Here is a 142,100-nt window from a genome sequence, read left to right as displayed (position 1 = left end):
TGTCTTTGCCATAATCATTAGAGTTTCTTCACGTAATCTCAGTGAAAATATTGCTTTCTAAAAAAAGGGAAGAAAAAAGGCATGGAGGGCAGAGTGAACAGGGTTATTGGTGGTGAACCTACAACAGGGGTTCAAAATTTTGCTTCTTCCTCGTGGTTAGTTTTCTGATCCAGAGTCGTCTTCGTCTGCAGAGCCCTTGAAGCAAGCTGACTCATAGTGCTTGTTCAAGTAGGACTTGAGAGCGAAGGTCTTATTGCAGCGCTTGCATCTGTAGTGCTTGAAGGCAGAGTGTGTTTGCATGTGGGCGCGGAGGTTTGAACGGTCAGCAAAGGCTTTGCCACAGTGGGCGCAGGCAAAGGGCTTCTCCCCCGTGTGTGAGCGCATGTGACCTTGAAGGAGCCACGGCCGGCTGAAAGCCTTGCTGCACACTTCGCACTTGTGCTTGAGGTCGTGGGTGAGGATGTGCATGGCCAACGCCGGCATGGACACATACACTTTACCACAGGTGGGACACTTGCGGGCCATCTTGCTGTCCAGGCTGCGGTGCGTCTGCTTGTGTCTGCTGAGGTTGGAGGACGTGGCGTACGTCTTGCCGCACTCGTTGCAGGTGTGGCGAGGTGTGCCGGCCCCCCTCTCCTGAGCCCCAGCGTTGGCGCTGCTACTTCTTGAGCTCCCTCCACGACTCTCGCCGTCCCCCTTTCGCCTCGAGCGCCCGTCAGAGATGAAGAAGGCATCCATGGTGTAACCCTCGGCCAGGGCCTCCGATTCACCACTGTAGAAGCCGCTGGCTGTCATGCCAGACTGGGGGCTGTCGGGGTGCTTCAGGTCGGGGTCACAGTACTCCTCGCCGCTGCTCACTTGGGTGTACAGGGGGTCTGACACCGGCGAAGCCAGCTTGTGCTCCATCTTCTTCTCCCCCTGGTATACAGATGGCGTGATGTAATCCTGGATGTAGCCTGGGTAAGAGACACACGCAAACACAGTTGGCCAGGGGTTGTGATGGATAAGGACACAGTGACACGCTGGTGATTGCATGATTATCATGTTGGATGATTGCCCTTCGTAAAATGGTGGAAGAGTGAGTGGCAGCGCGGAGCTAACTGCATTTTTTCCAGAGTTCACAGGTTGCACACGCAGTGGTGCGGTGATGCAGGGAAACATGATGCGCTGAGTTGCATTTAAGAAGCTTGCAATTTTAGAGCCAGGATCCGCGCTAGATAATAGCTCATCAAGGAAGTCTCCTGCGCGAGAAGATGCATATTAAATCCCCTCTTAAATAAAGCAGTCTCATTGATCAGACATCAGGCATCATCTATGGGATGTCAGCCCTCTGTGGCTGGGGCCCGTCTCCACGTTTGCTAAATGAAGGTTCTGTGCTCGCAGGCATTACGATTTAATCATGTCTCAACTCTGAACCTTAACAAGTACATTGTTTCTCAAGAATTTTTATTTTGGCCAGGGTTTTCTATTTTTTCATGTGCGCGTTCTTAAAAAACAAACACCTCAAAACAGGTTGCACAGACGATTTGAGAGAGCTTTCTGTATTAATTACTGTGTGTTTTGTTTTTTTTGTTTGATTGTTTCTTTGCTGCGAACAAATACATTTTTTGGTTTTGGACCAGATCAACTTGTTACATTGCTACTTACACCCTCTAGGATTTCATGCTACTTCTTCAAGCATGCAGCATAGTGCAGACCAACCGCGAGTGATTTAAATGCCCCCGACTGTGCAGAGCATGATTTCAGAGAGATGTATTTTTGTTGGCAGTTCATGTCTTTCCCTTTCCCTCCGAAGCAGCTCCGTGCCAGATGAGCTGAAAGGCTCGCTGGCAGCTAAACGCATCCAAACACAACTCGATATGTATTCTTATGCTGTGAAGCTCAGGAGCTGAATAAATACTAAATGCATTTCACCAACAGGGTTGATATTGTATAGGTTGAACATACTGGAGCAAATATAAAATGTGTTGAAATTCTTCTCCTGAGAGAAATAGTGCACAACTGCAGAAAAAAAGCCATTCCTAAGCACTGTGTGCAGCAAGCGGTGGAAATTAGGTATTGACTGCTTTTTAATGAAATTCAAAGTTTTGAAGTGATCAATGGGCTATCATCTGTAAAACTGTACAGCTGTTAGAAGAGTTGAGCGCTGGAGAAGATCAAGTATCTGCGGCACACAATAATAGTTTATGGAGCACAGTGTCTTTGAGGGCTGATAATGTGAGACATGGCATCATACACATTGTTTGTGAAGAGGGTCACCTGCCTGCAGCAGCCAACGCGCTGAAGTGCCTTCAAGAAACAGGCCATTAAGAAATCATCTGAAGTGCTCTCCTACTACAGCATCTCCATTCCCAAGGGTTTCTGTTCACACACCCACTCTGTCAGAGACATGACCGTGACACCCGGGGACAGGGAATCACCAGGCCTGTGCACACATTATCGTGCTGCACTGCATGGGTCCACTGTTTTAAACCACGCAGATGGTGTTTGTCTGACGGAGAGCAGCGCTTGCTTTCTAAAAAAAAAAATTCAATCAAATTAAAAAGTGAAGAAATGTTTCCTGGTTGTCATTTTCAAATCTAAATTCTTACAATGACGATTGAATTTACAATCAAATACTGCAGCTTCAACTGTATTTATGCAGCCACATCCACCTGCTCTACAGCCACACTACAGACCAGGCTGTTAAAAATAGCTGTAGAGCATTTGCACTACATACGACAACATGGCCTTTATTTTGCTGCGATTTTTTTTTGTTTTTGTTTTTTTTGTTCAAGAAGCCATAGTGCATCCGTGTAAGCAGAGTTGTTTACCATGTTTCAATTACCCAAGGTCAGACATGGAGCTCATCATTTAGGAGTCACGCTGTATCAGCCTTTACAGCTCATAGACTCATTTCTCTAATGCAAAGCAAGGATGTAATTAATGGACCCTCTCAGCCACCCCTCTTTGTTGTTCAACAGACACTCAAGTCAAATGTCTCCACAATGGGGGGAAAGAAAATCTCCTGGCACGGCAGAAGTGCTGATGTTAGGTATTTCAGCCTCGCTGAGAATTCTTCTATTTTGCCTTTTTGCCTTTTTTTTTTTTTGACTCAGCATGAAAAGGATTCTTTTGTTCAAATCAAACGCCTTTTGTCAACATCAATGTAGCGCCTTATCGTTCTTTTCTTCCTTTTAATATAATGCTTATTTTTCATGGTGTTGAACAATAGATGCAGGAACAATAGAGAGCGAAAATAACTATACAAATGGATTCTTCAATAGTAATAATAATAATTATATAAAAATCATGAAGCAGGAAAGCTAAAGAACATTCATTACAAGCTACAAAATATGCCTGGTAAATATATATAATCTTTATATTTCTAGTTATCATTTTTTAGTCTTTACCCCACAGGTTGTTTCAAATTTAACAAACCATTACAGTTTAAAAACCAGTCCAGTCTCTTTTACCACAAATAAAAGGTTTGTTAATTCCATCTAAATTTCGATGAGCCTTGTTATTGACATGGCTGAATAACAGGTGGGCATCATCACAGCATTTGGCTATGGACTACGAAGCCTCTCGCACTGTGAAAATATCCTGACAAATCACAACAAAGACACACATATGGCCCTCTAAACGTGGCCACAAAATGGAAGCGGCGAGCTTAAAGCGGACCGCGAAAGTGAAGGTCGCCGCTCAGCGCTGACTGGAGCTTAGCGTGGCCGGTACGCGTGTCGACCGCGGTGAAGCTATGTGCCTTTCTCCGTGTTTACTGTACAACCTCTGTCACGTGATCAGCCTCATTGCTGCCCAAAGCATTTTTGTCTCCTTTTTCTCCTTCCCTTCGCTATCCCCTTGGCCCAGCTCCCCGCCTCCCTCCCGGCTGTACTGTACAGTGTGTAGATGTCTCTAGTGGCGACGATAGGCCTGCACGGCTGAAACTCTAACCCCTGCTAGTTTTCAAATGCCCGGAAGGAAGAGAAAGATGTAGTGGAGCGATGGGGGTGGGGAGACTGTGCATGCTCCATTTGGATGGGAAGAGGGGGGCAAGGGAGGATCGGACCGTGATGGGAACTCAAGGACAATAACAGCTAAGGACAAATGTATCATCCGATACTCATCTCTCATATTCGCGAATTTTTTATTGCAGATGAGGACCAGATATAGTCAGTCTGTGCGGGTTCAGCTACCACAGGGTTGGTGCAATCATACACATACGTAACTGGAGCGTCTCCTGATTAGACACATGTTTTGTTCCCTATTTACATAAGCTAATCCGTGGCTGTGACCTGAATTGTGTCTGTCCTTCACTGGAGTCAAAAAACAAAAGTCTGGGAGCACAGAGATGGGGGTGGGGTGCCTCTGGAGAGGATTATTCAGGATAGTGATGCAAAATTCAGCCGGCTGCATGTAACGTGTCATATTAATTTACACTCTACAAGCATGTTATTGGCTGAGGCAAAAGAAAATCTCACCCAGCACAAAAACAAAAGAGGATGCCATCTGTGCTACGTGTGGAAATATTCAGGCGTGCTGAAATCAGCACCGGAGCTGGTCTACAGGCGGGAGCGCTTGCACATCTTTAACCGGAGCTAGTGGAGGCATGTTAACTCACCATTCTCACTGAGACGAACCCCAAGGCTGGTCACCGAGTCTGTGATGGAGCGTGCAAAAGTGAACGAGTCGTCCAGGTGGTGATGATGATTGGAGGTGGCCACATTGGACGAAGAGAAATCATCAAGCTTGATCTTCTTCACCAAAAATGAGCGGGGCATGTTTCAATGGATAAAAACACAGAGCTGAGAAAAACGCATGAGAGAAAATAAAAGACCCACTGAGGAAGCAAACGAGCAGAAGCTTGCTTGACGGTAATCCTTGCGGTTAATGTGAAGACAACTGCCAAAAACATAAGATAAGAAAGAAAATGGAAACCAGTGGAGAACAAGGCTGACGGCAATGCTGTGTGATACTCTCTGGCTCCCCCAGCTTCCCCGAGAAAAATAAAAAAATAAAAAATAAAAGCGATCCTGTTCAGCACTGGATAGCTCCTGTGATGCAGCAGGCTTAAGGGACCAGTGAGGAAGAGAAGAGATGGAGACAGACAGAGAGAGGAGGGAGAGAGAGAGACTGTCAGACTAGCTGAGATCAGCAATCACGCCAGCCTTTATATGGGGCACAGGCAGTGGAAGATCAGGTGGTGCTGCGAAATGGAGCTGCTTAGCTTTAATCCATCAAATGTCCCCGGGGACACACATCAAATTACTACTGAACCGTCTGTGCATTCGCACACAGACAGAGGAGAAAGAACACAGCCAGACCCCCACTGCCCCCACTGCTGCTCACCCCCTCTGCTCCCCTCCCCTCCCTCTTTCACCCCGCTTATGCTCCATGCTCGGAGGAGGAGTAAAAGAGGAGGGCAGACAATGGAGATGTGGTTGAGAGCACACTCAGTGTCCTGTCCCCCATTGTTTTCAGATGAAGTGGCACAGTTTATGTTTGCCTTGTACAGGCGCTGCCTCCCTCATGTCGTCTCTGTTACCTCAAACAGCTCCAGATCTTTCCGTCCCTTCGACACACTGCACCTCACTCACATGCGGGGGGCACGCGTACAGTACAGGAGAGGTTGGCTGAGCGTCCGGGGTTGCTGGACCTTTATTTTTAAAGCTGCACAGGATACCAGCACTGTAGACGAGAGGGCTGCCGGGGAAGTAGCGGTACTGCACTGCTCAGCGCGTCTCACTCTCCCCATTACCAGTGCACAGATGTGTGTCCTGCCATGCGTGGCAGTGAATTATCTGATTAATTAATTACATCTTTTTTGATTAGGGTGAAATCTAGAATTAGATCCGTGCTTGCTAAATTGGCCAGATATCTCTGAGTTGGTTTGTATTTGTGTGGATTCATTAGCTCACTCTGTGAATTTTATGCTACATTATACATTGTATTTGTCATTACAGCTCAACAGTTGTTGTTCCCCTATTAGAATAAATGAAAGTTAAATATTTATGCAGAAAAAATGATCTCGTGGTAGCTTGCTAAAAGCAACAAGTTTTCAGGTGAAACAGAAATGATGCACCTGTTCGATTTATCATCAACTGCGTCATATTAGTGGTTTGATTAATTAATATCTTACAGCATTAAAACAATAAAATTAACAGCTACCGCTTTTATTTCTGCTATATCACACATAATACAGTAGAACAGATCAACGTGTCTATTCGCTTCTATTTTGTGGCTTTTCTGTCCCTATGGCTGTTGTGTCTTTGAGCAGTAGCAGTGGTGATGGCAAAGTCAACATGACTGGAAAAGCATAGTATTGCAGGAGGAAAATGAAGTGGTAGATTACTTTTCAGATTATCCTCTTTTTAGTACGTGGTAATTCTTACTGTTAGTCAGTTATTGTTTATTGTATTGATTTTTTAGTCTATAAAATGTTAGAAAATAGTGAAAAATGGCCATTACAATTTCCCAGAAACCCAAGGTGACATATTTAAATTGCTCTTTTGATGCATCCAACAGTTCAAAATGCGAGGATATTTCATTTTCAGGCAAATAAAACCGACAAAAATGACAAATCCTCACTTTGCCTGGTAATTGTCTTAAACGAGTGGTTGATTATCAGAATTTTTGGGGATTCATTTCCTGCTAGTTTCTGTGAGCCTGTACAATAAGTAGGAGTTCTGTTAAGATATTTGAAGTGATTACATCTTGGACATTTACGATAATTCAATTTTTTTAGTCCGTTACATTAGAAGAAGTCATGTCCAACTTTAAAGCAGACTCTTTACAATGAGAAATGTTGAAAATTTGTAAGAGCACTTGTAGATTCCCCTGGAAATCTTGTGAAGGTCATTCAACCTTGAGATAAAATGCTCAACTATTGACTGATTTCGTATATTTTGCACTTTCCATGTTGATCGGGCTCCTAAAATTGTAAATGTGGTTAGAGGTGCTATAGATTTATCCAAACGTTTAGGGGTGCCCCCTCACCCGGCTCGCTCTAAATCATCCCAGCCACTGACAGCGACCCTGCAGCTCGGACGCGACAGGTTTCTAGGGGGGACGGTGTTAAATCAGCGCGGTCAGGATTTATCACACGTATGTAAGTGTACATTACAGGACAAGTTCAGGCCGCTGTCACTAAGCCAAGCTTATAGTGTAGAGGCAAGGACGAGGAAGGTCAGTGGAAGAATCACTGCCTAAAATAATCAGCTGTGGTGAAGGTTTTTGTTCTTGATTTTGTGGCATAACATCTTTTTTAATAGGCGTTCCTCTGCAATGTTTCACAGAAAATCATAAAATCCACCTCTTTAATTGTCTGATTGCACCTGTTTTCTTTAAGTTACCATCAACTGCAGCTTCTTGTGTCGATATGTTTGGGTTTTTGCAAAGATCGTAACTGCTTAATTATTCTTCAGACTTTTATCCCATGGAGCAGGGAAGTTAAATGAGCAATGAACCTTCCTGGACTGATAATGAACACCTTCAGAATCTTTTCAAACCTGCTGTCTGTATCCTCCTGAACTACAGTTCACCTCCGACAGGAGCTTTCATTCCTCTGCTCTTTGGACTTTGCAATGGAGCTCAGCCTGTTTACTTCTTTAAAGTATAAACACGGCAGGCTCGCATCAATATGGCAAGTCCAAGGAGTTTTGAGTAGACACCTAGTTGGTGATAGCAGGGCTGGGAAGAAATTCAGTTAAGGCTGCAACTAATAATTATTTCCATTACCGAATGAGCTGCTGATTATTTTATAAAATAACTCACAGATTGTTTAGCCTATGAAATTTGTAAAAAAAAAAAAAAAAAAAAAAATCGTGAAAAAATACCCATCACAACTTCTCAGAGCCATAGATGAAGTATTCAGATGTCTTGTTTTATTCAACCAAAAAGTCCAAAGCCCGAAGATATTCATCTTCAAATAATATACGACACAAAAGAAGCAGCAAGTTCTCACATTTGAGACACTGGAACCAGGAAATATTTGGCATTTTTCTCACTGTTTTTGCATGAGAAATGACTGAAACAATTACGCAGTTATCAGACTAGTTGCAGCTCTAAATTCAATCATCAATCGTCTTTCAAGTGTATCGTGTTGTGACAATATGATCATGTTGTGTTACTGTTTTTTTTCCCCCCCAAAACTCTGCTGTCCACATAACTGATTGAACCAAATTGTAATTAAACACTAACAAAAGGTTTCTGTTTTTCTGACTCGCAATGAGTTTTATGTTAATTATTTATTTATCTGCTCATATTTGGGGAAAAAAACAAAACACTGTTACATTGATGTCAGCTCCCCCAGCTGAGCCCTCGCTGATAGAAACTTGACATGATGGAGGAAGCCACCTGTAACTGGGAAAAGACGTCAACCAGCGTGTTCACGGTAACTTCACATAAAAATATTCTGGGCCCAGGCTGTTTTTGTGCCTAGTCTTCACGTAATTTGCAAATGAATCATTGCACCGTCCCATCACATATGAGCTCTAAAGCTAACTCAAGGCCCGGGTGCAACAGGTTAGCCACAGGTTAGAGGTGAATTGTGACAAACAAAAGGCAACATGCTGTGATTGAGACACGTTTCAGGTTACCAGTATCCAGCAGCAGGAAACCCACTGCCAATGGTTTCCACATCCTCCTCCTCCGCCTCCTCATGCCGGAGCTCCGGTCCACTTATGGCCCCCCCCCCAGACTCCCTCATGACATGTGGTCACTGCCTCAGGACGTTACCATAGCGACTGACCCCCCTCAGGCTGGAGGAATGGGTTTTTGCTCTGCTTTGCCGGAGTGGGGGGCTTCGCTCTGGTCAGATGGGAGGTGGGTGAGGGTGTGATACACTCAGCCTCATTAACATCCTCCTGTACGGCCCTCCAGGGTTAATGGAGACGACCTGGCCGGCCGCATGAGCGAAGTCAATCTGGTTGATTTGTTCCTTCGCACTGTTCCACAAGAGACAGTTTCCCCAGCTACAGAAGTTATTATCTCTATTTACAGACACGTGAAGTCTGTTTAATCGTTTAGCTTCCAGCTTATTCAGACACCTGGCAAATTCTGACAAAAAAAAAAAAAAAAAAAAGATTAACTAAACAGAAAATATGATTTAACGTCTCATAATAGGCACTGCTTATATAAAGACACTCTGAGCTTGTTGGGCGAGGTGAAGAGAAGCTAAGAGTCCATTAGGCATAGCCATCTATAATTCACCTCACTCTTGCTTACTGGGTCACTTCATGGGGCTTTTTTGAGCTGCTACAGTACGAGGCTGTTGTGCTCTTCAGAGAGACAAGAGCTGGCGATGATTAAAAAGCTTAAAATACGTATATGATTTCGTCTAAGATGCAACAAGTATTTGTTTCACTACAAATGCCTTATTTATTTTGTCACCGTGAAGATGCTGTCTGGTGGCCTTCATGCCCGCATTTGATACAAAATCCTTTTTTAAACATCTTTTTACACAGACACTGATAAGATGTGGCTCAATGAATAGGGTCAGGAAGGCAATATTTAACATTTTACTGTGGATTCCCAGTCTAACACAAAGTCTGAATGGACCTTAACAGCCTCCCCAGACGTACTGTATCTAATGCTGTTTGGCAGATAGTTCAGTGTATCACTCATGCCCTATTTGGCTTGTGTCTGCCTGTTGTCCTGTATGCATCTCGGAGCGTGTGTGCATTTGTTGTCCATGGGCAACTGTTCAGTAAATAGGGCAATTAAGTGTGAAAAGCAGAAAGGAGCTAGCATGTTCCTATCTCTTTGGTGAGGGAGATAATTTATGCTAATAACATCTCTACCGCTCAAGCTGCCCAAAAATGATAGCAGACCCTTTTGGCTTCTGAAGAATCTTTTCATCCTCTTGGAGGGGAAAAAAATGGTTTCTCAACACCTTGCAAATAAGACAGCTGTGTGGCAGAGAATGAATCTCTCTCCCCCTCTCTCTCTACCTTTCATCTCCAGATGATAATCTTTTCTCCTTCACTGTCTTGTATGGTGCATGTTTGTTCTTCATTTAGCCTGTGGAATACTTGAAACCTACTTTCCCCTCCTGCTCGCTCTTACAGCCTCACACCCTGCACACAATCTATCATCATTTTTCCTTCAAGAGCCATCATAGGAAGTCACAGCATGTGCGAATGTATTACTGTAAATAGTATCCTATGCGTGAGTGATGCTTCTTAATAACACTTAAACTCCAGCTCAGTATGCTGTTCATGTGGCATAAATTCCTCCAACACACTGAGGGGCACAGAGGCGTTGGGTGGCTGTGCGGAGCAGGGGCCATGATGGCAGTTCAATAAATAACCTCAGTGAAAGTGGGAGCAATAAACCATATGAAATCTCCACAAGCTATCCACTATGATGCTCAGAGAGGAGCTCGCATGTCAGCCACTAAGAACAAATGTGTCAGCTTTCAAGACTAAGATAATGCCTGATCGGGATGTGGGTTAGAGTTTTAAACACTTGGTCTTAAAGGAATTGTTTGACATTTTGGGAAAAATGCTTTTTTTTTTTTTTTTTTTGCTTTTCTTGCCAAGAGTTAGATGAGAAGGTCGATACCGCTCACTGGTCTGTGCAGTAAATATGAGGCCGCGACCAGCAGCTCGCTAATAGAGTTGGTCAGCAACACATTACAGTGATGGGATTACTGTTTTCAGTAGTGTAAAGGATTACAATCTGAAATTCAGTAATTCCATTACATTTACTAATCCCAGTAGCGCACAGCTGCGGGGTTAGCTTTTCGCTGTCTTACTGGGAGTAAGGTGCAGGGTTGATGTTTGGAGGTGGTGGGAGGCAGTTTGCCTCTGCCAAAAGAGGAGGAATGCATTGTCCGCAACTCCAGAGCTGTCTTACATGTTAACATTAGCAACTGGAAAGCCTACATTCATGAATGACCTGGTTTTGTTCAGAGTTGGAGCGTGTGTGTGTGTGTGTGTGTGTGTGTGTGTGTGTGTGTGTGTGTGTGTGTGTGAACCCCACAGCGTCACTGAGACCCTGACTTCTGGGGTGCTGTGTGCAGTCCTTGAGGCTAACGTTAAGTTAGCTGTCAGTGGTCAGTAAAAACCTCCAAAGTGTAGCCTGACTGTGAAAAATAGTAAAAAGTAAGTAATTACAATGAAAGTAATGTAATGAGTAATATTACTATTTCATTTTGCTGTTGAGTAATTATAAACGTAATTATTTTTCAATGAATCAATATGTAATGAGTGATTAATTACATTTTTCAGGTAACTTGCCCAGCGCTGCTGGCTAACTTAGCTTAGCATGAAGACTGGAAACAGGGGGAAACAGCTAGCCTGGTCCTGTCCAACAGTAACAAAAAAAAAAAAAAAGTATTCCTCCTACCACTGCCTCTAAAGCTCACAAATTGACATGTTGTGTTGTTTTTTCAAGTGTAAAAATGACAATTCCCTGTTTAACACTGTGTTCAGTGCCAGTCTACTTTTTTGGCCTGAACCAGTTGGAAACTCCAGGAAGTTACCGGTCCCAACAAAGAAATGTGTGGTACATGACCCTTTCCGAGAGGGATTTTGTTACCCCTGGACATAGCCAGGCTAGCTGTTTCCACGTTTCCAGTGCTCGTGCTGGGCTAAATTAGCCAGCCGCTGGCGGTAGCTTAGCTCACAGGCATGAGAGTGGCATCGCTCTTCTCACGTAACTCTCGGCAAAAAAGCATAGAAGCATATTTTCCCAAAATGCCAACCTTTTCCTGTAACTTAGAATGAGTTTGCCGTGGAAGGGGGTTTTCTTCCTCGTGGTTCTATTGTTTCCCAAATGTTATTTTCTATTTTAAACGGAAGTTATAATAATTTCATTCACGGCCAAAGATATTCTACAGAAGCGTTCCAGTGCGTTCCCAGCAAAGTGCTTAGAATTCCTAATGCTGTAATTAAACCTTAACTACAATAGTCATCATCACACCTTGTTCTGATTTATCGAGAAATAATTGTTCAGATAATCTTAGTCTAAATTAATTGGGTTAATTAATCACCACTCTGTCCTCGCCCTCCCCCCCTCCTTCAAATAAAGGCATTGTAGGTCTTTTCACATTATGTTCCATCACGAAGGTCAGAGCAGTGGGTAATAGACTGTCGTTTCCAATTTGTACTTCCACGCAAAGGAAGAGCAAACGCATTAGTGAGATGTTATCAGCCTGTTTAAAATTACACAACAAATGGACAGATCTGCATGCACGTAGCATGGAGGGAGCAGCCCTGCAGGACGATCACTCAGTGTTGTGTGCAGCCGAGGCAACAGCAGCAAGACAAGAAAACAATTACACACCAGTTACTAATTTCCTTTTTGAGGATTCACCACACCTGTTTGCAGCCAAGGGGACAAACAGAGAAGACCGGCGCCTGACAACACAGGACGGTGTGGTTACATGAAAAAAAACAAAACAGAAGAAATCCAAGACTAAACAAATTTTCCACCAAGTAACACTGACACAGGCATTTTCCTGTTATGTGTTTTTCCTACCAGTGCATGTCAGGGAGAGAGGTGAGATCAATTTCCACAGGATTAGGCTGCCTGGGGAAAATGATTGCTTTTTCTAATACTTAGTAACAATTTTTCAATTTCCTGTGGTCTTTGTTACTCTCAACATTTTTGCAAATGAGCAAAACAGAGGCAAGCAGCGTTGCTGCTCTGCGAACTTCACCTTGGGACCAAGCATCATTTGCATATATATTGAGAGCATACGTTTTTGGTTTATAATAGTCACCATTCTGGGGTAGGGGCGGGGAACTGGGGGTGGCTGGCAGGCATTCTGTCACCTGTTATGAGGCCCTTGTCCATGAACAATCCTGGGAGACGAAAGCAGGCGATAATTACGGTGCTGGAACTAAACTGGTGTTGCTCTCTCCCTTCACACATTGTTTTAAATCTGAAGAGAAAAAGTAAAACAAAGACGGCTCCAGGGCACGTCTTTGTTTCCGAGCTCCCAGAGATTTTCAGGAGGCTACGAAATTCACAGAAAATGAAATTAATCTATCGGCACAGCACTGATCCTGTGGTGATTACAGTTTTAGACTGGCACTAATAAATCCACAGGGGCAGGGGGCTAACTACATTCAGGCAGAATCAGAGGAGATGCACTGCAGATGGTCACATGACAAATGGCTTTATTGCCCCGTTATGGAGATTTGAATCATAATTGAGTGTCTCTATAGTGATGTGTGCACTTGGTATGACTCATAGCGAGTCTTTTGCTAGAGGACAGAGGAGCTCTGTTGCTTCTACTTCAATCTGCCACCACGTATTTAGATTTCACCTCAAATCTTTTTATGCCGGCCTCGGTATGTTGGTTCCTTTGAATATTTGTGCAAGATTTACATCTAAATATAGTGAAGATTTACCAAGAGAAAAAAAAAAAAAAATTAAACACGGAATAGTAAATCCCACTCCAGAGAATTTAATTTCCAAATTTTGAACTTGATCCATTTCATCATTGCAACAAGCAGTTTTATTGGGTATCAGAAGTTGAATAAAGAGTAATGTGAGCATGCACGTTTGCACACTGATGCATGTGCACCACGCATCACTGCTTTTGTGTGTGTTGAGCGCCTTTCAAAGGGCATGCTTTTGTGCAGGCACAGATGATGCAGCTGGCAGAACCATGACTATTGCTGGAAGCACGTCCACGTTGGCACACTTACAGAAAGCCCTGGCTCCTGGGTCACACTTTATATAGGCTACATAAAGGCTGCCTGCCCGTCTGCTGTCTGGCCCATCGATAACAGCTATGATGCACAGACTGAAAAGTGCAGGGACAATCTGAATCTTAAGTCTAGAGCTGGAATGATTAGTTGATAAACCGATTAGTCAACCGACAGAAAATTCATCTGCAACCATTTTAATAATCAATTCATTATCATGTCATTTTTTGTCATTTTTCATACAAAAATGCCAAAAAATTCCCTTGTTCCAGCATCTCAGTTGCGAAAATTTGTTGCTTTTCTTTATCTTACGTGATAAAAAAACTGATTATCTTTAGATTTTGGACTGTTGGTCACAAAAATAAAGACATTTGAAGGCATCAACTTGGGCCTAAGGAAATTGTGACTATGAAAAAATATCTTTTTTGGCTGATTAATTGAGAAAACATTTGCAGATTGATCAATAATGAAAATAATCACTAGTTGCAGCCCTACATGAGTCATTATCGATTCTTTCTCATATACTGCAGTAGGTTTATCATTTCCTCTGTGCTGCTAATCTCCTGCGTGATGTAAAGAGCAAAAGGGTTTTCTCTGATACTGCAGATGATATTACACTAAATGTAACAAGAAGCAGAAATGAACAAAACCTACCCCTCAAGATGTAATCATCGGGCACTTATCGTTTACAACCTTCAAAACTACACATCCTCTCAATACCCAACCCAATACTCAAAATCAAACTCTAGGGAGAAATTGTGTAGTTGTGTAATTTTTTAACAGGATCAATCATATTTCCCATGTAAAGATAGCTCAATTTATTCTGCGATGGCTTGATAAATTTACCGGCACAGACACCTGTCAAAACAGCAGACATTCTCTCTGAATCCACCTCCCAACAGGCTCATCTTGATCGGCTAAGTTGGTAATGACAACTCCCCAAGTCTGTCCCCTCAGGCTGAAGGATGAGTGCACCATAGAGTTCTCTTTTCCCATCCGTCCCTATTAGGATAATGCATCAAATAGACATTTTAATTTGAAGTTCATTTTCTCCTCAAGGCTCTGTAAATGTCTGCAAGCACGCATGCTGGAAGAGATAACCTTTCTTTGCAGTATGTGATCTTTTTATTTTTGTGTCCCAATGAAATGTTCACTTGTCATTTGCTACATTTTGGCTTTGTGGAACAGTGTAAATTCCGGATATTCCAGTGGCTCCTTTGAAATTAAGTGACTTTCGAAACACAAAAAATAAATCCTGATGTGTCATTATAGAGATCCCCCTCCAGCTTGACTAAAAACAAAACAGCTGATGACTCATTGATTTCCACAAACAAACCAAATTGCCAGGAGTGGTGCACACCAGTGTGACTCTGAGGAAACCTCATCACTCAGCAGTTATATTGTTGTGCACCCAGCGACCTCCTTTTTCAACCTAGCTAGTGTGACGATAACATGCGTGAAATGAGCGCCGAGGCCTGCCAGCGGTGCCTGAGCCCTCGCAGGGCCCGACACCTGCCTGCGCTCAGCTGTTCCTGCCACGCTTGACCGCGTATGGCTAATAAACAGACCTGTCCTTATCACTGGAACTCCATTAACGGGGGTCGCAGTCACCTGAATCCCTCGCTGCGGCGACAGCAAATTACAAGGCAAATGTAATGGGTTTTGCTATATTGCCACACACTGAGATAGTGAATTACACCAAAGGCCTGATGTTATTACATGTCCCCAGGACGCTGGCTCTGTGTTTTATGATGACTACAGTGAAAACCAGGTCACTGCTCAAATTGTCATGGTCTTCGCCTCCCTTGCTCCAGTTCTATCTTTCATGTCCATTCAAAGAGGGGACAAAGGCATGCAGCAGGTCGTGCACTTCACATGTCGGCCAGTGTTGAGCAATTCAGACAAGTGTCTCAGTCTGCAGCCTCACACAGTCATCAAACTACTCCCTTCATTATTATCTATATAAGCTGACAACAATTTCTTGAAAAAGAGACACAAAAGCAAAGTGATTAACCAGGTGGCTGTGCGGTTAAGATCCAGGGGACCTTAAAGCAGCTATAACCAATATTCTACACCAACAATATGTCAAATGACAATGTGAAAACAATGTGACAGTGTGAAAGCTACCGCTTGTAGTGATGAAACTACAGAGAATTATTAGCTGAATCTGCAGCTCTGCTCTACAGAGCTTTATAGCAAGTTTCAGCTCATTATTTTAGCTGTCGGGTCCGTAAATTTACTGTTCTGTTTCACTCTCACTGCTCTCATAGCGTCATTGCCGTAGATGAATTGAAGTAGATGTTTTCAGTAAAAAAAATAAAAAAAACTCACTGTAGACTTATCTTTCCAGCACCAAACACAAGCACAGTTAGCAACTACCCAGTGAACATAGTGAAGCATTTACCAACTAAATCCCCAGACATTTCCCTGAGGAGTTGGTAGAGACCAAAAACAGAGCTAAAAGTAGAGTGAATGCGACGTACATTCATCAGGTGGCCAGAAACATGATTTCAAATGAAAGATAATGTTGCTCTGTAACTACCAGGTGTGTAAATAAGCAAATATTTGCTAACAGGTCCACCATATCAACTTAAAAGATGATGATCAAAGTGGTATTCACAACTCATTTCCTCTGCCCCCAAGTGGCAACAAAATGGTTATTGCAGGTTAAAGGTACCACTGAATATGAGAAACATCTGATGACAGGAAGGAAAATAAACAGTATTTTAGGTAGTCAGGCAAAAAAAACAAAACAAAACCACAGACCAGTTTTTATCTTAAGGCTCGGTCACACCAGCATTCAAAAAAGTGAAACTTAATGCCGAAATAAATTCATTTCGATACTTGCAGTGGGCTTTGGTGAACTTTGATAGTTAAATTTTGTCTGCTGGCCCGTAGCAAGCAAGCAAGCCATCTTGACAGTGCTTATCTCTGAGGGGACAGAGAGAGTCCAAAATAGAAGCTGTGTTGCACCATTCAATTTCATTTAACTGCCTTTGTCGGAGTAAAAACTGTTCCGTGGAAGAGAAATTTGTTTGAAGACAGTTATGACAGGAGTGGATGGCACAACGGTGTTTTTTTATTGTTGTTCTTTTTTTTTTAACTAAAAGACGTATGGTGCAAATACGTCTTTTAGTTAAATCTTTTTACTGAATTGTGTCTGAAATTACTCCCTCGTTCACTCTTTCACTTCTCCTTATATAATCGACAGTCACCAGCTTTCTCAATTGTGGGCAGTAAATTGAGATTTCGGACACAGGCTAATAATCTTAATTTTTACGTCATCAATCTGTTCACGCTGTTGAGTCACACAACGTTAATTTTGACATCTATAAAATGCAGAGCACTGCATTGTGGCATTGTTCCAGAAAGTAGTTTAGGTGCAATGGACACTACTTTAGCCAGCTGGCTAACAGTTAGCCAGCTGGCTCAGAGAGCTTTTTTTCCCCCTTCTTCTGTAAAAGTCATTATTAAATGAAGTGATGTACAATCCTGTGAACAAAAAGCCGGGGGGGGATTAAATGGCACAGTACAGAGAAAAAAGAAAGACACTCTTAGACCCACTGTGACTGACTAGCGCTAGCATGTTCTCAGCTTGCTAGCGTGTTAGCCATTAGCTCTCCGGCTACAGTAGTTCATACATCTGATGTGTCGAACAGTGAAAGTAAATTTAAAAAATCATCTGTCTTCCGATCAATAACATCTTTCTTTTGAATTAGGACAGTGTTTGTATTTCAATGTGCCTACGGATTTTTAACAATTTGTTTACCCTTTAAGGTGGAAATATCTGTGGACTAACTTTACCTGAAACGCTTTTGAGGTTATTGATTGATGTTTTTGTAAAGGTTTTTATTTTTTTCTCTGAGTTTCATGAAGGAGCTGCCCACCTTTGGTGGTCTTAGCTGTTATAAAGCTAGAGAGCCAATACCTTGCTTATAAGATATCTAAAAAAAACACTAGGTTAAGAATATATTTCAGCTGTCAATCAAAACATGTTTCCAAATCACAAACACATTAGACCTGGCCACATGGTACACTGTTTTTAATTAAAGATCAAATTTGAAATAAAACCTTTAAAAAAAAAAGAAAAACATAAAAAGAAACTGAATTAAATTGTTTATTTGATGCAGTATTTTTTTTTCCCCTTCAGCCAGTAGTTATTAAATGCAGCCTCTCTGTGGTCTACAGGATAAAATGGGACCATGTAACCGAAACAGTCAAAGACAAGGGGTTTGTTTTTGATTATTGAACCCTGTATCTTTTCTCTGGCCATACATCTTCCTCTGCCAGGCCTCCCAGGGGCTTCAGGCCATCCAACACAACAGGCCAGCTCTTAAGAAGGAGGCAAGGACAATGATACCTGCAGGTCCCTATCCAGGCTCAGGAGATACCACTGGGGCCTCGCTGACAAATTGTCCTTGTCTGGCCACATGAGAGAGTGGGGATTGCGGTAATTGCATATTTCCTTCTAATTGCATTTGTCACATGTGGGGTCTGCTGCTGTGGAGCCAGGTCTGAGGCCCTTCTCAGTGATGTGTTAAACCAAACAGCTGAACTCTCACCTGCACCATGAGAAGGGGATGTGCAGGAAGAGGCCTGCAAAGAGGGCAATAAATTATGCAGTGGCACAAAACATCAGCAGAGCAGCAGTGGAGTCGGGGCACAGAAGCTACTGCCAGACAGAGACATGCTGCGTGTCCATTAAAGCCTCAGACTTGGTCATGAAGGACTCAGTGATGCTGTTTAAGGACAATCAAGGGCTTCTACCTGCATGAATGAAAAGAAGAAGAAAAGTCTTCAGAGAACTTTGCATGATAACATTTTCTTACTTTTATTGTAACACAACCACGACTATTGTCAGCTTCTTCTAAGATAGTTTGATGTCTACCTCTTGTAATAAATACAACGGTCTTATTATGTGCAAAAAATTGTATGTCTTATATCCAACTGTTGGAAAAGAAAAGGTTTTCTCATCAGAGAAAAATTATCTCGATCTGTTTGATGTATTTGCAGCTAGGGCTTCAACAAACAATTATTTTTTTTAATTAATTAATCTGATGATTCTTTTTCTCAATTAATCTTTTTTTCCTGTAAAATGTGAGAAAATAGTGAATGTGCCCATAAAGATAAATATAATTTCTCAGAATTCAAAGCGACGTCCTCAGATTGTCCTGTTTAGTCCCATCAACTGTCTGAAATTTAAAAAAAAAAAAAAAAAAAAAAAAGATATTCAGTTTATTAAATGTAAAAAAGAGCAAATCCTCACATATGAGAGATGGGACCTGAATGTGAATGTTTGGCATCTTGGCTTGAAAAATGACAGAAACGATTGATTGATTGTCAGAATACGTTCAAGTTAATTTTTCTGTGAGTCAACTCATCATTTCACCACTTTTTTCAGCCCCGTTTCACGTGCTTCAGCCCTGTTTTCCTGCTTCAGCAAAGTTTCACATGGTGGGCTGGGGTGGGGGCAATAATAACGAGCAGCTCTCATCTTGGTTTCTGCTGCCTCGTGATATGCGGCCAGGCTGCTGCATTATACAGAGGGGTTGTACAACTACATTTTAATCCACTCGTGTTTCTGGCCTGATAAAAGGATTCTCTCCATCTCTTTCTGTTTAATTCACACCATCATCAATCAAATGTGTCCCTGTTCTCCCCCATCCCCTCCTCCTGGGTTTTGGGGGTCTGCAGCAGATAGGTTGGGGGTCCCCCGAGGGGGTTAGGGACATGACGGACTGGTCACAGATGCCACCGAAATTAAAATGCGAGAGTCTGTGCAAGGTGTTACATTTCTCAGATATGCTCATTTGCAGTAATATCTGAGCAACATAAGGAGGCTTATCTATGATTCCACATACGACTCTCACAAGATTATGTGAATATGATTAAAAAAAAACACGCTTTTTGGGGGTGCTGTCTCCATATTGTGGCTACAAGTGTGGAAGATTCCCTGTGTGGTAGATACACTGTCTTTCTCTTCCACCATTGTCCACACATGACAGTCGCCACAGGCTACTTAGTAATGAATATGTGCCTGTAGCATGTGTGCTGCGTGGAGCCTATGAATAGAGTAAATATGCACATCTCTGCACAACAGGTCAGCTTCTGAACACAGATAGAAGAGAATATGATCAACCACAGAATGAGCTCCTGAAACTACAAAGGAATTATGTATAAACAACTGCTCAGTCTGTGACTAAAGTGTCACGCGATGATGTCTGATATCCCAGCAAACCCTTTTTGTCTAAATAAGGCTACAGTTCTGTGTTCTTCATTGTCTTTAATAGATACCCATAAACCTCTGATGCTAGTTATCTTTCTGTGACACGTGAATATACACTCGTCTGACAGGTGATACAGGCTGTAGCAAAAATAGCACAATTTGTACGAATCCTTTGTCAAACTATTTCATGACATACTCATAAAAGAAAAGCAGATTATTTCATGTAACATAGAGTAGTTACCACTGGGGTGCAATATTACTGGATCTCATCTCGCAGTACATCTTAGAGTAACTGCTTTTTTTTTTGTAAACAAAATACTCAGCAACTAATAATAATAATAGATAATAAAGTATTACCGATCAGTAACCTAAAAATGAGGAAATGATAGGATGCATGAGTGTTTCTGAAGATCAGAAATGAACAGACTTCGGCAAAAACTGCTTGGGTGATAGAAACAAGATTGGACGACCTTGCTAATATGCAATTTAAAATTAAGGTTGGAATCAGAACAAATAAAATCACAACTTTATTTATGTTTTTGACAGAGGACTCAGTGTTACTGGAGACAATATCAAGTGAAGACTGTAAATGTTTACAGCCGATTATAAGAATTTCAGTTTTATCAGAAACTGAACTGAAGAGCAATCAAACATTTTTTTTTTTTTTTGTCCATTAAAAAGTCCTCTGTGATGGACAAACTAGTGGGGTTTTCAGGCTTTTCCGGGACAAATAGCTGTGTATCATCAACATAAATGTGTAAATGCCATGCCCACGAATGATATGACCCAGCGGATTCATACGTAATGAAAACAAAAGGGGACTCTAGGATAATTAGTCTCGCTCAAAAATAGGGTCGACTTGAACATACCCTAACAGAGAGAGAACACCGGCAGCAGCATGATGCACCATCAGTTAATAAGCGGCCGCGCTCAAAATAAGCAGTGAGAGTGAATAAGAGAGTAAAGTTATAGAAGCTAATTCCAAAAATAACTTGTTTACGTGACTTTTTTTAAGTCCTATTTTCACCTACTGCACCTAAATACTCCGTAGACAGCCGGGCAACAGATGGAAGATAATTTTATGAGCATTTTAATGTTTGTGAATCAAATTCCAAAACAATTTTGTCCTTAAAAAGCGCAAAATGTTCACTTATGGTACTGATTTCAGAGCTGATACTAAGTACACTCGGACCCACTTGGGTATTAGACATTTTGACACACAGATCTGAGACCTGTGGCAATTAAGCAAGACCCTATCCAACCTGCTTAGGTTGAGCATAATTTGGACCCGGTCTGATTCGGGTCCAGGGTCGGGTTCCGGTTCCCCTCAGAACCGAGAGGACGCTTGAGGGACCTTTGCTTCGAGAATTTGAATTGACTCACTTTCTCGTTCCATCCATAAATTTCCTGACAATTGATCTTGTTTTTCTTCCTATGTAGTTCAACACTGAAGGCTTTGCACAGAGGCTACAGGAGCTTACTTTGCCTTTCATATCACGCAAAGGTCCCTGACAGGTTTGTACGCTGTCAACATTTTATCTGTATGAAAAAGATACACCCGTTGCCGTGTGTGGCATTTCTGAAGGGAGAAAGGATACAAACACGCATGATGTGGTTATTTAGTTTTACAGGCTGTTTTTCAGCGCAGCGGACCTGTGATACGACAGCAGGTGGCAGGTGTCGGGAGAGGACAAAGTAAATGTCTTGTTCAATCTTTTTGAACAGTCCAATTTGAACAAAGGATTAAGTGTCCATCATTAATCATAGAGTAATCTTGTAGATTTAGGCAAGTGGTTCCCAAAAGTCGATACAGCTATAATTTAATCACAGAATGTCATCACATTTAACGCAGCAAAATGGAGACGATTTGCTTTCGGTTGATCACCTCTGTCTACAACAGGCCGTGTGTAAAGACACACTGTGGTTCCACAGGTTTTATGTTTTACGTTTATAGGGAAGTAAATCAGTTTAGAATAAAAGAGACGGTGGAAATGTTGCAGTCTAAGAACTGAGGCTCAAATACAGACTTCAGAGATTTTGCAGGATAACAGAAAATTAAAGTGAGAAACCGCCTGAACTGTGTGATGTTATATATACAAAATGAGGACAATGGATTTAGAATAACAAGTAGCAGCAGCTTATTTTCAATTCTTTTACATGTGGCTGAGGTGGGTCCAGGAGGCTTTTATTATGAAATCTTAATTGAAGTCATGTTACATAAATGTTGTATTATTAATAAATGGCAGTCGAGCATACAGTGCAATCACTTCAGTGAAACAAAAACTAAAGACCTGGGCCATTTGTGGCAAATTCAGGTTTAATGATCTCAAGCATGTGATATAAAACATGTAAAATGTAACATAAAGTTAGCGTGATTCACCAACACGGGCTTCTGCTCTCGGTATAACTACAGCCCTACTTCATAGTTGTAGTTAGTAGTTTGTGGGACAAAAGTATAAATATTTCATGGAGGGTAAATAATTCAACACCTGTGTATTCCTCTGTGGTTCACTACCAGCTCTGATCCAGTCACTTCAAGACATCTTTTGTGGATGGAGAGCCCTTCAGCCTAAATGACACTTGGCCAAATAGCACTTAAGTACTTGCTCAATATTTTAACAGGGCCATGCAAGGAAGCTGTGGAGTGGTCGAGCTGTTCCTGTAAAGTAGAACAGGTGGATTGTTTTTGCTGTAGAGCCACAGGCAGAAAGCTCTTATTAGTGACTGCAGAGCTTCTCTGCTCAGGCCTAATAATTGACTCAGAAATTCTCCACTTCGAGTGCTATGATTTAGTATCACAAGGGGCCGATTATGATCATGACAGAATTAGAATCTGTGAGTCTAAGTCTGTGAGACGTGTCAGTATTTTATATTTTTCTTATTGTCAACAAATTCGATGACAACAACTGTACACCATCATTAGTTTTCTTGTCTTTGTTTAATTATCTATATATTTAGCAGATTTTGTTGCGTTTGCTTCTCTTTAATGCAGTTTAATGTAATTTTACTTATGTATATACACTCATTTACAGTCTAACGCAACAGTCCAGCAATAAATCCAGTCCCCATGAAGGTTCTAATGCTCAGTTTTTGTTTTAGAGAGGTGTTGATTCAACCTTATAATCATATTAATATGTGCTTTCATAATGAAGGAACATGTCAACCAGTGCAACAGTGTGGCTCATTTTTAATGGTTTTTTGACAACTATAGTGCTCTATGGCACTGAGGAATAAGATATGTCAGGTTTTGGCTACACAGACACTTGTTAGTACATTAATTCATTGCTGGTTTTGGTTTTTTCATGGGAGAAAAAAATGTGCAGACATATCATTTAGAGTTAAAGATGAAAAACCATAAACTGGTAAACAGGTTAAAGATTTTTATTAGAAGTACAGTTTACATAAGCAGTTGTTTTTCTGCTCCACAGGAAAGTTATAGTAATCAGATTGACTGTTTTCTGAAGTATCCCTGCGTAAGTGTTGAAATGCCCATTGAAGAAGCTCTGATTAACGCTCTGTTGATGAGAAAATTAACTTATATACACTTCATTATAAAACCGGCAGACCTCAAGGACCCAGACTTTTATGAGGCTAGGACCAGATGTCATCCAGCCACAGCCCCAATTAATCTCCAGGCCTTGTAACACGCCCCTAGAAACAAAAAAAAACCTGATTGGGTGTGGAGGGCAGAGACAGTGAGTAGAAAGCGAGGGTGAGAGATGCTATCCGGGGAGCAGCCGGCCCTGGCGAGTCTGCAGAGGGCGAGATAAGAGGGGGGTGGCTGCGGTGGAGCCTGGGTCTCAGAGAGGAGGCTGAGGTTATTCATTGCTCTGCCGTGAAAGCTTGAGAAGATTACCCAGAGCCTGGTTGGCAGTGATACAAGGGGGACAGGCAGAGGGGGCCCCCCTCTCACCCCTTTGTTCCCCATCCATCTGCTTGAATCTCACAATGGCTCATCGGGACCAAGTAGGGTGGAGGGGTGGAGCAGCGGAGGCTTGCAGAATGGGAGGAAGTAAGCGGGCGGGGTTGACGAGGGTGGGGGGTGGGTGGGGGGGACCCGCAAGACATCGGGAGGTAATGCGAGGGGAGAGTGAAAAAGGGAGAGATAGCGCAGGACGAGAAATGATTCCTGGGGCATGGTGCTTGTTGAGATTGAATGAATGGTGCTGCAGCTGACAAGCTCTGACAGACTACATTGGGAGAGTCCAGGGAGGCGGGTGTTCACATTGTTATTTTCTGGGTGGTAATGGGCAGGCAGCTCTTCTTCAGTCTGAATAATCAGTACTTTGGTTAGACTCAGACACCACTTCAAACCATGATAAATACACCACTCCAAACCCCTCGCCACCAAGAGGATAGCATTTGTCTCTAAATGCCCTGACCACCATATTTATCTTGTTGAGGAATGATCAGATGATGAAGGATGCTTCCTTCCATTACGCAGGTAATTATAGGTGTTTTTACACAGGAAAACATCAGAAACAGCTTACCTTTACAGCAGGGGGGCTTTACAGAAGTCCCATTGCACTGATGGTGCTGAGAGAAGGTGAAATAGATCCGGTTTATTGTTGTTGTTTTCTATGCCCACCGAGGAAATGTCTATGCACAAATACAGTGTTATTGTGCATGTTATTATCACTGCACTCGTAACCCTGTGGTACTTGAACATGATTATTTATTCAACATAATAATTCACCATAATGTGCCACTGTAATTGATGATTCACTGCATATATTTCAGAGTGCTGGACTGCTGTTGGCCTTTCGCAGGGAAAGGAGGGCAGGTTTTTTGTTTTTTTCAAAGTGCAGCAGGTTCCATTAATGGCTGTTGATCATAATGCGAGATTGAAAGACTCACTGAGATTTGCTTCCCTCTTCTTCACCTTCACAGTCATAGAACCAGCACAACGGTGCTTCTGCATCGCCTGCTAAATGCCTGAGAATGGAAGCCAGTGGATAATTTTTGACGGATTCAGTCAGAACAGGCTTTATTTTCTTATGCATCCCATCACACCAGGTCAGATTTTCTCACCATGTTGTCTCAGTAACCCCTACTGCAAAACTGACACTTGGGACAACCCATCTTTTGATTGTTCTCAGTGTAACTAGTTCATGTGTGACTGTATGAATAGCTAGAGGCTATTACACTGCTGAATATGAATAGCAGACCAATTACTTTGGCCCAGATGGAGCTGGGTGCTCCTCGGAGAACGGTCTATCCTTGCCTAACACCCATGCGCTCACACACACACACACTTACACAGACACGCACGGGAGTGTCGAGACCCTGCGCCCTCCTGGTAGCGAACGTAGAGGGGACGTGAAGAGGGTTAATGAGGTGCACAGATATGAATTTCAAACTGATATCATCTTGGATCAATCCATGCTTTCTCTGTGACAAAATTGTGTCCTAGCGACAATGATTCACCAGTTCGTACAATGTTTTGATTGTCGGCTAATTGCTGAGTGGTGACAGATAACACTCAGCAGAAAAGTCATTTTTGATGCATCCAAACCTCAGGGAAGACAAGTGCACCGTCTAAGCATTTCAGCTGTTCAGAACTGAGTGAATGGATGTTGTGGTTGAATCCTTCTCCGTCCCAGAGGAGCTTTTACTGGGACGTTCCCAAAAGAATCCAGTCTCAAACCAAGCCAGTGTAGCTGGCGCTCACACACACAGTGGACATATGGCCAATCTCCCATCGTCTGCTGTGCTATTTACGGCTCAGTAGCCTGTCATTTGTTTTGCCTCTCAGAAACCAGTATGACACCTGTTTGAATTCTCAATAAAAGCCTCTTTTTTATGTCTGGGAGAAAGCTGTTGTCACTCTATCTTTCACTCTACATCGCTAATGACTGCTACTGTGCTTTTCTCATGAGACTGATAGTGATGCTCCCGTTTTTATTGAAGGGTTCACAATGATTGTCAAGTCAGCTATCAAAACTCAAGGAATCCATTTCCCATTTACACACTGACACCACAGCTAAAATCTAATTCTTACAGTTCTCTACAGAGAACCGCTGACTAGGTGGCGGTATCACTAATGTGTGGTCCCTTATCTCATCTTCTTGATGCACTAGCCACTTAATGCTTGAAGCCTCTGGCAGCATACACTGGGCAAAAGTCAAGGAAACTCCCTGAACAGGTACAAAAAAAACTATGGTCACTTCTGCTTTACCTCCTGGTACCATTTGATATACACACTGTATAATTATGGAAATGTATAACCTTTTAATGACAAAACTTATCATAACATTATAACTACTGTTCATTTAATGTGTCGTATTAATCCTGGCTGTGGTAGACTGGGCTTTGTTCAGGGTTTACTCCGCCTCTGGCCCAGTGTGAGCTGGGATACGCTCCAGCCCCCTGCGACTCTGCATATGATAAGCAGGTAGCCTATACATAATGGATGGATGGATGGATGGATAGATGGAAATTTATTGTGGTCTGATTAACACAGGCCATGATGGTTTTTCTCATGGAATATGATTATATTGCTATCAATGTTATTCCTGACAGGGAAAATAGAAATGATGTCAATATAAAGGTTGCTGCTCAAGTAAGAGGTAAACTACTAACAAATAAAGTCACAGCAAAACAGCAGTTAGAGCATCTTTATCCTCTGTAGTGTGATGTATTTCCAAGTGAAACGGGGGGACGTATAGTTATATGAGAGGGATCTGATCACCTCCCTCCCATGTGCTATAGAGGTAGAGGGCAAGGGACATATGAATGAATTAGAGCATAGCCACACTCTTTTGGAAATGTCAAACAAACTGAGATCCAAACTCGCACCTCTGACCTATGATGTTGCTCAGGTAGCTACCCACTAACTAACGGTGAGGTGTAGTTTTATACGATGGGTGAGTTTAGCTAAAGTCACCCCAAATCACGTTTGATTGGATAAGGGTCTCTCCTGCAGATTTGAGCTTTATACAACAAAGGCTGTAGTGGCTGAAAAGATGACTGTATTAGAATTACATCAGATTTTAATTAGAGCATAATCAACATCAGTATGCAAATTGTCTGATTTTCAGTGTAAGGTGATTACAGCACATATTTACTGTACAACCAGAGGACTCTGAGGTCATGTCCTCTGTATTTTTTCTGGAAATTTGAGTGTTTTAGCAACCTGGGGGGGAGCTTAAAATCTAATGTCAAAAAACCTGCAGCTTTTAATTCTGATTACAGTATCTTTTTACTTAGATTATTTAAATTCCTGGCACCCTGGCACTTTTAAACCTACAAAATAAGACTTTAACACTTTATTTTACAGGCCAGTAATTTTCCCGATAATTTTCCTGGAAGTTTCTTGGAAATAATAATTTAAATTTGGCACTACTTGGGAAAATTGAGAATTTTCTGAGACTTGAATTATCCTTATAAGAACTGGTTTATCTAAACAAAACTGGCAGAAAATAACAGTAACTTAACAGTTAACTGGATAAATTAAAAAAAAACAATAAAAAAAAAATTGAGACTTTCTTTTTGATGTCATGACCTCAGTAAAATACTGTGGCCCTGCATACAGTCTGTATACATATGAACAGCTCTTCACTGTGACAGTATGCACAGGTTTAACGGGCTCATAGTGGGTCGTACTTTGTAATATAATCTGTGACGCTTGCTGAGTGTGGGTCTCCACTAACCTGAGATGCATCGATCCAGTGTGATAAGCTCACGAGCAGAGGTTGAAGAAATGAATCATCCTTAAGCTCACACTTGCAGGCCTGATCAATAACAGGAAAACAGACCTCACATTTTCACTTTCTGTGTTTGTAATGATCCCTTTCTTCATTAATATGACAGCAAGTCTTCATCCTGAGATCAAAGGTTGTTTCCAGAGCAAAACAGATGTTTGCTCAGAGCTCTGTGGAACATAGGAGGCAAATGCACAGGGCCCAGGGGGCTTGTGTGCCCTGGATGTGGAATCGTCTTTTGTAACTGTGTTGAAATGCCTTCCTCCTCCACTGGCTATGAATGCAGGAGGCAGCCACAGGCAAGATGCACCGAACAGAGAGAAAGAAAGAAAGGAAAAAATATACTGTGGAATAAAGATTAGTGTTAGAAATTAGGGTAAATAGATGGAAGGAAAAATTTGTTTCACATGCACAAGGAGAGGTGAGTGGAAAACAGTATATCCTCACCAATATTTGCTATTTCCCATGTGGATCATCGTCATTACAAAACAAGACATAAGGTGTGTTCAGACAGAATATGAGACAAATTTTAGCAGAGGCACAATTACATACAAGGTCAATGGAAAGACGGGAGTAGTCACAATTACAATCTAATTTTCCCAAGTTTCAAATCTTAAAAGCCCGTGAATCTGCTTCATAACAGTGACAAGAGGAAAAAGAAAGAGTTTGGACGCGAATGACAGGAACAACTGGATTTTCTGGTGTATTTTAAGATCAGTCAGAGTCTGAGCTGCCACACAAACACACACTTCTGTGGACATGGTTGTTGGGTCTGTTTCAAGCTAGTTTACAGCTAGGATTGGACATCCAGCTTGGCTGTTGGGGACAAATAAACATGGACTGGTCCAGCGGACAAATCTGAATACAAGTCTACCATACCATGCCCAAGCCATGATCGCAACTCTGCGAGGCTGCAGTTAGGCACAGCAGTGGTTTGAGCTAAATGCCAACACCAGCATGCTAGCATGCTAACACTGACAATGCTAACATGTTGATGTTTAGCAGGTATAATATTTACCATGTTTACTGTGTTAGTTTAGCGTATGAGCGTGCTAACATTTGCTAGCTGGCACTAAACACTGATGGGATGGCGGCTGGGACTCATAGAAGCATTTTCTGCTCTGACGCCGTTATCGACAGGACGACATCGTTTGTCTGTGCCTTCCAAAACTGTCCAAAATCAATCTGTTTTATGATCTGGCAATGCTGTGGTTAAGGTTTGGTCAGGTTGAGGCACCACAATGTCTTGGATAGGTTCAGGAAAACATGGTGGTTTGGGTTAAAAAAAAAAAAAAAAAAAAGGACTTTGTTAAGGTTAGGAAACCGTCGTCATCATGGTTACAATAATAACCGCTTGGTCCAGGTCACTAGTAAACGGGAAACGTTTCATTGACCCATCCTTCCACCCCTCTACCTCTGTGGAGTTAGTTGCTCCATAACGTGAGGACCTAAGGCTGCTAGAGGTAAACATACTGTATGTTCTTTGTGGGGATTTGCTAAAACTCTTCTTGGGAGGACAGTCTTGTTTTGCAAATCATGAACCAAGGTACTGGACAAGTTAAACACTTGACATGATGATGGCACTGGCAGAAAAGTGAAGGGGTCAGCAAGGTTTTTTTCTAGAGCCACACACTTCTGTGGACATGGTTGTTGGGTCTGTTTCAAGCTAGTTTACAGCTAGGATTGGACATCCAGCTTGGCTGTTGGGGACAAATAAACATGGACTGGTCCAGCGGACAAATCTGAATACAAGTCTACCATACCATGCCCAAGCCATGATCGCAACTCTGCGAGGCTGCAGTTAGGCACAGCAGTGGTTTGAGCTAAATGCCAACACCAGCATGCTAGCATGCTAACACTGACAATGCTAACATGTTGATGTTTAGCAGGTATAATATTTACCATGTTTACTGTGTTAGTTTAGCGTATGAGCGTGCTAACATTTGCTAGCTGGCACTAAACACTGATGGGATGGCGGCTGGGACTCATAGAAGCATTTTCTGCTCTGACGCCGTTATCGACAGGACGACATCGTTTGTCTGTGCCTTCCAAAACTGTCCAAAATCAATCTGTTTTATGATCTGGCAATGCTGTGGTTAAGGTTTGGTCAGGTTGAGGCACCACAATGTCTTGGATAGGTTCAGGAAAACATGGTGGTTTGGGTTAAAAAAAAAAAAAAAAAAAAAGGACTTTGTTAAGGTTAGGAAACCGTCGTCATCATGGTTACAATAATAACCGCTTGGTCCAGGTCACTAGTAAACGGGAAACGTTTCATTGACCCATCCTTCCACCCCTCTACCTCTGTGGAGTTAGTTGCTCCATAACGTGAGGACCTAAGGCTGCTAGAGGTAAACATACTGTATGTTCTTTGTGGCGATTTGCTAAAACTCTTCTTGGGAGGACAGTCTTGTTTTGCAAATCATGAACCAAGGTACTGGACAAGTTAAACACTTGACATGATGATGGCACTGGCAGAAAAGTGAAGGGGTCAGCAAGGTTTTTTTTCTAGAGCCACACACTTCTGTCGTGGCTAAAAGAATGCTTTGACAACCAACAAACTATCTTGATCTGCAGAACCTTTATGGAAGCCTGTCAATCAGTAGATCCATATTGAACAAAGCCTCCGTTCCTCCTCACTATTTCCTCTGCACTTGGACGATCATGTGGCCACAAACGCAGGAGACATGCTGCAGCACCACAGCCTGTTATGGAAGGAACAGGATGCAATGCTCAGGTTTAGAGTGTCACCCTCAGGCCACAGAGTGCTGAGTCAGTCACCACTGACAAGGTCTCCTCGCCCTGCTTTCGCCTTGACAGCTGAATTATTCATTAAAGGAGAGGAAAGCACAGGGGACCCTGCTAATTTCTCAATGGGATTGTTGGCTGTCCTCACAGTAGGTTGTCCAATGAAAAGACAAGCTCAGATGATTGGTTTGAAATGATCTGTGAGTATTTTTACTCAATATATTTATGACATGGACATCAACCGCTGTCCACACAATTAAAAATGCTCGCGTCGACTCATTGACTTGTGGCATAGCGGAGAGATCTTGTGTTTCCTGAACTGATACGGCATTAGCTGCTTTCAAGGACACTGGATGGTGATGTGTGGGAGTCTGAATCAGACCTTCGCAGATTTATTGAATGCACTCACACCTTCGGCTACATTCAGCTTCGGCCTAAGTTGTTTTAAAGGTTGGGGACTTTGCCAGTCGTCATCATCAAAGAGAGTGTGTCTATGTTCATGTCCTTTCATAAGTGGCACCGAGCCAGTGAGGCATGCAGAGGTTAACTTAGCATATGACATTCTCTCCAGCACCAAATCCCCATAATGAACTAAAATAATGTTAAAGTGAGAACGTACAGGGAGAGAGGGCGCCACTATGAACATGGCACATTACTGTTTTTCATCTCCAAGTATTTTACTTACAGAGCACTGGTGCAGGCATGAGGGAAAGCAATAATCTGTATGAGATAATTAAATAAATCATGAAAGCCTAAAAACCCTCACTGGTCACTGCCAAACAACCAGCAAGCCCTGTGATACCAATTAAAAGGAACTGAAAAAACCAAAAGTCACACGGATTTATTAAAAGTACACCACAAATTGAATATTATTTTAATCACGAAGGGGAAAATAAAGGAAACAATACAGAACAAGGCAACAAAGCAAAAGTGCAACACATGCCGACTTTCCATTATCCATTAATTTTTTATCAGTTTCTTATATATTATGTACATCAAATATGATCAGACTCAACACAGAACAAACCCGAATCAGGTTATGTATCGTACATCTCTTAGAAAGGTTCGATATTTACAAGGTCAGTGCTTCCCATGAGCTCTTGATACAGATATTCTTCACTTTAATGCATAGCCCAGGCTTGAGGCTTAAAATGCATAGAATAAAAAGTATATAAAAGTGTGTACCCTGTGCTGTAACTTTTTTACATTTGCAAAGCTGTTGTCCATTGCTTTCCTGCCTTTATGTCTCTTGCTTGTTTGTCATTGGTTCTTAAGTGTAATTAAATACATTTTACGCCTATGCAAGACCCTCTCGAGCATTATTAATATTTTCTGTGGACCCTCCCTGTGACTTAGAGCTTAACAGCCTCCCCTAAATATTTCAAAATAACATAACAGTACTTAAACTTGTACAATTTGTGATAACACTAATAAAGCTCATGTTTTACAGGTCATTTCATTGTCTGAATCAGGCATCAATAAAATACTTACCGGTTCCTACTGGTGTTTGAATGTAGGTGCAGTGGAAGAAAACCAAAGGATGTTAAACAAGGGAGTAAAAATCGGGCATTTTAGAGGAAAGGAGAAATAAATTACACTCTGCGTATTTTTGTAAGTACAGGTTACCTATGGAATAAAATACTAAGAAACAAAAGTTTACAGTATTTGCAGTATAATTTTTTCCTCCTCTCCTGTAAAAGGCCCAATTCCTTGTTCCCCATAGTTTTGTTTTCTTCCACTGTACTTACATTTAAGTATCAGTAGGAACCAGTAGGTATTTTCTTGGTATTTCATACAAATACCTTGGTAATTCATACCACAAAATTATACTATACCTCATGGACTGCATTATTAAGTGTTACCGAATTTGCTTCACCGCAAAGAGGAAGATGGTGCACGCCTATTTAAATGTAAAAATAAGAAAATGGTGCATCCTCCTGATTGAGACGTTTCAAGCTCTCTATTTTTGAAACCGGAGCTGCTTAATATATAGTTATTACTACTGTCACTGACTGAGCGAAATAGGCAAAGGCCTCTTCTCTAGGGCTGCTGAGGCTCTTAAGGGCTGGGCTACGCTAGATAAAAAACTCGTTCGTGCAACATGTTATCCGACCATGTTGAAAATCAACATGCACTTGTTGGTAAACACTAAAAATGGAGGAAATAGCTGTGTCAAGAGAGAAAAAAAGCTGCCCAAACGCTGTGTGAAGTGGGTGTGAATGTCGGATAGTCTGTTTAAAAACGGTACAGAAATGGTCGAACACAGCCCCATCACAATTCCAGTTTCGTTGGAGGCGTTGGGGGAGGGCATTTTTGACAAGCAGCTCTGAAGAAGCATACCCGCAATTTTTTTTTCCAAATAATGAAAATAAATGTTTTTGTTTTTTTAACAATTAAGGAGAAGAATGAAAGATAAGTGATTGAAATTAAATTTAAATCCGGGATGATGAAAAGGTTAACAGCCTCCCCTTGACTACCCCTTTGTCAGCAAAAAAAAAACCCATAACAAAACCCTCCCCCTTTTGTGCCCCCCCCCCCCAATAATAATTTTCAAAAAACCCCTTATTACATACTGCATGTCTTGTACTTTAATAACTGCTGCAAAATAAGTTTCTCTGGAAGAGGCATTACAGTAAAGTGAAGTGAAATAATAGTATAATTGTCCTGTGAGGTGTGTTAAATATAAGCTTCAGATGCTTTTTAAAACTCCTCGCCTCCTCTCATTGCAACCAAGTTTCACGCTGATGCGATAGACAGGCCAAGTGTTGTGGACAAGACAGAATAGCATTTAAAATCCTGTATAGTCAAGGATATTCCATCTTTCAGTTACAATCATTTATGTTGTTCCTCTGCACTGGTTTTTCTCTGTGAATTTCACTGAAATTAGACACAATGGGTAAAATGTCTAGGCATTTTCACAGTAAACAGGAGTATTTAATGCTGAAGGCATTCAACACCACCATCAAAAGGCTTTTCTAATGTTGTCAGAGAAGATAAGGTGCTCATGAAACAGCAGTATGATGCAGACTCAGCAGGAAATAAAAATCTGCTGCTGCAGAATGTTAGAAACAATGCATCTTTTGTCCTTTTTACCTCATAATTTTTCACTTCAGGTATACATTTACATCTGGTTATAGGATAAGATAAAGGATGTAATATGCTTGTTTCATCAGAATGTATAGATCCAAGTGTTTCCTTCCAGCTCTCTAATGCTACCTCTGTTTCTACAAATTACAGACCAAGCAGCTTGCCATATTTTTTTTGCCACCTCTTTCTGCTTTAAATATCAGTTTCATGACTAGAGACAGTGAGAGAGCAACACCTCTGCAAGCGGAAATGTCAACAGGCGCAAGTCATACAAGTCATATATTTTGTGCAGCCTACCACTCCCAACACACACAGACTTGTGCACTGGCACATTTGCCAACTGCCGCACATACTCGCAGCAACAGATGGATGGCCTTGAGGCAGAGCCTGAGAGACTTGTCTGAGGGTAGAGCTGCCAATTGATTGCAAAAGATCAGGTGTGCATCTACACAAAGGCACCTCCTGCTCTTTTCAAGTATCAGGGTTATACTAGCCTCAGGACAAATGGATACACAAAACAACAGTGGCATCTGTGGCAGGTAATGATCCCTTCAACAAAAATCTGGATAATGACATACCTCGACCATTTGTTGCAGTTAAAATCACTGTTGCTTATTCGGAGCTCCACGTGCGTCCTCCAGCAACATGTGCCGGAGCTGGGAGAGTGGCTTGGTCGCTTTTCAGCCATGGATCAGCACTCAGCCAGCGTTGGAGTCAAGCCAGTCAGAGCGGGGCCGGATGAAACAGTGTCAGATTTTATCTGCTGCTGGTTCAACAATTGGGGTGCACAGATTTCACAAGGGCAAAGGTGGATTAGAGCACACTGGCTCAGCTAATGAGCATGTTACTGTTTTTCTCCATTGCTTAGGTACATTTTCTTAAACACTGTTGCTGTTCTCTAAATACTGAGAGCAAACACCACATCATTTTATATCATTCTTCAATTGTCGTGCAAAAGGCCATCAGTCACTCAAAAAATTAACTCATGTAGTAAATAAATTCATCAACAAATTCATCACTGCCACCAAAATGACACGTCCTTTTATCATTATTTAATGCACTTATTATCAATGCGTACTAACAACCTATCTAATGGCCATGTAATGTTGCTCATAGTGATGAAGCTACAGAGAATTATCAGTTGAATCTGCAGTTCCGCTCAGCTTTGCAGGGCCTTAAAATGACTTTCAACTCATTGTTTAGCTGTCCGGCCTCATAACATTGTTTTCAGCCACAGCAGGCAGCTGTTTTCATAGAAAAGTCTCTAAAAACTCACTGTACACCACTGTAAACACCAAACAGACACAGTTAGCGAATTGTTGGTGAACAAAGTGGAGTATTTAGCAACTCAAGAGCCAGAGATTTTATGGTAGAGACCAAAAACAGAGCTAAAAGACAGTGAATATCGAACATAGATTCATCAGGTGGCCACTAACCTCACTCCAAATGAATGATAATGTTGCTCCATAACTGGTGGATGTGTAAATAAGCAACTTTATGCTAACAAGTTTGCAATATCAACTTAAAAGGTGATGATATGACAACGTTGTGTTCACAACTTGTTTCCGCTGTCCCCAAGTGGCCCTGTATCAGTGAGAGACAGTGAAATTGTGTCTCTTTGTGTCATTTCACATTGAGACTTGCAGTAACCCATCAATAAATACCCAGTACAGCTGACAGAGTAACCTCATGTCATACAGACACCAGTTTCAAGTCTTTTATGTAGCACTAATGTAAAGCATGAAATAGAAAAAAATAAAAGCCTGAATACAAAAAAATGGTGTAAATAAGGAGCCAATTAGAAATGAATGGCTATCCAAAATCCAAAACACTCCTATCTTTCCCAGCACACCATCTCATCAGATATTTGCCTTTACAATGCACACCACAAGACCTTTTTGCATCAAAAATCTTTTGGCTCGTTTGAGGACATTTGCACATTTGACTGCTGTATTAAAGCAACAAGAAAAGCATAAATGGCTGTGAGGAGAAGAATCGCACACAGCATTTTGAGAATCGTGGTTTTCGTTCCACGTTTGTGTCAAAGCAGCTGAGAAAAACTGTAAGAGCAGGAGTTATGTCAGCTGCAATATCTGACCGAGACAGGTGAATGTCTGCTTAGTTATCTCAATGTACCCAGATAAGAAAGCATGAGGCAAACAACAACACATCACCACGCCACACACTGAATGACTTGTTCACTAAAATCTCAACTGACGTGTTGAAATACAATCTCCACCTGGCTGTGAGTGATCCCATGTCATGTTTCCCCACAATGCCACTGCGGCGTGGCTCAGACGACCACCCCAATACCCCTGGATTCAAACATCAACCAAAAGAGTCTCCCATTGATCCCCTCTCCTCTCCTCTTGCTTTAGTAAACACAACAATAGCAGTGCTGTGTTTGTGTGGGCTCCATGTTAACACTGTGGCTGTCAAAGGCCATCATGCCCCTTCAAAGGATGATGGCTCTCTAAAGTGGGCTCTCTCGGTAGCAGCCATTTTCCACTTGACTGGCCCCACACACGAGGGGGACTAGTAGCCCCTAGCAGCTGGGCTGGTCACTGGGGGTGGGGAGAAGGAGATGAATGGGCTGGATGTAAGGGAAGGGGCCTAATAGCAAGAAGGGAAGGGCGTCTATATGCATCAAGAGGTGTGTTTGGTATTTTGTCCTAAAAATAAACCCTTTACCCCTGCAAAACATTTCTAACAATGCAGCTACCGCTCCGGTGTGATTACCCTCGAAGGTTTACTTGCACATTGTTACTTTGCACCAAATACCTGACTTATGTCTCCACTCGCTGGCACTGACATAAAGTAGCGTTTTGCACGTCCGCTGAAACGTCTTGTTGCTCTGTGAAAACCAAGCAAATCTCTTGCACCCATTGAGATGTTATGATAGGACTGATAATTCAGGGAGCGTCCCCTTCATCGGCCATATGGGCTTTGTGTCAACACTCCGGGTCCGGCCAGGTCTGACTCGGGACAGGGAGAGCAGGACGCATTTTCATAAATCATCTCTTGACATCACATCAAGGTTACGTGCTTGGCAGTCTGTAGCCTGTAAACTGCATTGTCAATGCAAAGGAGCTCCGCTGGGATTTTAAGTAGTTTTAGTAGCTATTTAAGGCTGGAAAATTAGGATGACCTTTTCCCAAACTGTCATAATGGTGCCTTCAAGATAAACTAATTCATATAAGAAAAAAAGTCTTATGATATACTGTACATCAGACATGTTAGTCATTGATTTAGAAGCTATAAGCATACAGACAAGCTAGCTTTTGTTTCCCATCCATGGGAAACATGCACTGGCTCTATTTTATCCTGTGTGGAGATAATAATTAGCTCACTACAGCGGGGTAACAAGTTTGCACCCCCGTCCTGCTGCGCAGCTCTGTAATTGGTCCCCTCATGTGGCACAGTCAGGTCCCAGAACAAAGGGTTCCCAGAGGGGGAATCTATGCTGACCCATGCTGAACCCTCCACAACAATGACAGGCAGGAAGCATTTACATATGCTGACAGACTTGTCTCTTCCTACGCTGGAGTGCTAGGCACTTCATTAAAGCAACATCAATACCTGCTGATAGAAAACGAGGAATGGGCCCGTGCGCATCACTGTCTGCTCCAAGACACTCTGGTGAAATGACATAGGGCTGTCACATTCAATTTCAAATAAATAGACAGCATTTATTAAATGAGGTGTGTGTGGAAATTGATGGGAGAGAGGGTGCGAGATGCTGTCTGAGCTGTGAATTGTCTGCATGCATCAGCAATTGGTTTACCCACAAGCTGTTCACCTGAACATCAGCTGCCAAAATCTGTCAGCCTGCGGGTTCACCCAAGCGAATTTCCACACTTCCCGAGCGTTGTTTTGTTATTTTTGACCTAAAAAAAAATAAAGCTTTCCTCCTTTTAGCGTGGCCGTGCCTTTACTGTGTTCTGTCAAATGTTAACACGCTACTCAGTGAACCCTGCATTCATGCCTAAGAACGAGAAGATCGTGCAAAGTCAGACACAGGTGACATAACTGTCGATTCAGCAGCCGAGCTGCAGGAGTGCAGTTGGGTTCATTCATTCATTGCATCATGGTGCTGTGAATTCATTCTCTTATCCAGTTAAAGGAAGGGTAAATCCTCCTTCCATTTGACACGCTGCTCATTTAGTTGAGAGGCACGGTGAACGGGTGGAGGGAGGGGGAACTGGGGGGAAGCTGTGGTGGTGGTGTGTTTTTTTTTTTTTTTTTTTGTGGGGGGGGGGGGTTGCTCTTTGGGAGGTTGTCGTCCTGAGCAGATGGACCTCTCAGTGGCGTAGTAAGTGGAGTCTTCACATGGCAGAGACTGCAGGATCTCACAGGACCGGGACACAGCATCCAGGTGGCCACAGCCCCTCCTGTCCAGCTGGAGGAGCATGGGACCATCTGACACTTGCAGGAAAACGATACACTTTTCTTTGCTGCTTTGTTTTGTCTCGACACAAAAGACCCGAGCCAATCAAGGAATTTAGCTAATGAAGATTAGAGAAAATCCTTTTGACTACATACAAATACTCAAGGTCATGTTAACAACAGGAGAACACCATTCACATGCAATCTTCAGGTGAACACTCTCATGCTCGGATTTTTGATTTGGAGACAGATTTAGTAAATGTGACACGTTGTTTGAGATGATTAAGATTTCATACAAACCCATCTTTCAAATCTCCATCAGACTGCAGTGATTTTTGTGCAGCTTACAGATACTGCAATGTGGATTCAACAAAATCCAAGTGAGAAAGTCCCATCTGTGCTTCCCCTCCACTGATCCTAGGCCCTGGAGGCTACATAGGGCTAATTGTGGCCCCATTTTCCTTTCCTTATCTTTTTGTTTTTACTCAGTGTCGGGGTCAGGGAAGCTCCCAAGTGACCAGCGGCAGGAGCAACAGCCAACGGCCCCCGCTGAGCATCAGTAATTAGAGCCCTCCTCCACCTCCTCCTCCTTCTCCTCCCTCCTCCCTGTGCTCCCCTACAGACCCAGGCCAGGGAACCTCTCGCTCTCCTTCTGAAGGGCACGGGGGCAGAGGGGAGGAACAGCTGCCGATGGGAAACCACTCTCCAGTTCCCATGGATGACCAGCGTCCCTCCGTCCTCCTCAGAGTATGTGCGGCAGCATCTTTGATAGCGATGATGGAGACTTGGACCAGGCAAACTACAGCACCATTGTCTCATACAGGCTGGTTTCTCATGGCTCTTCGCTTTTTGTTTGTCATCATCATTTTCCACGACCAGTTGGTGATTTATCAATCTGTTGGTGGTTTATTACCACAAACTTTGCGGTCTGTATTTCAAAGGTGTTATTGCAAGACTCACACATTGAACAATAAATTACAATGAGTGGACAATAACATTAGTGCGACCTGTAATAAATACTACCTCTGTAAAGCTTATAATTGACACTTTAATTAAATTTGAAACTATCTGCTGGACTACATAATAGTCAGTTTACAGGGGTGGTGACAAAATATTACAGTCGGAAGCTTAATATATAGTAATACATCATAATTTATTAGTTGATTATATTTTTGTATTATCTGAATCTGTAAATTACTAGTAAGTATAGCTGTCAAAATTCATGTGTAGTAAAAAGTGCAATATTTCCCTTCGTAAAGTGTAAAGCAACAAAAGATTAAAATACTCAAGTACAAGTACCTCAAAAATGTACTTAAGAATGACCCTTGAGTAAATCAATTTAGTTATTTTCCACCAGTTGGTACAAAACAACAACTATTCAAGTTCATATTTAGTGCAGGACTTGCGTTGTGCTGTGTGATGTCGTTCACATTCTGTGTAGCGCATGCACCTGCATTTCACAAGGGCGAGACGACTACATTACACCCCACCTATTCTTCCTGAGCTGGAGTAGGTAGTATAATACCATATGTAGCCATATCCTGACTGCCTCTCTGTTATATTCACAGCGGTAAAATGCATCAACAATCTGTTTTTACAATCATTTTACATTTTATACTTGCAGGAATTTGATTTTATTTGAAGGTTAATATGCCATATAATAGGTGTAAAAACATCAGCATTAAATTCTTCGCTTTATTTTCTCAGGTACACAGAATACATGTGTTTCGTGTGCAGGGATTGAGGTCAGTGGGTGCCTGCAGAATGTGGAGTAACAGATTGTGGAAGTGTGCTTGCGCCATCTGCTGGGCAAACAAGCTAACAGTTTCATCACTGGTGCAATGCACTGTTTGGCAAGAGAATGATTAAAGAGCTACATTTCAGTGTTGAACTTCTTATATTTAAATTTTTTAGAAAAACAAAAAAGAAAAGGCTGAAGGATGCGGAAGAACATCCAAGGAATAGTTCTACATTTTGAGAAAATACGCTCATGCGCTTTCTTGCGGACAGTTCAGTGAGAAGATCAGTAGAACATCTCAAGACTGTACCTTAAATATGAAGCTACAGCCAGCTACCGGTTAGCTTAGCTTAGCACCAAGACTGGATCCAGGGGGGAAGCGGATATCCTGGCTCTGTCTAAAGGTAATAAAATCAGTTTACCAGCACCTTTAAGACTCATTAGTTCACGTCATATCTCGTTTTGTTTAATCTGTACAAAAAACAAAATGTAAAAACGACAAGTTGTGGTTTCATGGGAAGTTGCTGGCTGGAGATATATCTCGGTCCGGACACGGCGTGTGGTTGTCAAGAAATTCCCCATAAAACCACAACATGTCGTTTTTATATATTTCGGTTTGTGCTCGATTTTAACCGACAAGACACAACATGTTAAGTAGCGAGCTTTAGAGGTGCTGGCAGGTGGATTTTAGTACGTTGGAGAGAGCCAGGCTAGCGGCTGCTCCCAGTCTTTATGCTAAGCTAAGCTAACTGACCCCCACCTCTAGCGCCATACGTAACACACAGATATGAGAGTTGTATCGATCTTTTCATCTAACTCTCTCCAAGACACCGAATAAGCTTAATTCCCAAAATGTCGAACTAGGAGGCTTCAAAGTTTCTCCAGCCTCCTTTCAGTACTGTGGTTCTCAGACTAACTGTCATAAAGGACATTCAGTGCTGCAGAAGTCTCCCGACTTAAACAGCCGGTAGACGTTTACCAGCGGGAACATGGTGACCGAGCCGACTAGTGAGCCCATCTGCGCCGCAGCTCCACACCAAACCAGGGCGCTGTGGCTCCGATCTCGGAGGATGACGCCCACCATTACTTTGACATACGACAGCGTGCCAGTGAAGAGGAGCCATGAGAGCACCTGGAAAGGGCACGAGAACAAAGTGGATTCGGCAGTTTCGCCTGAATGATGATCTGGGTAATGTTAAACGTCATTTGCGTCTGAAAAACAAATCAGGGTTTCATGCCTCATCATTTTCAAATGTTGATACCGCAGCTACACACTAAAAGTCCAAATACAGTATGTTACCTCATCAACAGTTATGAAAGAGAGCAGAGTTGCTCAATAATCAGGTCTTTTCTAAAGGAGGAGTTGAACTTTGCCATAGAAATTTCCCTGATAAAGCCACTCAGAAATGCTTTCTTTGTCTATTCCTTCTAAGTCACATGTCTCTTTTACAACTTGTGTTTCACTCACAATGACGATCTCTCCCGCCACAGATCCTTGGAGCAAGGGACACGGACTCATAGCTGCCATAGCCATGTTGTAGCTGCCAAATCCCGTCCCCAACGCCGTCAGCACACCAAGAAACACCAGTGACCTGAAAACAAAAGAGGTCTGTTATCAGCAGCAGTTTCATTATTTTCTATGAATCCAGTTAGAGATAAGAAAGAAAACTTCAGAAGGATAGTTTGATTAACCTCTATTATCCCACATAAACTCTGTGCCCGAGCCTGAGAAAAGAAGCAAGCGGGTCAAGGATAGGTTCAAAATTTTTCAAGTCTTTCGAAAAACAGAAGTCAGGTGCCCATATGTACACTGAAACAAGCTTTGCTTGCTGTAATGATTCCCGCTTTTCAAACTGGCCATTGAGAGATAATTTCTAAATACCTTCCTATGTAGAGTAAGTGATGCGGGAACAAAATCCACCGTCCTTTTTCTGTGCAAAAAATTTTTCCAAAGTCTATCCGAAGTTGATATGAGACTTCAGCAGTCTGAATTAGTCAAATAAGGTGGATGTGTTGTGTGAAATTCCCTCTTTTTGTATCCCCGGACTGTGCTTCCTTCCTCAGCTGCAGTGGCGGAACAGCAACACAAAGAGGGAATTTAGCAATAAATAACTCTGACTTCGGAAGATAAAATAGAAAAAGAATCTTGGCACCTGATTGTGATTTAGTTTTCATCTTAGCCTTTGGACAAAAATTTATATTAGTCTGGGTCATTTGCGGTAGTTGTAGCCATCAAAAGTCAGTGAAATTTTGGTCTTGTGTTTGTCATGCATTTTTAATTTTCTTCTTAGCATTGTGAAGCTACAGCTGTTGCCCTATTTGTTCACACACAGTGGCCATGTCACTCTGCTCTGCAGTAATGCATCATACTGACTCTTCCTTAGTGAATTAATTTAAGTCTGCTTTATACTCCTCCTGAACCGTTTCTCAGATGATCAGAGAGTCCCCTCCCTCCACACCTTTCTAACGCTGGATAAAGGGGCCTCGCGTCCGACCCTTACTGTAACTTTCCGACGTTAACACCCGCTTCGTGCCGTGACTGGTCAGCTGAGCGGATATGAGAGGAGAGCCAAGAGTTGAACTTCACGCCCTAGCTCCCTAATTTGTTACACAACTATCTGTGGCACTTTTCTTTTGTACGACCGCGTGCATCACTATGAACGCCTCCGTGGAGAGACTGTCCTGAAAATATGTCCCGAAATGTATCCCCGTTTGACGTCCGACAACAGCACGCCTTACAAACTAGCAGTGACAGTAACATAAACTGGCCATTAGCATTCCCAAACTCCGGCTGTTTGTACACAACCTCTCTCTCTAATCTAATCTCGTACAGTCATTCTTGCTCACCTAGCATTACTGCGGCTACCTGTGCTGTTCACGGCAGAGTGGCGAGTGGTTCAGAAGTTGATTCCCTCAAATGTTCACTGAATACTGTTCTCATTTCAGAAGCTAAAATGTCAAATAAAGTTGTGATATCTCTGTACTGAAAATTAAGAGGAAGACATTAATCCTGTTTTGTTGTTGCTTCCTTTCCAATTCTCAGTGGACTGAAGATGAATTTAGTGCATAAAACAGTTTCTTCTGAGAACCAGTATCGTCCGATAACATTACTGCCAGAATCAACAGACATGTAACAGGTCAAGTGGCTAAATCGACTCCCGAACAAGATGATCACGTTTTATACGTTCACGTAATACATTTTGGTTTTTCAAAGGTTACTTTCAATTTACTTTCAGTCTCGTTTTCGTCCTAACAAAAAGGTTGTCAACGGATATATTTTCCCATACTCTGCGTTATCAAAATTTACCCTGTTTTGCTCAAACTGCTGAAGCCTCATATCAACTTCGGATAAACTCTGAAATATATTTTTACATACAACAAGGACTGTGGATTTTTTTGTTGCCCCCCATCACTTCTATTGGAAAGAAAATGAGGAAGGGATCTCTTAACAGGAGGAATAATTACAGCAAGTAAAACCTGTTTCATTGCAGATCTGGACACCTGACTACTGTTGAAAAATTGTGAAGCTTTCCCTTAATGAAAAGTCTAGATCATAAAGGAAAACATTCCTTTTTACCTGTTCTGGAAGAACATCGCGATGGTGCAGGCCATTGGGTTGGCCACTGATGCCAGAGCAGCAGAGAGGTGATAGGCCAGGTTACCATAGGGCATGCAGGAGTACGTCTGCACAGAGGGCAGCAGGCCGTTGGTGGCGGCATTAACCCACACCACCAGAAAGTAGATGAAGGTCAGCTGGTAAACGGAGTGTTCCGGCCCGGCCAGCAGAGGCCTGCACTGGGCTGCACCTTCACCCTGGCACTTCACACGCTCTCCGTCACTCTCTGCTCCGGGGTTGTCCAGGCCAGAGCCGACAGATGCCACAGCGTCTGGGACGAGGTTTTCAGAGGACAGCTCGTATGTCCGAGGAAGCCTGTTCAGCGCAGTAAAAGCAGCCAGACTTATGCACATCATGGCTGCCAGGAAGAAGAAAAACACCTCGGTGGAAAAGTTTGGGGGAAGATACTGTGTGTGTACGGACCACATGTTTCCATCTGTCTGGTTCGCTACAGACTGAGAGGAGTTGACACACTTGGCGATGCCCACGCCTTGTGCCAAAGCGACTACGCCGGGAATGAAACCACTTAGCCCTTCTCCGATAAAATATGTGGTGATGTACTTTGCTGGAAGCTGCATCATGAAAGGCAGGAAGGTAACCGAGGAGGTACAGTCCACCAGGGAGAGGAAGAACGTGATGATGAAGAAGGCGGTGCTATGTGATTCCCCGGCCACAATCATAGTCTTGTCCCAGAAGAAGGCAAGCAGGATGCAGGAAAGGACACCGATGGAGAGGATGAGGTAAATGACAACATGCTCTTTAAGACGACCCGGGCACAGTTTGTGCATGAGAGTAACCAGCAGAGGTCCCAGGTTGGCCAGCTGGATGATGACCGTCAGGTACGAGGGGAGCTCCCATCCCTCAGGGAGCGTGTTGACGATGAGCGGCAGTTCCACCCACAGGCCGTTCACTGCCACCCAAGAGCCCAGGCCAAAGGCACAGGCCAGCATGTGGACGAGCAGAGCCATGCTGCGGCCGGATCAGTCTGGTGAAACGCTGAAGAGGAAGAAGGAACGCTCTGCCCAAAGGGAGTTGGGAATTTTGAAGATATCTGCAGTGGAGGAAGAAGTAGTCAGATATTCTACTTAAGTAAAAGAAGCAATACTACAGAATAAAACACTCCGTCACAAGTAAATTTCCCGTTTTAAAAATCTTACTTAAGTAAAAGTACATAAGTGCTATCAGAAAAATGTACTTAAAGCATAAAAATTAAATGCAGTTATTGTGCAGGAAATGTTTGCCCTGATGCCTGAGCAACATTTTAGTGCTGTAGCCAATGGAGGTGAAGCTAATTTTAGAGTTATTCAATCTTCAGCATTACATCATGTTACATATACACTTTTCATATATTTTGAGATAATGGAAAGAAAGTGTGGTCCGAGCACAGACTCTCGTGTTCACGGAGTTTACCATACACTCGCTGCTGATCCCCCGTTTTTCAGACATGGAAATGTACTTACGCGTCTCCCGAGCCGCCGGAGGTGCTGTATACGACCCGCTGTTATCTCGCCCCACAGGTCGGTGGCAGATCACCTTCCCAACACGCACACGCCGATGGAAATCACATGGCGCCTGGTTGGGTCAGAGTCCGCCGCAGCCACCGTTCGGCTCCACTGGATGACGGAGGGGGGGGGGGCAGTGTCTGAATCCCGTCTGGAGCCGTCCCTCGCTGCACCCGCCTCTTAACGAGGTCAAGTCAATAAAGCACCCTCGAGGTGCCCGTGACATTTTGGCTCGCACACATTTTGCCCGCCCCAGCAGGAGAGAGAAAAAACAACAACAGTGGGCTACGGTAGTTGTTTTTGACCGTCTACACGCCCATTCTGACGGGATTAACATTACCGGAGGGGGGGTTGAGTTACTGGGCTCAAAGGAATTTTAACCAAAATTACGGTGTATGGTTTGTGATAGACTTGGACAATGTCCAGGACAAACCTGTGACCTACACTTTCCGGGGACATCGTCGTGTCCGATGCCTATTGCGAATAAACGGGCGTAAATCCGCTTAGAAAATCATGGGGGAAGGACGCCTCGGGACTTGCCCGAGATTCATCACATTTTTAGATTTTACTTCGGCGTCAACGTAAATCCACCGGTGCTTGTCCGCACATCCGTGGGTACATTGCAAACAACACTTGCTAACAGCTAATCAGGCGTACTTTTAATGGTGCCAACGAATACAGGCTGAAAAAAATGTTGCCGATATCACAACAGCAAACTTGATGAGCTTTTTTTTTTTTTTTTTCGGGGTCTTCCCTTCCTGGCGGCTTTAATTTTTTTTTTTTTCCCGTCGTCATGCTGGTTCCCGGGTAGGCCTGCATCTCTACAGGCAGCTCTCTGCGCGGAGTCCGAGTGGGTCCTAGACCGGTACCGCCCACTACCGGCCTCAGGCGCGGGACACGGCGTGTGAGCGTGTCACCGGGTTACGGACCTCAAGGGGGGGGGGTCGCTTGTGCGAAGGGGTTGGAGTCTTGTGCAACAAACTGTGGGCAAAAACGATTTTAGTGGAAATGAGACGCTTCTTCATTCCTAATTCAGCAGTAGGACACCGCTGTCCTCATGCAAAGTGAAGCCCGCAACACCTGCCCCTTGTTAAGCGTTTAAAACTGTCTCACATATTGCATGGTCATGATAATTATTATTGTATTATTATTTTTTCCTTTTTTTTTTAAAAAAATAAATGCTTTAACAGGCATTTTTCACAGAAAACATTTTTGACCTGTATCAAAAGCGCAGGTGTAAATTAACACGGTGAATGATGGCTGAATTGCATCCGCTTGCTCCGGCCTCAGGGCCCTGGTGTTGTGCATGTTGGCCCACAGTCACATGAATCCCATTTCCATGACACATACCGCGCTGCTCAGGAGCAGCTGTGCCTCACACTAGATGATAGTCTCAGCAAGCTCACAGTGACAAAGCCAGCATGTCGTTTTTTGATGGTAATGTTTACCATGTTCACCATATTAGTTTAGCCTCTTAGCATGCTAACATTTGATAATCAGCACCAAAGGCAGACGCACAGCTGAGGCTGATGGGAATGCCGTCGGTTTTGCAAGGATTTGGTCATAGACCCAAGTGCTGGATAAGTTAAAGTTTTGACCTGATGACGGTGCCAGACTGAAACATAACCAAGCCAAAGGTCTTAGAGTTCAACTTGTGGGGGTACAGTAATGTCTGAACCAAATTTCATGGCAATCCATCCAATGACTGTCAAGACACCACTCTCGAAACCGCAAACGTGAAAACTCACGGTGGCGTTAGAGCAAAAGTCAGGGGGTTAATCAAAGTCGGTAGGATTCCTCCCCTGCTTAACATGGATGTCTGTTCAAAAAAAAACAAAAAACAAAAACAAAAAACAAACAATACAGCTAATAGACATTTTGATGTCTATTTGTGAAGTTTAACTTACAGTGACACTTAAACTGAGACAGTTTGTAACAGTAATTTTCTGTATACAGTTACTATGTGGTACAACGGTATATATTGCAGTTGGGACACACTGACATGGTTCACTGGGACACTTGAATAGAATGGAGCCAGTTAATGTCATAAGTAAACTCCTGTGCTTTTCCTGCTCTGACAAGCCTAAATGTCTGCTGAGAGAGAGGCCGATTTAGACACCGGTGAGCTGGTGTGGCCTTCAGCCAATAAGAGTCCATGTGGACATTTTTACCACGTAACAGCAGGAGAAGCGCAGGTTATGAAAATATCACGAAATCCAACATTGTTTCATCCTTTTAGTACACATGATGTAGTGATCTTTGTGCTCATTATCTGGTCAAACAAACAGGTGTTCATGTTCCCCTGTTCTCAATTTTGTCTCTCAGCTACTGCGTGTTCTCAGTTCTGCTTTTTACTTTAACTTAACTCGAGGCTTAGGGCATCTCTAGATAAACATTTGCTATTTTTACCCCGTCCGTATTTTCCTTACACTGCCTGACTAGTTTTCCTGCCTGTGGTCTTTCACAACTGACGGTAGACCTAATAATAAGGCCAAAGTTAGGTTTATCTATAGCAAAGTGCTCTTGCTGTAATGTCGGCACGTCAGCGACATTTACCACTGCAATGATATAAATCAGCCATTATAAAGTGGTTTACAAAGGGCAGACATAAGGCAATTAAATAATTGAAAAGGACAAAGTAAAATACCAAATGAATATGTAAAAACAGTGGTCAGTGTCAGCTAATGATATGAGAGCGAGCAACAGTAAACAATGCAATCGAAGCGCAAGTTTTGCTTCAGCCTCAGTGACATTTTATGAGTGAACCATGAAAGAGCTGCTGCTGGTTAAAAAAAATTCAGTATTTGCTGAGGTTGACAAGTCTTAATCCTGTCACGACCTTCCTGCCACAACAGAGTCATCCTGACATCCCCTCTGTATGGATAGTATAAAAAGATATAAGTCACTATATAGAAAATACTATCAGAAACATGTTATATTTTTTTAAGGCGGAGCTATTCTGCTTACAACTAAACTGCTTTAATTATTTCGATGCAGGCCTAAAGTGTGCACTGTGAGATGTATAATGAAGGGGAAAATTTGAATTTTAATAAATATTGTCTTATAAAACATGGAAAACACTGAGTAAATGTCTCAGATTGACAATACTGCACCTCAGTGCCAAAATACTTTTGCACAGATGATCAGTAACCTGATAATGTTAGAATCATACAGAGATATTAATAACTAGGTTATGTTCCATAGCATATTCTGAACACGATTAAAACCGGGATAAGACATAACAAGGACCAGTGATCATGAAAAAGGTACTAAGTGACAGATGATGTTGATGATGATGATGAAGAGGAAAATTGTGTAAAATTGTGTGTTATTTTGTGCAGTGGTGGAGTAAGTAATCAGATCCTTTACTTTGGTAAAAGAAGCAATACCACAATGTAAAAATATGTCATTATAAGAAGTCTTGTATTGAAAGCATTATCAGCAAAATATACCCACAGTATCAAAAGTTAAAGTACTCAGTGCACAAATATGCACCCTTTGAGAGTTACACAATCATATTTTATTAGATTATTCCTACTGATGCATTCATTTGTAAGTAGGATTTTACTGAGTTAATTGGTCGATGTGGAGCTAATTTTAACTATTTTACATATGATAGGGTAAGTTCATTTATGACAATGAATCGTGTTTTATAAGTTCATGATATGTCTTTACTTGTAAAATCTCTAACTGTCACAATAATTTAGCGGTAAAAAGTACAAAGTTTCCCCTCTGAAATGTAGTGGAGTAGAAGTATAAAGTAGCAGAAAGCAGAAATACTCAAGTAAAGTACGAGGACTTCAAACTTGTACTTGAGAACAATTACAGAGTAAAAGTTTCAGCAGTGGTTAAGATATCGTTTCATTAGTAGTTTGAACAATATTGGGTTGAAAAATATATCTACATTGTATTATTAAATTATTGTGATAAGGAATCATTATGTCTAGATTCATATCATATGTTTATTCTTTTATCAGCCTGATGTCAGATAAAACCAATTCCAACTATACCTTATTAAAAGAATGGACTGGAATGAATGGACTTGGCCTTTGCTCATCTGTCGTAACACACAAGCCACTGAGTTGATATTCCCGGTATTAACAGTATTAAATCTAAATATTACGCATTGTTAGTTTCGTTCTGCCACGATTTGTGTAACAGAAATATGACCCCTCAGATTTGTCTTGGGACCCCTTGGAGGATCCTGACCCCCAGGTTGGAAACCACTGACAATCTGAAACAACTTAGTTGCATATGGGTGATCGCCAACATTTTGTGTGACTTCTAAAAACCCGGCGCCAGTGATGACGACCTGCAGTACCTGCATCATACTCACTTGCAATGTGGGTATACAGTATGTAGTAGACATAATATCAATATAATAATCAATTATATTTTTAGATTATGACAGGATCACATTATCAATTGATCATGAAAAGACTTGCAGAGAATTATCGCTTTTGTTTTTCCAGCCCGCAACTTTACCCCATGTTTTGGTTCACTCTCACCGCTCTCATAGCAGGGTTTTTGGTCACAGCAGGCAGCTGTTTTCACTGACAAAAGGTCTGATAAACCCACTGTAAACACCACCTTCCTCAACCAGACGGTCACACGGTTCAGCTGGTGAACATAGTGGAGCACTTCGCTGCTAAAGAACCAGATGTTTCTCTCAGGAGTCGGTGGAGACCAAATACAGAGCTAAAAGTAGAGTGAAAATTGGACTCACATTCAGCAGGTGTCCAGAAACACGACTCCAAATGGATGCTAATCTTGCTCCATATCTGCTTGATGTGTAAATAGTCAACTGCTTGCTAACACAATTTTGTTTAAAATTTCAGCTTCATTGTGTTCACTGCCCCTAAGTGGCCAAAAGATAAATTGATGTTAATCTATTTCAAAAAAGTGTAGATAGTTGTAGTTGTAAAATGAAACAGGAAAGGGCACTGTATAACAGTAGCACGTATTGAACATTTACGTTAACTATGTTATATTTAGGTAGTAAGATTGATCTTATAAGCAGTGGTGGAAAATAAGTACATTTACTCAAGTACTGTAGTTAAGTATAATTTTGAGTATTTCCATATCATGCTACCTTGTACTTCTCTACATCTCAGAGGGAAATATTGTATTTTTTCCTTCACTACATTTATTACATTACTTTACAGATTCAGTTTAATAATACAACAATATGATTAACTAGTAAATTATGATGTATTATTAAAGGTTAATATAAGACTATTGATTGCCAGGGGGAAAATTCACAGGCTATCCAGCAGTTTATAAATTAAATTTCCCCCCACCTTTTCCAGCAGCAACATTAAAGTAATGTATACTAAATCCATCAATAATTATAATCCAATAATATAATATACATTATTCTGAAATGGACCACTCAGCATGAGTACTTCTACGTTTGGTACTTTTGGCATATTTTGATACTAATACTTTTTTACTTTTAATTATGTAAAATTTTTGAATGCATGTTACCTTTAACTCTCAGCAAGAAAGTAAACAAACGCATTTCCCAAAATGTTAAACTCTGTCAATAGTTGATCTGCACTTGGGGTCACGCTTCCGCTGAATCTGTTGGGGGTCATTCAAGCGCAGAAGTTATGTAAATAAACACTGTATGTATGACCAGTCATTGTGTAGAAATGCGCCGCATGAACTCTCATGCAACCCTAAAGCACTAACACTCGTAGTGATCTACGACGACACAAATGCATGAAAAGCATGAAGTTAGATTTATGAAAGAAGTGGAGAAAATAAAACAAATTGTCACATGAAGTAGCAAAGACAGTTTCACAGGTCAGATAACTCCGCTGACGTTACACAGGACCAAAAGAGGTAGCTGATTTCACTTCTATTTTCAAGCATGGTTTAACCGGGACTTCTGCAGATCTACAGCAGATATGCATACTATGCAAATATGCATATAAAGATCAGATATAGTGGTATAGTTACAACCTTCACTTTGGACAGTTCTTACATAGAAAAAGAAGAAAAAAAAAAAGCCATGTGTGACTGAGGTGACGACTTCAAGGCACCTGGCTGAGCTGCAGTCATGCATTTACTATGGGACTTCTTAAAAAAAATAAAATAAAAGCCCATGTCAATACACACTGAAGAAAATATTTCATTAGACATTTGGCCACATGACAATACATTCTTAACATGATTTGCCAAGTTAAATGTGTTTGGGTGTGGGGTTTTATATGTAAACCTTGAGAGAAGATTATCTCACAACTCACAGCATCCAACCGTCCACTGGACTACGTGCAATTATGTTAAGCGGCCGTTTTCAAAGTTACAAAAAGGCAACAGACAAAGAGGTACACTCAATAAGATTATTTATGTTATTGTACAATCTGCATTTTTTAACAAATAATAATAAAAAAAGATTAGTAAGATGTACAGTATTCGAATGATCATATCTGGTGTGGACTGAGGACTCCGCCTGCCTCGTCAATTCAAGTCCACCCAGAACTCCAGTGATGGGAGAGGGAGGGGGCTGGGGCCTGGAATGACTTTCATGAATGCTCAATAAGTGTGTATACAGTTGTGTGTGTGTGTGTGTGTGTGTGTGTGTGTGTGTCTACGTATCTCTGCATGTACCTGTTATTGTATACCTGTGTGCGTGCGTTTGTGTGCGTGCGTGTGTGTGTGTGCGTGCGTGCTCAGCCAAGGTGTTGGCAGGAGGTGGAATGTCACATGGCGGATGATGGGGATAAAGGGATGAAAGCAAGACAGAAGAGTTGGGGGAGGGTGGGGGAAAGATGGAGGCAAAAGTAGCAGGGGCTCAGTTGGTGTAGATCTGGCCCTCAGGTGGCTGAGGAAGCTTCATGTTTTCCTTGCATGTCATGAGCCGTCGCAGCTCCAGCAGCACCATCCGGATGCTGTAGGAGTTCTGCCACTTGGCCAGTGCAGTCACCGCATGCATGTCAACCTGGAGGACAGAACAAATACGGAGGCATGTGATGCTTCACCCTGTCATCTTAGTCTTTTCCTTTCTAAATGAGCAAAATGTTAGAAAATGGATTTTAAGATAGTTTATGTAGATCCTCTGACTTCCTTTATGTTCAGATCAGTTTACGCACTAGTTTTGTTTGTTTGAGTCCAAACCTGAGGTCGTCATCACCGCCCACTAACCGCTTTAAACGTCCTAACTATTCATCAGTCTGGGGTATGTTTAAGTGAATATTTCCTCATTAAATTTCAAGTGTTTTCCACAGTTGACAGGACATGATGTTGGTGCTTAATTTGAACTACACCAGGAAAACTGGAAAAAATAAATATGTGGGCGTTGCTGTAGAAGAAGTGAAAAAACAAGTGCCCGTTCTCCACTGCCCTACTAGGGAACACAGTGTGTATCATGTTGGCTTTAGCCATGATGTTTTCTGTGCTCCTAAATGGAGAATAACAGACAACCTACAGTTTGAGTGGAACCAATCTAAAACCGCCTTCCTTCTAGTGGATCTGCTACGGTTTCTGGTCTGCATTCAAGTAAGGACAAAATGGTCATACTACAAATTTTTTCAGGAAACAACAATCAGATTTAGACCAAACAGTTAGTGTGATCGTGCCCTGAAGTATCAAATTAAAAGATGAAGATGTACATCTCACACCACATACTGTACAGTGCTGTAAATCTTGTGCCAAAATGAATGCAATGGTTGCATTAGCTGTCAGAGGATTCAGGCATGCACTTAAAACAAGACTTTGCTTATCTAGAATGACCACAGAGCACACATGACAAGGTAATGCAAAAAAGTCTTCCTTTCTGTGTACACCTTTAATTTTTTCTAATAAATGCTACACTAATGTGAACATGCTTTGTGTTGCCTTCACACGCTCCCAAATAACTTAATGCTCTTCAACATAAGTGGCTCATTTTCAGTTTGGACTAGCCTTGATATTACAAAGTAAACATAAGTCAAATGCTGTCCAAATGTATGTATCAGCGTAGCACGAACAGGATCAGAAAAGATCATTATCATCTATTTCAAAATAGACTGCTGACAGTTGAGGCATGCAAATGTGGGTTAAAAAAAGCTAGAATAAAACACGGATTTAGAAGATTCACATACCACACCGTTGGAGGTGTGCACACCATTCAAGTTTATCTTTGTCACAAATCTGACAAACGGTGGCGACTCTGGGTATCCTGGCCCACATTCAACCTTCAGATTGTACATCCTGTTTTCATAGCTTGTCTGTGGACAGAGACAAGTGGGGGAGAGGTAAGTGGACAGCACACTAGACATCAACACGCAGCCCATAATTTTCAATGAATTTAACAACACCATCTGTGTGAAATCTATGGAAGAAAATGCCCCAAATCCACGTTGTGACCACTAAAAATGTAACTATATTTTTACCCAGTTCCTTAGGAACAGTAAATATGTTGGAGAACGCGAATCAGCTGAGCCAGCTGTAGTCTGACACACTTTGCACCTGCCTTCCAATTAGATAACTTAGCGGATGTACCCATTCACAGCAGTGTGCAGCTAGTACACTACTACAACTTGGTACACTGATAGAAGACAATGAACAAATCAAAGCCGAGACCTGCTGGTTACACAACAGTCGGTTACCCTCTTGGCCACTGTAATGAGGACTGTGCAGTAAGCATTTAAGTGTTTTTTAAAAAAAATGGCACCACTCACTCTAGGAGGGCCGAGGATCACCCCTCTCCATCGTGTTAAGGTCATGTCCTCGTCATCCTCCAGACCCCAGCTCACCGTCCCATCTCCCACACCTTTCTGGCCTTCCTCCAGCTCTTCCAGGAGCCGGAAATTGCGAGGAACTTTAACGCCTGTTAGTGGACAAAGACACCAAAGCAAGGTTGTTACGCTCAAACGTGCGCCTTTCCGACAGAACAAGAGGATTTAGGTACCACCAAGCTTGCCAGAGCAATGGCTTGCCGTTACAGAGGTGAGCTGGTTGTGGCATGACTCACTCAGATACAGAAAAATAAGCAACACCTTAGTCGACAGTGGTACGTGTTATTAATTTCCTCTAATTTAGCATCTGTCTTCGACGGTGCTGCATCATTTGGCCTCTGCGGTGAGATATGATGGTGCTGCACTGTTAACTGAGCCATGCAAACGGACACGGTCACGCTGCCAGCTGATGCAGCAATCAGAGCGCCCTGGCTGAATCTCAGCGAAGCGTTAGATCCTGTTTTCTTGATTATCTGGAAGGCGGTATCTCGGGAAAATGTACCGTCATTGTTGACGTTGAACGGTCTGAGGTCACCCATGCACGAAGGCTGATCGCGGATTCACCAGCATTTATTGATGACATTGTGGCGCTAATGACCCGGTTTATGACACATCCGCTGTCTGAGTCGGTGAACAATTTTATGCAGCAAATGAGCTAACATCACCCAGACGTTAGGGTGGCGGTGCTGTGGCTCACTAGCGTCAGTGCTGTACAGTTACCATGCTGAATCACGTTACTAAATGAAAACCAACAAGTTATACAAGGCTACATATGCATATGACTGGTGCTAAATTATCGCACGGCTATCAGACGATATGAAATTCCTTTGACGGCAGTCATTCTGCATTTCAATTTATCCAACTTAACTTACGTTAGCTTAGCTAATAGCATCGCTTCCTATTCATTCTCTTCGGCGGCTCCAGCTTTGCGTTAGCGTATATCTTTTCACAAAATAGGTGCGTCAGGAGATCATCAACCTCATTGTGAAACTTGATAGCTACATCGTGAAAATCGATTCAGCCTTTTATTCAACGGCAGCTTTTCATAATGATATATTTCCCCCGAACACTTACCTGATCCGGCGGCGACCGCCATCTTGTCGCTACACAGCGGGAGCGCGCACGTAGCTTTGCCATTGTGGCCAACGCTGCGTCACGTGGAAGAAAGGGAACGCATCGCTTCCTTTATGGTTCTCCGGAAAATAGTCTGAGACGCAGAGTGTGTGGCAAATTAAAGGAAAACCTTTGTTGATAATTTATATATATTTTTTATTATAAACAAATCCCATTAAAAGACCAAATCCAATAATGAGATGATGCAACCAACAAGTCTTGTCTGTGTTGCCAAAACCTGATATATATGTTTTTCTTCTGAGCCATAAAGCTCCCTTAAAAAACCCTTAAAAGACTTCCCTGTTGCATATTAGGTGACATGTTGTTTCAGTTCTATAAACGCTGGCACTGTTGTTTATTTTGACTTAATCCCACACACACCAGGCTGCTTGAAATACTCACTAGAAGGTCAAATGTGAATCAATCCGTGGGTGAAAATAGTTCCCATTATAGCAGTATTTACTCAAGTTTAAGTGAAGTTTACTAAAAACCACAGTGGCCCGCTGTTTTAGGGAATTACTAAACTTTTTTTTTTTTTTTTAATGAAATGACCTATAATAGGAACCAATGAGCTTGGGCCAGAGATACCACAAACAGGGTAGGGAAGTAGAAACATATTAAGAGACGGACAAACACATTGTAGGTTTTGGTCTTTTCATAGCATTTGTTAACTATTATAAAAATATTGATTATCACCAGCTTTATCCTTTCAATCGGCCTGATAAAGCCTAGCTCCCCAACAGAGGGCAGCACATTTATTAATTAGTAATAGGCCTTTTACACAGCAGACATTTTGACTTGTCACTGTAGGAAAATAGAGAGTTACTAATAACACTGACAGTGGTTCTGTTATTCCATCCTATCATTTACATCCATGATTTTCTTACTGTGACATGTCAAAATATCTTCTTGAAAAACAACTGTATTTGCTCTGCCTTTAGACCCCGAACAGAGTGAGATTATGCCGGCAGGGAAGAAGGAAAGTATGAATATTAAGATTGTGAAGTTTTAATTATATAGCTACAACATCCTTAAACTAAAGCTAAGAAAGAAAGAAATGCATCAGAGAAAACAGGATGCAGTGATTATCAATAATCCGTTTATTTTGTTTATTTATAAATACAGTTTAATATGTACATTGTAAGTCTCCTACACGGAAGACAACAAAAAGGCATCAAGGCATTATTCTGATATCTTAAAACTCCATCACCACCATATAACCAACTACAACATCCATTTGGGTCTTGCTTCAGAAGACATGAGAGGCAAATGAAGGGCAATTTAATGTCAGTCAATAAACTGTTTTCCCGTATCACTGGCAAGATTTACAGTAAATCAATCAGGGAGAGGATAAGGCAGTTCAATAAAAAGGATCATTACAAAAGCGATTTCAAAACAGCACGTCAAACATACCAATGACAACTTCCCACCCCATTTACTAACAAGTTTAATTTGCTTCCACAAAATGGTTTCCAGTGGGAAAATATTTAGTTAACCACACATTGTCACAAAATACCCTTTAAATCCACTAAAGAAAGCCCCTTGGTCTCCAAGCTGAAAAAACACACACAGCTTATACACCGGTTTCACCTCAATAACGAGAGGCCAAGTTAACTGCACTGATTTATGGCTACGACAGAACCTATATTGCATTTCAAATTATTCAGTTACTTTGGCCAACATACTATGATAAAAGTTGCTTGAATCACTTATTTCTATCTATTAAATGACGTTCAACTTCAGTAACGGAGTGTTTTGTTTTGGTTTGCTTTTTTTTTTTTTTTTTTTAATTTTCTTTTTTTAACAAATTCATATCAAATTACTTCAATCACCTTAACCACAATCCTGAGATCATCTGGAGAATAAGAATAAGTCAATGTATGTTAAATCCATACTCACAACCAGACTCCAAAGTACAACAGCCATTAATGGCAAGTATGGCAAGTCTGTCTCCAAGCAAAGTGCTCCTTCTGAGTTCATCCATGTGCTTTTTATTTAGTTGTCAGTTTTGCCAATCTCCACACTAATTATGGCATGTCATGTCTAGCTTTTCTAACCACTATCCTTAGCTTGCCCTATTTTGCGGTATTACAAAAACACAAAACGTCCTTAAAAATCATCATTACTTTTATATTACCACAAAAAGCAATTTACTGAAGCGTCGTGACATCCAGCAGGGCCAACGCCAAAATTCCTGTTTAGAAAATAAGCCTGGTGTCAAGGTTTAAATGTGTCTACTGACTGCAGTTAGCGGTGCCCCAACAATATTTTGCCTAAACGAACTACAGGAGTAAAACTTGCACGCAGGCCTTAAACTTTGATGCAGTGACACATACTACCACCCATTTACCAGCATACATTACATTACCTAGCGCACACAGAAACGCTTCTCACTATACTCAACAAGCACTATGCAACCTCTAGTGTACTTCTGCTGTTTTCCTAGGGTGAATTATTCTTTATAATCAAGTATGAAGGATTCAAAAAGTGGAATATTACATAATATAAAACAAAATTTTGGTTTCAAAGTTAACTACAACAATTATATGATCTACTTTGGGTATAACACCAGAAGCTTAACAATTAAGCCTTTAACCTGGTCCACCCAACTGAACAGCAAGGTTAGCTTCTCCCATTTCAACCTGAAAACCTTTGCCAGGATTTCCTTGGAATGAAGATAACATTTTGATAGTTCAAACCTGGGAGCATTTGGTCAAAATTTGGTGTCATGTTTCGAAAGAGGGGCAATTAATTCCATCTGGAGCGAGCACAGTCCTCGCTGGTCAGTGTCTGCCTTACACAAACTCGAAGGAAAGCTGGTGACCCAGTATATTGCTTGCACAAGCCGACATGCTGTATGCATGCACGCATTCTTACGTCTGTGTAAGTGACATCTTAATTAGTGAAAGTCATTTTGTCATGCAGTTTATTAAGTAGCTAAATTTTTGAGCTCCAGTTTTCCAACTAAGTAAATGTTGTAAACTATTAAAAAAGAAAGGCATTTTGACCTAATCATATGAGTTAAGACATATAGTTAAGGGCCTCTTATTTCACTGCATAGTTATTCGCTGTACAATACATTTACAAATTACTGACTGAAGCATTAAAAAAAACAAAAAAAACAAACAACTTTCAACCAGTTAATTAATTAAATAATCTCATATATAGGACTGAAGAAACTCCTGGATCGTCAGCTTTCACTGAAGCCCTTGTAGCGTCACCAATTTGTCGCAGGCACCAAGACGGTACGCTGTGGCAACATTGCTCACGGGGAATGTTACGCTCTGAAATTGACCGTCCCTTCCCACAATACAAAGAGAATAGCAAGATGCGAGGAGTGAAAACCATGTTACATACAGTTGGCACATAACTTTGGAGTATCCGTGCCTGATTAAATGAGACACAGATCCCAGAAATACAGAATTTCCACTGCAACAACACGAAGAAATGCTGCAAGTAAAACAGAACAAAAGACAGACACAAGAACTGCATTTACGGTGTGTAAGGCAGCCTCACAAAACTGCATGTGCCTCTTTCCCGCAGAACAGTCTGTTCACAAGGAGTCAAAACCTAAAAAAATGCTTTTCACAGCGGCACATTGATCATCTGAAGAGGCTACTTAGTAGGGCCAGAATGACTCAGCAGAACGCCAGCATGATATATGTCTATCACCAGTCTGGCTTCAACACTGACTACAGTCGCAGGCATTTCCATGTGACTTTTCAGATCAAATTACCGTGTGTCCCCACTTAGCCTGAAAATTTCTCACCTTCTATGTTTGCAGTTTCAATGGCCAGATAACATCCAGAAAATAACAAATTCAAGTAGAAAATGCCAGCTTAGGATCTGACATTGATATGAGCAATCTAGTTCTTTGTCCTTTTTGGTTTGTTTATTTCAAAATGTGTTTTCTGAGCTGTTGGACATGTCATGTAGCATCCTGGTGGGATGAGTTGGGCTGTAAAGTAACACTCACTCCTCCGCTGTAACTGTAGTCATTGTCTCAAATTGACTAGTTCATCACAATTAAATATGGCTGCATTTTGATTCCTTACAAGTTACTAGACTCAACAACGGGCACAGGTTATTACTGAAAAAAACAACAAACAAAACAAAACGCACTTTGTCGTCACCTCTCTTTAAAAAACAGCCAACAAATGTAACAGTAATTTGTTCTTTAGCTATCAACATTGCAAAAACATCCTAAAGGCCTTCTATATATCGCCCGAGCCCTACTACTTACCATGGCCTAAATCCAATTTTATTACTTTCATCAAGTAGACCCTTAATAAGGTGGAGATGAAAAGACTGATCCAGAGTAATAATAAAGCAGTGCTATATATAATGTGATTTATCAACCCTCCAAATGAGCAGTTGTGGCTCTGGAGGAGAAAAAAAGTGAGCGTTCACACTTTCAAGTATTCTTTTTTGGGATCGTTTTGAATTTTCTGACGTGAAGGAAATCTTTTGATCTCCTTGAACAGAGAGATCAGACGGTTTGGTCAGATACTTATGTATCTGACCAAACCGTCTTCGCAACAGGCTTTCTAAGTCACCTCCAAAAAGTGATGAGTTGTGTTAGACATACGGAGAGTTAAGGATATATTGCGATTTGAAATCGTGATCTCCATGAGTAAGTAATGAAAAACTTCCACCAACAAAGCCCTCCTCTTGAAAAACAGACAAAATGTGCAAGACTTAAAGCTATGGCATCAGAAACTGTTAGTTTTCCTTCCTATGGATTACAGTTTAAGTGAGGCAAAAAAGGGGATGAGAAGCCTGGACGGAGCCAGCATCTTCTGAGGTAGGGTGCAGTTAGCCTGCAGCGTTACTTGACTTTTTGAGCCCATTTCAGGTCGTCTGCCCTGGGCTTCTCTCCTGTCACACCCTGGATAAGATCCTCCAGGTTCCTCCAGAAACCCAGCTTCTCCAGTGGGTAGTTCAGCCAACCTGGAGACACAAAGCTCGGTGACAAATCTGCCCGACTCTCACCCCTTTCATCTTCAAAACAACTACGCTGATTCTTTATTTCCCTATAAGGAAGTAAGAGACGAACCTGTAGTGATGCAGAAGTACGTCTCGTGGGGGGAGACGTGATGGATGCGGTGGTGCTTGCGGGGAAGGATGACGTGGCAGTGCTGTAGGAACACGACCCAACGAGGAAGGCCGAAGTACGTGTGTGACCACTTGTGAATCTGGTTGGTAAGGGTCACAAAGATGGCAAGTGCAAACAAGTAGCAGTACCATGAGTAGTTATGGTAAATCTCCGCTGCAATCAAGAGAAGACAGAAGCAAGGTGAGAAAGAAACTCGTCTGCCCTCTGCTGGGTTATTTTTAAAGTAACAGTTTAGATCAGATTTTCACGTAGAAGAAAAGGTTAGGGCTCGGTTTGTTGATATAAAACTCACCAGGGGAAAGGGTCAGGAAGTTGAAGGCCATGTTTGCCAGAGGGACTATGGTCAGCATGCAGTTGTCACCATTGGTCTCAATGAAGTCATGGCGGGTGATGGCTGTGGGGTCGATGTGGTGCTCTCTAAATGGTCGTATAAAGGCCTGCAGGACAGATCGGACAGCAGAGTTGGGTGAAAAACAAGAAATACACACTGTAAACGGTGGAAAAAAGCAGGTTCCCTTTCAAAAACAGATTGTTTAGAGTACAAACAATGGATTCTAGATTTTCTTTTCTGTGTGTGTGTGTGTGTGGGGGGGGGGGGGATCATGGATACCGTACCTTTCCAAAGATGGGTAGATCCACCGATCCCCACGTATCAGCCCCCCAGTGAACAAGTCCAGACGCAAAGTCTGCGGTGAGTATTCCTGCCACTGAAAATGATTTTGAGGAGGAGAGGAGCACAGAAAAATGGGGGAGCAAATCATTTAAATAAAAAGAGAACAGCCAACATGTGTTTGGAAAAAAAACAGAACTAATAAACTCGGACGATACAAGATCAGGACATTATATAATTTTTCAGTCAGCACTTACCAATGCCCAACAGAATGTACCACAAATGCCCCAGATGGAAATTGGCAAGGAGGTGAATGAAATTGAAGGCCATGAGAGAGAAGCAGAGGACAACGCTTATCCATTCTTGACATCTTTTGCCTTAAAGAAAAACATGAGCATACATATTAGTACAACTTGAGCACAGGAGCCTACTGCTGATTCTTATAAGGATGGATTTGGAAACAGCAGTTTCACGATAAGATTATCAGTCATAATATGTCTCCAGTCCACAACACCCGGGCCACCTTAAGCCCACAGTGCGTAATCTAATTCAAACTAAAATTTCCAAAAGGTTAGCAAACCAGTCAGCATGATTAATCCTCAGGTGTTTCTTTACGGCGGTGACACTCGGCGAGGAGACATTCCTCTGCCCTTTGCTAGATACGTGACACTGTTGAGCAACTTGCCCTGAAATACCGGTCCACATTTTACAGCTCAAAGAAGGCTGCGATCTCTACAACCCTCTAATAGGAGAGAGTCTGATCACCGTACAGTCAAAGCTGTCAGATTCAGATCCTTGTAAGCACAGATGCATTATTGTATGGGCAAGCCGGGCACAGGCCCAGGGGCCCCCTGACCCGGCCGGGCCCCTGAGCCTGTGCCCGGCATGCCCATCCGCTTCTGTATGAAGTGGCTGTTAGTATTTCTTATCTTAAAGTCTCAGAATTCAGTTGAAAGACACAAAATGACCACAAAGAAATGCAAAATGCTTCCAAAAGAGGAGGCAAAAACAACTGCAAAGAAACTCAAAATGCAAAACGGCTACAACAAAAAACACACAACAGGACCAAAAAAAGAGACATGAAACAAGGACCCCAACGGAGAAACAACATGGTCATAACAAGACATAAAACGACAGCAGACTCCCCTTGACCGTAAAGGTACATAAACAACAACAAAGAGATACAAGACGACCACAGAGAGACACAAAACGGCCACACAGAGACTTAAAACTAGCACAAGTCAGGCGGTCCTGCACAGGAAAGGGAGGGGCCTTTTACCTGTCTTTGCCCAGGGGCCATGTTCTTAATAATCTGCCCGTGCTAGTAGGGTCCTTAACTGAATACGGCTCAAAAGGCACCAAGTATTTGTACAGACGGCGGGAAGGCCATTCACTTTTGTGCGGTCGAGCTCGAACGACACGAGTGTCGATGAGAGGACAGGCTCGGCTGAACCGCCGAGATCTCCAAACTGTGTGGTGTTTTTTTTTTTTTTTTTCCCCCGGCTCCGCGCTGCTCCCGGAGTTGCAGTCTACGGGCTGACTTAGCAAACAACGCCGTTATGAAAGGTCACGGGCGGCCCCGTGGACGAATGAGGCTTCGGAGCCTAAAGCAGAAGCGGCGGGTTCCTCCAGCCTCCGCCCGATGCTCGAAATGTCAGAGGACAGCTGCGACTCACACACGAATCCGGCCAATTTCACACCATTCCCATTGTGTAACAACAACAACACCAACAACAACAACAACAACAGCAGCAGCAGCAGCAGCAGCACCGTGACTGTAACAAGCCCCGGAGCTGTCGCCGATTGCTCGGTGTCATTTAAACGGCAGCAGTTAAAGATAAATCCGTGATCTCGTTTTGTGATTTCAGTGGGGTTTTGTTTGTTTTGTTTTTTTCCGGTCTTTTAGTTTGATCCTCCGTGGCTATATAAAGCCAGTCGTTATGTCACAGCACTCGTGGACACTTGAACCGGGGGAACAAGCTCGTAAGACAGAGCCGCCGAGGAGATCGACTCACCTGGCGAGTACAAAGTGGCCAGTTCTCGGGCACCGGCGTGTTGTGGACCCCATCTGGCCGTTCCCCGGCCCGGTCCCTGCGGCTCCGGGTTCAGCGTTTCCACTCCACGCCCGCTCTCGTTAGCCGTTCTCGCCATTTCTCCGCCGTGGGCCCAGCCACAGCCCCTTCAGACTCTCTGCTCTCTCAGCCGGGAGCCAACGGAATCATCGACCTTCTCAGCCCACAGACCAACGCAGGCATTTCGACCAATCCAGAGCGAGTCGGTGAGCGCTGCAGCCAATCGCCGGGCGGAGATATGTTCCACAGACAGCCGAGTGACCAATAGGGGTCTCGAGGGTAAAGCCCGCATTTCCCGACCCCACCCATCCTGGCAGCTCTCAGCGCTCTGCCGGGCGTACGGTAGATGGAGCTCTCGGTGCGTAAATGGCATCCAACACAAACACGAACCACCGGATCGGGTGTTACAGCGACGTCCGTCAAAACCGACAGATGGTGAAGCTGCAGCCTCGACTGTGGAAAATACCCAGAGGATGACAACAGCTAATCAGGTGAGCGGCTAAGTAGTTGAAGTGCTGAATTTCTGAAGATTTAAGTGTTGAGGTTCTTTAACTATTAAAAGAAGTAATAACGCAAATAATTCAAAGCTCAGTTCATAAGCAATAAAACGCACCGATGCTCATGGACGAATTATGACAAAATGGGCCCACGAATGGAGAAAGGTCAAAAGACCCCCCACCCCTCCTACATAGGACCCCCAGACTGAGAGAGACACCAAACAACGTCCATTGTCACCGTTTTGTGGTCTCTGTTTGTGGTCATTTCGTGTCTTTTAACCGAGCTCTGGTCCTACTAGGGCCTACCAGGGCACATGGGCCCAAGAGGTCACGGGGCCCTTGTGCCTGTGCCTGGTAGGCCCCACTGGGTAATCCATCCGTGCCCTGGCTTGGTTCATTAAGTTCGGGGGTTTCGCTGCTGCAGCGTCAGTAGGTCTGCTGTGACCAGTTGCTTGTTTTGGTTACCAAACTTTCATTACTTCGGTTACGGTCACATGACATTTCAACTTTCACCTTCATCTGCCACGTTTTGCCACAGTTGCTGCTCTTCAGCAAAAGCTAAACAGCTAATCATTTTAGGTCAAATAAGCAAAACCTCGACACAAAACTACTCCATTACAAGTGTTATCAGCAAAATGTATGGGAAAGTAACTAAGTAACATTTACTCAAGTACTGTACTTAAGTACAATTTTGAGTTACTTGCACTTTACTATGCTGCTGTGCCCAAGGCTGGATTACCAACCGGGCAAAGCAGGCAAATGACCCCCGCTGGCCATTAAAGTCCCAGGATCATTATGAGCTAACTGATTGTCTTTTGGCTCAGTTTTGTAGAGGGACTGTTTGCAGGAATCTATTCTAAATTAAGACCTTTATTCTTTAGAAAACCTTGTTCAGTCATTGCCCAAGGGCCTCCTAACATTTTAATCATGTTGATGGAATCATGGTAACAGCAGTTAGCAATTAATCCAAACAAAAAAGGAAAAAAAAATAATTCAGCTTAAATTTCCCATAAAGCCACAAATTCTAATGAGTCACAAAATGAAGTTTAAAAAACAGTGCGTGCACATGCTGTGGATCAACTTGGGAAGAAGCAATTATTTATGTTTCCGGAAAAGGCAAGAGATGTATTTCGAAGACATGCCCAAACAGAAAAAGTGTTTTTCGGCCGCACACCGGTGAAAGTTTCTGGGGGGATACGCACATCCTAAACATTTACATCGACTCTGTCGCTGCTGCGTCTCGCTGTGTGTGGATTCTTGCAGCTCACCATGAGATGGCAGTAAGACCTCACATTAAATCTGAATCACTCAGCTCTGATCACAACTACTACACTATATGCAGTATAGCAAGAGCTGAGAGTCAAGTTATGAACTGACAGTGTGCATTTAGACTCATTAGACCACCTGGGCACCTGCACATGATACCAAGACCTGTTCATGGCACCTGAGCGAAGTCACTGTGTCTGGTTGTTTTTCTTGTTTGTGGGCTGTTTACTTTTTCTTTTACTTTTAAATTTGCTGTTCAGAGAGCAAAAATCATGCCATAGGCCACAAAGAGGATCTTCTTGGATGTTGCTGAGCGCACACAGATTCGTTTTCTGTTGGTTAAACCAGGCTAACTAAATCTGACCAAACACTCGACCTGACCCCTGTGCAGTATTGGAGGGGATGCATCATCTCGTACAGCTCAACCACACAGGAACCGGGAGACTGGTTTAAACTAGTCTGCGAATACAGTGGGGAAACATCTGTCTGGAGATGCGTCCAGAGGTGCTTTATGAGCGTCGCCGTTATGGGGTTATTACGCATGAATTTAGATAATGGTAAACAGGTTGCCACCGAGCTTGGATTTTTCCATTATTGTCGAGTGGATGGGATGTGACTGTAGAGGGCGTGGATGGACGTGTTGTGAACAAATGCTGGTTCAAAGTACTCGGACGTCGTTTGGTGATCTGGTTCGAGGGGCCGCTGTTGCTTCCAACTCCCATTTGTCCCAGTTTCCGCCCCCCCCCGCTCCTCATGCTGCTGCTGAAACCCAAAGTCCTCGCCACCACCGAGTGTCCCAATGCCAGACACGAAGTAGGGGTTTTTATTATATCCAAATACAAACAGTTGAACGTAGGAAAGGTCCCCGAGACGCAGCGCAGGTTGTCCGGTTGGCTCCTCGCTGCGCGTCACACACCTGCCCAGCTAAGCCCCGCCCTTCGCATGTAATAAAACCCCCCCGAGACAGGAAGACCTGTCAATTCCTCCCAATCCATGAGCACAGGCTTCTCAAAGTAGTTCCGCTGCGTGCTGTCAGGGGCAGCGACACTGGGGGATTTAAAGTCACCACGTTACGACACTCGAGCCATTTCGCAACTGAGGCAACTGAACCAAAACCACTCTTGGGCGTCCGACCTCAGCCCTCCATGCTCCTGCAATCCGGCGGGTGTTAAGATCCATGGAAGTGGCCGGCTTCTACGACGAGGGCAGCTTTGCTATCCACAGTAGAGACAGCATTATCAGTCCCATCAGCAGCGGCTCTTACTGGAGGCTCGGCGACTCGATGTCGGAGCTGGGCATTGAAGAGCGGGAGAGAGCGATAGACTTCAGCGTTTACCTGGATTCGGCTTTGCACTGTCCGCAGCTGGCGGCGCAGACTCAGCAGCAGCAGCAGCAGCAGCAGCAGCAGCAGGGGGACGTTTTCTCAGATTTCCTGGCGGAGAACAAGATCAAGAGAGTCGCGGCTTTACAGAACTACAAGAGCTACTCGCTGTTGAACGAGCTGGAGACGAGTCAGTGCGAAAACTTGCGGGACCCCAGGGAGCCCTACTCTCTGGGTTACACTGAGCTGCAGGAGACCCGTGTGGATAGTGTCCTCAGCCCCGAACTCGTCGGGAGCCGCTACAGAGCTGCTGCTGCTGCTGCTGCCGCTGCTGCTGCTGACAGAGAAGACAGTCAGGAAGACGCAAAGATGGAGAACGGGTCGTCTGGTTTTGACATGAGGTCCTACCTTCATTACCAGTCCACCAGCGGCAGTCTCGGGAACATCTCCACTGCGTCCTCGACCTGCTCCAGCCCGCCCGGCACACCTGCCCCGTCAGGTAAAAGCAGGTCGCCGTCGCACGGCGGCAAAATCTCCAGCGGGAAAGCGAAGAAGCGCCTGGACAAGGACAGTGAAGAGTACAGGCTGAGGCGGGAGAGGAACAACCTCGCCGTGAGGAAGAGCAGGGACAAAGCCAAAATGCGCAACTTGGAGACTCAACATAAAGTGCTGGAACTGGCCGCAGAGAACGATCGTTTACAAAAGCGCGTGGAGCAGCTGTCCAGAGAGCTGGCCACCCTGCGCAACCTGCTCTCTGCCACCGGACAATGTTAGAAAGACCTTCGCCGGGGACTCCACGCGGATCTCCGGGCTGCTTTTCTAATCACTGATGGACTTTAGAGCCCGAGGTGCTCCACGGAGCGAGTGTTGGAAACGGTACGCCTCACAGGTGAAGACGGCGACCATCAGTTTACAAGGACACTTTGAATGGGACTAAAGAAGTGGGTGCATGGATTGCGCAATCATTCACGATTCTTCACATGTCACCTTAGCTTTATTCTCAGATGTAATTTTTGGTGTATGCAGTATTTCTGTGCAGGTTTTACATACATGCGAGTGACTTTCTACGTTTTGTGTATTCAGAGCAATGGTTGTCAAGGGAAGAGTTGTGCTGCAGTGAAATGATGCAACTCTTTGTAATAGTATTGGCAATGAATGAAATAAGTCTAATTATTTAATATTAAAAGGTGAAACGCTTTAATTGTACTTGATATTTTATTGAATTAAACAGATTTATACTTTGTCTTAACCATTTCTTTTGTAGTTTCTTCTTTTCTGTCCCTTTTGAAGCAGGTGTAGGCTGAGATAGACAGGGGTGTAATGCTTGCCTTAAATATTCACACACATGACAGTCAGACTTTGCCTTACCACGCGTGTCAGTTACCACACATTGCAGACAGAAATTTTGCTCGACTATAAGGCAAATTTGGGACCTTTTAAATTCAGGCCAGTATTCCAACATTGACAGGGACGCCAACACACTGTGGGAATTTGATGTTTCTCTGTGGGGATAGAGTGAATTTTACAAAGCCGGTCAACGCCAATAAGGCTACAAACATTTTTAATAATGCTTACGGATCACCATCGGCGCAGCTGATGATCATTTATTCTATCCACAAAGCAGAAAATGGCATCCAGTGGGTTTGATCAAAGCAGTGTTACTGTGATAGAAAGAGAATATTAAATGAGGGTTGATAGGTGAATTTGTGTTTTTCCATTGCCATTAAATACAATGGAAATGTGAGGCGATTTTTCATTTTGAAGAAACGTTCTCTGCACACTATTGCATGGTAACCCTTAAACCCACCGCCATTTTCTTTCCTCTGTTTACTTAGTGATTTGACGCAAAACTCCTCAGATCCTGAAATACATCCAACCAATTTGTGCTGAAATGATACTGCTGACAGCAGCAAAAAAAAAAAAAAAAAAAAAGACTTGGTCACACTGCATGCAGCACAGAAATGTTAGTTTTATCTTTAGCACATGGCTCTGTCAATAGTCTGCTGGGTCCACTGGCCCAGAGAGGGGTTCAAGGTTGCATGGAAATTAATCAACAACTAACCTCCTCACACCACTTCAGGTCATGCTTAAAGAGCCAAGAGCTGGCTGGGAGTCAGTGCAGGCAAGATATGAATAATCCCAAGCAAACCTCCCTTAACCCTAAGGTGGAGAAAAAAAAAAAAAAGAAAAAAAAAACACTCAGCAGAAAATGTAGAAGTTAAAAATGGGAGTGACAAAGTAGGTTACACCAGACATGATAGATAAGTTGACAATTGGTTTTCTCTGGAATTTACCAAGCCCTGCGTTTCACTGTGCGCGCTACATGAAACGTATCTGTCACGAGCAAGCAAACTCCAGACAGAGAAGATAAAGAAACAGAGCACGGTGGGATTTGTATGTGATTCGTGACAAGTCAGGGTGTGGAGTGTTTTCCAAATCTCCCCTCAAACAGCAGAGCTGAGGAAAAAAAAACCACTCTGCTGGAGGACACATTTACTACTTTGGCACTGAAAAGTCACGTTATATTCTCTACATTCAATATAAAGGCTGCGTGATGTTGTTTTGTGCAGTGAGAGATGATATTTTGAATACAGTGGATATTTCAACACATGCAATGATGAACAGTTTAGTTTTAAGCTGTTGTGCAATATCCTCCCTTTTCCAACACATCACCACTTGAAGAATGTTACACCCACTTTTAAATAAGACATTGTTATCCTCCAAGTACATGACAATAGCTGTAAGTAGTTGTGGCCTGGCTTTAGGCCTTACTGGCTACAAAACAGTCCAAGGAAAAAAATGTATAATTTTATAAACAGATTTCAAGGAAAGATGTACCATTTTTATGACACAATTGCAGAAACAAAGCAACGTTTTAAATCCCGTACAAATAATCTAACATCCAACACTCCATTGTTGTGACTTTTACAGCACAGCTCCTGCTTTTGCTGCTCTCGTCGTAGCTCTTAGCGTTGGCACGGATTCATTCAAACATTCTAGGCATTCTTTCTTCGATGACCCCATGTTTCCAATTCGAGCCCCACACAGCCTTTCCCTGCTCCTGGCTCAGATGCTGACAGGGGAGAGGGAAATTCCCACACAGGATGACCTCTTTTCTTGAAAGTTTAGTCCGGCCCCCTTTCAGCATTTTACCGTCAATGGGCAGTGTCTGTCCGTAAACTCCTCATTGCATCATAGCCTCTCCGGAGGCCAAATGGCCTCCTAAAAACTCCTCTGATAAAGCAATACAAACACACACTCACCTGTCATTCTGATGTGCACTATGTACCAGTTGTTGTGAAATGGAAAATTTTTTTTTTTTTTTTTTACCTCTGAGTCATGTTAATATGTTTCTTTGACTCTGTTAGCAGTTGCTTGTTCCCCAGAAAAGTTTTCAATAATGTCGTATCAGATTGTGTTTCGCAGATTGATCAAAAAGGTCGGAGGCTGAGGAGCCTGGTCTTATTTAACGCTTTTAATAATTTGATTTTGGCTTTGGTCAAGTTTTTCTGACTAGTTAAAAGGTGCATCAGCTGACGCAGCACATTAGTTTCTGTTTTATCTCATAAATACCAAAACCTAGGGGGGTTGAATAGGATTTGTGGCATCTCGACAGATAAGGTATTTAAGAAACATGTATGACACATGTTCAAATTAATGTATGGTATAGAGCTGCAACGACTAGTCGATTAATCAGTTAGTTGATTGACAGAAAATTAATCCACAGCTATTTCAAATAATCATTTTTTGTAAGCAAAAATGTCAAACATTTGCTGCTCCCAACTTTTCGGATATTAGGATTTGATGGTTTTATTTGTCACAAATGATAGTAAAACGAATATCTTTGGATTCTGGACTCTGGTCAGATAAAACAAGACATTTAAAGATGTCACCCAAGTCATTTTTTGCTATTTTCTGGCATTTTATAGACAAAAAAATGAAGGTGTTTTTTTTATAACACAACGTGACTATGATAATTGCTTCATGTCATTATAATGATCAACTTTGTCGTCAAACCAGTTACAAAGCAGATAACAGCACATAATAACTACAATAAAGTAAGTATTTTCTGTTAATACGGTTAAAGATTGTGGTAAAAAAGTAGACATAGTTTATCAATGCATCTAAACTGTTGATATTCAATATTTTTATTACAGCCAACAAGTGCCAGGAGGAAGACCAAAACCAACAATGTGCCAGTCCATCTCTCAACATTTCTACTTTTGTTCCCTGTCTGTGGATCTCAGCCTCAAGATCTTTGGTTCCTATTGAAGACATACATCTTTAAAAAGAGGTCACAAATACATTCTTTCATTATTTTTAAATTGCTCAGTAACTTCACTCAAAAAGAAGTAAATAGTCCATTTCTGGGGGATTAATACACATTTGATGTTCTAGTGAATGTTTCCAGCAGCAGGATCGTGCATGTGGGACTGAGCCAAAATAAACCGCAGGGCCCGTGTTTATGGTAATGAAATAAACATGTCACCCAGTGCAGCAGTTTGGATAAAAGGTGACTATTGAATACTTTTGGAACAACACTGGAGTTCTGCGGCTCAGAGGAACAAGATACAGTGTAGCAGGTTTTGGCTACACAGACAATACTGGTTGGCTCATTAAACTTGTTGGTTTTGGTCTTTTTATGGGATTTTTTGACATCATAATTTAGTTGATTAATCTGTTACTGACAGACACCACTCTCATTAAGTCTCTTGCTCTTTGTGATTCTGTATCCACCAGACCCCAATTAAGCAGCGGAGTACCTCAAAGTTATATTCTGGGTCCTGTTCTGTTCTCTACTTATGTCTTTTTATGCACATTATGTCTTGAAATCATTTTGCTGATTTGAAAGAAAGTCACACATGACCTTAAACTGAATGCAGATCAAAGTGAAGTGGTATTTTTAACACAGTGATACTCTAACTACTTTGTTATTGTGTTGCAACTGATGGCTCACTGGGACTCAGCTTTGATTCTGATCAGAATTTTGAAAAACAGGTTTAACGAGGTGCTCAGTTGTGTTGTGTCTTCCATTTTAAGATCCATCCTTGTTGAATTTGTAAAAGTTGTTAATAATCTTTTTAACTTTGTTTCATCCCGCAGACTGACTTACAACCAGAGCTAAAATGAATGATCGTGTAAACCTGAATTTATAAAACTTGCATTCACTTGCTGTTGATTTTAGAGTCATTTTAGAGTAATTTAGGAACACCCAGGTACTGTAACTTTTTGTTAGAAATATTTGCTCAGAATCTTGAAGAAAAAGATGACTGACCATCTTAAACCTTCTTATGATTCTGAAGTGTAGACAAAAGGTGGCCAAGATGTCTGGGCCCCTAAATCTGAACTATCTGATATCGCAATTACCCAAACATATATAATCTTTTGAGTTTTTACAATTAAAAAAACATATTCATAAAGGGATTTCTAAGTAACACTGTGATTTTGCTAGTTTAATTACAGTTCCTCCTATAAGTGAAAGGGAACATCGGATATCCGGACCATAGGCTGTAACGGGAAGCCAGGCCGCCTGAGGTACGGTAAACGGACCAGAACATGATCTGTCTTGAAGTGAACCAAGATTTCAACATCTTGGTTCACTTCTGCTATTTTGATGTAGATGACTGTGAAAATTCAAAACTGATGAGCAGAAGTGACTTGCGGTCACTACACAGCAAGCATCACCGCCCAGATCTTGTGTAACATCAGGCCATCCTTGCAAAATGAGTATTGACTTAATTATTAGAGCAACATTTGTGTGTGAGAAGAGTTTATTTCAATACTCTCACAGAATGTGAAGGTGCAATTGATGCTTCATGCAGAGTGATCAACAGGTGTTTTCCTTAATGTACAGTTAACACTGTAATGACGTCTCAATAAAAAACGTTATACGTGTACGTAAAAGTTATACATGAATATATAAATTAATCATGATCAAACTTTAATTTCCACTGGGTTTTTCCAAAATTTTGGAATCTGAGAGGAAAATAGATAATTCTAAAAATATCTTTCGTGGCAACTGGGACTAAATTGGGATTATGGTTGTTTAGTTGCCTATCAGGTTAAAATAAACAAAAATAAGGATTTCATCACTATTACAGAAGGAATTGCTATACAAGTGCGAAAAAGGCCTCCATTGACGAGCCAGATAGACAGCACCTAAACGTTTCTTGTAACCATCTAGAAGCTTCTTGCGCCTGTCTCCTGGTAGTTTCTGTCGCTCTTCCATTGCTGTGTTCAAGCTCTTTTAAATTTGCAGGAGTCCTTTTTGCAAAGGCAGATATCAGCTCTTTCCAAAGGTTTTCAATGGGATTCAGGTCAGGACTCATTGCTGGGCAGTTTAAAACAGTCCATCTTTTCCTTTTCAACCATCTGTTGTGCTGCTGGATGTGTGCTTTGGGTCGTTGACCTGCTGAAAGACGCAGGACCTTCGCCTCAAACCTAGTTTTCTGACACTGGGTAACACATTTTGCTCTAAAATGCCTTTGTAATCTTCTGATTTCATCATTCCTTTGATATGTTTAATGCATCCAGTACCAGAGGCAGCAAAGCAGCCCCACAGCATTATGGTAGAACCCCCACCATGTTTTACTGTAGGTAGTGTCTTCTTTTCCTTATGGGCTTCATTTCGCCGCCTGTAAACAAACTGGTGCTCTGCATTCCCGAAGAGTTCTACTTTGGTTTCATCTGACCACAGAACGTTATCCCAGAAAGACTGTGGCTTATTTAGGAAAGTTTTTGCCAACATTAGTCTCTCCTTTTTGTGCCTTTCTTTCAATAGTGGTGTCCTCCTTGGCCTTTGCCCATGGGGCTCTACTTGGTTTGGTGTGCGGCGTATGGTACGGGCTGAAACCACCACTCCAGATTGCTCCAGGTCTGCCTGAAGCTCTCTAGATGTCTTGCATGGTGTTTTTTCCACAATCCACATCAACCTACACAGACTTCTCTCGCTGAGTTTCTTCTTAGCACCACATCCTGGAAGTGTCTTAACAGTTTGACTGTAAAACCTCTTGATAACATTAGGAACTGTTGAAACAGGGATTTCAAGATTTTCGCTGATTGCTTTGTAGCCTTTGGAATTGTTATGTTTTTAGATAATAGCTTTTCTGATGCTCTCAGGCAGCTCTCTTGTCTTCGCCATTGTTAAAAAGAAACTGAAAACAATCAATCCCTTTTTATGTAGTAAAACCATCATTCATTGGTTAATTCAGGTAATGTGAGCACTGAAAATTAGGCAGAGGTGAGTCTTGTTTACAGTCTACATTTTATGTCTATATTTTTTTTATTTCAATATATGAAAGCATTTTTTTTTTCTGTTGTTCAGTAACTTTGGACATTTTATTAAATAGTTTTGATTATACAAAATTGGTTAATTTGCATTTATTTCTCAAGATATTCTAAAATCTGTTTTTAAAATTCAGAGATGCCAATAATTTCAATGAGGACTCTACATCAGAATCCTGTCTGTGGATTTCAGCTCAGCATTAAATAGAATCTCGCCCGTGAAACCGGTTGGCAAACTTGCCACTCTGCGCCGGTGTACCGCACTCTGCTCAAACACTTCCTAACAAACACCCATGACTGCATTCCAAGACACGGAGAGAACGCTATTGTGAAGCTTGCGGATGACACCATCCTCATCAGCTGGATTGCAAACAATGATGATAATTCATCATCTACGGCTCAGTGTCAACAAAACCAAGGAGCAGATTGTTGATTTTAGAAAAAAGCAGGCAAAGACCAACCCCTGTGTACATCAGTGGAGCTGAGGTGGAGTCTTTTGTTCAGCTTTCACAGGTTAGTCACGGAGAACCTGAAGCTCAGAATCGACTCTACTTCTTAAGGAAACTTAAGTTGGCTTAATTGCCAAGTTCTTGTTAACGTTTACAGAGCGGCAGTAGAAAGCATCCTAACTGGAGAGAGAAGGGCTCTGCAGCGGGTTATTAAAACCGCCCAGAACATCATGCATCTACAAGTGTGAGGCTGCGATATCTGTGAGGTGAGGTGCCAGCGCAGAGCCTAAAGGTTACTGAAACACAATAGCTCTGCCATCCACGGCCACAGCCCATTCAGCCTACTGCCGTCTGGCAAGTGATCCAGCAGTATCAGCTGCCGTACCACCAGATGTCAGAGCAGTTTCTTTCCTTAGGCTGTGAGACTACTGAATTCATCCTCCGCATTCCAGCATGAAAATAGTTTTTATGACTAATTATTTATTCATTCATTTATATAACTTTTGTTTTTCTGTCAGTAGCATAAAATGGACTATATTTGTGAACTTGTTATACAATCTTATGTTGCATAATGATTATTAAATTGAAACTTGAATTCCTGAATTTTATTTGTTTTATGTGATAGTAAAGTAAACATCTCTCTTGTTCGAACATAACAAGGCATTTCATGACAATTTCCATGAGTATTTTTCACTATTTTCTGATATTTGATTCATTTTCGTTCTATTCTTTTTTAATATTCAAATTTATTGATGAAAGAAAGCAGTGGTAGAGGACATTATTCACATTGTTTAATTAAAAGTAGCAATACCACAAAGAAAATACAACTGCTATCCCTATAACAAATCCTGCATTTTAACCTTTTACTTAAGAAAAGTACATAAATATTATCAGCAAAATGTACTAACGAAGAGTGTTATATTGTATTCATTGTATAATCGTATTAGGATTACAGCTACATTAATGGGTACATATCATTTTACTACTAACTTTGGTTGAGGTTGACCAAAAACAACCTTTTTTTACTTTTATATAGTTTAATCTATAACAGTGCATCAGATTTTACAAGCTGTTGATGTGACTTGACTGTAAGGTATTCATTTGTAAAAGTAACTGGAGTTGTCACAAAAATTTAGTTTAATGCAGAGTAAAAAAGTATCAAATTTCCCTCTGAACTGTAGTGGAGTAGGGGTATAATAGTAGCGGATAATGGTAAATTGGTTGAGAGAAGTGGCGGTAGCAACCTCATAACTGTACTAAAGTACAGCAGTGCTTAAATTTTACTTAAGGAAACATAACATTTACTCATTATATTTAAGACATTCATTCATCAGTCATTCAGTGTCCCCTCACACAAGGAAAGTCATTCACAGTCAATGAATCACTTTTCATCAGAGAGATACTGATACACTTGTATCCTTCTGGCCCCTCCATTCAAACAAACAGACCTCAGTATTTTCTTATGTGGTTCGCTATGACAGGACTTCATAAAAGGGAAGGCGCCTATCGGCTCTTTCAAGGTGCCAAAGTTTCTATCAATATGAAAGTTAGGCCTATGGTACTGTTCCTCAAATCTCACTTCAAAACTTTCCTAGATTACCAGACAATCTGACACACTGGTAAATTAAACACACATCCTGTTTTATTTTGACAACCAGGCTGTGAAAATTATGAATATTAAGGAACTAAAAATTTGTACTACTCTGTACTGAAGATGTTTAAGAGATGTTACCTCTAACTGTGCAAATGATTACCGTCAACTGTGTTTTTATTAAATCAAGGAAGGAAAGATGAATGATTTGTAAGACAATTGTGCAGGTGAAAAAAGGCTATATTCAGGTGCGTAATTCCAATTTAAAACGAAACAACAGAGCCCACCTGAGAGGGCAAACATATGGTAAGAGAGGATGGATGTGAGTTTAGATCATTGATAGGAAGAAAAATCTGTAGGAGCGAATGTTTTCCTCTGATCTGGTGACTGAATGTATGACAGCCTGGAGGAGAATATTTCACAATGAAAAAAGAGTATTTTGTTAATGAGCTGCTGTAATAGCAAAATCCAAGGTAGATTCTCAGCTGTAAAATTGAGAAATCACAGATACCAGCTAGATTTAATAGTATTCATGATGTGTGTGCTTTGACATGTACAGATTTCGCAACAGGAAGTAAGGTGTGTTGTCTTGGGTGACAGGCATGACAATACTCACCACCCACAGAAGCTTAAGTATGTGACTATCCTCACATTCACCTCAATCTACAAACACAGAATCAAAGCCACAATCACAAATCAGATGCAACAATTTGTCGTGTTTTTCTGCAGCTGTCGTGATGTGAACAATAACCCAAAAGAACACCGTGGAGACATCTGCGGTGAGGCAGGCAGGTCAGCCAGCTTTGTTTACATGTCGACCATATGTCGACGTCCACGTCATCACTTGTTGCTGCGTTCAGCGAGAGGAAGGATGCGGGGGCCTTGAAGCGCACCGAAGGGGAAGCACCAGTTCCAGCGTCTCACTATTTACGCTATGACCTACATACATGCAGGCTGTGACAGTGGTATATGTCACATCGATGTGTGTGTGTGTGTGTGTGTGTTTGTGAGACGGTTGGTCCTCAACAGCAGCAGCCAGGGGGACAGGAACAGGAACAGGAACTGCTCACGGGTTAATGTCTCAACAGACGTAACCAGAGGCATCAGCTTCTGACTGAGAGACAGCAGTTTAATGAGAGCAACAACACAGTGCTTTTCCATTTGAGTTGAAAAAAAAAAACGAAAAACAAAACACTGCTTATTTGGGAAAAGCAGTTATACTCTTAAGAAAGAAAGAAAACACTGCCATGTTTAAGTAAGGGGTAAGGGTGAGTCTATATAGTAATGAAGAAGTACTCAGATCGTTTACAGTGAAGTACATATATATTATTTGCTGATAATACTGTATTATCAGCAAAATTTACATATCGAAAGTTAAAAAAAAAGCCTTTGTGACTAATATTTTGTCACATTATTTGATTATTACTCATGCATTTTTAATCTATTTAGCATTTTACTGTCGTAGCTGGTTGAATTGGAGCTAGTTTCCACTAATTTACAGAGTTAGCTAGTTTAGTGGGAACCCTCCAAAGGCTCACAAAAAAAATTTGAGGGGCCACGAGACAATTCATCTCTACTTTTGTTGTGAAATATTGTATAAATGTACCTCTTTTGAAATTAGATTTTTTTTTTCTTTTCTTCTTCTTTGGGCCTTGAACCGTTATTTAAGTGAAACCATTCGAGAAGTTTAGAAGGGAGGTGTGTCTTCGGTGGAACTGTTAACAACAGCTGACCGGGGGCCCCAACCAGATGCTGCTTGTTAGCGATGGGGTAACGAGCCAAAAAAGTTTGGGAATCAGCTTCAATGAATAGTTCAACATTTTGTGAAATACACTTTGTTGCAGAGGGTTAGATGTGAAGATCAAAACCACTCTCATATCTGTAGCTGAATATCAAGCCACCACTGGCAACTGGTTAGCTTAGCTTAGCGCGAAGACTGGAAACGGGGGGGAAACAGCTAGCCTGGCTCTGTCAAAAGACAAAGAGAGCCACCTGCCAGCAACTTCCAATCTCACTATCTACACTTCAGTTTTTGTACATGTTAAACTGAAGATATATATATATATCAATCACTGGACTGCTAAGCTAAGCTAACCAGCTGCTGGTTGCAGCTTCATATTTACCGTAAAAGACTTTAGAGTGGTATCGATCCACTCATCTACAGTAACTCTCAGCAAGAAAGCAAATGAGTGTTTCGCCCATAATGTCCAATTGTTCCTTCAGAAGTGTATTTCTATAAACGTATGTTTTTCAAGAAGAGTTTGAATCTGTAAAAAGTAACTGGTAACTATAGCAGTCAGATAAATGCAATGGAGTAATGAAATGTGGTGGATTAAAAGTATAAAGAAGGACTTCAAAATTGTACTTAAGTACAGTACTTGAGAAATGTAGTGAGTTACATCCTAGAACCGGTCAATACTCAAAGCCGTCTTAGGTCTCACTGACTCCCCAAGCTTTTCTGAAGTTTGGAAACAGTAAGGGCATGAAGAGACATGGTACACCTGATAGTGTACTCACACGTCTTTGGTATCACCCTTCCATTGTACAGCGCTGGCGTGCAGGGTGACTCAGACTTTGCAGAGTCATGCTTGGAAAGACCTGACTCCCCTCGCATTCAGGAATTTCCTGATCCCTGCTCAGTTCCCTGTGAATATGATCTGCCGGCTACAGAAGACACTTACAGTCAAAGATCGTCCCACCCACCCTCACAGCTGGCCAGCCATTGGGAAGTTCCAGGTTAATAACTAAACTGAGGACACATGTTGGAAGAGTCAGCAGGGCAGGGCACATTTATCCTTTTTGGTCCTTTGTGAATGTAGAGTCAGCATTGTGCACAATTAGGCTGAGTAAGGAGGTGTCGGAGGAGAAAACATGCTAAACTTCTGACAGTTGCTCAAGCCATTTTCTTTTTTTTTCTTTCTTTTTTTTTCCAAAACTGAACTTGAATTTCTCACCGAAAACACAAACACTAACAGGCGTAGGCCTGGCAGATGGCATATATATAGACCTGAAATACATTTTAACTACCATTCAACTTATTTATAATAACAAATCCACAGCATGAGTCATGACAGTACTGTCAGATCAGTTGAACTGTAGTTTCAATAGAAACACTTGTGGCTTTAAGATTACTTCCGGTCGCTGGTCACACCTTGATTGTAGTTTTCCTACTGCAACTTGTTATAGCTTGCTGGCTCGCTTGACGTCAGCAGAGCAGTGGTTGGGAGTGCTATTACTCACTCTGTTTAAGTTGCATTCCTGTACTGCACGTACCAGTGCCTGCCTCTTATTTCCCAAACAGGAAGCCCTGGCCAAGGCTCTTGCCAAATCATCTGTGCTACACCCGTGTGGTGGAGTTTGCTCAAGCAACGCATGTGTCCCTGGACATGCTCTTCCTTCCTTTAGTGTCCACTCACTATCACCGTGACGGTCTTTACACTCAAATAAACCTAAACTCATTCTTCCTCGTGTAGTGGAACAGTTAGTACATCGAGTTTAAAAGTTTGTGCGTTTGTTTATTAAAAAGGAACTGGGTGTGTTTTCACAACAAACTGTTGAGAAATAATTTAATATCAGCAAGGACTGTGGTGAGAGCGGCCAGAGTAGATATTAGAATTTAAGGAAGGTAGGGAACATTTTTTATGAAAAATACCCTTTGAATAAATGGAAGCTAAAGTTCGTGCCACGCAGCGTCACCATTCCCATAAAGAGTGCAGGAATTGTACGGTCCGCCAGTAGAGGAAAGTTCCCGACTCCAGTTCGCTGTCAATAAAACTTGACCGATGAGCAAACCCAGGTACAACAGAGAAAACAGGAAAGAGTGGGCTGCAACACCAAGCCCAGGCTCCATATTCACTGAGAGAGGCAGCCAAGGGCCTGTGGGTTTTACAGTGCCACAGAGCCACCTTGTGGCGTTTTTAAACGTCAAGTCACTTTTATTTATATAAAGGCCCGATCCCAACAGAAGTTGTCTCGGGGCACTTTCCACGTGGAGCAGGTCTAAAACCCTTCGCTAAGGCCGAGAATTATCAGTACTCATTATGATAAGAAGTAATAAAGCTATTAGTTACAACTTATAAACCCTTCATAAAGGATGCTGAAATATCTCCAGTGATCTCAGGAAATCTCCCCGTGGGAGCATGTCTTTTATGCTCTTATTGTGCTCTTTACATTTCCTGTATTGTCTAATTAACACTATATTTTCTAATGTTTTACTGAACAGTTCTAAACCATCAATAACAACTTCTTTTGGGCCGTGAATACTTCCATTGACTGGTTAAAGCGTTTGACCACTTATTTCTACAACTAGGCTACAGACAATGGACCAAAATCAATTCATCAATAACTTATTAACACAGACTTAATTTAATAAAAAACCTTTAGTAATGACTTATTCACATTTATATCTCCAGATGTGAGGGCTTATTAAAAAAATGTGAACCCCTCTGAGAATTTATCTATGAACTACCAACGTTTATCACTACATTATTACCAAATTGACAAGATAAACACTTGCCAAAATGATTTTTCATAAAACGCATTCTAATTAATGGCCATAAAATAAAATCTATAAAGCATTAGTGAATGATTTAATAAATAATAATTAATAATGCTAACTTACTGCTAACTGCTAACTTTCAAAGGTGCCTTATTAGGAAGTGATAGCAATATTTCTGAGCCTCTAAATGTGGTTATTTTGTTTAGCGTGTAGCAACATTACATTGGTCGATTATCGATAAGATAACTGGTATCAAGAACAAAGGGAACTGAGCACATTTAGCCCCTGTTGTTAAATCTTTACTCTTGCTGAAGTTAAGTATACAAAAGATTGTAATCTAATTTTTAAATTCTGCCATTTTCTTCTTTTAATTAAATGTATTTTGTTTCACCATATCTCATTTTATTCTATTTTATTTAAGGTTATTTTCCTTTTACAGTGTCTTAAACGTTGGTATAATCCATTTCTCCACCTTATTAAAAGCACTTTGAAAGGTCTTTTACAAATACACCTGCCCGTTTCATTAACTTAGACAAATCAGATGAGACACACATTTTTTGTAATATCTCTGATAACACGTAAATAACAAGTCACTTGTGATGACAAACTTTTTTTTTTTTTTGGAAAATACCTTCACAGTGCAAAATGCTCAAATGTCCACATCTGCACATTCATTGCTGTCTGGTTAAAAACAAAAAAACAAAAAAAAACAAACTGCTTTTCCAGTAAGATACATCAGCCTTTTCTGTTCATGCTACTGACCTTCCAATAAGATAAAAAACACAGTGTTGTGTGAGCTTTTATTACCATAGTCATCGTTCAGAGGTAAGACTGAGAATGAGGTTAGATACGTAAATCTGTTCTATAAACCAGAACAAATACAACAGTAGACTTTGTTTTATTTAAAAAGGAAAACATCAAATGTAAATAAAAAAATACATGTTTTTGAGCTCAGGATAAGTATAGAAAAACAGGAAAACCTGGTGCAATGGCTGCACAGGTGCTGAGATTTAATCCCTTGCTAAAGCAGAAAAAAAAAAAAAACTCAGCACACTGAAACCTGATTTGAAAAAAATATATATATCCACTAAGGGTGTGTCCTTGGACAGGACATTTATACATTCTAAAGGAAGGTACAACTGTCTGACTCAAGTACTGAACTTCGTCAAGTCACGAAAGGTAAACTGAATGCTAGCAGCTTAACTAATCTCTTCTTAGGACAAACCTGTTGAATCACAAATGCATCATGCTAAACACGAAACAAACAAACAAAAACGTAAATCATAAAAAAAACAAAACAACATTGCCAGCTCAGGGGGCATGCCACCACACAACGGATCATTACTACAGTGTATTGTTTTCATCCCTGTGCTGGTGTTTGATTTTTGGTTTGTTCAAAAGACTTGGTTACCTGTAAAACTCTGAGTCTGTTAAAGTAAAGGGTGACACATTATTAAGTATTTGTATTGCTGGCGAAAAAGATTCGCAGGGTGTTGAGCTACTTTGTGTCTCCACTCATGAAGTTGGCATAAACTCCACTGACTGGACACACGTTCGATTTCTTAACAGCATGTAGCAGCTGCTTTCAGTTTATGCTACGCTGCATTCTCTCGGCGCTTTGAAAAGTTGTTCTCCCAAACAAGCAAATGCCAGTTGTTTCAACCTTTAAAAAACATCTAGGAAGATGTCAATATTATTCCAAAGTCAACGTGAGAATGCCAAGCAAATGGAGAAAGTCACATATCACCCTGGTTCGTGCACCATTTTTTATTTTTTTTATTTTTATTTTTTAAAAAGACTCTTCTGTGTCACTGTTGAGCTACCACGGAGAGAAAATGCAGGGGCCATCAGTTACCGGGAGGCAGCTCAGTCTACATATCTCACATTTAACGTACTGTAAATGTTATATTAATATTTCTCACTGAGTAGATTTAACTCGAGCATCAGTATCAAGCTCCGATAACTACCACTCACGCAAATGCACGTACACAAACACACACACAAAAAAAAACACACATACTGTATGTACGCAACCAGCATGCCTTCTGCAGCCCTGCACAGGCCACGAGCTAGGACAGATAACACTTCCATGCCCACCCCAACATGCATCTCTTATCTAGTGGGCACAGGATTGCTTCCCTCTTTTACTTTCGCATACTTCACCTTACTGTTGGATGTAATATTGACCCGAAAACAAAAGAAGAAATATTTTGTTTAAAAAAAAAAAAAAACTGTCTCCCTTACGGGCATATTTTCAGACAGGCTGGTCAAAGATCTGGATCTATGATTCCTGATCCATTTGTGTAAGCAAAAGAGAGAAAATGTGAAATCATAACGGACACATTAGTAAAGGGTGAAATGGAAGAACTCATACAAGTGTCATTTGGTAAATAAGAGAGGAGACACATGTAAAATGGGCTGACAGGCCATTCATCCTGGTTCACGGAACAAGGGAGCCAAAACAAACCCTTTTCCTCTACTGACCGCGATATGTGTTGTTATACCGTTGAGTCTGTGTTTAAGTCGGCACAAGCATTTGGGATGTGACACCTGAAAAACTGAGGCCCTGAGCATTCAAAGATGACGTACTGACACAACGTTTGGGTGGGTGATAACGAGCGGCAGGCGTGACTCCCAACCAGCCGACCACTCGCACTGCGTTCGTAACATCAAAAACGAGTGAACCTGAATCTGCTAGAGTCCAAATAACCCACTCACTCGCAGAGTAAACCCAGAGTCAGAGCAGGCTGATTGGCCAGCGTAGTCCACTTTGCAACATCGGCGGAGAGACATGAAGAAACAAAATGGAGGAGGAAGGACAGACATCAGTGGAAATAGGCTCGATAACAGACATAAGCACTGAGAGCCAGCGCCGTGCACAGGCACACATTGGCTAGTAGAGGGGACCAATTCCCCGGCACAGGAGAGTGTTCCTTCGGCCGCTCCGCTGCCTCGGCCGACCCCTCCACCTCGGCCTCGTGCTGCTGCTGGGATTTGGTTGGAGCTTTTGAGGTAAGATCTTGGATTCCCACGTGGCCATCGAGCTGATCCCCACAATCGGGTGGGGGCTGGGGGGCAGCAATGTTCCTCTTTCGCAGCTCCGACTCTTGTGAGGACCTGAATGAGCACAGACGGTTAGAGAGTAAGGCAGAGTACAGTTGAGTAGAGTAGAGCAGAGTAGAGGACAACAGAGCTTTCATGTCTCAAAGGAGCAATTTGGTTTGGTTTCATTAGATGAGGTGCAGCAGCTCTTTACATTCAGGCTTAGCCTACTTATAACCTGTTCACTGAAATAAAAATAAATTAAATGGGTTGCTCCACACAAACCACTTCTTACATAGAAATAAGCTGTTACTAAATATTTACACCAGCTAACTGCCAAGTGTAAGCATTAGCTTGCTAATGTTTGGAAAGGAAATATGCAATATGGTCAACACATCTTACATTTCACTAAAATAACCCAACACACGACCAAAGAACGTCATGTTCGGATAATCAGATATTTCCCACTCATTCTAAACTGCACAAATACTACTTACTCTTTAGCACATGTAAATAAAGCAGTCATAACTACATTTACAAAGTTGTGCCAGGTATTCATCATATCATAATCCAGTAAATTACGCTACAGCCTACGATGCTGCAGGGACTTTCTGTTTACATGACTTTTGATTGGACGGTGCCACAGATGTTTCCTTGCAACCAATAAACACATAACCAAATTCTTTACTAAGATGTTTACGTTCAGAAGGTACAACCTGACTAAGTTCTGCTTTTACTGCCTGGGTGTGGTTTCCACTCCAGCTAAATTTGGCACAAAACGGCCCGTGTCGCCTGTGCCGACTTGAATCGTTGTCTCTGTGCAGCGCCTCATTTAAAATACCGCGGACAACCAACACCGTCGTGTTGACTAATTAACACGCGTCTCACAGTGGCTGAATCCAAACAGAAGACATTCTGTTGTGTCTCTGCCAACACTTAAAAGCTGTGAAAAGATGAAATAAAGTTCGCCGCAGCATTTTCTACCCCCTGCTGCTATTTGATTACCATCTGACAGAAACCCAGCATCACACCTGCCACCTCACATGCCGCCTTGCACTCCGTTTGGCCCGCGTTCGCCCGCCCTTCACGAGCGGAACGTTGCACGAACACGCAAGAGACAGGTCGTCGAAACAGCCGGTGCAATTACTAGAAATTTCAGTTTCAACTAATGATGAAAGAGGAAACAAAATCTTTCAAAAGCACGGTTTGTATAAGTACCCCAGGCTCCTGATCTCCACGTGTGGGATGATCTCATCGTTTTCAGAGAAAAAGGAGGGCTCAACTTTGCCATTCTGAGGGTCTCGGGGAGGAGGAAGAGGAGGAGGCGGGGTGAACTCCGGAGGATCATCTTCCTCGTTCGAGAGCTCCTTCCATGACTCCTTGGGAAAAAAAAACAAAATCCCTTTGAGTATTTGCAGAAATACTTGATATTTAACTAAAGATAAATTGGTAGTTTTGCAACGTGTGTGTTTTTATTTCTCATGGCAAATATAGCCAATTTTGCATATGCAGTTTCTTAATCTGAGAAGAAGACACACCAAGTGAAATTTGTAACTTAAGCACAAAGAGCAAGAATAGAGAGGAAGGACTTGCCTGCAGAGACGTATCTCCCTTGATGTACTTGGCACCTTCATTGACAGCAAGGTAGGAGAAGCGCAGTTGATCCGCCGTCTGAATCAAGCCCATTCGATAGCGTCGCATCTCCAGCAGCACATCACGAATGCGCACTGAAGACGGGTCCTTACGGATGGACATCTACATTTTACGCCAAAAACATTCCATACGTAAGAATCTCAAGTTTTAGGAACTTGATTTAGTACTTTAAGCTTAAAAATATAATTTTAAGAGGGAGCTGACAAGTTATAGGGTCAGAGTGCTGAAAATCTTCACTACCGGTTGCATTTAACGATGATCAAGGAATTTAGTGTCATTCTATCGTTGCACTTCTAGATAAGCGTGAGCTAATTTCCTGTACACTGTCAATGAAAAAGATAACGTCTGTTAACGTCATGATTTCTTAATAGCAGAGTTCTGTACAAACCAATAAGAGGCAGGTGTCCACAAGACAAAAGGTCCCCGAGCGGCCGATGCCAGCACTGCAGTGCACCACCACCGGTCCCTGGTCCGAATTCAGGCACCCCGACTCTCGCACCTTGATGAGGAAGTTAAGGAAGGAGGCAGGAGACTCTGGTACTCCAAAGTCAGGCCAGGTGGTGTAGTGAAAATGTAAAATCTCTCGAGTCTCTTGAGTCTGCAGAGGAAGATTGGAGGGAAAACATCTCAGTTTGTGCTGAAAGGGCTCTAACTTTGGAACACTCCTGCTTGATTTGACTAATTCCCACTCCTGAAGCCTCATATTAGCTTCAGATAAACTCTTGAAAACGTATTTGCACCAAATTAGGAGAATTTGCCTCCCCCTCATCACTTACTTTGAAATGATTACATCAAGCGGAACCTGTTTCAAGGTTTATATGAGCACCCAACTATCACTTTAAGATAGACTTGTAAAAAATGGGAACCTATGCTTTAAAAGACTGCAGTCCTAATCTGAAACCATGTCTAGTTGTACACACACACAGGAGAGAAAAAGAAAAAAAAAAAAAACACCACAGAGAGAAAACTTACAGACAGATTTTCCAACTCCAGCTGACGGACTGTGTAGTAAGATTTTATGTCTTCTGAGACGAGGGTAAGCTTCAAATTGGTATCTTCAAAGACAGCATCTTTGTCGTCTCTGTTTGGCCAATACTGGGCACATTTAACCTAAAACCGAATGAAGGTGCATATTGAACACAGTATAACAGACAGAGGAAATCAGCGAGGTTAAGACGTTACACTGTGAGGAAAAGAAGGAAAAAAAACAAAAGAAAACAACTGCTTACAGATCCTTTCTCTATGACTCGGTTCAGCATCAGTACACCGCGGGTCCTCTGCTCCCACACCATCTCCCAGAAGTGGCCACATGTATTTGGAAGGGGTCCCTGAAAAAAGTATGACAGTGAACAGTGGATTTCATTCTCAGCATGACTCAATAAGAACAGAGTCTCTATTTAAAGATATTGGCAAGGCATTTGATAATGTAGCTCATTCTCTTCTTTAAAAAAAAAAAAAAAAATAGCTTAATTGGGACAAGTATACTGACCCATCAGCCCGCTGCCTTAATATTCTAGCCCAACTCAATTTCTATTCAAACATTTCTATTTCTAAACTTCAGCTATAGACTATTGACCAAGGGTAGAATTTCCACCGGGGGTGTGTGGGGACTATGTCTCCCCCATTTTTCAAAATCCTGTATTTTTGTTGGACTTACTCACTAAAACCTCTCTCAGCACCGTCCCCCTACTGTCCAGACGTCAAATGATTACCCTACTCGGTACGTGCACTCACAACAATGAGCTTTGCGAGCGACTTCTCTCGCCCCGCGTCTCGCCTCTCGGGCTGCGTCGCGGTTGATCTGAGAGGAAGACTGAAGGAAGACATTCGAGGCTTTAAAAAGCACTTTTGCCTTTTGTGGATGTTTTTGGGGATAAACTAAATAACACAATCTATGTTTTAATATTGGCTGGAAATTATACAAATCCCACTTTTTCACATTTATAGGCGATATACAAAACATTTAACAAATGGTTTGTAACGCACTATGATGAAGTTGTATGCAGCTATGAGGACATTTTAAGTGGTTATTAAAGTACAGTATTTGTCAGCTGTTACAACTTCCACCATGAAGAGATATTTCATATGAGTACACCTTTGTTTTACTATACTGTCTTTCATAACCAGCTGCAGAGTTATAGCTGTTGGCAAACCCATTTATAAACAGTTATATCTGCTTAAAACTACATTATAGTCTGTTACAAACCATTTGTTAAATCTTTATACAGACAGTTGCCAGCTAACTAGTTATAGCTAAAACTAATGCAGCCTAATACTAACTGTTTTGGAGAGATGTCGATCCGACGGTGTAATTAGTTTGGAGGCTGTGGTTTATGGTGCTGTTGAACTGTACTGCATTTATACTGAAGGGGGTTTCTGTTTTTTGTCCACCAGATGTATAATCAATGATGCTAAAAATAGGCTGAGGCTAAACAACAGAAACACCTCTGTGTGTGTAAGGAAATACAGTTCAACAGCAGCACATTGGAAAAGTCACGAGGTAGCATTTATTGCGGGACTGTTGTATTGGACTGCATTAGTTTTTAGCTAGGTGTTCCTAATAAACTGCCAACTGGGTGTGTACTGCCTATAAACGTGAAAGAGTGGGACTTCAAATTAGGTGTTTGCCACATTATTTAACATGAAGTTTCTCTGCCAGTGAAACTAGACATTATTTTAAGTAAGATTAATGCATTCATAATGCAGCAACTTACATGTCAAAATTTTTGTTATTCTATTATTATTATTATTATGAAAATCAGAGCAACATATTTCATCACAACAAGTTATTTGCTAGATTGATATATAAATGTATAAATGTCCTGGCACGGGTGGTACAGTAGCACCCTGACCCACTTCTGAGGACAAACCTACGCCTTTGCTAGAGAAACAAAACCTCCACTGCACGCGCTTGTATGCAAATACATAGATTATCCACTATCATACAAATACCAGGTGGGACTTCTGTGTAGGGGCGGATTATGCGTTTCCGGAGGAGTGTACTGAATCTCCGTCTCCATGCTTACCTGAGTGAGGATATAGTTCCTCTGTGCCTCCTCTACTGTTATTAGGCTGGCGTTGATGTAGTCATTCGTACCCAGCTGCAGACATATTCTGCTGTGGTCAACTGGGGAGAAGAAAAGAATCATGTAAATACCGCACGCTTGTGTGTTTTTCATATCTCACCGCCCCCCCCCCAGGGATTACAAATGCATTTCTCAGATCAACACAGCTGCTGGGAACAAATGGCATCTGCACGGGCTCTAGCTTTTGGCTTCAGTAACGGGATGTCAGCTTTTCTGGATATCCAGTCAAAGAACATGTTAGTTAAAAAATAAACAGCACAAAGAAGTTTAGGGTTACTTGTCTTCACATCTTGTTAAAGTAGAATAAAAAACATGCCCGGTGGCATACACAGTAACTATATTTAACCCTGTTCATAGAATTTGTATAGCTCAATCAGTGTGAAAAAAGAGGAAACAATATAGTTGAGCTGCTGAGTTGTGACGTTACAGAAAGAAATTTTTATTCAGTCAATAATTATTTCAAACACTGAACTACACTGGTTATTCTTGGAGGATGGCTGAATGGTGATCACATAAAAGCCCTTTACAAAAGTGCCTTGAAGAGTATGTCACAGGATGAACTACTCGAAAACAGGGGGAATGGGATAAAACAAAGCATAAATTTTTACGGTTAGGAGAAGAAATAGGAGGGACTTTGAGCTGAAGTCAACATTTTCAAAATAAAAACTTAAAACAGGGTTAAAATGTGCAGCTGTGACTCATTTCCTCCAGTTTCTTTCCACTCCTATTTTCATTGCAACTTCTGCATGTGTAAATACTTTTTATCGTTTGTCAGTACCTTGTTGTGTCTGGAATATGGGTGCAAATTAGCTGTCGAGCGAAGCCCGGCACATTTACACTGATGCTTTTCAAGATGTTGACCAATGTGCACTGTCGCCTATGAAATCCTACACTCATAAAAGAGTATTAATAATAATTTTAGAGGATGATTACTATATCGCCAGGCTGATCTCCTGCGGGCCTTATGTAACTACCTACATGTACTATCACCACGCCGACAACCATAATAAATACAGAGTAATGACACCACTGCCTGATCAGTCTGTCCACGATGACACACTGTTCTTCCTATTGTGTAATAATAACAATCTGTCATTTGAGATGATTATTACAATACCTGTGCCTCACAGATCAGACATTTTTGTGTAACCTTCAACTGTGGGAGACTCAGTAACTTCAAAGAATTAGTCACCGCTGGCCGATGTTTGATCAGACCCGACAACTGTGGGTGGAGAACTACGCAAAGAGCCGCTAGCTGTCGTTGATTTAAGAGAATATTTGATGTGTTTAGGACTGTTTGGTAAAGAGCGCTGAAGCAGGGAAAGGGCAACCTACATGGGCTAACATCTCTGTAACGATTCCGATTCTTGTTTTCGGGTAATTTGGCAACCTTGCAGGGGAGTTCGCATGACTGCTGACGAATCTCCTGTGACGACATAACAGAAAAAAAAGATTTATACATACATACATACATACATATATGCATAGCGTTCGCATTAATGGTCTGGTCCAACATGAGTAGATCAGGCAGTCTCTCCATGGTTTAAAACAAAATCCAAACGTGTTTAAAAAAAAAAAAAAATTTGAAAGGGGGCGGGGGCGTAGTTCCTTCTCACATTTAATTCAGTAGAAAACTTAAAAAAAAAAAAAAAAAACTCACCATAATAACAGTAAAACATAATAATACCAGATGATTCACACTGATCAAGAAAACTGTGGACAAAACATTAAAAAGAAGTTAATGAGAGGTGACTGTACATAAGTACAAAATTTGAGGTACTTGTACAGTACTTGAGTATTTGTGATTCTAGAAAACTTTACAGTTCTACGGCTCACCATTTCAAAGGGAAATATTGTACTTTTTACTCCACCACATTTATTTGACAGCTATAGCTACTTGAAAAAATTTTAGATTTTTTTTTGCATCAAAAACATATCAAGAGCTTAAAAAATATGATGCTTTGTTATAAATTAAACTACCTAAAAGTATATAAAAGTAGATCTGAAACGATCGGTCGGTTAATTGACTGACAGAAAATCAACTGGAAACTTTAATGTTATGTTGCAAACATTTCATGGTTCCAGCTTTTAAACCGTGAAGACGTGCTGCTTTTCCTTTTAATAATTGTAATTCTAATTAATTCTAATAATTTTGAGGTTGTTTGGACTGGGGGTTGTGAGGGTGTCACTTTGGGCTCTGGGTAGCTGCGATGTCTTTTCTCACCATGTTCTGAATATTTTTTAAAACCAGATAATCGATCAATCAATTGAGAAAAAAAAAATAAATCAGGAGATGAATGCTTGTGAAAATAATCATTAGTTGCAGCTTGAAAAATAATTTTTAAGCGAAAATTCAAAACATTTAATAAATCCAAATGTGAGGATCTAATGCGTTTTCTTCGTCTTCTTATTCTTCATTTTGTGCTTGAAAAATGACTTAAACGACTAATCGTTGATCGAAAAAGTTGCCAGTGACTCTTCTGGCGATCAACTAATCGATTTAATCGACTAACCCTTGCGGCTCCATAGGATGGTAGACTGAATATCTTTTGGTTTTGGACTGTCCGTCGAACAAAACAAGAAAAATTTGAAAACACCACCTTGGCCTTTGGGGAATTTGTGATGGACATCTTCCACCATTTTCTGGCATTTTATAGACAAGACAGCTAATCGATTAAAAGGGATAAACAATCAACAGTGGAAATGATCGCCATTTGCAGCCCTACTGATCACACTTACGTGCCTTTATTACGTAAGCGGCGATTTTAAAGCGGTTCTTTTACTGGTAATGGAGTATTAAGTATGAGCGTGTCAGTATTAAGTAGAAGACGTGAGTACTTCCTCCACCGTTGCTGGAAGCTGAGATATTTACGCGAAAAACGCGTGGAACAATAAGGGACACTAAACCTACAGTCTGTATGACCCACTAAAACCGAGACGGATCCGCGATTGGGTTGTGGTGCTCGGTTGAGACCCGGACAGACCCATCAATCACCGGACTGGTCCGAGCAGGCGGGGACCCGGACTGACCCAAAGTGGGCTGATGGACCACAGAAATGCCGCAGACTCACGGTGCAGTGGAAACCACTTGACCGTAACAGCGGCCGCTCCGCCGACGGCCCGTCTCCGCCTTCATTTACCCGAGAGGTCCTACCTGGTAAACGCCGTTCCAGCTCCCGTTGTCATCGATTTCCCGAAACTCGGCTTCCATTGCTGACAGTCCAGCTGCCACTCCTTCTTCTTCCTCCTCCTCCTCCTCTTCTTTTTTTTACTACTTCTTCTTCTTCTTCTTCTTCTTCTTCTTCTCCTCCGTCTTCTTCTTCTTCTTTTTCTTCTTCTTCTCTCGATGCGGACAACCGCGGTCCCCGGTGATTAAACAATTTTTAGTCTAACACCGTCCCTCGGTTTCACACGATCGTAGTAGTTTGCGTAGATCACTTCTGCCTGCTCCGAGCGGAAACACGCCGCTGGCTCCTCCCACACCCGGGAGCTGCCGTCCTTGGGTGGTTAAAGAAAATAAATTTAAAAAATAAAATAAAATAAAACACGCAGCAAAATGTGTTTTGTTTTGGGTTTTTTTGTTTGTTTTGTTTTTTTGGTTTCCAGGAATAATATTCTGCCGCCGGCTCTTCGTATGTATGAGAGTCACTTCACGGCTGCAGGGGCAGAGCAGCGTGGAGGAGCGGAAGGCATTTAATTTTTTTTAAATTTTTTTCATTTGTTTTAAACTTTATTAAACAACGTTCAATGTACACCTTCTAACCAGGGGACACAGAGATTTATGCAGGTAAAGCAAAAATAAATTAAATAAACGAGGCAGACGTTGCAGCATTCCCAAGTCTCTCAAATACGGAAGCCCATTTCTGCCAGTAAAACAAAAATATAAAGAAGAAAATTTAGTCATGATTTAAAAAAAATATTCATGGTAAATGTAAAATTATTACTTTTTATTATAGATTTTTGACTTAGAAAGTCGAATTTTGACATTTTATCTCATAAATTTGACTTTTAAGTCATAATTTTTACTGTTAATCTCATGATTTTGACATTTTATCTCATAAATTTGACTTTTTAACACATAATTTTGACTTTTTAACTAATTTTGACGAAGTAAGTCAAAATTGAATGTTTTTAATTTTTTTTTATCACAACTTTCTTAATTTGGACTTTAAGTCATAATTTTGACCTTTAAGTCATAATTTTGATTTTTATCTCAAAAGTTTGACTTTTTATTTCACAATTTTGACTTAGAAAGTCAGTTTATTCTCTAAAAGTGACTTCTCATTTTATTAGGAGATACTTTAATTGCCAAGTCCAGGCTTTCTGGACTTTCGGGCACTGTAGGAGTTAATTGACTCCACAGGATGGCAGTAATACAACACTAAGGATACCATCTGCCATTAAATCTCGAAGAAGAAGAAGAAGAAGAAGAAGATGAAGATGAAGATGAAGATTTGTTTCCCTTTATTCCAGTTTCAATTAACAAATGAACGCATTGTGGAATACTAAATAGGACACACTAAATGTAGGAAAAAAATGTAAAAAATAAACAACCAGGCAGAGTGTTAGTTAAATCAAATACAGAGAGCCAAATTAAAATTATTACAGATAGATTACGTTTTTAAAACCTTTTTGTTTAGGGAATATTCACTAGTCTTGACATTAAGCTCAAACGGCCTCAAGAAAACAAAAAATAAAATATACATCTATGTATATTTGGCTAATAAAATCAATCAATTTATGAGAAAAATTTGTTTTCCTTTGGATCTGTGGAAATTTTCGAAGACTAAATGAAACATTATGGTAATACAAATAAAAATCAAACATAAATTAGCAATAATAAAACCGGCAATGTCTTGTAAAAAACAGACTGGTGTGAGAGCAAATCCAATATCAATAAGTGTTTCAAACTGAGCTTTACAAAATGAACCGTTAACATAGATATCGGGTCTCAGCTTTGTCGTGTGATGCTTAACGGGGTTACATTTCTAAAAATCGTAGATGTGACTTCTCGTACCTTATTTTTCATTTAGTATCCATACACTATTCCATTATATATGCGCTATGTGGCTCATATGGCCTCCAGTAAACAGTTTCATTTGACAAAGAAACAACATCTGATGGCTCTATTGTTATTCGCCAAAGTAGAAGGTAAACATGTTTTCCCTATAAAGAATCAATGGGGGCAGTGGAGGAGATCTGAATGGGACATGGTATATCTTTAAATAACATCATAGATCCAACTGGAAGTGCTTGTGTAACAGATATAAAGTCTTCCCAAGGAACAGGAAAAATTAAACTTTGAAAGGAAACAGTACCACTTTATTTTACAGTCTGTAATTTCATAATAAAACCCTATGAAGTATCCCAGAAAGAATTATGAAATTTGGTGCTAATTTGGTAATACCTGGAATAGTAATCAATCCCAATTAACTGTTTGTGTCACAAATTTTAGTCAGTGCACAGTTGGCTAAATTTTTTGACAGACAAGCGTACACCTCAACATTTATGGCGCATAAAGGTTCCAGTAAGTGATGAAATGGAGATGCTCTTCCACTGGGAGTACTCCGTTGGGAGTCTGTAACTGTTTATAAACTCAGCACAACTAATCAAGCTCTAACTAAAATAACTGAAATAACAGAGTCTTGCCTCTATTTTCCCAGTAATTAGTACCAAATTGCATAGTCCTTTCCAGGAAATTCCCTAGGAATATCAGGTAATAATGGATCTATAAAATAAAGTGATAATGGCTTAGAATATCACCTGGTCAAACCAAATTTGATTTATCTTTGAGTTACATGTTCTTATTATTCCAAATAAAGAACTTGTGTGGACCAAAGGTTTGTTTATACATCAATGGGCATGTTACTTCGGTTTGTTAGTGACATGCAGAGTTTAACAGGTAAATTATTAATACTATAATTGCTCAAGAATACACAATTTGGTACAAAGTTCAAAAGGACTTAAGACAATTGATTTCAAATGTTTTATTAAGTCTGGAAAAATCCCCAGAAGTTCAGACCCCCGTTTTCGTTTGAGTTCATGAGTATTGACTTATTGTCGGTTAAACGCTACCGGCCCCGGGAGCGCGCACGTACAGGCACGCAATGTGGTGTGTTTACGTCCAAACCATGGAGTCAGTGCTGGTTTCGTTACCTGCTGCAGTTTAGTTCACGAAATATTCTAGCTTGTTAAAACTCACATGAGGGGTAATATGAAATTATTTTGAAACTGCAGACGTATGTGTCCTCGAGGAGGCCGCGCACAGGGTGACCTAGCAGAGGTCATCATGGATTAGCCGTAGCCGAGCGGGTTTCTGACTGACAGCAAGAACTGGGACAAGGGACTTTTTTTTTTTTTTTTTTTTGCTACTAACGTTAGCTAGCAGCGAAAGCAACTTAGCCTAGACGTTTTGAATCAGCTTTACTGCAGGGACAGGTATTTTGCAAATCCATGACAAGTCCTTCTGTCTGTGTCGCCTCATGTGTTGTCTCCCTCTGGCCATCCGCTCACTTTACATGGCTGTGTTTTCCTAGCTGTTGTTGTTGTGTAGCGTTGGCGTTAGCCGTCAGCTGTCGTTGGCTGCTGGTAGCTAATGTGTAGCTATAGTTATTGCCTCCCAGTGGTGGAAAAAGTATTCAAATCTTTTAACGGTAAGTTGCACCAGCAATACTAACGCTACAGTCCACAAATACTGCATTTAAATGTGATAGCCCTACAAGCAAAACGTTACTGAGGGAATACTTAAGCAACAGCACTGGAGAAAGCACAATTTTAGTCTGTTAAATTATTGATTTTACCTGCTAAAAATTAGGTATTTTAATATTGTGGGAGATCTAAGTGCTGCTATACTGTGGGATATTTAAAAAAAAAAAAAAAAAAAGCAAAACATGTTTATCAGTTTATTATATGCTTTGCGTGGGAAATCTTAATGCGCTAACTATAGTTAGAAATCTCACAAATTTAACATGCTGAAGTTAAGTACCAATACATCATTATTGAAGTTCAGCACTTAAATGTTATGGAGAGCAAAAACAAGCACTCGATTAATTGATTAGTCGATCAACATACAAATAATCTGCAACTGTTCTGATAATCAAGTAATCATGTATTTATTCAAAAAATTTAATTCACTATTTTCTCATGTTTTACAGAACACACTACTTCATTAATCGATTGACAGGTTCATTGATAATTAAAGTAATTATTAGTTGCAGCCCTAATGATCTGCTATTGTCCATCTCTGTTTCTCAAGTTTTATGAATTATTACACAAGTAACACACAGTAAAATATGCGTTATTTGTGTCACTATGAAACACAGGTCTTCTGTTGAAATCTTACACTCATTACCCATGTTGTGCAGATATGCAGTCACACACAATCACTCGCTCACCATATTCAAATACCTACAGTAGGTGTGCAAAAATGCTGATAATGTGAAGGGGTTATTATACTCACTGTGTCAAGATTGTTCTCAGCAGAGGTTGTCTGTTTATTTTAGATTCCTTGAGTAGTTTGAGATCCCTGAGAGATTCTCAAGACAGCATGGCTCCCAAAGACATCATGACCAATTCCCACGCCAAATCCATCCTCAATGCAATGAACTCACTTCGCAAGAGCAACACACTCTGCGATATCACTCTGAGGGTAGAGAACACAGATTTTCCAGCTCACCGGATTGTCCTGGCTGCCTGCAGTGACTACTTTTGTGCCATGTTCACCAGTGAGGTAAGACTAAAAATCCTTATCTGTTGAGTACTCAATGCTAACAAATAAACTCTACTGTACAAACATGTTACATATGTCTTGATAAAAATATGCAATTAATTCTCCTACTATCAGGAAAAAATATACTCCAGTGAAATATCTGAGTATGATATCTGTTTTTTCTCATCTCCTTTTTTAGCCTTTCTCAGAGTCTCTAAGGCAGCGTTAGACTTTACTAAACATTTGTTGCTAACCCTCAATGGTATGTTCCCTGTCATTACACCCGATAGTCTTTGTTGTTGTGGCTCCGCAGCTCGCAGAGAAGGGGAAATCTTTCGTCGACATTCAGGGGCTCACTGCATCGACTATGGAGATCCTCTTGGACTTTGTCTACACAGAGACAGTGCTAGTCACGGTGGAGAACGTACAAGAACTGCTCCCAGCAGCATGCCTGCTGCAACTTAAAGGTAGGTTTAGGAGTGCCCGCTGTAGCTTGTTTTGAAAAGCCAGCCGATGCTGCTGTGAGTACAGTGACAGGGTATTTGCAGGTATTTAAAAGTCTTTAAAAGCATTGGATTCAGTGTATCAAAACACGGCCATATAAGGTATTAAAGGTAAGACATTTAATTTCCAAAAGTCCTTAATATTTTTTCTTGCCTGCCATTTTTCAATAATGTTAGTGATTAAATGTTATTGTGTCTGATGGCCGGCTGTTGGGAGACTTAAAAAACCTATAAACTAAAGGTGTGATTGTTGGACAGTGGACTGTGTCCACAGGAGGCCGTTCAGTCCTTTTATAGTGGCGTCGCAGTAAGCATCATCAGATTTGTAGCAAATTAAGTTAATTCATCTTTTTTAATTTGGTTAATCCATCTATCCTTTTTCTGCCTCTTGTACGAGTCCAGGTCGAGTTTATTTAATTAATCTTATAATTATGAGTTATTGTTATAGACTGCTGGGAAGTACTGAAAGAAATGTGATACCATAATAAATAATTCTCTCATCCCTTCTGGTTTTCCATCATACTTTCATACTTTAGCCTGTATGATCATGAAACAGGTATTAAAAGTCATTCTATGTGGTATTAAAAGGGTCTTTAAAAACCTTAAATTTAACTTGGTGAACCCTGCAGAAAACCTGAGGCATGGCATGGCACCATATTTCAAATGAGGGAGCTTCAGCATTTCCAAATTAAGAGGTCATGAGTGACTCCAAAGTAACTATCAGAATTTGGCTGGATTTGACGGAAAATGTCTATATACAAATGTGTATTTGTTTTTCCTCAGGGGTGAAAAGAGCGTGTTGTGATTTTTTGGAGAGTCAGCTTGATCCCTCCAACTGTCTGGGTATTCGTGACTTTGCCGAAACACACAATTGCCTTGACCTGATGCAGGCCGCCGAGCTTTTTTCCCAGAAGCATTTCTCCGAGGTGGTACAGCATGAGGAGTTCATGCTGCTCAGCCAGACAGAAGTGGAAAAGCTTATAAAATGTGATGAAATCCAGGTAGGAAAACTCAATGTCACGAGCTTTTCTACTTTTTGGTGTCAAGTGTACTGTGGAGGTTGTTTGATCTTTTGTCCCTGGATGCTATGGATAACTATCTGTTACTGTTATTTGAAATACCTGAGACCAATCTGTAATAATGAAACATCTGCTCGACAATACATCTGTGTATATACAGTGCATTCAGAAAGTATTCAGACCCCTTCGGTTTTTCCACATTTTGTTATGTTGCACCCTTTTGAATTAACTTTTTCCCTCATAAATCTACACTCAGTACCCAATAATGATAAAGCAAAAACAGAATTTTAGTAATGTTTACAAATTTATTTAAAAGGAAAAACCGACATATCACATTGACATAAGTATTCAGACCCTTTGATATGACACTTGAAATTTAACTCAGGTGCTTCATCATCCTTGAGATGTTTCTACAACTTGATTGGAGTCCAGCTGTGCCAACTGGTTGGACATGACTGGGAAAGGCACACACCTGTCTATATAATGCCTCACAGCTGACAATGCATATCAGAGCAAAAACTAAGCCACGAGGTCAAAGGAATTTCCTGCAGACCTCAGAGACAGGATCATCTCGAGGCACAGATCTGGGGAAGGCTTAAAAAATAAATAAATAAATAAAATAAAATTCTGCTGCATTGAAGATTCCCAAGAGAACAGTGGCCTCCATAACTCTTCAATGGAAGAAGTGTGGGGCAACCAGGACTCTTCCTAGAGCTGGCCACCCAGCCAAACTAGGCAATCGGGGGAGAAGGGCCTTGGTAAGAGAGGTGACCAACAACCCGATGGTCACTCTGGCAGAGATCCAGAGATCCTTTGTGGAGAGCGGAGAAACTTCCAGAAGGACAACCATCACTGCAACACCCCACTGATCTGGGCTTTATTGCAGAGTGGCCAGATGGAAACCTCTCCTAAGTGAAAGACATATGAAAGCCCGCTTGGAGTTTGCAAAAAAGAACCTAAAGGACTCTGACTGTGAGAAACAAGATGCTCTGGTCTGATGAAACAAAGATTGAACTGTCTGGCCTCAATTCTAAGCATCATGGTTTCTGGAGGAAACCATGCTCCGCTCATCACCTGCCCAAAACTATCAGAATGGTGAAGTGTGTTAGTGGCCGCATCATGATGTGGGGGTGTTTTCAGCAGAAGGGACAGGGAGACTGGTCAGGGTTGAGGGGAAAACTGAATGGGGCAAAGTACAGAGAGATCCTTAATGAAAATCTGGTCCAGAGCACTCAGGACCTCAGACTGAGCCGAAGGTTCCCCTTCCAACAGGACAATGACCCTAAGCACACAGACAAGACAATGCAGGGCTGGCTTAGGGGCAATTCTGTGAATGTCCTTGAGTGGCCCAGCCAGAGCCCTGACTTGAACCCAATCCAACATCTCTGGAGACCTGAAAAAGGCTCTCCACCAACAGTCCCCATCCAACCTGACTGAGCTTTAGAGGACGTGCAGAGAAGACTGGCAGAAAATCCCCAAGTTCAGGTGTTCAAAGCTTGTTGCGTCATACCCAAGAAGACTCGAGGGTGTAATCGCTGCCAAAGGTGCTTCAACTAAGTACTGAGTAAAGGGTCTGAATTCTTATGTGAATGTGATTCATTATGGGGTATAGCATGTAGACTAATGAGGGGAAAAATAAAAGACTTGAACGAATTTAGCATAAGGCTGCAACATGTGAAAAAAGTGAAGGGATCTGAAAACTTTCTAAATGCACTGTACCTGCCATAAATGTAAGGGTTAAAATTGGTGTAAAGATGCCTGAAAAATGACTGACTTAAAGAGTGAATTGAGCTCGTCTTTTGCAGCTTTCATATCATCTTTCAAACACCTGAGTGCGGAAAGAGAAAAGCAAGTACCAACCTGCTCTAATCTCAGTTAGTTTGTCCGCCTCCTATTCCGCTCACGTTTGCGGATCGAGCTGACATTGAAATTGCAGAGAAGAAAGCCTGATTTAAGTTAAGCTTTTGTGCTCAGGAAATTCCTGCTCACTACCACATACCTGGCTTTGTGAAAACAGTTATTATCACATGATGATTTATAGATCATCAGTTCTCTCAAATGCTTTTTCCTGTCATTTTTGTTGTTTTTAAAATAAAACTAGACCATACATGTACCATACATCACAGTGACGTATAATTTTCCCTCAGTAAAGCTATTCTCTTTGTGGCATCTTTCTCACATGAAGACTTTAGGGTGATAATTTATGGCTCGTTTTACCTTTTAGCAGACTGCAGGGTCTTACTGTCACACGCTGTGTCTCTGAACTATTAATAACAGTTATTAATAGTTACAGTGGCGACATCTTTAACTTGAGCTGTCAGCTAATTGTTTAATTATCACGTGGATTAATGTCTTTAATGCAGCTGGAATTCCTCTCGCTGTACATTGCCGTCTGTGTGTAGGTGGACTCAGAGGAGCCAGTATTTGAAGCCGTGTTAAACTGGGTCAAACACAACCGAAAGGAGCGAGAGCCCTATCTGCCGGACATGCTCGAGTTTGTTCGAATGCCGCTGCTTACCCCACGCTACATTACAGATGTCATTGATGCTGAGGTGAGCCAGGCGACACACAGCAGGTTGTTGCGTAGTCATACGCCAAGCTTCCAATGATGGAATATCTCTCGATGTATTTATTACCGTACCATCATGATTAAGCAAGTTTTGACACGATTTAGCCCCTCATTCGGTGTAGCCTGCCATGTCGAGACCTTGTGGATGAGGCCAAGAAATTCCACTTAAGACCAGAGCTGAGGAGTGAAATGCAGGGCCCACGCACACAAGCCAGATTAGGTAGGAATCCTGCTTTCAACTGCAATTCAGCTACAGTTTATATATATGTGTGTATTTTATACATCATCGTTGTAATCCACAGTGTTGTTTATAAGAACAGTGATTTATGGGTCTTTTCAGGTGCCAAAGAAGTCCTGCTGGTTATAGGTGGGTTCGGCAGCCAGCAATCACCAATAGACATAGTTGAGAAATATGATCCAAAAACGCAAGAATGGAGCTTTCTTCCCGTAAGTATTGGGTATACAAGAGAGAGTCTTGTGACGTTTATTATCTCAGTGGATTTGGCTAATGCAGACAGACTTGTCTTAAACAGAACATTGCACGGAAAAGGCGTTACGTCGCCACGGTGTCTCTCCACGATCGGGTGTATGTGATCGGAGGCTACGACGGTCGGTCAAGGCTCAGCTCCGTGGAGTGCCTGGACTACACAGCGGACGAGGACGGTGTTTGGTACACCGTCGCCACCATGAATGTGCGTCGTGGCCTCGCAGGGGCCACAACGCTCGGAGGTGAGGGGGTTTCTGTGCCAAATGAGTTCACGCCTTCACCGGTGTTGCCTTTCTGTGAAAGCGTGTGTGAATGTTACTTCTCTCTCAGTAAAGTGTACAATAACAAAACAGCTCTTTTTTTTCCCCCATTTTCTCCCTTCTCCCTTGGCTCTTGACAGACATGATCTATGTTGCGGGAGGTTTCGATGGCAGCCGGCGTCATACCAGCATGGAGCGATATGACCCAAACATTGACCAGTGGAGCATGCTTGGAGATATGCAGACAGCTAGGGAAGGAGCTGGTCTGGTGGTGGCCAGTGGACTTATATACTGTCTGGGTATGGAGAAAAAAATCGTGTCATACCAGGGCTGCAACAGACAATTTTTTTTTTTTTTATCAATTAATCTGCTGATTATTGTCTCAACTAATCAATGAATCGTTTTCTCTATAAAATGTTAAAAATAGTGAAAAATGGCCATTATATTTTTCCCAGAGCCTGAGGTGATGTATTCAGATTACTTGCTTTATCCGACCATCAGTCCTAAACTCAAATACATTCAGTTTACCATCATACAGATTATTATTTTTAAAAGCAGTGAATCCAAATACATTTGAGAAGCCGGGACCAACAAATGTTTGACTTTTGTTTTGCTTGAAAATTGACTGAAGCGATGAGTTGATTATCAAAATACTGCAGTTGCCAGTTACTTTTCATGCCTTTTACTGATTGATTAACATATGGCGCGAATATAAGAAAAACCTGATTATAAGAACACACCCCGCTCCTTTTCCTTGTTGTTTTTGGAAAAAGACTTTTTGAAGATACGACACACTTTCACTCTAGTCCTCTTCGGAAAGTTTCCCTGAGATACCGTGGAACCCAAAAGCCACAAACAACAAGTTCAGACAATGTTAGGTCAGATACAACTAAAAAGCACTGTTATATTAGAAATAACAATCTTTATTATATAAAAATATAGTTTTCTTGGATTAAAAACGACTTTAAACACAAAGAAGCGAGTCGGCTGGCAGTGATGCAAACCAAATACCAACATAAATATTAGATTGAAGGAGCAAGAGAACAGACCAACCTAGTGCGGGGGCTCACAATCTATATGCAGTGCACTCAGTATTTTCGACAAGGTGCCGGCTCAGAGCAACACGGGGTGAGTGCTAAGAGAAACAACTACAAGAACACCAAGGCAGTGACTCGCTATCTGCAAACAAGACCAAAACACAATCAGCCTCGCACAGTTTTTTCTCACAACAGAAACAAACCAGAAAATGAAATATACTCCACAACCCACCAGCTGTACAGCAGATCCCTGGTCAGATTTCCCCCAACTACCCTTGTACACAAATGCTCGAGGGGGCTGTACAACACACATATGAACACCTAATGTTAGATTGACATAAATTAGATACATAGTGAAACCACACCAAAAAAAGCATGCATGTACCTCGTAAGAGATGTCTTGCACACACCGCAAGGCAGGACACCTCCGAGACACTGGGCTCTCCTACAAACGCATATATTTATTTCATTTGCTTCCTGGTTGGAAAAGATACCAAATATTATACGCAGTCTGTTCGCTGCAGGGAACTCCTCTCAGCATGACACACTTTATTTATTTTTCTTTTTTTCTTTTTTTTCTTTTTCTTTAATGCCACACCAGATGACAGCATGGTCCCGCATACAGCCAAACTCAGTTTACTCTCATTAGCGGCGTTTTCAACGCACTACACGCTGTGCGCCAACTTCAACCAACTGTTGAGGAGACAAAGCCCAGAAAATATCCCGTGACTCGCTGACAGGAGCTCTTTATTCACCAGTCAGTGTCAATGCAAGGAATTACAGGTTCAGCCCGGCCACTTAACCCCAAACGTCGGTTCCAGCTGGCTACAATACTACAAATCCAAGGGACAGAGAGTCGTTATCCCTGAGGCCGTTTCTATTGTAAAAAGTGAAACATGAAAGAATACCATTAATGCAGAACGTAAATACCACATTGGTGTAGCTTGTCTATCAGTCACATACTCGATTTCTCTCCTGTCAGGTTCTTGGACGCATTCAAAATGATGTTGCTCTAAACCTAAGAAAATGGACTGATTATTTACTTTGAGGGCTGACTTACTCTGAAAGACTCACTATGAGCGGACATGAAGAAACGGAGCAACGTTGAGGCAAAAACAACCCATAACGCAGCACTCTCTGTAGAAGCTGGCATTACTCCGATACTCTCTCCATTCAAAAAGAATATCTGATGTTGTGAACAAATAATTGTCTAGACCTCGAATACAAGACGACTCCCACTTAACGTAATTCTCGGAAAAAAAACGTCAACCCATATTCGATCCAGTACAGTAACTGACTATTAACTATTTCGGCTCTAGTTCATATTGACAAAATGTAGCAAACTTGTCTAGGGCTGCAGTATCAATTATTTACATTATCAACGAATCTGACCGCTATGTTCTCGCTTAATCTGTTAATCATTGGGTTTACTTAGTGTCAGAAAATAGTGAAAGTTGCCCAACATTGTTGTCTGAGGGTTAAGATGAATTTACTGTCACATAAGACAAAAAGAAAAGCAGAAACCCCAGCAACGGTGAACCTGGACCTAGGGAATGTTTGGCATTCTTGCTTGAAAAACAACTTAAACTATTAATCGTTATTTAAGATTATTGCCAATTATTTTTCTGTTGCTCGACTAATGGATCGGGCGTCACAGCTCTGAACTTGTCGTATCCCTAACATCTGCCCATAGGTGGATACGATGGACTAAACATCCTGAATTCAGTGGAGCGGTACGACCCCCACACAGGCCACTGGACAAGTGTTACACCCATGGCCACCAAGCGGTCAGGTAGGTGAGACAACAGAAACAGAAAAGCGGAAGATCACAGCTAACTGCGTGGGCTACTGTTTAGCTGAGACCTTTATTCTGTTTTCAGGGGCTGGTGTGGCTTTACTCAATGACCACATCTATGTAGTGGGAGGCTTTGATGGTGTTTCACACCTGGACTCCGTTGAGGTCTACAACATCAGAACAGACTATTGGACCACCGTAGCCAGTATGACTACTCCTCGATGTTACGTAGGAGCAACCGTTCTCCGAGGACGTCTTTACGCCATCGCCGGGTAAGAGAGGGTGTCCTAATGTCCTCCTTTCTGTGGCAGTGGCTTTAAAGGATAGGTCTGTTTTTATTTTTTATTTTTTTTAAGGTTCATCTTAACACAACACTCACATGCCACATGTACTGTATGGTGAGAAGTTTCTATGCCGCCGTAATTACTCCTCCTCTCCACACTGGTCTTGTTAGGATGACTACCCTGTAAGAAAAAGGACAGGACGAAATCCACAGGCCTGGTTCTGTGCAAAGCTGCATCCTGAAGTTTAGCCAAAGCTAATCTGAAGCTTCAGCAGGTTTAATGCCAGAGTTTGGTCCTGGCAATTCAACTAACAGAACGTATCCTTCCACCGTGGCTCAGCTGGAAACCCTGGCCAGTGGAACACAAACAGGGAATTTTGCACAAAAAAAGACTAACTTTGGAAGACACTCACTTGATTTGGCTAACTCAGACTGCAGAAGCTTCATATTAAGTTTCACTTAACTTCAGAATGCATTTCTGCATACAAGTACTATGGACCAGGAGGACCGGTATGGAGAGGAGGCACTATTATAGCAAACTCTCTTCATTTACATATGACATGTGAGCACTGTATTGCAATAAACTTGAAAAAAAAATCCAAACCTATCGTTTTAAGTGTAGGTTAGATTGAACAGATTTTCAGTAAGTCATTGTAGGGATTGTGGTTGCACCAAATAAAACAGTCAGCGTAGCCACACATACTGTCAGTTACAATCAATGTGTTCATATCCCGTCTTTCAAGCCGTGCTCAGAACCAACCTGAGCCCTGCGCAGCCCCTTCACTCATTTGAATGAGGCATGGCCGTAAAGCAGTCGTCTGGCAAGATGCTACGTTGGCTAAATACATGCAGGCGCACATTCCTGGTAAATTACTTTGTAACAGGAACAACATATTTCGACTGTTTACCTCACGGTGGTTGCGCTGAAAGTAAAAATGTCTTCTGATAACTTTCCAGAATCTTTTCCAAATCCCATTTCATAGTATAATACATTATTGTGCAGTGTTTTGACATCTGATAATCCTTCAAACTCGTGGATCTGTTGTCGTTACTGGAATTCTCAGATCGTATTTCAGTGTCTCACCAGTACCTGAAGCAACACGTCCTCACCAACGCAACCGCTTACCTTTTTTATTTTTTATTTATTTTATTTTTTTTAATGCAGGTGTGTTTTTGGTCTTACCAAATAAACGTTAGCATGCAGCATCAAGTTGATCAACAGGTAAAACTTGCTAGAGGCCCTAGACGATCAAATAGTAGTAGATTTTTCTGTGGCGATAGGTGATCAGGTAATAAGTAAAGAGAAACCAAAATATAATTTTAGATGGCTATATATAACCTATCGACCTTTTCCAAGGCATCTTTTAGATCATCCTTCCCTACCCCTCAGTCAGCAGTGGGCTTGTATTCACTTTAGTATAAAATATTTGAAACTTGAAGTTCCATTTTGTGTGTTTACGTGGTTTAAGAGTAAATAGAGCTATGGAGATGATTTACAAGTGTGGTCAAATGCTCATTCTTAGGCAATGCATCTGTTTGATGATGTTAAATTAGCAAAGTTTATCTTCCTGTTATCACGTAGCTGGAAACTGTAGACGAGTCACTGCAGTGTTTCTGTTAAATGTTTGCAGTCTGATAGTTGCACTTTAGGTACAACTGCAATGAGACAGTTGCAGTGTGACACCTAACTAGTTTCAGCATAACACCTAATATAACTTTTGATTGAGCTTGTGTCGAGCTGGTACAGCAAGCTGCTGCAGGTAATTCACAGTTTAGCAGCGTAACCCTGCTCAACATTACAGCGTGGAACAGTGTCTGTTGTTGCGGTTCAAGCTCTCAGTTCCTCTCTGCTTGTCTCATGTCTCTCTATAGATATGATGGGAACTCACTTCTCAGCAGTATCGAATGTTATGATCCGGTCATCGACTCCTGGGAGGTTGTTACTTCGATGGCGACACAGCGGTGCGACGCAGGCGTCTGCGTTCTGAGAGAAAAGTGATCTTCGCCGAGAACAAGAGCCACAAGCGGAAAGGCAGGCAGGAGGACAGGCAGCTAGACTTTTCTAAAAATGCCACTACAATGGAGCCACAAAGGGAGATGTTTGTTCGCCGGTATACAAATAGGTTCTCTCAAAAAAAAAAAAAAAAGAGTGCCGCAGTTTGGGCCGTCACCTCCACTGGATGGTTAACCCTTCGCCACTTAGACCGTGCAACAGAGATTCAGCTTCACCGTGGTCGACTTCACCTCAAAAAGAGGCCTCCAAGGAGCCCATCACCACTTGCATGACTCTCGTCGGTGGTACTTGTTGCTGTCGTTACCTGTGAGATTATTTTTTCAGTTTGTCTTCAAAGTGCAATATATTTCTACTCATCGTAAGAAAACATAAAAAAGTTGGAGCACAGTTAGACTCCAGTTGCTGCTATATGCCTTATGACTTTGGCCTATATCGAAGAGTGAACATTCGTGTTGCCTCTCATTTGACTTTGATGATAGTTATAGTACATTGGCCTACTATTGAGTGTAATCATTTTGGCATTTGCAAGGTCATTAATGGGTCAATAATTCAACCCCTTTTTGTAATTCTTCCTGTACACAGTGCTTTTAGATTCCAGTCACTTTATTACAAAAGGTTTAATACTTACTGTTGCTCTCAGAATCTATATTTAGGGATGAATATTGTTTTAGAAAATGACTGAATTGTACCAGTTGATTCTTGAGTATTTTGTTCCTCAATTTGGCAAGATTGAAAAATCATAGAAAGTATGAGGTGCATGTGATTTTTTTTTTTTTTTTTTTTTCTTTCCTCCTTCCTCTCTCAGCTTATAAATTTGGACATGTCCATGTAGGACACAAAGTCCTAACCTCACTGTTGCCTGGAAAATGAATAAACGCACTGAGAACTGACACATTTTATCTTTGGTACATCTAAACCCCTGCTAAGTGCTGGAAATATGCCGTTTACTGGCTTCACACGTCATCAGCTGAGTAAGTGGCATCTCCACCAAGAAAACTCACGGTTCACATCCACAGAGCAAATGGGAGGAACCGTTCCAGCCATTCCAAGCAGTTTAAGTCCTCATATTCACTAAACTGTACAAGTTAGATGCATCCATTTTTATCACCGCACAACTTAATCTGTCCATTTTTAGCATAAGGAAATAGTAAAAACTTAATGTCCGCATGCCACCAAATTACTGGTTTCACTATCCAACCATCCAACGTGTCTATTTTAATAAAGGTAAGAATTTTGTGATAGCTGTATTGGGTCTTTGATTACTACTACTACTATTAGCATAGTATTATGCATTAAATAGTGTTGTAGTGTTTTATATGCATTAGTATATAAAACACTACAAAATGTTAAAGAGTATGATGATGTGATTTCCAAACTCCGTGTCTTGTGATGTCTCGTAACACAACAGTGTCTAGCTGAGGCCCACTGTCACTTTTCAGATGCCTATTAGTTGTCAGGTCCGGTCCGCCAGAGAGACCTTTCCCATCTGGTGGTTTCATGTAAACGACAATTTGAGGCCCAAAAATGGGAAATTATCCGACACTTTACAAAAAAAAGGCAAAGATTAGAGAAAAGTTAGAAATCCTTCCTGGCTCCTTAACCATCTTGTGGCCCTTTTAAGGGGTCTGGCCCCCAGGCTGGGAACCGTTGGATTCAACTATCCGTATGTGAAGTATTTATAACTAACTCGACCAGCTACAACAAGAAAATGCTACTTTTGAGTTTATGCATCAGTATTTATAATTTGATAATGTGAGAGATGATAATATAGCAGTCCCACGGGCCATTTTACTGCGCAATGAGCGATTTTACTTTTGATACTTAAGTACATTTTGCTGATATTACTTCTGCAATTTTACTTTAGTAAAACCTCTAGTAATCCTAATTTAGTAGGATTCTAAATGCAAGACTGTTACTGGTAATGAAGCAGCTTAACGTTGTATTAAATAAAGAATCGGAGTATTCATTCCTACTCTCGTTGCTGGAACAAATGATCAAATTTCTCAAACTGTATGATTTTATAGTAGTGAGTTAGAACAGCTGTTGGACAGTTGTGAAATAATCGGTGGGACAATAATGATGAACTGAGTCTGGTGGAAAAAATCGGAATAATGGTGTGAAAAATGACAATTCAATCTACCTGCAAGTAACAACAAGCAAACACAAAGAGACTAAAACAACATTTTGAGGGAGAGCTGGTTTCGTGTGGGAGAAAAGTCATCATCCGCCCTTCCCTCCCTCCACCAACCTACACCCTCCTCGGTCTTCTGAAGCCTGAAACACGCAGACAGACGCCGTCACTGTCAGACAGACAGACCGGTGAGCCTGTCTGCAGCTATAAAGGGCGGCTGGCAGCGGGCGGGACAGAGCAGCGCTGTGTTGGCGGAGACACTTTACTCGTCCCGGGACACTGCACAGGAAATACACAGTCTGTCTGGAGCCTTGCTGACACACAATAAACTCAGAATATTCTGCACCAAAACCAACTGCTCATATCATCTAGAGCAACATGGTAAGAGAACTAAAATTTATTAGAAATGGGAGAACTTTATCTTGGGAAAGTTGTATATGCTTACTATAAATTACACATCTTACTTTTCTGAACTCTCCACCAAATTTTAACTGTATGCAAGACATGATTTGATCCAATCAACAAAACCTCCCCCGAAAACTCTGCAGCGAATCTGCCTGAGATTGAAGATACTTCTGATTGTGTTAACATGGATATCTTTTGAGGCCTAAATTATGTCTTCACAGGCTATTACCCTTTGCTCCTCTCTAGTTTCATGAGTTTATCATCACTGACAGGCTGTTTATTGCAGACAGCCAGCAAGTGGAGCTCGAGGCTTTACCTTCAACCTCGGGAATAAATCTGGCTGTAAACATCTTGGAGCCTGTGTTTGTAAATATTTAAGTTTTTTTGCAAGTCTTCATATTCCAAACTTGAACCTACCGACGTTTTACAAATGTCACTTAGCAGCAAAAAATCATCTTGGGGGATGTTTCTTCCAGGGAAAACAAAAGCAGAAATTCTCAACATGTTGAAACATGACTGCTGGAAGCACTTGGAAAATGCAAGAGTAAAGTGTTGAAATAGGCCTGTCCTGTTTTTGACATTGTTTACACGTATTTAGAAAACAAGAAGGTCATTTCAACTGGTGCAGTTCAAAAACTGGACCTTTTTTTCCTTTTTTTTTTTTCAAGTTTACAAATTCATACAGGGAATTCAAGCGTCCCAGGTTGACAGTTGCTCATCTGAACTCCTTTTACTTGGATCCTTTCACTGACCGACTGTAAACTAAGAGGACCGAGGTCTGACTGATTTCATTCTGGCTCAAGTTTTAACTTTTCATCTTGAATTCAACTTTATGAATTTCACCAGTCCAATTGAAGCCACTTTATTTCCTGCGCTGGTTTGAATTCTTGGAACAGAATTTGACTTTGAGCAACTTAAGTTTCATGTTTTGGAGAACGGACATTTGAATTTTCTGTCTGACCCTGTGAACCCTAAAAGCAAACAAAACGTTAAAATCTTTCAGGTCTTTGAAATTAAAAAATGTCAAAAATACTTATATTTTAATGATTTCAATTGAGTGGTATTTAAATAGATCATCACTAAGTATTCAGCAGTGATTTAGATATTCAATTCGAAGTGGAAGGTATTCAGTTGCTTTTTTCAGGTTTTAAATTTAAATGCTTACGACCTTTCTTTGCTTCAGGGTTGACCGTCTTCACCTATTTGGAATAAATTTGACTGGCAGTATCTACATATCCATGAGCTTTATTCTGAAAAGCAGTTTAAAATTTTTGATTTCTCACCATCGTGACAATGTTATAGAGGTGGGATGTCAAACCAGTGGAGTACTCTTTTAAATTAAATGGTATTTAAATTCCATCATTGTAGTGTAGTGTTCAGTGATTATATTTCACAATTAGTATTCTGTTGCCTCTCAGATTCAAATTCTTACGGCCTTTCTTTGCTTCCAGAGATGTGCATCTTTATCTGGAATAACATCCCATATTTGCACATCCACAACCTTTATTTTTGAAAAGCAGTTCTGAGTTTTTAAATGTAATTTGAAGATCCTAAGTAATAGGATATTATCCATGGATTGACTGTTTTTGTGAGTCCAAAATGTTGAGAAAAGCTACCACAGATGTTGGTTTTACTAACGAACTTCGTGCCTTTGGTGTTGAAAACTTTGTGACAGGCATCTTAACTTCCATCTATATTGTTTTTTTTTTTCCCACAGAGAGAGTGCATCTCTATCCATGTGGGCCAGGCAGGTGTCCAGACAGGAAATGCCTGCTGGGAGCTCTTCTGCCTTGAGCACGGCATCGGCCCTGATGGCGTCTTCCTGGACGGTCCTGCAGGGCCGAACTCCCGTGAAGATCCATTCAACACATTCTTCAACACTGGGAGCTCTGGGCATCATGTTCCAAGAGCAATATATGTAGACCTGGAGCCCACAGTGGTTGGTGAGTGGTCCTGTATAGTTGTTTATTTTTACCTTCCTTATCTCTGTTTTTTATTACTGTTCCCGTCGTCCTATTACAGTATGTGTGGTCGTACGCATCCAGTGTGAGTGCGTCTCAATCCTCATGGGTCATGCAGGTAACTGCTGATGGGAACACTGGTAGCCAAGCAACAAGTGCAGTGGTGGCTCCTTTACCTTATTTATTCAATCCTGGCTAACATTGACAGAGGTGTATTATGTAAATAGCAAGTTCCAGAGTCGAGGATTTAATTGATTTTAGCCAGGTAAAGCCTTTTTTCCAATATGTCCCTTAAATTTATATATAAAAAAATAAATATAGTTTCAGTGAAGCGCTCTCTGTGGAGCCCCAAACCTGACAAAATGTTGTAAATGTTTACAAGACAAGTCAAAAAAATGACTGAATAATCAATAAATAACACTTTGAGTTTATATTATTTAAATGGAGTGTAAAAAAAAAAAAAAAAATGTTAATATTTTATACTTTTCCTTCCTTTCCTATTATCACAAATACAGTGAAACAAATTCAACACTCCATTTTTATGGCTTCCCAACTACATTAAATGGAAAATTCTAGATATTGTGTGCATCATATTATACACAATTCCCCACAAGTCAGTCTGGTTTTCAGCTGGTACTTCTGGAAAATAGAAAATAAAAGTGGATAGGGTTAAAATAATTTAATCTAATAATTATAATAATAAATTATATTTATTTTTATAGCGCGTATCATGAGCAGAGATTAAATGGTGTTTTACAAGAAAAAAATGGAAATACCATAGCAGCCCACATACTCTATGTAACACACATGCAGGAAAGATGGTTATGATGATAAACTACACATCTGGACATGTCAGTTTTAGCGCAAAACATCCAGATTTGGAGCTGGTCTGGTCTGTCAAAGTAAACCGAGTTGCAGTTGATCTTCCTGACCTTTCTGACTGAGATCTCTCATTTTAGATGAAGTGAGGGTTGGAAAGTACAAAGAGCTCTTCCACCCTGAGCAGCTGATCTCTGGAAAGGAGGACGCGGCCAACAACTACGCTCGTGGCCATTACACTGTCGGGAAAGAAATCATTGATGGGGTCATGGAGCGCGTTCGTAAAATGGTCTGTAGTAATTAAAATTTGCCATTTATGTTTTTCAAACGTGAGTTCCGCTATGGTTTTAATATAAATAACCATGATTTTGCAGTTTCCAGAAAAAGCTATGAAGACAAAGAAAAGCATAATTGTTGTAACTATGACATTTCCTCTGCTCTGGATTTGTCAGTTTTTAAATGTAATAGTGGCAATAATGATGCTCATGCAATAATCACAGTTTCACTGCATGAGGCTAAAGCTTATACATCAGCAAACATATTAACTTTCTGCATGAAATTTCTATTAAAGGAGTAGTATAAAAACTTTAGGAGACACACTTACAGGAGATGACTGCGACCAGCCAGGAGACAGTCCAACACATAACCCCCCGTAAAGCAACAAATGGTTGTTTTGATGTTTGAGTTTTTGTATGGATTAAACAAACAAGATATAACGGACAGAGCCAGGCTGTTTTCACTCTTTATGCTAAACTAAGGTAATGTTCACCTAGCTGTAGCTTAATATTTAACAGACAGAGATGAGAGTGGTATCAATTCTCATCTATCTTTTTTTTTTGGGGGTTGAAACATAATGAAATCTTCTTAAAACTGTTATGTTTTTTTTTGCCACTTGGGGGCAGCAGAAAAAAGTTGTGAAGACAACATTGTCCTTTTACGTTGATATAGTGAACTTTTTAGCAAACAGTTGCTTATTTACACATCTAGCAGCTACGGAGCTCCATTACCATTCATTTGGGGCCATGTTTCTGGCCACCTGATGAATGTGAGTCCAATATTCGCTCTCGTTTAGTTCTGTTTTCGGTCTCTACCCTGAAGGAACAACAGTCCTGGTTGAAATCATTGGCATCCTTGAATGTTAAGTACAGAATTTAGAATATCTTCAGAAATAAATGCAAATGAACCAATTTTGCATACTAAATATAATTAATAAAATGTCCAAAGTTACTGAACAATGACTACAATAATAAAAAAAAACTTTCATATAGTGAAATAAAAAAATACAACCATAAAATGTACACTTGACACTGTTGTTGGCACCCTTTTGAAGAATTTAAATTTGTTTCTCATACAAAATAAAAAACACAAAAGACTCACCTGTGCTTAATTTTCAGTGTTCACAAGACCTGAATAACCAATGAATGATGCTTTTATGGCATAAAAAGGGGCTGATTGTTTCCAGTTCCTTTTTCACTATGGCAAAGACGGGAGAGCTGCCTGAGAGCACCAGAAATGCTATTATCGAAAAAACATAACAATTCCAAAGGCTACAAAGGAATTGCCCAAGATCCTGAAAGCCACAGTCTTTCTGGGATAATGTTCTGTGGTCAGATGAAACCAAAGTAGAACTCTTCGGGAATGCAGAGCATCAGTTTGTTTACAGTCGACAAAATGAAGCCCATGAGGAAAAGAAGACACTATCTACAGTAAAACATGGTGGAGGTTCTACCATTATGCTGTGGGGCTGCTTTGCTGCCTCTGGTACTGGATGCATTAAACATATCAAAGGAATGATGAAATCAGAAGATTACCAAGGCATTTTAGAGCAAAATGTGTTACCCAGTGTCAGAAAACTAGGTTTGAGGCGAAGGTCTTGCATCTTTCAGCGGGTCAACGACCCAAAACACACATCCAGCAGCAAAACAGTTGGTTGAAAAGGAAAAGATGGACTGTTTTAAACTGCCCAGCAATGAGTCCTGACCTGAATCCCATTGAAAACCTTTGGAAAGAGCTGATATCTGCCTTTGCAAAAAGGACTCCTGCAAACTTAAAAGAGCTGGAACACAGCAATGGAAGAGCGACAGAAACTACCAGGAGACAGGTGCAAGAAGCTTCTAGATGGCTACAAGAAACATTTAGAGGCTGCCATTGTTGCCAAAGGTTCTGCAACCAAATATTAGTTAACAGTGCCAATAATTGTGTCTGGGGTACATTTCGTGTTTGTATTATTTCGCTATTATACAAGTTTTGTTTTTTTATTTTCTTTTGTTCAGTAACCTTGAACATTTTATTAAAACATCTTGATAATACAAAATTGGTTAATTTGCATTTATTTTCTGAAGATTTTCTTCTGTACTTAAAATTCAGGGGTGCCAATATTTTCAAACAGGACTGTAGCTGGCTTTTTAGCAGCTAAATGCTCCTCTCTGTTTACCAGCTTGTCACTAACTGTGGGGCGGGGGGGTTAAAAACAGTCGCCCTTGTAGTTTTCCTTACCAAAAACGGCGCTATGGCGGCGGTGAGAGTGAACCAAAACCGTAAAGTTGCAGCTGGACAGCTACACAATAAGTTCTGTAGGCTCATCACTACGAGTGATCCCTGTCAGATTGTTTTCACATTGTCATGTAATACATTGTTGATAACATGATCAATTTTAGCCGCTTTAAGTCAATGGAGACTGTCCCCGTCTTTCTGTCCTCCTCATCAGACGGACCAGTGCTCAGGCCTGCAGGGGTTCCTCGTCTTTCACAGCTTTGGAGGTGGCACTGGATCCGGCTTCACCTCACTGCTGATGGAGCGTCTGTCTGTCGACTACGGTAAAAAGTCCAAGTTGGAGTTTGCTGTCTACCCAGCTCCGCAGGTCTCCACGGCTGTGGTGGAGCCCTACAACGCCATTCTGACCACCCACACCACCTTAGAGCACTCTGACTGTGCCTTTATGGTGGACAACGAGGCCATCTACGACATATGCCATCGCAACATGGACATTGAGAGTCCTGGTTACATCAACCTGAACAGATTGATCGGTCAGATTGTTTCCTCCATCACCGCCTCCCTTCGTTTCGATGGCGCCCTCAACGTCGATCTGATGGAGTTCCAGACCAACCTGGTGCCATTTCCACGTATCCACTTCCCTCTGGTCACTTACTCACCCATCATCTCTGCTGAGAAGGCTTACCACGAGCAGCTGACTGTGTCCGAGATCACAAGTGCCTGCTTCGAGCCGACCAATCAGATGGTCAAGTGCGATCCTCGTAGTGGCAAGTACATGGCGTGCTGCATGCTGTACCGAGGCGATGTGGTCCCTAAGGATGTAAATGCTGCCATTGCGAATATTAAAACCAGACGCTCAATTCAGTTTGTTGACTGGTGCCCCACTGGTTTCAAGGTGAGTTAACATAACAAAGGTAAGAAGTAACATTTGAGATACTTTATTGTTCCGATCATTGTCTTTGGCTCGACAGGTAGGCATTAATTACCAGCCTCCAACTGCAGTCCCTGGTGGAGACCTGGCCAAACTCCAGAGGGCCGTCTGTATGCTGAGCAACACCACTGCCATTGCAGAGGCCTGGTCTCGTCTCGACCACAAGTTCGATCTCATGTACGCTAAGCGTGCTTTCGTCCACTGGTATGTGGGTGAAGGCATGGAGGAGGGGGAGTTCGCAGAGGCCAGAGAGGACCTGGCCTGTCTGGAGAAGGATTACGAGGAGCTGGGTCAAATGAACCCCGATTCTGAAAATGACGACGAGGACCAAGAATACTGAGCCTTGTGAGGCTGCATAACAATGATTTTTTTTTCCTGTTCTGAGGCAATACTTTATCTTGTATCTTCTAAGCTAGAGTTAACCAACTTGACGGTCTTTCTTACTGCCTTGTTTTTATAATGTCAGCTTTAGGAGAAGAAGACAAGCCACTCCGGGTTGTATTTGAATCGCGCTGCGAAATAAACTGTCTGTGCATATTGTTTGTGAAACTTGTTAGAGACACAGTGGCCCAGTGGTCTGAGACGATACCACATAACCACCACACCTACATTTAACATCCAGCCAGGGATCTTTGTTGCATGTCAACCCCCGCTCTCTCTCTCTCTCTCTCTCTCTCTCTCTTCACATTTCCTGTCTGCCTCTCCACTGTATACTACTGAATAAAGGCAAACATGCCCAGTGACCTTATGACAAATGTGCAAACGAGCTAACAATAATACTCTTTTGATAAAATAATGAAGTAAAATGAAACCTTCCAAAAATACAAAATGAACGCTTGTGTTTTGTTCATATTTACTTTGTCATTGTTCGGGGTCATCTGCATAGTTGCATTACTTACGTTTGGGGCCAATTAGACCCCAATAACAGACCTCTAAGTACACTTAATTCAGTATAGTGTCCCAGACTTATTTTAAGGCAGCGCTGATGCAGGAGCGACATCATAAAGTACTGCCATCAAATCTCTAAAATTTGATATGCATCATCAACAATAAAGTCAGCAGTAACATCAATTCATACTGTGTATACATTATATATATATATGTATATATTGTGCACAGTGTGTATTTATATACATTTATAGGTAGATAGAGGCTGCAGATTGTGGTGCTGCTGAGCTGTGTTGTGTTATATGGACATGTTTTAGGTCATGGTGGGTTTTGAGGTATACTTCGGCTCATTGTCTTGATGCAGAGAGCAGCCTCTTTTCACTGTCACCTTCTTTGCATATGTATGTAATGCCATGAATAGATTCTATTTATTGCTTAATGCTTTTTGTATTGACTTCATACACACTGCAGTAGACAGGAAAGAAAGATCGATATCAAGCACAGTTTCTCAAGGTACTTGGCAAGCGGGTTGCTTCGAGCCACTTGGAGAACTTGCCACAGTGTCGCCTGTCTTCTGTCATGTGACCCCAGGCTGACTCCCAAGATGCTCAGATCAGGACTCCGTGGGGGCCAGGCCATCTGTTGCAGGACTCCTTGGTCTCGCTGTCCCCGAAGACAGTTCTCTACGACCGTGCGTTTGGGCTCGTCTGTTGTGCCGCAGAATAACCCTGGGACCGATCCGACGCCCCCCCCGGCGATACTGTGTGATGGATAAGAATCTGCCGGTCGCAGACGTTACAAAACGTTTGTGGGCATCATCCAATCAAACCGCACACACTGGCTATTTAAACAACGAGTCCCGGTGGCCGCGAAGGTGTCACCTGAACATATTCATCCGCGCAAGTGTAAACACAAGACTCCCTACAAAGAAGGGAATTGTTGCACGGATTACAATTTACTGTCTCTCAATGAAGCGACTGCGAGGGAGTCTCTGCAGTGTTGTTGACTGTTAGAGGCCGTTTATTGCAGGGCCAGTGATGAAGTGGAAAGTGTCAAGAACCGCTACACTGGACGATGTCTTTCTAAGATTTCAGGCCGCAGTCTGAGGGGCAGGCACCGCGACAATCGCCTGCAGCCTCTCTCCTGCTTTAAACGTGGAAATGTTCAGTGTTGGAAGAAGTGCTCAGGTCTTTTATTTAAGTAAAATTAGTAAAACCACAATGTGGACGTGCTCTGCTACACGTAAAAGCCAAGCATTCAAAATTTTACTTTAGTAAAAGTATTAGTATTAAGATATACTTGCTATGCAGAATGGCCTGTTTCAGAATAACTCGTATTGTATTATAATTATTGATGCATTAATGTGTATATTGATTATATTTTGTATTATTGTGAATTATGAATCTGCAGAGTAGGCTATCTAGTATCAAATGAATCAAAAAAATAATCAAATGGAGTACTGTATGGAGTAGAAGTATTAGGTCGCAGGAAATAGACAAATGTACTAGTACTCCAAAATTATACTTAAATACAGTAAGTGTACTTAGTTACTTTCCACCAGTTGAAGTGCTCATGTATTTATCAACCATATGACACTTTGAATTTTGAGGTTTAGGGTCTGAAAAGTAATCACCATTCTAATAAACCCCAATTCAGACTTTGTGAGTATAAACTATAGCCCTAGGTCTAATTATTATTAATTTTTTTTTATTAATTTATCAATTACATCTGGCTGTAGAATAATGGCTGCACATTTAGTCACCAGGGAAGCCCCATCTCTCATCAGTTCAACAGTGAACAAGAAAATGCACTTAGCAGAGCGCAGACCTCCGCCAAGACCAATGTCAAACAACGTACACCAGACTTCAGAGAAAAAAATTCAGATTTATAGCAAATGATCCAGATCTGCCCCAACCCATGCAACGGGTTCTTCCCTGGCCCATGCCCCATCCCTCCACCAAATTCGGCGCAAATCTGTTCAGTAGTCTCTGTATAATCCTGCTGACAAACAAACAAACAAACAAACAGAAACGGATGATCACATAACCTCCTTGGCGCAGGTAATTTGGCTAAATCCAATGCCCTGAGAGCAGGGCCAGTTTAACCTCCTAGGAGCCCATGGGGCAAAAATTTGTTGTTGACCCCTTTACATTTTATAAACTGAACAATCGATCAGTTATTAAAGAAAATAACTGTATTCATAATGAAAATAAATGTTGGTGTCAGCCTTACAGTACTGTACTAATTACTGAACACACAGAAATAATAGAAGCGAATTGATAAAAAAAAACAAAAAACTGTACAACAAATTAGCTCAATATAAGCTAAAATAAAAAAGGTCTTGAAACAAAATTTTGGCACATGGTCCCTCTATAAAATTGGGGCTGCAAGTGGAGGATGGAAGAACCAACATAGTTGATAATGTAATTCCGTGGTACAAATTTCTATTTAATCAAATTATGTAGACTAAAATTATGTGTAGTAAACCTGGGGCATTTGAGACCCCTGGGCATCTGGTTGATAGTCCAGTCTTGCAAGGGGCTTGCATTTTGAAGCTTTGAGAAAATGAAAAATAAAAACTTGATTATATGACGTCTTCATATAGAATGCATGGTTGTATTAACTGCTTAGGTGGGCCCCGGGGCAAAAATTTGTTGTCGGGCCCGTATTGACCTCCACTCTACGTGGCAGTTTCATTATTTCACCAGGCACCCAGAAACCAACCGGAACTCCAGAGCTGAAATGATTATGGATTAATACTACCTTACTTAATTACCTGACAAGCAGGGGGAAAAGAGCTCAATAAAAACTGAAATAAAGCTAGATTTTGACATTGAATCCGTCTTCAAGACCAGGCTCACGACATGGAAGATGGAGGAGCTGTCAGGGATGATACTGTGCTTCAAAGGTGAAAATGTCAAACTAATTTGTGACTATTCCAATTATGTAGACCCAAATGATATATTTTACTTTGTTTTATGTGTTTGTACATAAACAAAAGGTACAATTATTATCGAAATACACTCACAGATATACAAACACACTTTTACCTACAGCACATAGTCAGATATACATTAAACCAAAGTAAACAAGACCTTGTGCGGGAGAGGTAGGAGGCTGGAAGCTTATACAAAGACCTCTCCTAAAAACTCAAGGCAAGACAAACAGAATTACATCACATAAAAACAATAAGGGACAGACAGACACAATTGAATCTTGGGCTTCAGGGGCCCCTGAGCAGTTGCCCAGTTGTTAATCCAGCCTTGCAGGAGAGGTATAGATTTGCAGTTTGAAGCTATGAGAACATTAAGAATTAAAATGTGAAATATTATGTTTTTATATAACATGGGGTATAATTAAAAAAAAAATTATATATATAAATATATATATATATATATATATATATATATATATATATATATATATATATATATATATATATATATATATGAACAACTTATTTATCATAAGACAACAGTGAGAAAAATGGAAGCCATATTTAGCTCTGGTTACGTATTAAGAAGTCGACTGAACACCAAACACTATGGAAACTGAAAAATCTCGCAGGCATTAATAAGAACTGCGTGGTGTCTAGTTTTTCGAGCGGACGTGCTCAGTGCCTTGGAACATTCTGCTCACTGTGCGTGGATGTGTGAGCGAGTGTGAGCGAGTGTGTGTGAGTGTGTGTACGTGTGTGTGTTTTGTGTGTGGTTGTGTGTGTTGCCTCCTCTGGTGTTGATGTCGACTGACTACCATCGAGTCTGACGGTGAACAAACGGGCTTTTTTTTTCCAAAAAAAAGGAAAACACTCCGGGCGAACCGCATCACCTCGACACTTTTTTTTTTGTTTTTTTTTTTTTGGAAGTAGTGACCCGTCCTGTCCGAACCTCCACCGGGTCTGTCCGAAGCGATGAGCCAGCCTCGGCCGGACGAGTTCAAGCCTCCTCCGGAGTGCCCGGTCTTCGAGCCCAGCTGGGAAGAATTTGGAGATCCTTTTGCCTTCATTAATAAGATCCGTCCCATCGCCGAAAAAACTGGCATTTGCAAAGTCCGCCCGCCTCCGGTGAGTTCGATATAAGCTGATAAAACCGACGCGGATGCTGAATTAGTTGACCGTTAAAACGGTTGTAGATAGACGTGTGGATTTAAAGGGACTGTTCAATATGGCGGATACACGGCTATGTTCATTCTTTGTGCTGCCATAGCTAGCTAGCTAGCTCTCGTTTGTGATTATTTACGCCGTGCTCTTTTTGGGTCGACTTTGAGCTCGGTGGTAGAAATAAAGATGTGTCGGTGTGTTAAAAGTTGATTATAGTCGTGGTTCAACGTGTGTCAACAAAACCCCGGTGGGTCGGTCATTGAGCCACTTGGCTGGTGTGCTAACTAACAGCTAAAAGCTCAACCTGTCATAATTTAGCACACGGCTTTGACATAGGTGGCTATGCGGAAGCTATTCGACTGCGTAGAATATTGTGGTGATATAATGATAAGATAAACATGAATTTTAGCACGTCTTCCTTTTTGTCCTTCAATGTCCTGCCAGCCCTGCAGTTAATTATGGATTATTTGTTGAAGAGCATCATGACCAGTTGGGTCAGTCAGTGTACTTCTGTGTGTGTGTGTGTGTGTGTGTGTGTGTGTGTGTGTGTGTGTGTGAGATCCATCACTTCTCGGTCAAACTGAAATTTTCTAATGAATAACTGAAGCAGCCTGTATTTATCTCATGAGCCAGGCTAAATAATCGTTATATTCCCTTTTATGTTGAAGTGTCAAATAAATTGCCCCATGCTTGAGTCAAGAATACACTGGGTTATTTAATTACCAAGATCCCTATTCTTGCCTAATAACTAGAGGTGACTTTTGAAGTTGTGGTTTAACCCGTCACATTACCCAACATTGCAGTTGTGTTGCACGTCATTATGATCTCTTGTCTCTTGTAGATGAGCCATGTTCATGTATAAGCCTGTGTTGTAGGGTGTTGTCCTCCATGTTGGCTTTGTGGTAAGCTGGGCTGGTGAGTGAGTCTTCCATCTGGCCATTTTGTGTGCCACTGGGGTATGTTGGCTACCGACTTAAAACAAGATTTGGGTTTCTGCTGCTTGTTTGATAGGGTTTTGTCATTGTACATGCTAGGCCGCGTGTGGTATTGACACAAATATCGAGTGAAGTGTTGAGCTATAAACTGGAAAGGATCACACTCTGCTCACTCACTGCTCACTTCTGTCAGTATCAGCAGGCCTTGGTTTTCTGCCAAACTTGATTCTAACATCAGTTCAAAAACCCGCAACCATCTAGTCGTATGCTTTGCTTGTCTACCTAATTTCAGATAAGTCATGGGTAAATATGGGTTAAATACTATGAAAATTTATGAAATTTGGATCCATGCTTTGAAAAAAAGGTTGTCACAAGTGGACACTCTTGAAATGAAAAACAAAGACACTTGGCAACATCACTTATCAATGCAAGAATGAAAATCATTATCAAACTATCTAGGCTATATGTTATAATGTCCTTCATGTGCCATCATGTGTATTTTTGTTGCTGTTCAGGGTTGGCAGCCTCCGTTTGCATGCGATGTGGACAGACTTCACTTTGTTCCTCGGATCCAGAGGCTCAATGAACTGGAGGTGAGTTTTGTTAGTCAGATTATACCAGTGATTGTTTTACTATATCTACATTTGTGTTCTTGTACTCTAAATTTGCACATTTAATTTACATTTTTTTGCGGTGTTAACGTTATTTCTAGCCCTATGCAGGCTACACCCATAATAACAATTACGGAGCAAAGAACAGTGATGTTCAGTAAATGCCTTGTAAATGCCTTGTAATAATGATATGTAACCAAGGAGGGATTGCAAATTGGCTGATGATTAGAATAACTGTAAAACTGTAAAATAACTAAAAAAAATTGACTTAAAGTGCATTTATTTATTTATTTATTTTGAATAATATGCCACACCACCCTGTGTTCACAGGTAAATATCAGTCTGTTCATATTATATGTCTTTAGTTATTGTCTTGGTTTTCCTTGAATGCCTTGAATTCCATGTCTCGGTTGATTTCCTTGACTTTAATTTATTTGTAGCTGACCGCTGTCATTTTTTTTATTCCTTTTTCCAGGCACAGACCAGAGTTAAGCTCAACTTCTTGGACCAGATTGCCAAATTTTGGGATTTGCAGGGATGTGCCCTGAAGATTCCTCATGTGGAGAGGAAGATTTTGGATCTATATAAGTTAAATAAGGTTGATATTTAATGTCACTGCACATTATTTTATATATATTTTAAAATGCAATTAACCATCTCATTAATGACAGTGAGTTAACATTAATGCAACTCACTGTCGTTTCAGCTGGTAGCAGATGAGGGTGGATTTGACATTGTCTGTAGGGACAGGCGATGGACAAAGATTGCACTACAAATGGGCTTTGCCCCTGGCAAGGCTGTTGGCTCACACCTGCGAGGGCATTATGAGAAAATCCTCTATCCCTACAATCTCTTTCAGAGTGGCGCAAACCTGCTGGTGAGTTGGACACTTGCATCAATATAATAGCATATTTTGTTCCTGATGATACGCACAAAGAGATGCTGTCATGTACACACTAGTGCGTGACTTATCTGTAAACAAAGACCTAATAATGCTCAGCCATAGCTTTTATTACTACCAATTATTAAAAAATACAAAGTTAAATTACAAATGTATTAAGCTAAAATATTTGTACTTCATTTTGAATTAGAACCCACTAGTCCTATAAAAGATTTGAAGGCAATATTAAGCTCATAAAGATAAATGTAAACTATTGCATTATTAGGATACACTTTTTGTGTTTAACTACAGTTTATATGTATTTTTTATGCTATGTTTTCTTCAGAGATAAAAGTTTTGATTTTAAAGCATTTTTTAAGTTAGCTCTGTTGTCTGACTATATACTACGTGTGAATTTATCATCTGGTGTCTAGTCGTGTCATTTAACAGCTTTTGGACCCTAATATTCCATAATATCTTGCAAGAGAGCCTATCCAAGGTCATTGGATCTGTACTGTGTGACCTCTTGGAGAGGTCACTCTAAATTGTTTAATTACCCAATCTCTCTCTTGCCTCAGGCACCAGAGCCAGCTTCCAAACTGATGCATTTTGAGGCTGATCCTGAACTTGAAAAGGTATGTTTGTGTAATGGTTAACAAAATGCATGTTTATCTGTGCCTGGGTTTTGTTCACTTTATTGTTGTTATATTTGCAGAGATGAAATCGTGAATTTAACCCTTCTTTAAACAGTTTTATTTTAATGTTTACATCAAACAAGGGATCTTTCCTCTACAAGTCAGTCTGCATTTAATATGCATCTTGGGACAAGCGTAAAAATACAATGCTCTTGTCTCTGTCACAGGCAGAAGTTAGCAATTACATGACAATTGTGTTTCAGGTAAAATTTTGTGGTAGATTTTCTGTTTTCTTCTGTCCTTGTCAAGTGCTACTATAATTAATTAATCTGAAAACTCAAAGTTTGCAAAGAACATCTGTTATTCATTACCTGTCCTCCGCTGCCTCAGCTCAGACCTCTTTCTCCTCTTATTTAGCATGTTCCTCTTCACTGTCTGTGCTACCTGTTTTTGGTGATAAACTATAACCACATCCCTCATATGACCTCTTTTGTCTGCTGGCTGTTTAAATTGAAATTATGTTAATAGCAACTACTGTCTTTAATAGAGTATGTCCCATTCTTTCAACCACATTTGCTAGCTTCTGATACCTCCTAGTAACTGTCAAATTGGTTTGTTCAGTTTAGTTTATTATATCAATTGAAGTACTAATCATATCATATATAAGTAGATCCCTTTTAAAAATAGGATGTGGTATGCTCTCACTGCTCGTTTTAGACAGTTAAATCTATTCTGATTGTGTATTAATATTAAAAGCTCTATATAACATTCCTTTGATAACTTATCGATCACTGCATTTGAGTGTACAGGTATTTCCAGTTAGGCACACAAAAGATTTTCAATTACCAGTAAGCTGTGGTTTTAACAGGCATATTATATCCCTCAGTGTGTTCAGAAGCCAGTCCAGCTGGTGGAGATTACAGGAAGCATGGAGAGTGTGGACAGCAAGGAGCACAAGCTGCAGGACCTGGCTCAGAGGCCACCTGCCCTGACGCCTGACACTTGTCTCAGTGCTCGCAGAGCCAAGCGTATGAAGTATGAGGTGGGTGTTGTTGAAGAGAGCAACACATGTAATTAAAGCTGTCCTGAAACCAGCAGTACAGACATAATTCTTCACTATTCTCCACACATTTCCAAACATTTCCACAAATATCATCATTTTAGTAGTTTTAAGTTTCCAGCAGTTTCACATCTCATGTATTCTTACTTAGGCCATCTGTGTGAAGACTGAAGCAGGTGAGCCTGGCGAGAACAGGCCCAACCTGAGGCGGAGGATGGGTTCTTTTGTTGCCAAACAAGAGCCAGGTCAGACTCAACATCCCAGAGTGAAAAAAATAGTTACACTAACAACCTCTTTACAGTATTACAGTATTGTTTGCTGTTGTCTTGCAGAAAAAGAGATTCCTATTCCAGTGAAACAGGAACCAGTTGAAAGTAAAGAACCAATAATTGATGCTGACAAAGCAAAGACACGGTACAAGAAAATCATCCCTCAAGTTCCTCCAAGTCCAGTAAGTAGAAAAGTCTTTTTTATGTTATATCACATTTCCTGATCAGAAATTAATAGGCTAGTCAGTTTACTGCATCATCCATCATCCATACTCAGCTTCAACATTAACTTTGTGCAGTAAAATATATTTCCTTAATAATCTTAGTCAGTATTCGTTGCTTTAGTCAGTATTCATGACTCTGAAACAGATTCATTACAAACTCCTCCTTGTGTTCTACAGGTGGATCTGGTTGTGTGTCTGGTGTGTGGCAGTGGGGGAGATGAAGACCGTCTGTTGCTGTGTGACGGCTGTGACGACAGCTATCACACTTTCTGCCTGATCCCTCCTTTACAAGATGTCCCCAAAGGAGACTGGAGGTGCCCCAAGTGTGTGGCTCAGGTGAGGATGTACTGCAAAGTCTGATTAATGTGATTCAAACTGACTCTTTATTAATGAGCAGTGCAACGTAGTAAAACAACAAGCCTATCTACCTCTAAAACACAATCTATACAAACAAATGATAATATTAAAAAAGAAAATAAAGATATGTCTACGAAAGCTGTTAAATGGCTCCAAAACACATTCAATGTATTTTTTTCTATTATTATTTATTTATTTATTTTATATCCCACGCGCAGGAATGCAACAAGCCTCATGAGGCATTCGGCTTTGAACAAGCATACAGAGACTATTCCCTGCGTGCATTTGGGCAAATGGCTGATGCATTCAAATCTGATTACTTCAACATGCCAGTTCATGTAAGTAGAAAAGGCTTCAAAGTAAATGTGAGTCTCTCTAGGTGTGAGCATTTTAAATTCAAACATCTTTTTCATATGTTTTACAGATGGTACCTACAGAGCTGGTGGAGAAAGAGTTCTGGCGTTTGGTTGGAGCCATCGATGAGGATGTTACTGTAGAATATGGAGCAGATATTGCCTCAAAGGAGTTTGGGAGTGGATTCCCCATTCTGAATGGAAAATTAAAGGTTTCCCCAGCTGATGAGGTAGACTGATCCCCACACGATGTCAATGACATAAGGAGTTGAAAGCCTTAGAGCTCTGTCTGTGGAATCAAAATATGACCGTTACGTCTTTTGAACATAACTGATAGCACGAGTCTATCATATAATTAAGTGGTATGAACAGTATACTGCACAATAATTCCTGTGTTATTGATCTGAGTATGTCGCCACTCTCACAGAAATACCTCAAGTGTGGCTGGAACCTCAACAACCTGGCGATGATGAACCCTTCTGTACTGACTCATGTGACAGCTGACATCTGTGGGATGACGCTGCCATGGCTTTATGTTGGCATGTGCTTCTCCTCCTTTTGCTGGCACATTGAGGATCACTGGAGCTACTCCATCAACTACCTGCATTGGTACTTAAGAAAAACATCTGCTGATACTAAAGCTCAGCTGCTTTTCTCATTTTTCTTTAGGTTGCGTTGCCAAAATTGGGTCCACACTTTGTTCGCTCCTCATTTTTCGCTTGGTAGAACTAAACTCCTGTGTTTGTTTTATTTACTTCAAGGGGGGAACCCAAAACTTGGTACGGAGCTCCTGGTTTTGCGGCAGAACAGCTGGAGAAGGTGATGAAGAAACTGGCCCCTGAGCTGTTTGAGTCTCAGCCAGACCTGTTGCACCAGCTGGTCACCATCATGAACCCCAACACCCTGATGGCCCACGGAGTCCCAGTATGTGTTTATATGACTTTGAAATGCACTGATCCCTTTCCATTTCTTATCCACAGCAACACACAGCTGATACTTTAATGAACAGGCAGGTGGTCCTTATACCCAGAACATGAATCGTCATCTTTTGTCTCCTCTCTGCTTCAGATTTACAGAACAAACCAGTGTGCTGGTGAGTTTGTCATCACGTTTCCTAGAGCCTACCACAGTGGCTTCAATCAGGGCTTCAACTTTGCTGAGGCGGTCAACTTCTGCACCGTGGACTGGGTATGCACCACCTCATTTATGTTATTTCCAACAACACGTCTTAGTTCTTTATAAAAGTAATCAAAATAATTTCTCAAGCATAACTCCATAAAAAGACTCATTTTCAAGTATTTCTTCATTTTTAATTGTTTATGATTTTACAACATTACACAAAAGGCAGTAGCTAATCTAAGCACTGGTATAAGTTGTTATTTCTTTCTAGGAAATTCTGATGGATATTGATATATGAACTATTTTTTCACTTACCTACCTCTTAGTTTTTTTTCTTAAAAATTCATATTAATAGTATAATGAGCGGCTACTTAATAACAGTAGCAATTAACACTTTCCCCATTACCCTTATTATTAGTACCAAAATGCGGAAAGTTTTCAAGAAATATTAACAAACCATAAAATAAAGCATTGCCTTTATTTTTTGTGGATTCAACCTGACATGAACTGTCCTCAAAAACCATTCTTTTCCTATCTATGATACCAGATGCCTCTTGGCAGGCAGTGTGTTGACCACTATCGTATGCTGCATCGTTACAATGTGTTCTCCCATGATGAGATGGTGTGCAACATGGCCTCGAAAGCAGAAACACTCGATGTGGTCCTGGCCTCAGCTGTCCACAAGGACATGGTCGTCATGATCCGAGAGGAGCAGGGACTGAGAGAGAAAGTGAAGAAAATGGTAAAATAGTCCTCATAATCATGTTAATACATCATCATACTTATTCTGCACTTGGCCTAAATATAGACAGGTTGTGACCACGATTATCTTTCTATAAAATTATTTTTTTCAGTTTAAGAGCGTCACTCTTATGTAAGCTTTTGTGATAACTAGCAATGCAAGGTTACTGGGCTTTCTTTACAACAATTACATTTTTAACACAGTCTAAAGAGATCATGTTCACTCAAGCAGACAGGCACAATGTGGTGTGTTTTACTTGAATTTGCTTTTAACGCCTTTTTTGTTTTCTTACACCTTCAGGGGGTGTTCCAATGGAGGGAGGCAAAATATGATCACCTCCAGGATGACGAGCGGCAGTGTGCCAAGTGCAGGACCACCTGCTACCTGTCTGCCATCACCTGTCCCTGTAGCCCAGGAATACTGGTCTGTCTGCACCACATCAGCGACCTCTGCTCCTGCCCCATCGCCGATTACACACTGAAGTAGGTCCTTCTGGAGGCAGTTAACAGGCTTTGTCTGCAGAGATCAGAGTGCAAGATGTATGAATGTAATGAATATATTTGGATGATGTATATTTTATAACTGAAAACTGTTTTTCTCCTTAGGTAGATTTGTGTTTCTTATTACCACTGTGTACGCCGTAACTTCAGTGTTCTGTTTGCTCCTGCAGTTATAGATACACACTGGACGAGCTGTTCCCCATGCTGAAAGCTGTGAAGCAGCGAGCTGAGCTGTATGATGATTGGGCCTCCCGTGTGACAGAGACTCTAGAGGCTAAACTGGAGAAGAAAAAAGGTAGGTAGCAAAAGCAAATAAGAAAACAAAGCACTGAAGATACCAGTGGTTTTACATTTACATTTTGGTTTAAGCCAAATAAATAATATCTGCTTACACCATCTGTTCATGCTAGTAATCTTCCAAAACATGCAGACAAATTTTAGCTTTTTAAATATTTTGCTAGACTGTCTGATTGTTCAAAACGAAATGTTTTACAGTAATACACCCAAATTAATATTTAGTGCTTCGCCTGCAAGAACACACATCTGCAACTTTCAGTAATTATGATTTTGCATATACAATCTCTATTGTAGGACTAATTTCCATGGCGGAGATATAACCTCTCCCTGTGTAGTACCATGTTGGATCGGTTGTAGTTCTGATTGGATAGACTGCTCCGTGAAGCACCCCACTGACCAAAACATTGTAGCTAAGAGGGATGAACAACTAAGGATGGAATCAAGATGGCTTGTCACACATTGTATGTAGGTTCATCCACCACATGGTTGCCTTTCTCTTACTCCAACACTGGTTCCAAAATGTCCCATTCATAGCAGCAAAAACACACTGTTGTGGATTACATAGTGTGGCATGTGTTGCAATCACACCATCAGTTGTCATCCCAGCATCACTATTTTACAGATTTGCTTCTTTGCCAACTATTTTTTGTTTACTAACATATATACCAACATATAAAATATATATACATGTACAGGTCTTCCAGCCCTGATCATCTAATGATTCTGCACTACTGAATCTGATGTACAGGAATGATTTGTGTTTAGGCGCTGTCGTGTCGCTAAAACTGTCTTCCACTCTGAAGTCAACAAAATAATTTTCGGTGACCATTCAGTAGAATTAAGATTTCTTGTAACATTTATGACAAATTCTTACAACATTCATATCTGATAAATATTTGTATTCCCTGTTGAGTTTCCAAACACCGTAGGTTATGAAGGCAATGCTATGTGGAAGCTCTGTCATTAGCACGTGAATGCCTCACAAGGAAGGATTCACAGAGTCATTTTAACACTATTAAAATTCACAAATGAAATAACTTTAACAAAAACCAATGTGGATTAGTGTTTCATTATGATGCGTTTGGTATACCGAGCAAGTTTCAAGTGTCCTTGAATTGATTTTGGTAACATACTTTAATGAACTTAAAACAATGGGCTCCTGGAAGGTAGGAAAAACTCATTTAAAAATTATAGCACCACATGCATGAATTGGGAAATGGTTGGCCGTAATGGAAGTTATAAGCACACAGGATTTACTGAGCTTGGCAAAACCAGTGGTATGGTCCTTTTAGCAAATGTTACACAACAGCTCAATCACTGTGACCAAAAATGATGAAACACAATTAGACACACTATGTCACTGGTTGCTAAGCAATGTGTTAGACTCTTTAAACAGTGAATGTAACTTTATGTCTCAGACTGTGAGTAACCAGGTGTTCTCTCCTCAGGCCTTCCAGTGTTTCGCTCCCTCCTTGCTGAATCAGAGTCCAAGCTGTTCCCCGACAACGACCTGCTGCGTCGGCTGCGTCTGGTCACACAAGATGCAGAGAAGTGCTCCTCCGTGGCGCAGCAGCTGTTGAACGGCAAGAGGCAGACCAGGTAGCATTAATTCACTTAACTATATCAGATAGATGTATAGATTAGTTGTCTTCACATTCCCTTACTTGTCAGGAAACCGTATTAATGCCTTAAAGGGGTTAATTTTTTCATTCACTGGACACCCTGCCTTAGGTATCGTTGTGGTAGTGGGAAATCACGAAGCCAGCTGACTGTGGAGGAGCTGAGTTCGTTTGTGAGGCAGCTGTATAACCTCTGCTGCAGTCTCCCTCAGGCCCCCATGTTGAAGGTAGGCTGAGGAGAAGAAATGCGTCCTGTGATGTTACCACAATAAAATTACGTTTATTTTAATTTAAGCTGCGTATACACTGTGCGTTTTTTATTATGTCATGTCAATATGTCAATATGGTACATGGTATTTGGTATCCCATGTGGAGTAGATGAGTTGATCAGATTTTGGTGTGCACTTACTGCATAAAGTTGCAACATTTAATTAGGTAAAACTGATTTTTTTTTTTCTAGTTCTGTTAGCATTCTTGGCAAAAAACTACGAGTACTGTGAGCCAAAATGTTCTTTCTTTTGTCATCGAGATCATGGTGTTTCATAAGGCAATCCAATTGCCTCTTGTTAGTTTTGAATGTTGTGTTAACTCATACTACATGTTTTTATCTGCCTCTCAGCAACTTTTATGTTTAAATTGTACAGTTCAGTTGACAGTCCACAGTGTGACTGTTCACAGGGAACCCCGTTCAGTTGTGCCCATCAACAGTTCCAGTTAAGTTTATAGTTTAACAAGCGCAGCCCTCAACAATTTTGACAAAAAAAGACAAAAAAACTAGGAAGACTAAAGAAAAGAATTGGAGTTGCTGATGCCTGGAAGGTTCTGAGTCATTTGTCTGTTGTTGCAAACTGCAGTTTATATCACATCCGTTTCAGTCGAGACTTTTAGCCACAACATGTAAAATAATTATTCACAAGCCTCACTGTAGTTTATAACGGATTTTTGACAGCCGCCATGTGCAAGACAGCCAACCAAAATTTCAGATGTGCCAGAAACCCATCTGATCATCCTACAACCAGATCATTGATCGTTCAGACAGTTAATCAGACATTGCGACTCCCCTCAATCTGAGCTTCGAACGACAACTAATCTGGCAGAAATCCAGCTCAACTCTAAAAGTACTTGGGTTTAACAGATTCAGGGTTAAAATTGGCCAAAAAACTTAAGTAGATTGCTGTGCAACATAATGAATATGATTTTGGTTAACACAGAAATCAGCTATACAAAAGCATCAATTTTAACTACCAGTGTGTTTGGATTGATGTCTTCCTTTAGGAACTCTTGAATCGCATAGAAGACTTCCAGCAGCACAGTGAGAAGGTGCTGGCAGATGAAGTTCCCAGTGTTGCTGAGATCCAGGGCCTGTTAGACGTCAGCTTTGACTTCGACGTGGAGCTGCCTGAGCTGCCTCGCCTGAGAGTGAGGCTGGAGCAGGCACGCTGGCTGGAAGCAGTGCAGCAGGCCAGCGCCCAGCCTGCCACCCTGACTCTGGAGACCATGAGGAGGCTCATCGACCAGGGCGTCGGCTTGTCACCTCATCCATCCGTAGAGAAAGCCATGGCACGCCTTCAGGAGCTGCTCACTGTGTCTGAGCACTGGGAGGACAAAGCGAGCAGTCTCCTTAAAGCCAGGTGAGGACAGTACCAACTGATCCATGATGATGTTAGCATTTAAAACACTGGGTCACAAAAACATCCAAAACATCGACAAGAAAACGTTGTGATACGTTGTCATGCTCTATTAATAGTAGCTATAATCCAAAGACAAATCTTTTCTTAAATGTAAATTAATTTTACCAATCAAAGCTTTTAACTTTCTGTCCAGGTATTTGCACTGACTGATTGTAACTGAATAATGTAATATTACGTCAGTGCTCCTGATTTTGCTTCATTTTAATTACAGCTAGTGCAAAATGCTGCTGCTAGAATATTCACCAAGATCAACAAAAAGTGAGCATCATATTTAGTTCTGCCCTCATTCCATTGGTACTCAGTGCTGTTCAGTATTAACTGTCACAAGTGCTTTTCAAAGGCTTTTAATGGCATGGCTGTCAGGAATGTGCATCTCCTCTCTCCATTATCAGAAAACCTAATTTCAAGCCAGGGCTTAAATTTCTACATTTAAAAAAAAAAAAAGTATTATGTTCCTTCACCATGCTAAGTTTACTGCAGCTTTGAATTTTTAGGTTTTCGCAGACTTAATAATATTGTATTATAATTGTGTTTTCAGTGTTTTGCCCAAGAAGTTTGACCCTTCTCACGACTTAAGTTATATTCCAAGTAAAGAGTCTTGCTTTTATAATTAACGGTAGGCTTTAAATTATCATATAAAAACCCTGTGTACAGGACATGTTCAACATTTTGAAAGTGTTGGTTAGAAAGCTTCCAGTGAAAATGTCTGAAGGAAATGCCATGACCGCTCTTGTTATAGATAGTTATTAACTTGAAGGTCATTTATTTATTACCTACAGTATCATCATTTCTGTTTTCCTGCCCACCAGACCACCACACTCCATAGAGACTCTTACTGTTGCTGCTGAGAAGGCATCTGGTATCCCTGCTTACCTCCCCAACTGTCTGCTCTTGAAAGACACCATCAGAAAGGCCAGTGAATGGCTTCAAGAAGCTGAGGAGCTTCAGGTTAGAGCACTCATTATACTTCATGACTGGGGGGTATCAGTTTGGTGTTAAATCTCTTTGTGAGTTGATTTGAGTGTGATTGTAACACTAAAATAATCTGCTTATTTCAGGCAAGCGGTTGCGTACTGATGGTGGACAGCCTCTCTGACATGGTGCTACGAGGACAAGCCATTCAAGTCCACCTGGAACCGTTGGACAGGCTGGAGTCTTTAATGGTTGAAGTGCAGGAATGGAAAGAATCTGCAGCTACAATTTTCCTTCAAAAAGATTCAACTCTTACCTTACTGGAGGTAAAATCCTAAAAATTTAAAATGAATATTAAGACCATAAGGTTATCGTTGTTCATCTCACTTCCATCTTATGTCCATTGTATCTGCCCTGTATTGCGTCCCATTTATGTCCCCGCTCCTTCTGGGTTTTACCGTCCACTGGAAATATTTAACCTGTTCCTCAGCAGCCACATTAAAAAAAATAAAGTTTGTAGTTGTTTTACTAACATTTTTTTTACTAAACACTTTTACATTTAGATATGGTAACAGATGCTTTGTGGCTCTACTTTATGAAGACAGCCTAACTTTCTATGATTAAGTCACTATTCCTTACTGGTTCCTTTGTCTGAAAACAGAAGCAGAAAAATATGTAAATGAGAGCAAATATGTCAGTTTGCCTGTATCAAAAGTATTTATTATCACAGAGAGCAGGACAGGACGAAACAGAGGTTTTGCTTTTTTTCTTTCTTTCTCCCTCTGTCTCACTAATTGCAGACACAAAAATTGTTTAGCTGTATATGTGTTAAGACAAAGTCAGTAACAAAGGAAATGTATCATTAGATATTCATTTTAAGACAATTGCAAATAAATACAGGCAATATATTTACATTTACAAGTCAGTTTCATGTTTCAGAGATGTTAGCTGCCTTAGCAAAAGTAGAGCAGAAGGAAGAGCCGGTGGACATAGGCCTCTACTCCCCTGGGCCGCTTAGTGCAAATGAAGCCTCACAGTTATTTTGTTCATCACAGGTTCTGTGTCCAAGATGTGAAATTGGAAATGTACGTTCTCTAAAGAGGAAGGCCAAGAAAGGGAAAGAATTGCCTAAAAGCAACAAAAAGAAAATGTCAAGGCTCAACACTCTCACTGATGTGGAAAAAGCACTTTCAGAGACCAAGGATTCTACCTCTGCGGTAAGTATGGTAATTCTAAGAGTCCCCTTCAAAGATTAATACATAAGGGACAATGTTAGTATATATATAATTGCCAAACGTTTATTGTCTTCTTATGACTCTGTCTTTATTTTATTCACCAGATGGCAACTCTGGAGGAGCTGCGGGTGAGGGAGATGGAGGCTTTCTATAATCTCAGGGCAGCAAATGAGTCGAAGCTCCTTCCCACAGCAGACTGCATGGACCTTAAGGTGTGTGTCTGTCAGAAGGCTCCCATGGGTGCGATGCTGCAGTGTGAACTCTGCAGGGATGCCTTCCACAGTGTGTGTGTCAGAGAGACATCAGACTCCTGCGAAACACAGCCGTGGGTCTGTCCGCAGTGCCAGCGATCAGAAAAGCCCCCATTGAACAAAGTCCTCTCCCTGCTATCATCTCTGCGGCGCATAGGGGTGCGCCTGCCGGAGGGTGACGCTCTGCACCATCTGGTTGAGAGGACAGTTAACTGGCAGCACCGAACACAACAGATTTCACAGACATGTAACCTACCAGAGCTGGAAGAGAGACCAGGGACTCCTCCCACCCTAACCAGCTGGGTATCAGGCAGCCACGACACTCACAACAACACTCAGGTCACTCACCATCAACTTGTGTCACTTTTTGTTTCAGTTCATTGAAAATGTATTATTTACAAATGTTAAATTTGTGATTTGATGTGTTTGATACAGGCTCCTTGCTTGACTCCAGAGTGGAATAGGACAAGCCATGCTCAGACTGTCTTCTATACCGAGCAGAGATGCATACCGCTGCAGGGTCAGTGTCATCTTATTCTGAACTTTAGTAGTGACTAAATTACGAAACTTCTTATTGTGCATAGTTTGAAAACAATACACATTCATTTTAGATTATTATTTATTATGTTTATGGGTATTTTTCTGTGTGACAGGCCTGAGTCAGGAGCTGGAAGAGCTGATGGTGGAGGGACTCCTGCTGCAGGTGTCTCTGCGAGAGGTCCAGAGCCTCTACCACATTTTATTGGACAGAGCCAACAGCCAGCACACAAGCAGATGCATGCTGCCACCACAGGACGAGTCCACAGACTGTGACAAACACATGCAGTTTAACTCTCAGGGAAAAAATCTGCCACTGAACCAGGTAAAAAACAAAAAGAATCCATGAAAACAAACATCATAACTGCTTCAATACCAGTTTTAATCTATGTTGTTTTTATTCTCAGGATGGTGTAAATGCCATGAGGGACATTATGAATGGCTCAGAAAAGAAAGCAAAGCGGCATCTGGAGAGGGAAGTTTTAGATGCAGAGCACAGGGTGAAGGACAAAAAACACTCTCGCAAAAGACAAAAGATGAATAAGAAGAACCTGCAGCGCAGAACAGCCTCGACCTCGTCCTCGCCGCGCTCTGATTTCTCCCAGTCTGACGACTCTGATGAGGAAATGGCTGTGTGTCCAGCAGATAGGTGTCAGCTGCCAGAGGGAGATGAGGTCAGGAAAATGTCTGCAAGGCCACAACAAAATTTAAACTGAAATACAGTTTGTCTTTTCTCTGCAGAGGACCTTCCACATCAGGGAGACATTATGTAAATATAGAATGTATACAATAAGTGTCACATAACAAAATTAATTAGAGTTTAGCAGCAGAGAAAAACTTTTGCGATCTTTATTAATTGTAGGCCACAAACGAGAGAAAACAAGTAAAGGAACACCTCTGAACATCCTGAAAATCAGGCTGGTGATGGAGGAAGTGGTGGTTTCCACAAGGGCAGAGCTGAAAGACAGATTGTTAGGATCACAATGATGTTTTAAAAGAAGCATCTAAGGATGAACTGACTCAAGGAATGCAGGCGGAAAGAAGATTGGTCAGATATGGAGATATTGTCCCCACTGGTCTTCCAACATTCTTTAGCCCGTGTGACTGTGAAACACGTTTTAAATTACATTATATGTTGTTTTTAAATAGTCCTTAAAAATTCTTTAATCTCATTTGGTCAACGCCGCAGAAACCTCTTTGTGTTTCCCTGGGCAGCGTTAACGTGCAGAGCTCAGAATTTTGTACTGATAAGACTGTAACTGTGGAAGATACCTACTTGATTTGATGAACTCATAGTGCCGAAGCCCCGTATTAGCTTCAGCTTAACTTGCGATATATTTTTGCGCAGAATGAGGACTGTGGATTTTGTCCCCCATCACTTCCAAATGAAGCATGTTAATAATGTTGACCAGTATGAACAGGAGAAATGATTACAGCAAGTAAAACCAGTCTCAATGAACATATGGGCAAGACAGGTGTGGAAAAATGTGAACCTATCCTTTAAGATCAAGGTAAATGAGAAACTTCAATTAGTGCTTAATCCAAATAAAGAACTGGAGAAACTTATTTAATTATTCAAAGTAGGTATAATCTATAATATTTTTATATTAACAAAGGAGTGCAATGGACCACACACAGTGAAACTCCCAGAGACTTATCACTCGACTCTGCAGTTCCCTTCAGCTCTACTGAACATTTCAGCATGTTTCAGCTTATTGTTTTGGTTTTCTGGCCGCGTAAGGTCACTGTTTTGGTTCACTCTCACTGATCTCAGTGTCATTTTCAGCATAAAGGTCCCTTAAAACCAACTGTACTCTACCTGCTCAGCAGCGAACAGCAGACACACAGTTAGAGTCGAGCTGGTGAACATAATGGAGCATTTAACAGCTCAAGAGGCAGATATTTCCCTCAGGAGCTGGTAGAAATCAAAATCAGAGTTAAGAGAGTGAATATTAGACTTAAGTTCATCAGGTGGCCAGAAACTTGACTCCAAATGAAAGATAATGTTTCTCCGTAACTGCTGGATGTGTAAATAAGCAAATAAAAATTCACAGTATCAACTTCAAACATAAAACAATGTAAGTGTTGTGTTTACAGCCTGTTTCTGCTGACCTCAAGCAGCTGGAAAAACCTGTTATTGTAGGTATAATGTTAAATGATACTCCGTCAAGGTTAAACCATCTTGTGTGTGTTTGCCCGCAGGTGGATTGGGTCCAGTGTGACGGAAGCTGTAACCAGTGGTTTCACCAAGTCTGTGTCGGTGTTACGGCTGAGATGGCGGAGAAGGAGGACTACATTTGTGTCAGGTGTACACTGAATGACGGACACATGAGAAAATGAAGAGAAAGCAGTGATTTTTTTTTTTCCTTTTTTTTTTTTTTCTGAAGGATGGCGGAAGAGGTCTGCCTGTCGTCAGCCCGTTATTGAAGCCACCAGTCTGGATGTGTCACTGATCCTGTATCCCCAAAACCCCAACCCCACTCCTGTCCCATCTGTCCGACCCTTTTGTAACAACGGTGCTATCTCCTCTTTGACTTGTTGTCCAGAACTATAATGTTTAGTTTTTTTTTTTTTTTTTTTGTATTTTTACATATATATATATATATATATTATATATATTTCTTTCTTCTTATGAATTGTTTGTGGTTGTCTAAATGGAAATAACAAAAAACAAAACACAGGATGTGAAGTGTGCTGCATGGGATTCCATTACATTGGCGCAAAGGAGTCTTACAACATGATGCACCCAGTAAAGCGGGTTAATCAAGGGTTAATATTGTCTTCTCTGGAACCTCCTTGCATGTTAAACCAGAGCTAAGGGGACAGAAGTCAAGGTTCTCATCACCTACCCCCCTAAAAAATTATAACATTTCTTTCCTTTTGAAATCCAGTGTTTAGTACATTCATCTTAATATAATTACCCACCCCCCCTTTTTTTTTTTTTTTTTTTTTTTGTAGAATAGGTTTATTTATCTGAGCAATAATTTTTGTCTGAATTGACTTATTGGCTTGATCTCCACTGAGTTGTGTTGGTTCTTTAGCGATGGTGTAATATACAGAAGGCTAGGCAGGTGGATGGTTCACTGCTGTGGAGTCGAAATGTAGCAGGATGAAGGAAAAAAAGTCCCCGCTGACATGTACATCCACAGCATGTAACCTGGCAAAGCATACTGTGGGAGGGACTCGGGTTTAGCTGAAGATGTTACAAGTTTATATTGTGGAATAAAGCCCTTTTGTTCTATGGAGAAATCTGGTCCCTTGACGTGAACATGGTAGAAAGAACCCACTAGATGTCCTCCTAAACATGATTTAAAAGGGAATACTCTTCGGAGTTTTAATAATCCTTTATTCTTCTTTATACCTAGAGTATATTTAGCTGAATCATGCGCATTACATGCCTTATGAAAGTACACTTTTAACTCTAACAAAATGTCGTTGTGGCCTCCAGAAAAGGAGGAGGGACTATTACTTCCCCTTCAGCTCATTATTTGACAAAACCAGTTTAAAGCTACAAATTCAGTGTGATGCATTATTTTCAGGAGTAGATTTCACAGCCTATTTAAAAGCAATTACTGACTTTAAAAGGGGGGGGCAAACTTCGTAAACCTCAGTTTAAAATAAAAAGAAATGCCTTGTTTCACAGCTAAAGCTCAACATGCTTTTAAGACATATGTTTTCTAAGACTTAAGGTCTCAATGCACCACATAATTAGCCACAGTCCTACTCTTTAAAACTGTATGTGAGGTTGCAGAGGAAGCTAATGACAGCAGGCGCTGCCAGGATTAGATCCATTATCATGTGACCATAAAATATCCATGGCAGGAATGAAAAGGGTCAAATACGCAGCATGAGCCAGCTGTATCCTTCAGTCCAGTGGTAGGCAAATAGCAGGGTGTAGGGCAAATCTGGCCCTCCAGTTAAACCTGAAGTGTTCCCTATCTAAAGGATAAATCAAAACCTTTGCATACTTTTTTCATACATGTGTATCTACTGCAGGTAACAATGTAAATAACAGGCTTGTGTAAATCCTGATAAACATGACCTTGTTACAACAAATATAATTCATGATTTGCATCTCAAAAAAAAAGTCTAATAGACACATTTTGCAGATTAAAAAAAGGCAACAACAACAATAACTTTATTTTTGTTCTGGCATAAATGGATCACGTCACTGTTTATGGAGAATGGATAACCAGTCAGCTACATTTTAAGACTTGTAGAAGACTTGTAGTACAAGACACAGCGTGCATTTGTGTATGAGTATTTGTTTCTAATGGGGAAAATGACACCGCCTTCAGATACAGTCCTAAAAAAGTTATAGAAAAAAAGAAACTAAAAAAGACGACATAAAGGGCTACATCTCCACCACACTTTTAAAATAACGTTCGCTCGCAATTGAACAATACTGGAAATAAAACTGGCCCACGGTTGAACCTGATTGCTGACGCCTGCTTTAGGACCCCTGTTATCAAGCCGTCTTGATGGCCTCTTTGAGGGTGCTGCACCATAAAGTGGTTCTGTTGGTTTATTTAAAACCATTGTATTGCTGACGTGAAAGGCTGGATTATCAACCGGGAGACGGGCCCCCAAAAACATTAGGTTTACTCTACATAATTTGATTAAATGCAAATTTTCTGGTAATTTAAACCACTGTACGATATCAACAATGGCTCCATACTCAATTAGAGGTTGAGGAGGGACTCCAAGTGTATTAAAGTGCATTCATTTTTTTCTGTGTCAAGTTATAAACACACAGAAAACCTCAGACGAGGTAGAATTTTTCCATTACAGGATTATTGTAAGACTGCAATTTTTAAATCAAAAGGTCTGACAGTTATTTTCTTTAATAATCGATTTATTGTTCATTCAATAAAATGTCAGAAAATAGGGAAAAGGGCCTGTCATTATTCCCTGAAGCCCAAGGGAACATATTCAAATTGCTTTTGTTGTTTAACAAACATTAAAAAAACAACCCCAAAACCTTTTGTTTACTATCATAGAAAAGTAAGAAAGAAGCAAATATTCACATTTGAGAAGCTGGTACCAGTGAATTTTTGGCATTTGGCTTAAAAATGACTCAAACCGATAATCAGTTATCAAAGTTGTTGCCGTGTCAGCTCTAGAGTACTGGTTGGTTTCTGGACGCCTGAGAAAATAATGAAACTACCACGTATAGTGGAGGTCAATAAGGGCCCAACAACAAATGTTCGTCCCAGGGCACACTAGGAAGTCGGTCTATAAGTGAGTTTTAATCAGGGTAAAACGTATTGTGGTATATTTCTTGAAGCTACTGACACAAACACAGCCTCTATTATCTTCTTAATCTTGTTCAAATGGAACTTGCAGAGAGATCTTTGTTCTTTTTTTTTTTTTTTCTCATCTGTCTTCTCGTTCTCAGTTTTTGTGGTTCACGATCTCGTAACGCCAAGAAAAAAAAAAAAAAAAAGAGCAACTCCAGCAACTTGAGCCGAAAAAGTGAAATGCATCCTCGCAACGGACGCAGAGTTTCTGCTCAGACAAATCAGCCACCGAACACGTGGATTTGGCTTGTGGCTTGTGGTGTGGTGGTTATTTTTCGAGCGGCGCCGTGATTGCTCGTGTAATTTTTCCTGATCATCGGACCAACGAGCCACTCGCAAATGGCCTGAAACGAAGTTGTGAAACATGAATAAACCCAGTGTTACAATATGGTGCACACATTTCCTCCTGACTCCATTGTGAAGTCTTTTGTGGGCGGCGGAAATTTCCCTCTCTTCACAGTAGGGAGTGAAACAGCTCGTGGGGCTCCTAATGTGAAGACAAATGAAATTCCTTTAAAGGAGGCTGCTACCAAACCATAGAGTCTCATAAGGACTAGAAATACAGAGACTATTCAACAGTCTCCACTAGTATACTGTATTACTCTGCAGCAGCTGCTTGTCTTCGGTGCGCTGACCCATACAACATATTCACTGACCATTTAACACGTAGACCAGCCAATTTTAGTTTGCGTTTTTAACAACATTGTCCACCCACAGTGTGTCCTTGTTGCAGCCTGAGAAAACGTCAGTCGGGCTTTTATGTTTTTAATACTCTGATTCAGCTTTGATCTACTTCTCTCTAAAGCCAGCAGAGGGAGAAGAGGAAGCCGACGTTTGACAAACATGGGTGAAGACTGTGACGGCGGAGACACTTTAATGATACCGTCACACACTTCAATGCTGAAAACGACGCTGAGGTGGAGAGGCACAAAAATAGATTGTAAAATGGTGGAAACTAAGTACATCTACTCAAGTACAGTATTGATGTACTTTATTTTTAATTTTTTTTTTCTCCTTTACACTTCTCCTCCACTACATTTCAGGCGGAAATACTGTACTTTCTACTACACTATACATTTACTTTGAAGATTAAAATTCTAAGAACCTATAATGAGCATATAAATACGATGTATTGCTGATCAGTAAGTTAGACCACCCAACAATGCATAAAATGGATGGCCAGCAACAACATTACTATGCTGCTTACAGGTGAGGTGAATGCATCAGTAACTAGAAGGGGCACTCAGTACAGTGCAGACCTCCGCCGAGGCCCGTGTGAAAAAACATACACCATACTCCAGAGAAAAAAATTCAAATTTACAGTAGATGATTCAGGTCCGCCCCAAAATTGAGCGGGTTCTTCCCCGGCCCATGTCCCATCTCTCGACCAAGTTTGGTGCAAATCGGTTCGGTAGTTTTTGCGTAATCCTGCTGACATATAAACCGACCGACAAACCAACAAACCAACACACGGACACGGGTTAGAACATAACTTCCTTGGTGGAGGTAATAATGAACTACTAATATAATAATGTAACACAACAGAGGCCATTTTGGCTGAATAGTGAGTACTTTTACCACATTTTTAATATCACTTACAGGCTTTTAGTTGAAACTTGAGTATTTTTACATTGTGGTATTTTTACTTTTGCTTCAATAAAGGATCTGCATACTTCCTCTACCACTGAAATTTATTTTGGTCCGTAAAAAGCTACACGAACAATTCGGGATTAGAGGAAATACATCATCAAAAGGTACTTTACCCCCAACAGAACAGTACAGCAGAAAACAATAGAACACAGCATAAAGATTTTCTAAAGGCCGATAAAGGTGTACGCTGAAGCTGCAGCCTGTTGCACCAGCCGTTTTTTCAGAACACAAACTATTTGACATCAAAAAGACATCATTTTAATTTATCGCTTACCATATGAATGCTAAAGTCATTCTAAACCTATATTTTTTTCCTAAAATTACTTTTTTTTTTAACTTACATTTTCAGTTCCTCACTGCAACTGCTCCATAAACTCCCTCCTTTGAGTGAAATCCAGTCAGTTTGAGACGAGAGTTTCCTTAACATGGGCTCTGTCTCGTTTTCTTTCAGGTAACGGCTCAACCATCACCAGGCTTCTCCCCAACAAACAACAGCATTTACTGCATGTGGCAATAAAAGATGATACCTAATCGTAAAAGTGCAGGCTTGTGTAAATCCCAATAAACATGACCTTGTTACAACAACTATAATCAGTGATTTATGTCTCATAAATGAATAGTTAGCAGTCTAATAAACATGATGTGCTGATAAAATAGGCAACAACAACAAAAACTGTATTTTCATTTAAACATATAAGGATCAGGGCCCTGTTTAGTGAGTCTGGATAACCCATCCATTGCCCTCAGATACGAATCTAACACATGTTTTATAAATGTGTTGTTTTTTTAGAAAAAATAAAAACTTTAACTCCAAGCCAGTTTAGGGCATAGTAAAGACCCAAACAACCATGTAGGAAATTATCTTCTCTTATACTCTCTCTCCAAGCAAACCTCATGGTAAAAATATCAAAGATTTTTTTTTATTTATTTTTTTGATTGATTAACCCGGTATAAAAAAGTTCATTACTGATTAATAACCACTACATATGCACGTGTTTAGTTGTTATTCAGTTATTGTATAGGCACAGGGTAAAAATGAGAAAAAAAATAAGCGTGTGTGAGGCTCCTTTTAAGATAATCTGCAATTTGTTTGATGAGTTAGAACAACAACGCGTAAGTCATTGCGTGAACAATGACTGTGTAGGATGACAGAGCATGTAGGATGACGGAGCACACCACTGAAACAGTTTACTGCATTTAATTCTACTTACTCTACTCACAGTCCAATTTTAGCCTTGTCATTTACAGGATAATTTCCCCATCTATAATTTTGACGATGACTGTGGCAACTTAACTCTTTACTTTTTTTTGTGTGAACAAAGGCAGGAACATTTGTTTTGCGTAACATGTCTACGCTTTCCTCGGGCTACAGTGCATCAAAGTGATGTTTGCAGTCATAAGTCATCTGATGATGAACAGCCTCTTGTCTGTCATGAACTCAACGTCCATATTTAGCCCTTGTAATGAGGAAGACGTGCAGTAAGAGCAACTCACCTAATCCATTCAGTCACTGGGCCGTGACCAGCTGGGCGTCTTTGTCTTTCATGCGGGCGTCTGTCATTCTGGCAGACACACAATGACAGAGGAAATGTATAAATATAAAGTGGATGATCAACTGAACAAACAAAATCACAAAAGTGATGTTAGCTAACCATCTGAGTGAAGAGCAACCTCCACTCAGCTCTTAGTCAAACCATCTGGTACCATGGCATCATGCTAACATTAGCTAAACAGAACTAAACACAAAGTACAACTGAGGATGATGAGAATGTCATTAGTTTTTTAGGTCTTTGGTCATAAAACTTAATTCTTTTTTACAGTAACTTTGGCGGATAGTGCAAGATGAAAATTTAAAGGATTACCAACGCTACTAACATTTGATCCTGGGGTCAACCTGAATGTCAATTTCATGGCAATCCATCCAGTAGTTGTCGTGAAACCACGATTACCACCTTCACTGTGGCGCTAGAGGGAACGTGAGGGGGATCACCAAATTCTTCAGGGTTCATCATCAGGGAACCATGAATGTCTGAATGGAGTTTTCTCCCGGTCCATCTAGTAGACTTTAAAAAAAAAGTGTGGCCAGATTTGACCGACGGCAAGTAGCCGAATCAAGAGAGTCACGAAAGTCCATTTTTAATTTCCATTCAGGAGAGGACATCTGATAGTTGCTGAGGTGCTTCAGTCTGACCCAAAGTGGCGGACAGACGGACAAACATTCCCATCACAAAAGCTGTGCTGCTAGCGTGGCTACAAATGTCAGAATACCCAGTCAACACAGTGGTGTTTAGTTACATCAATACATGATATTGCAACCGCTTGCAACTTCAAATTAAATGTGCATAAACTTTCTGAATGCTCCGTATTTGAAAAGGAAACTGACTTTTGTGTGGTGTCTACTCTCCCTGCATCTCCAACCACGAGGGCCCTGAAATGGCTGAATTGGTTTTATTATTCTTCACCGAGTCTGCGTTGAGTGCACATGAACCTCTCAGAGGAGTAAACTTAAAGAGAAAAGCATTATGGCTGGTTAGTCACCACTCCCTCCCCCGCG

The 142,100-nt window shown here is 41.2% G+C and overlaps 9 protein-coding genes and 1 long non-coding RNA gene across 18 annotated transcripts; 5 read left to right on the top strand and 5 right to left on the bottom strand.

Annotated features, from left to right (window-relative positions):
* Positions 1–156: 156 nt before the first annotated feature.
* On the bottom strand, positions 157–4,763 carry scrt2 (scratch family zinc finger 2). Its single transcript, XM_040153568.1, has 2 exons — positions 4,604–4,763; positions 157–956 (listed from the first exon to the last, which is right to left on the bottom strand). The coding sequence occupies exons 1-2, from the start codon at positions 4,761–4,763 to the stop codon at positions 157–159; spliced, it is 960 nt and encodes a 319-aa protein (XP_040009502.1).
* A 34,075-nt stretch (positions 4,764–38,838) lies between these two features.
* slc52a3 (solute carrier family 52 member 3) lies at positions 38,839–45,064 on the bottom strand. Its single transcript, XM_040153627.1, has 4 exons — positions 44,605–45,064; positions 43,106–44,195; positions 40,997–41,120; positions 38,839–40,660 (listed from the first exon to the last, which is right to left on the bottom strand). The coding sequence occupies exons 2-4, from the start codon at positions 44,110–44,112 to the stop codon at positions 40,448–40,450; spliced, it is 1,344 nt and encodes a 447-aa protein (XP_040009561.1). The 5' UTR covers positions 44,113–44,195; positions 44,605–45,064; the 3' UTR covers positions 38,839–40,447.
* Positions 45,065–50,979: 5,915 nt separating this feature from the next.
* On the bottom strand, positions 50,980–54,553 carry LOC120804465 (ubiquitin-conjugating enzyme E2 variant 1-like). Of its 4 annotated transcripts, none has more exons than XM_040153939.1 (4): positions 54,444–54,553; positions 53,313–53,461; positions 52,734–52,859; positions 50,980–51,592 (listed from the first exon to the last, which is right to left on the bottom strand). In XM_040153939.1, exons 1-4 carry the CDS (start codon positions 54,463–54,465, stop codon positions 51,446–51,448), a joined length of 444 nt encoding a protein of 147 aa, XP_040009873.1. In that variant the 5' UTR covers positions 54,466–54,553; the 3' UTR covers positions 50,980–51,445. The 4 variants fall into 4 exon arrangements, with proteins under 4 accessions (XP_040009873.1, XP_040009874.1, XP_040009876.1 ...); XM_040153940.1 differs by lacking the exon at positions 54,444–54,553 and adding an exon at positions 54,242–54,406; XM_040153942.1 differs by lacking the exon at positions 54,444–54,553 and adding an exon at positions 53,606–53,935.
* Positions 54,554–56,240: 1,687 nt separating this feature from the next.
* On the bottom strand, positions 56,241–62,472 carry peds1 (plasmanylethanolamine desaturase 1). Of its 3 annotated transcripts, none has more exons than XM_040153936.1 (6): positions 62,224–62,472; positions 60,466–60,585; positions 60,214–60,305; positions 59,891–60,035; positions 59,539–59,751; positions 56,241–59,432 (listed from the first exon to the last, which is right to left on the bottom strand). In XM_040153936.1, the coding sequence occupies exons 1-6, from the start codon at positions 62,357–62,359 to the stop codon at positions 59,311–59,313; spliced, it is 828 nt and encodes a 275-aa protein (XP_040009870.1). In that variant the 5' UTR covers positions 62,360–62,472; the 3' UTR covers positions 56,241–59,310. The 3 variants fall into 3 exon arrangements, with proteins under 3 accessions (XP_040009870.1, XP_040009872.1, XP_040009871.1); XM_040153938.1 differs by lacking the exon at positions 62,224–62,472 and adding an exon at positions 61,488–61,562; XM_040153937.1 differs by lacking the exon at positions 62,224–62,472 and adding an exon at positions 60,789–60,998.
* Positions 62,473–62,489: 17 nt separating this feature from the next.
* LOC120804467 lies at positions 62,490–72,482 on the top strand. 2 transcript variants are annotated; one of them, XR_005709449.1, is made up of 4 exons: positions 68,764–68,985; positions 69,385–69,422; positions 69,522–70,899; positions 72,146–72,482. It is a non-coding gene; the product is annotated as an uncharacterized LOC120804467 (long non-coding RNA). The 2 variants fall into 2 exon arrangements; XR_005709450.1 differs by lacking the exons at positions 68,764–68,985; positions 69,385–69,422 and adding an exon at positions 62,490–62,771.
* On the top strand, positions 64,822–66,594 carry cebpb (CCAAT enhancer binding protein beta). The gene has a single exon (XM_040153935.1). The coding sequence runs from the start codon at positions 65,221–65,223 to the stop codon at positions 66,136–66,138; it is 918 nt and encodes a 305-aa protein (XP_040009869.1). The 5' UTR covers positions 64,822–65,220; the 3' UTR covers positions 66,139–66,594.
* A 7,192-nt stretch (positions 72,483–79,674) lies between the features above and the next one.
* On the bottom strand, positions 79,675–90,448 carry ptpn1 (protein tyrosine phosphatase non-receptor type 1). Its single transcript, XM_040153358.1, has 9 exons — positions 90,122–90,448; positions 88,303–88,393; positions 86,908–87,008; positions 85,111–85,209; positions 84,854–84,991; positions 84,270–84,479; positions 83,822–83,983; positions 83,447–83,607; positions 79,675–82,303 (listed from the first exon to the last, which is right to left on the bottom strand). Exons 1-9 carry the CDS (start codon positions 90,176–90,178, stop codon positions 82,012–82,014), a joined length of 1,311 nt encoding a protein of 436 aa, XP_040009292.1. The 5' UTR covers positions 90,179–90,448; the 3' UTR covers positions 79,675–82,011.
* Positions 90,449–93,063: 2,615 nt separating this feature from the next.
* On the top strand, positions 93,064–105,860 carry LOC120803746 (kelch-like protein 12). Of its 2 annotated transcripts, none has more exons than XM_040152591.1 (12): positions 93,064–93,405; positions 94,470–94,696; positions 94,989–95,142; positions 95,962–96,179; positions 98,600–98,749; positions 98,872–98,986; positions 99,107–99,213; positions 99,300–99,495; positions 99,654–99,812; positions 102,244–102,342; positions 102,431–102,617; positions 104,501–105,860. In XM_040152591.1, the coding sequence occupies exons 2-12, from the start codon at positions 94,514–94,516 to the stop codon at positions 104,625–104,627; spliced, it is 1,695 nt and encodes a 564-aa protein (XP_040008525.1). In that variant the 5' UTR covers positions 93,064–93,405; positions 94,470–94,513; the 3' UTR covers positions 104,628–105,860. The 2 variants fall into 2 exon arrangements, with proteins under 2 accessions (XP_040008525.1, XP_040008524.1); XM_040152590.1 differs by having other exon boundaries at positions 93,064–93,620.
* Positions 105,861–107,680: 1,820 nt separating this feature from the next.
* tuba5 (tubulin alpha 5) lies at positions 107,681–114,020 on the top strand. The gene is made up of 6 exons (XM_040151721.1): positions 107,681–107,722; positions 108,896–109,121; positions 110,099–110,247; positions 112,666–112,992; positions 113,053–113,346; positions 113,423–114,020. Exons 1-6 carry the CDS (start codon positions 107,681–107,683, stop codon positions 113,720–113,722), a joined length of 1,338 nt encoding a protein of 445 aa, XP_040007655.1. The 3' UTR covers positions 113,723–114,020.
* Positions 114,021–117,956: 3,936 nt separating this feature from the next.
* kdm5bb (lysine (K)-specific demethylase 5Bb) lies at positions 117,957–135,166 on the top strand. Of its 2 annotated transcripts, XM_040153026.1 has the most exons (29): positions 117,961–118,037; positions 118,139–118,333; positions 119,820–119,897; positions 120,391–120,513; positions 120,622–120,792; positions 121,374–121,430; positions 122,317–122,472; positions 122,642–122,735; positions 122,823–122,941; positions 123,161–123,319; positions 123,559–123,678; positions 123,765–123,923; positions 124,121–124,302; positions 124,455–124,617; positions 124,762–124,881; positions 125,360–125,554; positions 125,855–126,036; positions 126,225–126,349; positions 127,800–127,950; positions 128,083–128,197; positions 129,246–129,601; positions 130,471–130,609; positions 130,720–130,899; positions 131,629–131,790; positions 131,913–132,398; positions 132,495–132,579; positions 132,713–132,921; positions 133,004–133,270; positions 134,799–135,166. In XM_040153026.1, the coding sequence occupies exons 2-29, from the start codon at positions 118,181–118,183 to the stop codon at positions 134,934–134,936; spliced, it is 4,644 nt and encodes a 1,547-aa protein (XP_040008960.1). In that variant the 5' UTR covers positions 117,961–118,037; positions 118,139–118,180; the 3' UTR covers positions 134,937–135,166. The 2 variants fall into 2 exon arrangements, with proteins under 2 accessions (XP_040008959.1, XP_040008960.1); XM_040153025.1 differs by having other exon boundaries at positions 117,957–118,333.
* Positions 135,167–142,100: the final 6,934 nt, after the last annotated feature.

The sequence above is a fragment of the Xiphias gladius genome, chromosome 18 (assembly GCF_016859285.1).
Source record: "Xiphias gladius isolate SHS-SW01 ecotype Sanya breed wild chromosome 18, ASM1685928v1, whole genome shotgun sequence".
NCBI lineage: Eukaryota > Metazoa > Chordata > Actinopteri > Istiophoriformes > Xiphiidae > Xiphias > Xiphias gladius.
This window is presented reverse-complemented; position numbering and strand designations above follow the sequence as displayed.

Coding starts and splice junctions, on each gene's coding strand:
- peds1 (XM_040153936.1), bottom strand. CDS start 62,359: ATGGCGAGAACGGCTAACGAGAGCGGGCGTGGAGTGGAAACGCTGAAC. Junction 60,306..60,465: donor GTACATTCTGTTGGGCATTG/GTAAGTGCTGAC, acceptor AATCATTTTCAG/TGGCAGGAATACTCACCGCA. Junction 59,752..59,890: donor CTTCCTGACCCTTTCCCCTG/GTGAGTTTTATA, acceptor TCTTGATTGCAG/CGGAGATTTACCATAACTAC.
- scrt2 (XM_040153568.1), bottom strand. CDS start 4,763: ATGCCCCGCTCATTTTTGGTGAAGAAGATCAAGCTTGATGATTTCTCT. Junction 957..4,603: donor GGTTCGTCTCAGTGAGAATG/GTGAGTTAACAT, acceptor TCTCTTACCCAG/GCTACATCCAGGATTACATC.
- ptpn1 (XM_040153358.1), bottom strand. CDS start 90,178: ATGGAAGCCGAGTTTCGGGAAATCGATGACAACGGGAGCTGGAACGGC. Junction 84,992..85,110: donor GAGTCATAGAGAAAGGATCT/GTAAGCAGTTGT, acceptor ATTCGGTTTTAG/GTTAAATGTGCCCAGTATTG. Junction 84,480..84,853: donor TGGAGTTGGAAAATCTGTCT/GTAAGTTTTCTC, acceptor CTTCCTCTGCAG/ACTCAAGAGACTCGAGAGAT.
- LOC120803746 (XM_040152590.1), top strand. CDS start 93,563: ATGTGTAGCTATAGTTATTGCCTCCCAGTGGTGGAAAAAGTATTCAAA. Junction 99,813..102,243: donor TGGACTTATATACTGTCTGG/GTATGGAGAAAA, acceptor ATCTGCCCATAG/GTGGATACGATGGACTAAAC. Junction 102,343..102,430: donor CATGGCCACCAAGCGGTCAG/GTAGGTGAGACA, acceptor TTCTGTTTTCAG/GGGCTGGTGTGGCTTTACTC.
- LOC120804465 (XM_040153939.1), bottom strand. CDS start 54,465: ATGGCGGTCGCCGCCGGATCAG. Junction 53,462..54,443: donor GGCGGTCGCCGCCGGATCAG/GTAAGTGTTCGG, acceptor GTCCACTAACAG/GCGTTAAAGTTCCTCGCAAT. Junction 52,860..53,312: donor TGATCCTCGGCCCTCCTAGA/GTGAGTGGTGCC, acceptor CTCTGTCCACAG/ACAAGCTATGAAAACAGGAT.
- tuba5 (XM_040151721.1), top strand. CDS start 107,681: ATGTTGAAACATGACTGCTGGAAGCACTTGGAAAATGCAAGA. Junction 107,723..108,895: donor AGCACTTGGAAAATGCAAGA/GTAAAGTGTTGA, acceptor TTTTTCCCACAG/AGAGAGTGCATCTCTATCCA. Junction 109,122..110,098: donor CCTGGAGCCCACAGTGGTTG/GTGAGTGGTCCT, acceptor CTCTCATTTTAG/ATGAAGTGAGGGTTGGAAAG.
- kdm5bb (XM_040153025.1), top strand. CDS start 118,181: ATGAGCCAGCCTCGGCCGGACGAGTTCAAGCCTCCTCCGGAGTGCCCG. Junction 130,610..130,719: donor AAGAAGCTGAGGAGCTTCAG/GTTAGAGCACTC, acceptor TGCTTATTTCAG/GCAAGCGGTTGCGTACTGAT. Junction 130,900..131,628: donor CAACTCTTACCTTACTGGAG/GTAAAATCCTAA, acceptor TGTTCATCACAG/GTTCTGTGTCCAAGATGTGA.
- cebpb (XM_040153935.1), top strand. CDS start 65,221: ATGGAAGTGGCCGGCTTCTACGACGAGGGCAGCTTTGCTATCCACAGT.
- slc52a3 (XM_040153627.1), bottom strand. CDS start 44,112: ATGGCTCTGCTCGTCCACATGCTGGCCTGTGCCTTTGGCCTGGGCTCT. Junction 41,121..43,105: donor GCGATGTTCTTCCAGAACAG/GTAAAAAGGAAT, acceptor TTTTGTTTTCAG/GTCACTGGTGTTTCTTGGTG. Junction 40,661..40,996: donor TGGCGGGAGAGATCGTCATT/GTGAGTGAAACA, acceptor TGCCCTTTCCAG/GTGCTCTCATGGCTCCTCTT.